Here is a 128,288-nt window from a genome sequence, read left to right on the forward strand (position 1 = left end):
CACAAAGGAAAGGCTTGTGTTGTGTTAACAGCCTGAAAATTGCATTCACTAAAGAGGGACTGTTTGCTTTTTGTTTGAGAGGCACAGTGAATTCTTTATATTTGTTTAACATTTGGATGGAACATTCCACTTAACACTTAAATGGAAGATGCATTTCCAATTAAGTAGCTTCTTGCTATAAATAGTGTTATACTAAATAAAAACTCATCAAAAGAGACCTCAAAGGACAGATTGGTCTCGTTGTATGTCCTCCTCTCTCCTTCGCTCCATGATTCCCTACATCTCTGGAGGTATCTTTGCTCATCAGCAGGGTGTTGGAGCACTGTTTCCTTGCTTGTCCTTCAGTGGTAGAGAATCTTAATGTTGCATCACCTGCATTTCCCCACGTTCTGTTGGTTCTGACAACTTCTGCTCTTCTGCTGACTTCTGTGGAAGCCAGCAGCTGTGCTGCCCAACTTGGAGCGAGGAACAGGTTTCCCCAATCCTCCTTTCTACTCTCCTCACCCTTCTGGAGCTCAGGGCTCTCCTCTGAGCTCTGGTGGGGATTTGGTAGATGCCAAACCACTGCTATCAGGGTGCTTTTTGTCTCTCTCCCTTCTACTTGCTTTGTCATTTCAGTTTGATCATCCACACTCCAGGGAGAGTCATTGGAACGTCAGAGAGGCATCTCATCCAGAGGGCATCTCATCCCTTGCCTTTGACAGCTCTCCTAGGGTGAGATAAGCACTGAGGCACATGATGCAAGGAAGATCTTCATTAAGAATGTTGTAAAACTGGGGGAAGGCTTGCCAGTCGTTACATGAAAGGTGATTGATAGCCAACATTTCCAACAGGAGATTTGTCACTTCGCTGAGGGTATTCAAGGATATTCCGAAACAGAGAGCAGATTATCCCATTTCTGCTTGGCCTAGGGTGCTTGTGCCTCCTGCAGAAGGATCAGTGTCTGGCTTGCATCCATGAGAAGATACAAGACTGGATGGCCTCAGGGCCTGAGCCAGTTTGGCAGTTCCTGTGTTCACAGAGGACATGAATAGGAGGAGACGTGACAGAGGCAGCCGAGATAACGAGAGCACAGATCAGACGAATGTGGCTGGTCACCTCTTCTGGCAGTACAGAAAAAAGGGGCATTTGGGAGAGCTGAAAGGCAGCAGGATGAAAGGGGAGAAAAGCAAACCTTTCCGAAACACAGTGAACCTGGGGAGCTCTGTTACTCAAGGCAGTGTAAAGCCAAAGACTTGGGGGGAAGCTAAAAAGGATCCAACATTTCTGGGGTCAGTGAGGACATCTGCAGACATCCTAATTATGTGGAAGGAGCAGGCTTTAGGAAGCGTTCACATTTCAGGCCATGAGCCAGCTTTTAACTGCTTGGGGTTGGAGGGCAGCTCTCTGTGTGTGCAAGCTATTCTGCACCCCCTCTCCTATCTCAATACAAGGCTGAGGAATGTGGATGTTTATTTGGTCTAATATGGAAGAGCTTCCTTGTGCTATCTTGGTCACGGATGGTCCTGAGCAGAAGTTCAAAGCGAGCTTCGTTGTGTCAGAAAGTCCCAGTGGGATTCAGTGGTAGAAGACCAGATGTTGTCCAGATCTACTTGAAGCTTGGTTCTGGAACTGAGTTACTTGTCTTTACTCCCTACCTTTCGCAGTCTCCAGCATTTTTCTTATGGATTGGTACATCTCTCCTGTGGGAGTTAGAACAGGTCTGTGAGCATTCCTTGGGGGAAGGTCTCATAAGAGGTCTCTAGCAAGAGAGCAGATGCTGAGGATTTGAAACTCAACTCTTGCCCAAACTGCAATGAAACCAAAATGTGTGTCGTGAGAACCAGGCAAAAGACAGAATATCAGAGCAGCCAGTGAAAAACTCAGTGATCAAGTCACATATCTTCCTAATGTCAGGCTCTGGTTTTCCATCACTGGTCACTCCAGCTCTGAGTGGAGTACAGACGTAAGCTGGCAATCCAATGTGCAAAGGCAGAACGCAGTATAGAGTCAAAGTCAGATTGCCATGACAGATGGGCACCAGTCCCCATCTTAGGAAATGTTTCAGTAAATCCCTTTTACCCAAACGTCCTCTGGATCCCTCAGCTCTTTTGGAATGGGATCCGTTCCCCCTTGCTATGCAACCAAATTCGTCTTAGACAGCTTAACCTTCATTTTAAACTGTCCAAATGCAGTTGACACCCTTTTTAGTCACCGGATGGAGAAAGACCCCCCAAATTGGGGGGTTCATTTATTTTCCCATGTCTGAGATGGGTGAAGTGAGTCAACCTGATGGGAGGTCTGGTTTTGAGCCAAAATCATCCTTTCCATTTAAAGCAGACAGAGGAATTGAGAAGTTTCTGCCTCCAAAGTTACGTGCAGCTCAACTTTTGGACTTGGTTTCAACTGCAGAGTTATTTTCAGAGTATTCAAGGGCTATAGAAATAGGTGGTACACAGAGTGAGTATTCCGTTCCTGGGTCAGACTCATGAATGATGCTAGTGTTCATCTACTGGAATGGACTGGGGACACAATGGGGAAAGGAGGTGAACTGAAATTCTATGGAGAAAATGAATGGCAAAAACAGTCTATGCAGCCCCTGATTAATTTCTTTAATGGTAAAGATTCATATTCTTCCATTTTGAAAGTGAAAGACAAAGGGGAAGAATGAAAGAAAGAAGATAAAAGTTATTCCTTCCTCTAAAAGGAAATTAAAAGAAGAAAGATCAAGCATCAGACTCTACAGGAACAGATGGAAATTAGATCCGGAGTCTGATTCTGATCCCTTTTGCCCTGATGCAAATAAATAACAATAATGGGTTAAAAAGAAGGGGAGAAGAACTCTCAGGCAGTGTTGTTACACAAGCAGGATCTGGCTCCATCTCTTTTGTATAGGAACGCGCTCGCCCTCTGTGTGCATCAGAATGAAGGCTGTTCCTAGATTCATGCTGAGCTTCAGTTAGGAACGTGCCACCCAAAGGGGAAAACACAATAAGAGGGTTCACTGCACAGGGCACGAGCAGCCAGAGAGTGATGGGGAGGACCCGAGATGTAGCACGCTGTGTTAAGCAGGTGCTGCCTCCATGCAGAGCTTGATGGAAGGGTTCGTGTCATGCTGAGCACTTGCTGTCCAGCCCACCAGAAAGAAACGTTGGTATCTTCCTGGTTTTGTAAGAGAATCTGCAGGAGAATTAATGTCAAAGAGGAAATAGAGAACCATTTAGGCATCATTTTCAGCTTTAAAGGGACAGGCGCCACAGTAAGCAAGTAGGCAGTATGCTGTACAAACTGCATTCAGATTTCCCACAGCAGATAACCTGCAGCAGAAGATGCTTTTTGTGAAAAACCTCTCTCTTCTGTAAAACAGAATCATAGAGTCATAGAATCACCAAGGCTGGAGAAGATCTCCAAGTTCATCCACTCCAACCATCCACCTACCACCAAGATTTCCCACTCCACCATGTCCCTCAGTGCAACATCTAATAGTAGCAGTATGAGCAATTCATTTTAAATATCATTTTTTGTGTGTGATTTGTCTGCAGCTGTTATTAGACAAGCTGTAAGGCCACATGCAATTGTATAGCACTAACAAACCAGATAGCCTGAGATGTCTTTCCACGCACTGCTTTTGTTCCTAAATATTGGAGGGCTTTAAGAACAGCGATGGCCAATTAAAGAGGAGCCTTTTGTTTGAGTCTCACTTGTCAATGGGCATTTTTCAGAGAACTTCATTACATTTCTGAGGTGACCTTTTCTTTCTCTGGGCCATCAGCAGGAAACAGAGGAAACAGCCAAAATTCAGCCTGCCCCCATGAACTTCCATCAGGCTCCAGGACCCTTCTTTTACAGGGGTCTTTTTCTCCTGTCTTCCTACATCTTGCCCTTTATTTAGACCCTTCCACATCTTTGGAGCCTTCTTTTGGATGCTCTTTAATAGTTTTACACCTTTATTCTGTTTTGGCACCCAAAACTGTCCATAGTACTCAAGGTGAGATGCAGTACTTAAGGTAAGCCTGTGATTATTTGAGAAGCCCTGAGTACCTGCATCAGTCCAACTTCCAGCTCTAAAATGTTATCTTCTGTATGCAAGCTTCTCCTATCTTCTAGCTCCATTGGGAGGTCTTGAATAGCCTAGAGTATCTCAAATGGTATATGAATCATATCTCAAATGTTTGCACTTAGCCCTCATTCTCCACTGAGTACAGTAAGAGGCATTCCTCAGCCACAGATGCCTCAAGGTGGTCTCTACCAAGGTGGTACCTCTACCAAGATCTTGGTATTTCATCTGTCAAATGAGGACACTGTAAGCTTTACCTCGCTGTGCTGAACATAAGGTAGATGTCTCACTGTAGGGACTTTGGGGCACATTACTAAAGGGATCTGGGGGACTAATTCTTGTGATGTGTCATTCAAGGCACATGGGCTTGACTCCTCAGTAGAGCTGACTGTAGCCTGTGAGTCACCCACTGCTGCCTAGTGGGTGATAACAGGAGTTCAAGGGCTGTTGTATAGCCTGGTACAGAGAGGTTTGAGATGACACCAGCCTATATCACCCTGGTCTGTTATAGGCAGGTGGCACAGACCTTACAGGTCTGTGAGGCTTCCAGTCCCATGATAGGTGATGTCCTGCTGGCTTAAGAGGGCCCACATAGGCTCAGCAAAGTACTCCCAAGACTAAGCATAGAGAGGGAGGAGTGGGAGTGGGTTTTTTGAAGTGACTTCAGTTTCAAACCAACCCCAGCCTGGATTTGATAGACAAACCTTGGAAGGGAGTTGAAACCCACTCATGCACCTCATGAAGGTGCGTCAGTCACCATGTGCAAATTAATTAATTAAAGTAAAAATAAGAAAATACTTCCCATGTGATCCAGCTTGCCAGAACTTTTTGTTAAGTGGAGACTTCTCCAGAAGTCTGTTCAGAAATAAGGCCTGGGAGAAGTGAAATAGAAAAGAAAAGGTCATCCCAGAGTTTGCATCCCAGAATATCCTATTGTATGAAGAGGTCACAGGCTGGAATTAACAGGGAAATATGGGAATGAGAAACTCATGGCCAAGATGGCAAAAATCAAAGCATGCTTTGTCATTTAGGCTTGGATAAAATAGCCAGGGAATGATTTCTGTGGCACCCCAGTGCTGGAGAAACCTTCATATTGCTCCATGGTTCTGTTTGATGTCTGCCTACTGATTGCATCCCAATGACACCCAGCTCAAAGCTGCATTCAGCACAGAGCTGTGAATTTTTTAAACAGTGGCAAGAGTCTGTCAAACTGTCTAGAGAAACTTCATTCCCCTCCTCGGATCAGAGCACAAATGAGGATGCAGCACGTATTTTGGTAAGGGTAGGACTCATCTTGCCTGTCCGCCAGTGTTTACAAGTCCACACACTCCCCTGTCAAGGATGGAGACAGACACTTTGGGAGCATGAGTCAACCCCCCCTGTCCCACACGTGGATCTTAGGACAGGGTGAATCATTTTCTGGGGGTGTCTGCCTCTTAAGGAGACGTTCAGATGACTGTCAGCAGGCCTGGTACCATGCAATGCGAGTGACTCAACACCCATACTCACAGCCAGCTCTATGCAATTTACAGGAAAGGCTGTGATTAGTGTAGGTTTATGCACAGAAAACGTTACAGTGGGAAAAGCTTTTATGTGTATGCTGGGTTTTTGTTTCTGATGCATTTTATTCCTCTCTCCCTACTAGAATAAATGATCTCAACTGAAACATTTTTAAGCCAGCGTGACACATCTGCCTCTTGTGGGCTGGCACTGCTTGAGTTTCATTGTTCAGGTACACCTAATGCTGTACATGTTTCTAGTATTGCAGCACTCACATAAGCCAACGCCTGACTTTTATTTCTATTAATCATGGAAAGTTTTTAAACTGAATGGCTAGAAGAGATTGCAGCAAGTGATACTTACACACAGCGTGGCAATCACCTAAAAATGCTGTGACATTTCCCAGGCTTCCAAAACTGTTTATCATGTCCATCAAAAATATAATGCACCTTAGAAAAATCATGCAGGCTGAAAATAAATCTGACGTACAACTATTTGGGGCTTAGGCTGTTCACTTTCAGAAGTTTCCATACTTTCCCAAGTCCTGTATACAGACCTTGTTGAGGTCACTCTGGAATGATGTCTGAAAAAGCACAGGTCTTTCTGCTGTCCCTATGGGAGACTTGCAGGCAGAGAGAGAAGGGAGACGTAAGGTGGATTTGAAGGTATAGATGATGCTTCCAGAGGAATTTTTGGCAGAGCCTCGGTCAAACAATTGCTACCCAGTTATTTGGCTTCTCGATCATGTATCTTAGTCCATCACCAGTTGCCTCACCTGCAGGGCTGTTGAAGTCTAGAGATCTGCAACAGAGGCAAAGGAGCGATATGCCAGTGGCCTTTATTTGTTTTCAGGAATCTGTCTCTTAATTTTTATGATGATGATTTGCTCAGTGATTTGTTCAATTTACCATTGTGATGATCAATGGTATTGTATTCTCAAAAGATTATCACAGTCCTGGAGTGTCATGGAGTGCTATCTTATCCACTGAAGCAAATGAATAAGCTTAAGTGCTGGCTGTAATGAGGAAGAAGACCGAGACTCTTTGGAATACTGTGGGATGCCTGCCCCATGCCAGAGTGCAGGGGGCACAAGCTGGTAGCTGAGGTTGACCCCAGTGCAGGCAATAACCTCACTGGTGGGAGTGGTCCAGTAGGGTCCAAGAGCACTAGGCAGAGCTGAATGGTTCACTAGATGTCCCAGATAGAGCAAGGAGATGAAAGAGATCCAAGGTTCTTCAAGTGGGCCTCACCAAGACAAAAAAGGAAACAGGGCTGGAGGCATGACTGTAGGGTTGGTCCCGTGTCTGTTCTGGAGTCGGTGATGGAGGCGTGCTACCTTCAGTGCAGGTCTTCAGTCTGTCCTGGAAATAGGATTTCCAGGACTCCAGGATTGCTGGAGCAGTCAGGTTCTGTGTTTTGGGACCATCTGATGGGTACTGATGGCATCTGTATAATCATCTGCATGTGACCACCAGTGATGAAAGCGATCACCTGCCTATTTCTCCCATTGGTGGATGCAAACAGAGGTTCCCGATGAAGGCAGGATCACTTACAAGTTAACGTGAATGCAGCCTGTAGGAAAGTATTTTAGATTAAAAAGGATGTGAAAAAATCATAGTTGTTCTGCTCTTCCAAGAATGTGCTCCAAGATGGATCTCTTTTTGCAGAAAGTAAACTTCATCCTTGGGCTGCAACCTTTAGATGGGATCTGAGTTTCAGATTCTCAGATGTGGATGTAATCATGATGAGGACTGAGGCTGTTTTTGGTAGGAAGGGCAGAGCTGGGGTGGGGTGGCAGAGCCCACTGCTTGTGAATACAGGCATCGGAAAACACATGAATGTAGCATCGATTGCAATTCCCACACTGATATTTCTGTATTTCTCTCCTCCAGACTGTAAGGACAACCTGGCGTGAGTTGAACCTTTGGGCTACCGAGCCTGCCCCAGATGCAATAATTTAGTGAGCAGATGATGTTTTCAACCAATCCTCCTGTCTAACTCAGTGGATCTGTGTGTCTTCCGGCAGGTGTGTCCTCTGTGGCCTCCCTGATGTCCCTGGCTTGGGTGCTAGCCTCCTATCACAAGCTTCTTCGGGACTCTAGGGACGACAAGAAGAGTATGAGCTACAGAGGGGCCCTCATCCATCTCTTCTGGCGCCTCTTCACCATCTCATCCCGAGTTATTTCTTTTGCTCTCTTTGCTTCCATCTTCCAGCTCTACTTTGGGATCTTTGTAGTGGTCCATTGGTGTGCCATGGCTTTCTGGATCATCCATGGTGGGACAGATTTCTGCATGTCTAAGTGGGAGGAGATCCTCTTCAACATGGTGGTAGGGATTGTGTACATTTTCTGCTGGTTTAATGTCAAGGAAGGGCGGACTCGATACAGAATGTTTGCGTATTACACGGTAGTCCTGACGGAGAACGCTGCCTTGACGCTCCTTTGGTATTTTTACAGAGATCCTGACACCACTGACTCATATGCCGTGCCAGCACTGTGTTGTGTCTTTCTTAGCTTTGCTGCTGGGATAGCTTTGATGCTGTTATATTATGGTGTGCTGCATCCCATGGGGCCAAGAGCTAAGATCTTTGCCAGCTCCTGTTGCGCCGAGCTGCTCTGGGGCATTCCTTTGCCCCCCGATGTTGAGCCCATGGCACCCCAAACCCCTGGGTACCGGGGGGCCCAGGCTACGCCCACCAGAGCGGTCACGGAGCAACAGGAGGAACTCACAGCTGACACTTGCTTGCCCGTTTTCCAGGTGAGAGCAATGGTACCATCTACTCCATCTGGGCGACCCTACCCCCCCGAGGGGCCTCTCATTAAGATTGACATCCCAAGAAAGAGATATCCTGCATGGGATGCTCATTTTGTAGACAGGAGGTTAAGAAGAACTATCAACATCCTCCAGTATGTCACCCCCACAGCTGTAGGTATTAGGTATAGAGATGGACCTCTCTTATATGAGTTGCTACAATATGAATCTTCACTTTAAAGCTCCTTAAAGCAAAAGTAAAAGAGGGGACCTTATTTTTGTTTACGGTAAACACAGATCATGAAACAAACACAAACCTTCAGATAAGCTTTCTTTCTGGTTGCTGTATGTATAAAAAAAAAAAAAGAAAAAGATATTCTCTATGTTTTGTAAGTAAAAACAAAAAGAAAAACTTTTCTTTTGTTTTTTACACACAAGAAACAGTATTTCAACTTCCACACCTAGGATTCACAGGTGGAGAAGGAGGCATCTCCACATCAGTTTTATACCGTACACCAAGTGTAGAACATTACTTATGGGATTGGTGCTGATTGAAAAATAAAAAAACAAACAAACAAACCTACAACTGCCTTATGCCCTTAGGTGCTGAGTTTCATTAAGTACTGTCACCTTTCTCATGCAAAACTCTTTGATGATTATATGCCAGGAAAATAATGATAATAATGATAAAAGAATACATGATTGAAATACAAACCTTAAAATTAATAAGGAAAAAAAAAAAAGAGGAAAAAAAAAAAAGAAAAAAATTAACAGAGACTGAGAGAAATGTCCGAAAATATCTCATTGCTCTCATTGGATTTAACTTAAGAAAACAAAACAAAACAAAACAAAGAAAGCAAGGCCAAGACACCCCGATGGAGATTGTTTTTTTTCCTAAAGGCTAAAAGACAACATCAGGTCTGCAGCTCCGGTTGGTGGCACATTTGTGACGCTGTTTGGCCAAGCCCGCTCACCTTGCCCGAGCCGTGTTGTAAATGTGGCCCTGCTGGGGAGCCATGTTCCTCCTGCAGGTGGCCCAATGCGCCGTGGTCAGTTTGCAGAGGGGGAACGTGGCAACGCACAGCTGATCTTGTCTTGAGCAGCTGCACGTGCTGATGCCCACTGGCTTCAGTGGAATCAATAACCACCACCTGAGCCCAGAATGAGGCTGGCCATGTTGATCTCTGGAAAATAAAACAAGAGATCTCCAATTGTGAAATTTTATACCAAAAAAACGCTCTACTAAAGTATACCTACGCATCTCTAATAATTTCAGTAATAATAAAACTCAGCATAGTAGCAAAAAGCGAGTCAATTTAAAGGCACAATACTTGATCAGTGACTGGCAAAATAATTTGACCTACTGTATCATTTTAAGGCTGTGAAAGGCATACGTGTATTATTTGTAATCTCGTGTTAAGACCTGTCACGTCTCATTCAGTGCGAGCCTTAAAGTGATTGTAAAGCATCCTTTGTTTCATTTGGGGCTTTTGGGGGTTTTGATTTTTTTTTTTCCTTCTGTTTTTTGGTTTTTTTTTTTGTGTGTGTGTGTGTGTTTTTGTTTTATTTTTAAGGAAAACAAAAATCTGAAAATCGGGATAAGCAAAGGAACGAGCAAACAACAACAACACAAACAAACAACGACAGGAAAACAAAACAAACAAAAAAGACAACAAACTTCTTCAAACGGTAATAACCTGTAAACTGACTCAACGTCTCTTGAGATGATTTTGGTGCTTTGTATTTTTGTTGATGTTGTTGTGATTTAGCTGAGATTTCTTCGACTCGGTACATGTGGGGAACTGCTGATAAAACTGTCTCGTGTCACCCTCGACTGTAAGTACGTGGCAAGAAACAACACCGCAGGAAGCGTAGAGGGAGCATCGTGGTGTAGCTTAGCCTTCCCACCGCAAGGAGATTCTGCCGCCTCCGATCACGGCCAAGGGTCGCGTGGTTGTCCTGACATTTCCCGCTAACCCGCCCGCTGTCAGACCATTCGCATCTCTCGCCTTCTGTTTCCGTGCTGGAATCTCTGTTTCGAGTTCAATCACAGGGTCGCGTCCACCCACCGCCCTTTTCCTTTTGGAGGGTGTTACTCTTTTAAAGGAGTATTCCCGTTTCAGGGCATCTTTTCAATCCCACCGCCCCTCTGCTTGGGAGGGGAGAAGCAACAACGACAAAAACGGTATTTTTACGTGAATACTGTAGTGTTTTCTCTGTGTGCGTTTGCAGTTTTTTATTCCAGAAATACTGTAACTGTCTAGGGTGCAAAACTCCCATGCTGGCCTCTTCTGTAGAGAAAATCAGCACGGGGGGATATTTTTTAATTACAATTATGATTATTATTATTTTCTTTTATTTGAAGAATCAGTTTTGTTTTCTTTTGTTTTAATTATGATAGCATTTGAAGAAACTAGTACAAATTTTATATAACAGTTTAAAGAAGCTGAACGCTTTCTTCGCCTGAATATACCTGACGAGAAACATTTTTTTCAATCAGTGATCCTTTGCAGTATTCTGAGAAGGAAGAAAAAAGAAAAAGAAAAAAAAGACACGTTTTTCTTTTTTTTTTTTTCAGTTGTGCCATTTTCTTTTGTAAAGAAACTTTTAACTCGTGTCCGCCCCTCTTAAGGAGGGCAGGACTCATTTGCGCCAAACTAGAGACACACGGCAAAGTTTGTACAAAGCCAAATTGTCACTGGTACTGTAACTCCCAGTCAAACTCCCATTTCAGGCAAACGTTTCTGGGCTCTGATTAGAACTGACGCGATGGCCACATTTTCATGCAGAGGGAGGTGTTTTGTCTTGTCATCCACTGCCCAAATTCCTGATCCCTTGTTTATCGTGCTCATACACATGTCTATCTACCCTTATGTACATCTGTGGAAAGCTTCCATTTGCTTTCTCCATTGCCCATATCCTATAGTCAGTCCCCTCTCGAGCATCCTACTAACGCATCACCCTGTTCCTTCCCTAATCCGTTTGTTGTCTCCATCAAAAGAGGTAATTTGTGAAGTGAACCTGCCGTCCTCTGAGCAATTTTGCACTGCTGTCATTAAAAGACACAAGTGCTAAACCCCTGACAATGACCTTGAGTTTCCCCTCCCGAGACTTCACTTCTTTTCCTGCAAGGACTCGCCCTTAATACCAGTGTAGATACACTCTAATCTGCTTCTCCAAGCCTCACACCCTGCTTAAAGACTCTCTTTAGTCCTTCCACAAAGAGCTCTCATCTACACATCCAACTTTTCATCGGCACAAGCATGAGAAAGGAATGGATGGGGAACAACCTCCACTCTTCCTCATGGACACATCCTCCAGGAGACAGCACCCTCGTTTCCAAAAGCACCAAGAGAAGGTTGCCCTCCAAGCATGTCAAACTTCAGGTCTGATTTGGAGAGGTGAACACATCTGACGGAACATCTGGACCCTGCCACCTCGCACCAAGACAGTGAGATGAGCCAGTGTGCCACGGTACGCTCACTGGGAGTCAAAGAGGAGACCCTTTGGTGCTGCCTGACCTCGGGAGCACCTGCAGCCTGCCTTCCCTCAGGAACGAGACCCTCACTCCAGACCACCACACCGACAGCCGTCCTCTCTGTCTCACTGCAAGAGCGGAGGGGCAAACCACTCCAGAAGTGACCTTACTTCTCAATACAGTGCTAACTTCTCACAACCAAACCAGCTTGACTTAAGGGCTTGACTCATTCCTGCTCCAAAGTCCTCCTTCTTCGGGTCTCGTCGTATGGATAACAACAAAAGCAGGTGCTTCCGCTGCGTGTTAAGACTGTTACATTATCCTTAGACACATAAACTGTCTGCCTCTGCTTTGAGTCCTTGCTTTGAGTGATATCCACTGGCATTTTGATTTAGCAAAAGATTTCCAGCGAGAGCCCATCCCCAACCTGAAGAACTATTTCTCTTTGAAAGACTTCATTGCAGCCTTAAAGTGCTCTCCCACCGCACCCAACGGACAGTTTGGGGTGGTGACCATCTCCTCTAGGGACTGTCTGTAATCATGTTGCCAAACAGCACCTTTTGCCAAGCATGGAGAGCAAAACTGCCCCCATCTTTTTGTTCATCGTAATCCCAAAACTGAGAATCTTGTCCTCACCTTTTTTCTTTTTTTTTTTTTTTTTCCCCCCCAGATCCCTTTGGTTTTTGGAGTGCACCCTGACAGGATGCTTTGGTTTCATTTGTTTTTTAACTCCCCGGTAGGTCAGTTATGCCATGTCCCAGCTTCTTGCCAGAAGATACTGCTTGAGGAGTTTTTTGAACTGGAGAAGTCTGAGCCTGTAATTATTCACACCACAAGTTGCATGGACAACTTCTCTGCCACGTCTGTGCTGCTGAATTCACCCTGGGACCATAGAAATGAGCCTTCCACACCATGCCAGGACAAAGCCAGGGCTTCACCATCCCCACTGTTGAATTGTTCAGCCCCTCTTTGGCATGGTTTTCATTCACTCCAGCAAGCCTAGACTTGGGCACAGCTTGCACAGGCATTGATACTGGCCAAAGACCATCCCCAGTTGGCAGTGTGGATGTGACTATGCTGTATTGAGATGAAATGGATCCTGGCAGTGCTTATTCTGCTAATAAAGTTGTATCTGTATGCTGCACAGCAGGACTTGGGATTTTGTGGAGTACATCAGCTCCGGCCTGGCGTACTTCTGTTGTCTGCCCAGTTCGACGGACAAAATATTTCTTGGTTGCTTCTTTTTGCTGAGCTTACTTTGCAAGCAGTATCACTTACATTGAGCTGATGTCAGTGCATCCACCTCCTCATCCATGTCAGATGTCTGGCATGCTCGGTGTGGCAGTGTCACACATCTGCAGGCAGTTGATTTGGAGACTTGAGTGATTCAGACCAGACCAAGTCAGCAATGGGCATACAGGAGTTACAAGATGAAGAGACCGTGCCCTCGTGATGCTGTGCCACATACACAAGGTGTTTCTTATCCAAACTGCATCTGATCTGGACTGCAGAAGAGGAGTCGGTGTTCTGTAATTGCCAAGTGGAAAGTGCAAGCGAGCCACAGATTTCAAGAGTAAATGTGTATTTTGCAGTGTGTTGGATGGGAGCTGATTGTCCACTTCATCCTGTCCATCTCTGCACCTGCCAAAAACTCAGTAGCCATTTGCCTGTATTTTCATTTAGAGCTGACTAGATTCAATGGGACAGAATGAATCTCAAGCTTTAGTCAGCGTTCTGCTAAAACCCATCTGGTGGTGCTGATAGGAAGGTGTTGCTGTTGACTTTCAGAGAGCAGCAGTCCCTTGCTCTTCAGATGTATTTTCCCATACACAAGATTCACTTCACAATGTATCCCTGCTCCTCATCCCTGCACAGAATTGCATGAACTGAGTCACCCACACCACCCCAACATCACCAAACCGCCTGAAGAAAATGTGGTCTGAGGTCCACCCAGCATGATTTCATTGAAGCTCAGAGGTGCTTTGAAAAGGAAAACTTATTACTGTGCTTTTGCAAAACCTTTTAGTGCCTGCTTGCTGGGCAGCTTGGGCATGAGACCATTTGGAAGCTGCCAGAGTCAGTAGAAAATTGTAGGGACAGGCTTTTCTAGGATCTTCTGTTACTGGGTTAGCTTTCCTCTGGATTCTGTTCAGCTCCAATGTGGTCGTGCAAAGTAAAACAAACAACAAAACCCACACAAAATAAGGTCTATGCCAATCCCCACAGAAGCCAAGGCTAGCTGGTAGGGACGATGTGAACTCAGTTGCTCACCCTTTGCTTGCTGCAGCTTGCGTGCTGTTATTTTGGCAGTTCTCTGCAGCCCTGGGCTTTGGGGACAGTCGATGCCCGGGGCTGTGATTGCTGTTTTCATTTTTCCTTGGAGCTCAGGTGTATTCTGGTGCAGAGAATCTCAGCCTGGTTTGAATGGGAAGATTGGAGGCTATCCCAAATAGACGTGGGCAAACCTTTCACTGTGTGCAGAGTGCATTTCCAGACCTTTGGGTACCGCTTATTTCTCCATGAGCGTGTTCAGAATCGCTTCATTGTGTTTGAACCTGGAAATAGCAGTGTGGTGGCTCTTTTCTGCTGTGGTGTGATGTGGGAAAAGGGAGGACCCTTCTTTCTGAGCTGGAGATTGCCTGTGTTCAACCCTTGTTCCTTACTTGAAGCTCAGGCTGTAGGATAATGAGAAAGATGAAGAAGTGTGGTGAAAGATAGCTGCATATGTCCCACTGGCTCTTCACTACCAAGGAGGGAGGCAGTCAGTGACAATTCAATCTGCAAAATCTGAACTTGCCAGTCTAGTTGCTGGAGGCCCTGCCCACGGCCGTGGGGTTGGAACTCGGTGATCTTCTTATGGTCCCCTCCAACCTAAGCTGTTCTGTGGTTCCATGAAAACAATCTGGACTTCAGTATAAATTTGGATGCACACACTACCCAATAGGAATGAGCGATGTTGATAAAATAATGCGGTCTGCTCTTTCCTGTTGTATATTTTAAAAGGAACAAACAAAAGTCCCCAAGCCACAACAACAAGAAAGCATTGCAAGCAGACAGAAATAATTCGAGTGCACGGACTTCCCTCTCTCCCTCTTTGGGACATGTGCAGCAAGGGAACTCTTGGGAAATCTGTTACGTGCGGAGTTACTCGTATTTGGATTTGTGAACAGCTGTGTTGGTCAGATGGTTTTTCCAGCAAGCATAGCAAGGGACCATGGTGCAAAGCTCATTGCAGGTTTCAGGGTGATGGGACTCCTGGGTTTCAGCCCCAGGACTGCCGCGACGTCGCTGTGTAACCTTGGGCAAGTGATTTAACCTTTCTGTGCCTACAGTTTACCCATCTGTATACATGGGTATAATAATATTTACCTACCTCACAGGGGTGTTGTGAGGCTTAAGCAAATGCATGCGGGAGGTGCTGGAATCGCGCCGTAACGTTGTCGTTCTCCTGGGTTTGTGCTGTTATCAGGAAGGAGCAGTGAAGGGGTTGGTTACACCACGTGGAAGGAGATCCTGCCGGTCCATGTGCGTGTCAAGAAATTGATCTTAAGTCTTTTCTCTCCCCAAAAGCAAGAAATGGAAAAAAATGGTTGTGTGCCAACTCAGTAGCCTTGCTTTCCCAGACAAAGATAACAGCGCTGTTTGCAATATTGCTTTCTGAACGCAGCAGGTGACCTTTCCCTTTTCCTTTCTGTTTCTGGAAACTTGAAACTAAAGATCACGAAAGTATTTCTGAACCGAACAGATTACTGATGAATACTTGAATTTCTTTAAAAGATGCTCTCATCAGCCACGGTTAATGTGCACTAATCTTTCAGTCATCAGCATCCATCTGAATACAGTGAAAAATTTGCTCACGCTGTTTTGGAATAGCCTGGACCTTGGTTGGGAGGCTGGTATTCTGTTTGAGTCTTGTAGGCATGGGAAACTGGAGTCTCAACTGAAAAACGTGAACAATCTGTTATTCTTTATGGTTTTGCCTTTGGGTTTCTTGGCTGCCCAGGGACAACACGATAACTGCAGTTCATTTGGTTGTACAGTAGCTTTTTTCAAACTGTTTCCTTCTGCAAAGGGTGAAGGCAGGTTGTGCAAAGGGAAACGAGGCAGTGCTGCTCACGTGCAGCTCCTCTCCAAGTACTTGCTTCCCTGCCAAAAACACATCCAGAGAGATCAGACCAGGTCTGCCTTCACACCCATACTCAACCAAAGCCCCCATCACCACCAGTGGGAGTTTTGGCTGCAGATGATGTGTCCTTCAAGGTGGATTCATCCCTGGTTTAACCCCTGAATGCTCACTGAAACAGTGATTCTCTCTAGACTAGGGGAGGGGTCTAGTTCATTGCTCCAACTATCTGATAATTCAGAAGGGGAAAAAGCATGTTATCGAAGCCTTTTCTGTTGTTTTACTATTTTTTAATTGTTTGAGTGTCCTGACCATCCTGTAATGTCTTTTTTTTTTTGGAAATGTAATGTGAGGCAAGACTGCCTGCTCCCTTCCAGCAGTGCTTTGTGAAGCCTGCTCACGCAGTCCTTACCCAAGCAGAGCTCCTGGGTTTCGCCATGGATCTCGCTTTCTTCCTGAGTTAGGACTGCAATCTGGGCAGCGTTTCAGCAAGCCGTCATCTTCACTAACCCGAGATTTGCCTTGCATGAAGCCAGAACAAAGCTGGGAAACCCTCTTCCACCTCCACCTTAGTCTGCCGCGTCCCTCGCGTCCCATCCCTGCCCCTGTGTGCCACTATAGAGAGGCCGGTCAGATCTTCTGGCTGCATGGCCTAGTCTCTTCCACATCACCAACCATGTAGCTGCAGATCTTCCCCTTTGGGTAGAGCACATTCAGAAGCTCTCTTCTTGCAGACGAGCCTCTCCCCATGAGCATCAGCTCTGGGGCTGCTCCTTCCCCCTTCGTCTCCTCCACCATTTATTTTCCCTGTTTGAAGCACTCAGCTCAGTGCTTCTGGTTTTTCTTTTTACTGCTTCTCTTCCAAAAAAAAAAAAAAAAAGAAAAAGAAAAAAAAAAGAAAAGAAAAAAAGATTGAAGCTGGAAAAAAACAACACAGCAATGTAACTCCTTCGGTGCTATGCTGACTGCTTTGTTCTACCCAACCAAGTGCTGGCCAATGTACAGATCATCCCTCTTTGTCCTAAGAAGCACCACACATCTGTGTGTTGAACAGGCATGAACTGAGAGGGATGAGAGAGGGCGAGTGCTGTTTGGAAAGCGATGGAAGTCTTATGCATATCTAGTAGAAAGAAAAAAAAAGGAAAAAAGGAAAAAAAAGATATAAATGCAGACTGCTTTCATAGCTAATTGTCAAACAACTTGTGGAACTAAGTAGGATATAGCCTATAAGGTATTGAGGGCATTATATATATATATACATATATAAGAAATGATGAAAAATTCACCTTTATCAATAAATCACCCTTTAATTTTCCTGAAAGTGCACTATTCAACAGTAGACACATCTGCCTGCGTTTGCAGACAGCTGTTTTGCTTTGAGCCACTCCGGCAGCAATGGCTGTTCCAACTGCAAAGGTCAACAAGCAGGTGTTAGGTCTGATATGAAGTGAATGGCTCAGAGTTTTGGGGATTAAAGGGACTAGTCAACGTGTATGCCTGCATCTATATACACAGTGGAGATATAGACGAGCATACATGCCATGTTACTGCAACAGTATATATGTTTTAATATATATATGAATACATTGTGAATTCCTAAGGGCTTTTCAAGATGAGGAAGGTAGTTTCTGGTGCGAGCTGCAAAGAATTTGGGGATTGAAGGTAGGGCTGTAATAAGTATTCCTAGTATGTTATTTTTTAAAGTCAAAACAGGGATAAACAATCATCAGAAGCTTAAGGTCCTTTTGGAGAAATGCTGTACCACCTGATTTTCCTCTCTTTAAGAAAGATGGAAGCCAAAATCAGACCGAAAATTGGGGCCACACGCAGTGTCAGTATAAATCAGTACAGCTCCACTGATGTCCTCACATTCGGCATCTCAAAAACAATCTGGTGCCAGGGGAATCTAAACTGGGCCCCACTGGGTGATACGAGACCTTCTGTTGTTGACTAAACTCAAACAAAATCTTGGACAAAACCAAGCAGAGCCAGGTGAATTTGCAAAGCCCTGACCCACACAAGGGCTTTCTCTGCCATCCATACCAGTGGGAACAGCCCTGCTCATAGGGACAGCACAGTGCATCCTTCTTTGTGGGGACTGGACCCCAAATCTGATTTCAGGCCCTTTGGATCTAAATGCCAACTGGTACCCAAAGGGAATGAGAATTGTTTTCTCTCTCATTCCCATCCATCAATCACAAGAACAAGGAGCTCATATTTTCCTGTTTTTGCCAACAAAACCTGCTGCTGGGGCCAGAGTCCCTTCCCTCAAACCCAGCTACCACCACCTGCATGCCTCCCCTTTCTTCCACCTTAAAAACAAATGCTATTCTTTCCCAAGTAGCAAAGGTCCAGGACAAATGCCAGATGATTACACCTGCAATCTGTTTGCTTTAGGATTTTATTTTAGTTTCAGAGGGCATATGAGTACACACAGAGACACATGCCTGCAGAAACTGCAGCAACCTGAAGTTGAAGCCACTTGACTTCGATGGGCTCTGAGCTGACACTGCTAAAAGAGAAACCACACACCAAGAGTTCCCCAGATTCCCCCCAAATTACTGCAGTTTCATGCTGTTCCCATATAATTTGTTTTTGTTTTCGTGTTTGTTTTTTCAACAAATACTGAAAACTGGTTAACAGACAGTAAATTTATGATGGATAAGTAGTAGGAGAAGTGTGCTGGTTCTCACTTACCCACAGACCTCTTAGCACTACTCCAGCAATTAAACAAGCCTTAAATTGGATGTAATTGCTGCCATTTGGAGGAGAGCTGTGATGTGTGTTTTCTTACCTAAAAAGGTATCACAGCCAAATCCCTCGGCCCTGTCTTCTCTCCATAGGGAGAGTGAGGAGAAAGAGATTTTACATCAAATGTCAAAGTTTGCCATTAGTTACAAAATGTGCCCTCTATCAGAAGAAAAACAGCAATGGTTTTGTCTGGTGGTTCCACTCTGCAAACTCTTTTACCATTCCAGCCTTTTGTTTCAGTGGGAATGGGAAGTAGTTTCAAAAGCGTTTAAATACTCAGGGAAGGACTATTTCAAATCTAGGTCTGGTGGCTTCCATTTGTGTCACTGGGCCAAGTTCAAACCATTCCAGTAACGTGATTTCCCATGGTGTGAAACCAGAGTGAGACAACAGTTGAGGTGGGGCCCCTGTGTGGTACCCCAGTGGTGACTCAATACGTGCAATGTATTCCCAGTGGTGATGCACTTGGAGACCTGGCATACCATGTCCATCGTGCAGAAGGATCTCCACCATGTCCCAACCCCAGGAGCTGTTTCTCTAACAATAAAAGTTTCACAGAAAGGCTAGATAAATGGTTTTGGTTTTGTTTTGGATTGCAAGGAAATATCATCTCTTTAGCATGTATTATTTTTGGGTGGACTGTCGCATACAGAAGGTAAAATCGCAGTTCCTGAAGATGTATGTTCTCTTTCCATCTCTGCTGTGGGCTGATAGGCAAACCAAGAAGATGTTAGGAATGTCTCTGCTAGCAAATGCAACCTTCCCTGCCCAAACTCCCTGGTACCACTGGCTTGTGCTCCCGAGAAGGTAATGAGGGAATGGTCAGGCTGTTGTCTGACACCCATCACCAACCCCATCTCCAGCCCTACATCTCTGCCATTCTTCCCCAAGGCATTGTAGCGTGACTTTAAGGATTCCTTCATGCCCTACAGAAGTGTTGGGAAGACAGGCTAGTGAAATACTTCCTGCAAAGCTCTTGATCACCTTCTGACTGAATGGAATTCTGTAAGTTGATGGCATCTTCTGAAATCAGCTTTCATCCTAGAAGCACTTTTGATTAGTGAATTTTGATAGCACTGGAAGGTTGGCACAGCCATAGAGAATAGCACAATTAAATACTAATATTTCAGAAGTGCCACTTTTCCCATAAACATTGAAATTTGACTAATCCTTGCTGGAACTCTTTGTTAACATTGAAAACCCAGAAAACATTCTTGCACTGGGTTCCTCAGATAAACCTCATTCAGTGAGCACGAATTCCCAAGTCACTCCAAAATGGTTCTTCTAATGCATCTGCAACGTGCTGAACTTTATCTGCTGAATACTGCCCATCCACCTTGCAGTACCTGCACTGGGACCCCAGCCAAGCTCAGTACCCCTTTGTGCTGAGCACTTTACCAAAACACAGAGGGACTTGCCCCAGAAGAGCTTTTAGTTTGACTGTAGTTGTTTTTGTGACCTTGGACAAGTCAATGGGAGCTATGAAGCTTACCTTGCAAGGATGCTGTGAGGAGTTTGTCAATGACAGCAAAGTGCTTTAACATCAGAAGTACCGTAGAACTGCAGCATTCATGGGCCAAGCAGGTGAAAGCAGTGTAGCATGTCTCCTGGTCCGTGTCTTCATGCAGCCTGATAGACACTGCTCTGATTTGGCTGTTTCAAGAAGGACTAGCAAAAGCCAGACGAGATGCCATGCTAAGCTTAGAGTCAACACTTTCCTTCATCCTTCAGAATGCTTCGTTCTGCCGTAGGAAAACAGCCATGGAAGTCAGTTGAGGAGCCAGGGATTTCCTGCAGTCATCTTTGTGCATGGAGTTAGAGAAAGCAGAGGTGGAAAGAGCACATGGGTCATCAGGTGCATTCCCAAGAATGCCTGTGCTGCTGGCATCCTGTATCTTATGCTCCCCCCCTGAATCCTGTCTGCATGGAAATATTCCATGGGAATAGGGCCTTGCTTACCCCAGACCCCCATGATCAGGCGCATTTAACAGAAATTATGGCCTAAGATTTCCTAGTAAGAAGTATATATTTTTGCAAACTAAGCTTGAAACTCAGTCATGCCCATGCCTTGAATCTTGCCTTATTAACCAAACTCAACGTATTCTGGACCCAGATCATCTGAAGTCATCCTTCCACTGCCACTCTGATCCTGTGAGGCTTGCTGTCTGTCATCATGTTAGGATCAAGGATCTACCGCTGAGATCAGGAAAGGTTGGCTCCTTCCTCGGTCACTTCTGCACGTGAGCCACCCTCTTGTCCTTATTGGGGTCTAGACAGACTGGGCTCCAAAGCAGACCCCACAAAAAGATCTGAAAGACCAAGGAAAATTACTTCAAGTCCTGCCATGGTGGCATCTTAGCACCATCCCTATCTTCTGCCATCAGGATGCATTTGGGAGGCATGAAGACCCCCAACAACCCCTGTTCTGAGCTGGCTAAAACAAGCAGACGAGGGCAGGTCCGATCCTCTTGCATTGCCACCGAGCTCCATGGCTGTCCCCTTGGTTTGATGTTGTGCCACTGAGAGCAGAGTCAGGCAGGCGTCATCGTGATGCAAACCTGGTGCTATTAACTTGGCATAGAGTGCCTGCGAGTGTCTTCTTTTCTTGCTCACCAAGTAATTAGTTTATGCACAAGGTTCATGTACCGTCTGCTGTGACTTCTCATTTCACGGGAGGGTTCTGAGGTATTCTATCTTATTCCTCAACTCCTCCTCCAATTTCTGCATTTTAGAGGGCAAGGTGTGCATGTGCGGGTGCTTGAGTGTCAAAAGTAACAGGGTGAGGGCCAACCAGCAAGTGCACTGCAGGAGAGGATTGGACTGAGTGAATGAGAAGTGCGGGGTAAAGCCTGAGAAAACCAGACACGCACATTTTGATCTCCGTCTCCATCTGACAGCACTTCTGCAAATCTGTTGAGACTATTGCTTATGTCCGGGACAGTTTTGTCTCCGGGCTCCTGGGGAGTGACAGATTGAGATATTCAGGGCAGGGTTGTGTGGAGGGATGAGATCAGACTCTCTGAGCACATCCAGCATGTCCCAGGAGGCAGCCCACGTCAGGCTGTGCCCTGATCATCTTTGATTAAGCTTTGAGCACTAAATCCTGCTTCCCTTACGCCGGCACAAGCATCTTGAACTTGGCAAGATGTGGTCTTTTTAATTTAGGAAGGCTGTTTTAGAAGTGTTCAAAGTGCAACAAAAGAGCTCGCAAAATCAACGTGCTCCTTAAAAAGACCAAATTCTGGTCCCCATTTCACTGTATGAAGCCTGTATGAATTTTTTAATGAAACAGCCTCTTTTTTTTTTTTTGCCATCAGCAAGACCAGATGTTGGCCTGGCCCCACCTGCCCTCATTAACTCCAAAAGCCCTTTATTTGTTGATGCCAGTGTCGTTAGGGCAGCAACGTTTCAATTCTCCAGACCTTGTGGTGCCTTTTCTTGTGGTGCTTACCCTTTGCAGGACTCCAGTCAAGGCAACCACTCACATCAAACAGCAATGCCAGTACTTCTCCTCCGGATTATGTGCCACTGCAGTAACAGTATAATGTATACATATATAAATATAGATAGATAGATAGAAATATTACTATAGTTATAATTATATATATATAATTGAGGTTCTGATGCCGCTGTGCGGGGAACGAACCGTTCCTCTGCAGGATTACACTGGGTGAAACCAACAGCTCAATATCTCATAAAGGCTTGCAGCCTTGGCAAGGAGCTTCTCTCCCATGCGTTCGTTCTCACGTCACTCATTTCCCCTCCACACAACAAGAACAATTTCCAGATCACTTCTGCAAATTCTGGGGCAGATGATGCCATGCGGTAACATCGTCCTCCTGCTGTGGACGGGTGGATGTTGCCTTGCCATGAAGGGAGCACGATGGGACCAATGGGATGGCGTCCCCAGGTGGTGGCTTTACCTTTTCCTCTGCACCAAGGGGATGCAACCCAACAGCTTGCAAGCGGTTTTCCCCACTAGCCAACCACCCTGCCCCCCAGCAAGCGTTCCTATCTCATCTTCCCAAGCATCTTTCCAATGCGCTCGCTTCATTTTTTTCCCATTGGGATGCTCGGTTTCCCATGTTGGGGAGGAGGGAAGCTGGCAAACGTGGTTTGCTTTGCTCATGCCAGTAGTTCTGCCTGACTTCAGGGGGCAGTTTTTTTTGTCAATGGACTGCTGGGTTTGGTCAGTCGTTATCATATTGCTGAACCTATGGGCCCATTTCAGATAGGACAGATGTTGAGTGAAGGTATTTTCTACTAAAGGGAACAACACCAATAATACTGTAAAAGGTGCTAGAATCAAACCTCATTTTATATATTTTGGTTCTTAGAGAAAAATAATATACACGGAATTCTTCCTGTGCAGCCTTACTGTAGATTGTTATAACCAACTCTCTAATCCAAAAACAAACAAACAAACAAAAAAAGTGAAAAGGTTAAAAAAGGAGAAAAATGAAGCGATCCTGTATGAAGTGTAACACATATGAGTTTCCTATATAAATGTAAATGATCAGACATATATTAAAATGCACTTGAGGCAAGTGGCAAGCATGGAAAGCTTTTGTAGCACCCTTTTTTTATGCACAACAGCTGTCTTCTTTCATTTGGCTGGTGCAAGAGGGAATGTGCCGAGGCACTTGTATTTCCTTTTAATTCTGTAGATGATTTTTTTGGGAGAAGGAAAGAGGAATGGGAAGGAGGCGGGTGGTTTAGCTAGCAGGCAAGCCTGGAATAGTCATCACTTTTTTTTTCCCTTTTTTCCTGGTTGGTTTATGACTGTGTTTGGACTCCATTTCTCAAACGCTTTTTAGAGCTTTGCTGCCTGCCCCAGGTGCTCAGTGTAACTCTTACCTCAAGAATGCTTACAAAAAAAGAAAAAGTCAATTGTTTCTTCTTTTCCCGTGTCTGGAAAATTCAAACAAAAAATATTGACATCAATGGCAACAGTACAAATGAAAACATGAACGACCAGCAGCGAACGAAGTAATGAGAAATAAAAAAGGAAGAAGTCAAAGCAGAGATTTGGTGATCAAACCGAGCCATTCTGGTGCTTTTCCCCTTGTTATGTTGCTAATGATCACAATTACACGAGATGGGCTAGGACAGGTTCGTGGTCTTAGGCTGTAGCAAAAAAAAAAAAAGAAAAAAAAAAGAAAAAAGGAAAAAAAAAGTATCTAAAAGAATATAAATTTGCATGGAAAAAAACTCTGATGGAGCATTTAAAGAATGGCTGTTTCGATGTCAGACGTTTAATGTTAGCATGTGTGTGTGCTGTATATACCTTTTCATGTGTGACATGTACAGTTGACTGAGGAAAAAAAAAACATATGGAACCGAACAAAAAATAATAATCAAATGCTATTTTATCAGACGATGCACTTTTTCACCTTGATGAGAAGCCACTGTTCACAACTATGCAATCTTCCAGTTTCTCTCTCTATCTCTTCTCTCCAACCTCAAATTTCCCAACTATTTTCCATAACCTAAACCGTTTTTTCTTTCGTACAAAGAAACACAAAAAGTTCCAAACTCTGGTTCAAGGTGAGAGTGCTACTGTGACTTTTCTCAAGCGATAAGAGCTAACAAACAGACAAACACAAGGGGTTTGGTTTGGTTTTGTTTTTAAGAAAAAAGGAGGTTCAGACATGACCCTTTTAATGTTTTCTAAATGAATTGATGTTTTCTACATGTGCCAGGCTTCTGTTGACTGTTTTTTTTGGGTTTGGTTTCATTTCTTGATTCATGATGTTCTTTCTCTTGGGTTTTAGGATTTATTTACTGATTTATTTCCTTCTGTATTTATTTTCTCTCTCTCTCTTTTTTTTTTTTTTTTTTTTTGCGTCTGGTTTTGTATTGTAGGTATTGGGGATGTGAAGATGAAGGTGAAATTTGGCTTAACTTCAAGTGTTTTAGTACATGTGTGTGCTATATGTATATAGTTTTCTACATAGAAAATTTTACACGCTTTTCGACGCACTTTACGACATGTATGTACAAAGTTGTCTATATAGAAAAAGTAGTGAGTTATCTGACCTTCCAAGAAGAGAGTTTTGATTAAGAGGAGTTCGGATATTTGAGTATCTCATGTGTGTGTGTATTATATACTATATTATATATTACAGAAATATATAATAGCGTATGTCCATGTTAGGGTGTGTGTAATAGATACGCGCATCCAAACACGTGATCATGCCTACCTATACCATAAAAGTAGAGGTTTTGCATTCCCCTGAGGTTTTCAAGCTACGATAAATAGCCTGGCTCTATTCAGTCAACTTCTTCCTTATCCTTTGATGAAAGGTAGAAAATTATCCTCCTTTGCTGTCCCCAGTACACTGTCCCCTTGTCATGGGAAAATGTGTGCATAGATATAGGGGGAGTTTGCCTTTACAGCCTTTCTTTTCCCACCTTGGTTTACCAGTGGGTGTAGAGGAAGAGAAAACAGGTCATCCAGCCAGTGACGAGCTCAGGAAACCATGACCACCAGATGGGGCTGCCATGTCCCCTGCCACCAATTCACCATGCCGCCTAGAGCAACATCTCTCCCACTTCTCTGTGCCTGTCAGATTGGGGTTGCTGATTCTTTCCAAGCCTTTAAGCACTTTGCACTCATGGTCCTTCTCTGCCAATACCACAGGGTTCCCCTCAACACCGGTGGGAGGTGATTTGGGCCAGTTTACAGTGAGATCTTCACCGTCTTACCCTTGTCCTCTAGCTCTCTTCTGTTCATGAAGCCCACCCCTGCCTTGCTGGTGCACGCTTTGACCTTCATCATCTTAGCACTAGGTTTTAAATGAGCACCTGTGTGTTTCTCCTTCTTTCCACTTAAGGTTTCCCTGCCCATGATGGCCATGTCCCATCGTGCTGAACTAATTCCAAGCCCACTTTTGCCCCTCATCTTACACATGGGCTTCCTCTTTCTTGGGCTAGGGCACATAAAGCCCCATTTCTGATTTCACTGCCCATTGGACCCCTGATTTAGTAAAGCTCTTCCATGTGACCAAGAGACAGCTAGGCTGGTATTATACTCGGCTCTAGATATATAAGGGCCCTTATTGGAAGCCAGCAAAAGTGGGAAGTACAAGGGAATGGGTTTGTGGCATCTCTTCCATTTGTCAGTGAGAATACAAGTGTCCACACCAGTCTGTAGCAGCATGGATGTCCTTTCAGGTCATCTTACATGTTGGAGTCCTAAACAAGAACATCCTGTCATCCTTTGTAGTTAAACCCACAGTTGTATGAAAACAACAGCCACGCAAAAGCTGGGGACAGTCTTCCTGTCTTGCACAAGGTCATGGCTAGCAGCCCTTCTCAGTTAAGCTGTAGAGCCAGGTGGGTTTGGAAACCTTTCGTGATTGCTTCTTGTAACTCAGTTCTCTAGAAAACAGCATTCATACTTAAAATAATTTATCATAGGACACCCAGCCTTAGATGTTACACATCGTCTACGTAACAGTGCAGTATGTAGTACAGCTGTACTGTCTCAAGTGTCTACTTCTCCACTTTTTCAGCCTCTTCTACCTAATGGCAAGTTTTAGGTTATGGCTAATGTTTGCACGGAGATATAGCTGTCCCTTGGACTTGCCAATAAGGTGCTGGGATCTGTGTGAGTCATTAATCCCTCTCACAAATCGAAGACAGTCTTGTTCCCCCTGAGTGACTTGAAGGCAGAACACTTAATTTCCTTCTCTGAAAATACAATGCTGAGAGGTGTCCATCTAAAAACAAGGCCAAGAGGAATCATTTTCTGCCCCAGTTAGTGGTTTGTACTAAAGGCTTAAGAAAAGGAGAAAAAAAAAAAAAAAAAGATAGCTTTCTAATTGCTAGATTCAACAAATGGACGAGCCTAGAGGTCAAGTTTGACTCAATCCATAACCGTGCAGACAAAGTCTTTCATGTTCACACATTCCAGTTTCTTAAGGCAGTAAGTTGAAAAGGCTTCTCCCTTCCACGGCTCATCCAGAAAATCTCTGCAAGAGAAATAAATACCTGGAAGATACGTGGTGATATATTCTTCCTTTCCAGGTTATTTGGAGCCTTCCAAACAATGCAATGAAGCCATTGGAGCTAAAATAAAAGCAGACCTGTCTTTCCATTCAAAATGGCTTTTTATGAAATGAGAAGGAAAAAAAAAAAGTGCTGGCAAAGAGCAGGAGAGGTTTGCCTTGTGGACAAGTATAATGCTACTTGCAGCTTTCATACCCTACGAGGGAGCATATCTCTTGTCCCCTTGAATGGAGATGCTTGTTCAAGGTTCTTTGCCTTCTGGCTCTGTGAGCATGGGGCGGATCTCCTCCAATTTAGCAAGAAAAGCTGGATATTCATTGAGTTATCATGATTCCTTCCATATTCAGGAGAGAGATCATCTCCAGATAGGGATTCCTCCCACTTGGTTTCCAATTTAGATCAGTTGTGTGCCCTTTAGCTGGTGAATTGAATCCCACCTGAAGTAGACAGGATTCTCCACACTTCCAAACCATTTCCAACCACGTCTTACCATCAGACTGCTGCTCTGTTTGCTCAGCCAACAAGCATTCAAAGTTATCTTCTTCTGCAGAGCTCCATGCTTCCTCAACATCCCATACCAAAGGGATGAATCCACACCAGGCAGTCAGACTGAAGAAAAGCAGGCTGCAGTTCAGAGTTGGACCCACTGAAGAACTGGGAGAAAGTGTCACTTTCTGTGACAGTCCACTGATCGCTGTAAGGGTTCACAAAAGACCTTGAAAATTAATACACAAGGAATAACCTTCCATCTGTTTTCCTACAGGATAAGGTCATTCTTTGTCTAGATGAAAAGCAAAAAGGAAAAACCACTTGGAGGAGACTGGTCCAGTGGCCTGAGAAGAGCCTTCACCAACTGTCCCATGCTCAACCACTCTTGTTGGGAATGTTTACCAGTATCCGATCCGCTTCCCACGGCTGGAATTAAACCAGCTGCTTCTCATCCTTGTATCCTTTCTGCTACAGAAGTGCCACCTACGCACCATCCTGGATTGATAGATTAAATATAGAAGCCAGTAAGCCTAACCCTATTCCAAATGCCTCCCCTGAGCTTTGTGATCAGAGTTAAGAGCCCCAGTCATCCAGGTGCCTTAGCAGGTCTCCTTGTAGGAGTGCTGACCATGCAGCCAGATCCCACCAGCTACCCACACTGGTCACCCCATAGCCTCGCCACTTCAGTAGTTCTGTCCTTCTTGCCACGTAGCTGCTATTGCCTGAACAGAATCCATCAAGGGGCTGCCCTTCTGCTGAAGCCTTCTTTTGTTGGCCACTGTCAACAAGTCTGAGCTAATATTCACAAGCATGTGTTGGTGAATGTAGCCTCAAGCATTCCCAGGGTGTGCTGCTTCCCCTCAGCCACCAAAAGAGAGGGGAAATGGCTTATCTTTCTTTCACTTAGTGCCAGTAGATTCCCTTAGTGCTCTCCCTCTTTGTGTTCATGCACTATAAGTACCCCTAGAACACAGGCTATTTCTCAGAGCCTCTTTATCAATGCTGAACATCATGAAAATTTTCCCTTGAAGATGACTAGTTTGTAGAAAATGCTTCTGATTTACTTCTGCCTTTCCCCTGGCTTTCCAATGGCACTGTTTCTAAGTGGACTGTAATACTGGTATCAATGTTAGTAGGACCCATTGATCAAGTAATCAAAGCTCACTGCTGTGTTGGATATACATATGTTAGCGACAATTGCGTTAAGCCAAATTTAGCAGCTGGATTCTTCAACATCCCTTTGTTTTGTATCTACCTCACTATGATTTCTTTGATTTCTTGTGATTTAGTGTTGTATACAATGTCAGAGGTGATATGTAGATAAAAATATATATATATATATAAAAATATATATTTTTTGCTTTGCAATAAAGCTCAAAGCTATAACACTGAATATTCATAAAATGTCATAATCTTTATTGTGATGTTCCCATTTTAGTTGTAAAATCCTGTCTGGATCCTATTTTCCTGTACACTAGGATCAATATTGTGTTCACGGGTGAATGATTATTATTTCTGTTACTTTTCCACTTAGGCGATATTTTTGAGATGTGAGATAGACACCAGAATTGTCAAAACATGAATTGGTTTGTGTGCTTTTTCCCCTATATAGCCTGCTTGTAACTGGAGTCAAACAATGACATTGAAAGAAAATGATTTGCAGTCCTGATCTTTCAATTTTGGCTAGTCTGATCATAGCACTGGATTTGGCAGGGAGTGGAAGTAAAAACAGAGGCACTATTAGGGTGATCATAGGAAGGAATGAAGTAAAGATATTCATCACAATTTGGCTGAAGAGAGGATTCATTCTTTGAAATAATTGTGGCGCATCTTTGATGATGGAGACCACAGTCATTGAGCTTAATTCCAGGCAGTGAAAAGTTAGCTGCTGCCTCATGGCAGTCCCTGGACCAGAGGCACACATCCAGATCTTTTCTAATGGAATGGAGAGAGTTAAAAAGTTCCCTAGGGCTCTTCGCACCTGAGACATTTGTCTAAGATATGTGGGATAGAAGATGGCAGGATCTCCCTTTCTCTGTGGATAGAGCAGAGAAGATGAGTTCACGTTAGATACCTCAGATCTCTGGGCTAAAATCAAGTTCAAGGACTCCCGTTGTAAGTGCACAAAGATCATCCTGGCTATTGAAAACCGTCTCAGTGTTTTGGTCATGTGCATTGTTCTGAACCAGATGATACCTTGTGCTCTGTCAGTGGAAGGGGGGAGGAAGGTGGGAGCTCCTGCCCTCTTGGCAAAGTAGGAAAATAGTACTTTACCTATTTATTGGTCCTATGCTCGTGTGGTGGATAACATCCTTAGACACAGGGACTATCCTGAAGTACCAAAAATGATCAACATCTGGCACAGAAATGCCGAGTCCTACAGAAGGGAGATGGGTGTCGGGGGGACCGCTGAGAAGGACACTGCTCCCATAGACTGGAATTAGGGGAAAAAATACATTGGGCCCAAATGCTGGCGCTCTTCACTTGAGTAGAGAATATTTCCACGGATCTCACGCATTGCCTTCACTGGGAGCAGAATGAAGTGAATCCTCTCCATTTCCCTTCCACCAGACTGTAAGGAAATGAACATTTTCCTTCACTGCTTTGTCAAAAAAAAAAAGAGAAAAAAAAAAAAGTAATGACCAGAAAGAATCAGATGCAAATGGAATATGACATGTGCTTTAAAAGTAAGGAGCAAAAACACTACTGAACCTAAATCTAGTTATTCCATAGGGGGAAAAGAAAAAAAAATAAAAAGAAAAGAAAAGAAAGATGCAAGAAATGAAACCCAAACATGAGCAAATCAAAAAGGAGGAAATGTTATTGGGTTTCACCTAAAGCACGTGACAGGACTGCAAAATGCATCATTTAGGGTGAGTTTCACAAGACCTCTTCTGTGTTGTCTTATCTCTAAAATTTGCACAATTGTTCAGTACTAACAGCAATTTTTTTTCCTCATTCTGATCTGGTGTCTGTACAAATCTGGCTTGGGTTTTTGGTTTGTTTTTCTTATTGTTGTTGCCTGTTCCCAGCTATTTCTATTTTTGCGGTGTAGTATTTTGTCTATATGGAATGAAATACAGATGTGTTCATGAAATTGTATAGCAGACGGAATTGCAGGTTGGAATTGATTTGGAAAAGAAAAACAAACTAACAATGTGAAGAGAAATATCTGTATGAAAAGTATGCTTCCAAAGTGTGTGTTTGAATTTGAGCATTTTGTCATTTTACTGAGCTTTTTGAAAGGCTTATTTTGAAATAATGAGACTTTATGACGGTTGGGGTGTTTTGAATACCAAAAAAAGCACAATTATCGTTAAAACATTATCATTTTTATTATGTTATTTCACCCTTTGCCTATCTGGACTCCTATAATCCCCAAATTTTGTCATGAAATATCTAATCCTTTGTACCTGCTCATTAGTCATTTTACATTAGGCAAAAGGGAGAGATGCAGCTGTTTCATTTCTGCTCTGAAACCACGTAGAATTCCTGGCCTGATTTGTTTTTTATTTGCTTTAAGAATAGGGTTGAATTTTTAGATTGTGGTTATTCTCTTTGATGCTTACCGTAAAGACAACAAGGTCTTCCTTAGCTGAGTGGCAAAGAATCTATGCGGTATACGCAAGAGACAGCCTTGATTTTTCAACAGCTGCAGTGAACTGCAAAGGACTGGGTCATGCAAAGCGTTTGTAGATCTGATTTGGTCACTCTGATAAATAGAACGGGGAGGGCAAGCTTATCTGTGGTGCACTCTTCAGCTGTAAGGGGAGGTGCTGAATTAATGCAGGTATGGCTGAGAAGTGGTGATTTGGTCCTCAGATGTTCAGAGTTGGTTGGATGAAGAAGTCATTCATTGCTTTGTCTGAATAGAGCCGACATTTGCTTCCCTTATTCTCACAGAGATTTCCACTGATGCTCATGGGATGGCTTTGTTTTTGGTCATAGAAGCATTTCCTTGTTAAGTCTACTTGTTGTGTTGTTAGTGTGGTTGTATCAACATGATTTGCTAACGTTGAATTTGAGCTTTTATGTTCATCTGTGGCATTGACTGTGCTTTACTGAGAAGCTCTGCCTCCCTTCCATCATATACAATAGCTCTCCTCTTTTCCAGGTTGTAAGATCTTTCGTTACTGTTTATTTTGGTGGCTGTATGGTGAGCAATGTCCAGCTTTGGTGAAGCTGACTCAACATTTATCCTGGGATAGAGGAGCAGCGTGCGTTGGTGGGAAGGGTGTGCTTTGAACAGGAGTCTCCTCTCTGTTGACTGTTGCATGACAGATGACTTATAATGTGTAGATGTAAGAGCATTGGGAATGTCTTCTGCAAAAAATTGAATCTGAGCGAAGGCTGAGTAGGTTCTGGGGATGGAGCCCTTACGCCACGTCTCACTGGATTTGGGTTTTCATCTGGAACCATCAGCATATTCCAGAAGGCAGGTGAGATTGGACAAATTGATACTTGCACGGGTCAGGTCTGGAATAGAGGTAACAGAGGGTAATCTCATGTTGTGCAGCAGACTCATGGCTGGCAGTAGTGTATCACCAGAGGATAGGGGAGGTTCGGCAGGTCACATTACTGCGTGGTGACCTTGCTCTTGTGGAGGCATCTCTGGGTGACCGGTTGTTTCTGTCTTCAACAGGAGGCGCATCTGTTGTCTTTTGAGGCTGCAAATGAAGCCAAGTGATTTCACTTTTATTCCTGGGCCACTGGGGGATTTCTGAGAGCGCCGGTAGTGTTTTTGCAGTGTGCTGTTCACTGTGGGATAGTTAGCATTGAACCCTCACCCTGAAACTGGCAGAAAAGGCAGCTACGAGGTCTAAGCAAAAAAGGCCTGACCTTGAGCGCTACCCAGCAATGGGCTCAATGGACTTAATTCTTTTAAAGCAGCTTTCATACCATGGGTTTGAGAAGTTAGATAGCACTGAGTCAACTGGTGCCCCTGAAAGAGGCTGTGTCTCACATAGAAGTGCACAGAAGGCTGTGTGTGTGTGAAAGCACCAGGAGCCTGGTATAAGTCCTCACCCACCGGAGGAAGAGGTTCAGACCTTCAGTGGGGTCTAAGAGCAAAGAGCCAGGAAGATTTGAGCCTTGTTTCCGTGCTTAGAACTGCAGAAGGTTTTTAGTTCCCAATATGGTGAAGAAATAAGAGCAGCTTCTTTGAAGAATAAGAGGTCCAGGCTGCTCTGAAGGTAGCCAGGAGTTAAACTGACCTGAGATCAGGGGCTGAGACCCTTTAGGCAACAGAGCGATGGCAGTGGCTTGGATTCCATTGTATTCTCTCTGTGATCTCCTGGGACTTGGAGGCACAGAGCCATTGGAGGCTCAGGTCAAGTCAGGATGGATGGCAGCAGGGGAGGGATGTCCCCATGCTATTTAGAAGCAGATTTGTGTCCTGGTGTGATGTCAAATGGTGAAACTGTGTTCTGAGTGGCTCTGGGTTTCTCAGTGGCTCTGCGGTTGGGCATTAGGCCATGGCCAGACTCATGAGCTGAAGGAAAGAGCAGTGTGCCATCAAAATATCCCACAAAAGATGCAGGAGCTTAAATACGCAGAAAAAAAATGCCCACTGAAATCCTTGTCGAGGTACACAAAGGAAGGCAGGGATGTGATTAGGGGATAGTGAAGCTTCACTTACTACTTGTCAGAATGGTGATTTTTTAGAAAAATCATCTTAGACTAATTCTGTTTGGGTCTGGAAACACAAAGTTATAGCATCCAGCCCACAGTGCTGCGCGACTGGCATAGCTTTAGTTGGGGACAGCCAGCTTTGTCCCAAGCTATCCTTTACCTGAGGAGTTAGCAGGGGGAGCTGGAAAGAACAGGCATTATGGTTCTGGGCAGCTGGTTTTGGAGATTAAGGGATTGGTAAAAGGATTGGGGCCTGGTACCATTTTGTTTTTGTAGATACAGTCAGCATAGCCTTTGCCAGATGCTGGTTAAATGGTGCAGCATAGTCAAGTGGAGGTAATAGAAAGACTAGAGCAGACTAGACCTACAGCCAAGTCTGTGCTTAATGAGAGAGACAAGGTTTGAGGGAGAGATCCTATCTTTTACTAGAAATATATATTTTTATTATTAAAACACCTCCACCTTTAAACCATGCCTCTTGTATTACCTTAAGCTGTGCCAGCTGCCATAACACGTCTAGGACATCTTTAGAAATGCTTTCCAATTGATTTTGTCTCAATACTGTCATTCCAGTGGTAACAAACTTCTGTGGCCCTTTAAGTCGTGCACCCTTTTCATATCCCAGAGTACATACCAAAGCAAGAGACTTCAACTTTGCAAGGTGCCAAAGGTTGCTTATTATGTCCAAAAATACCATCCCTGCTTTCTGTGAGCTGAGGGGATCAGTATGTTCCAGGAAGAGTCTGGAATTTTTTTGCTCCATGCCTTTCTTTTGTTGTCCTGCCAACAGAGCCTCAAAGGCAGCATATGGCCTTGCTATACTTGCTTTTTCTTAAAAGAATAAAAAAAATATATAAAAAAAATAAGACACCAGTGTACCACATGAGTTTTAATAGTGTAAAATGAGCCGTGTTAAAGTCTATTTCCCTCAGACAAAAATTCAGAATGCAGAATTCATCAGTTTTATGGCTGGCTGCATGTTCCTGCAATAATTCCTTATTTTCCAGGCTTGAGGAGACTTTCCCCAATTTCACTTTTCCCCATTTCCAGGCTTCAAATTCAAAATATGATTCAAAATATCATTCCCTCCTAAAATAATTCCCTCTGCTCTGACGCTTACTAGCAACTCAGCCCTGGGCTTGCTCAAAACTCAGTGCCAGAAGTGCTGAAAGAATTTGCATCGACTGACACCTTTCCCTCAATGTTGGATCATATAAGATAGAAGGAAGAGAGTTTGCCTGTGGCAGAATTTATGTAAGCAGTGGAGTTCTCATCTCTGTTAGCCTGTAGTATGTCTTGACTTAAAAACTTGCCCTTTTTGGATGGGGAGGTGGAACATCAGTATCTTGAAGATCCCCTTTTTAATGTTCTGAAGCAGTTGGAAGTTTCAGGACGGACTTTTTTAGGACCATTTTGCTGGGCTTGGTTTTCAGAGCAATGTCAAGAGTTACAGCTGTGCAGGCAGAGTGGGTAAATGTAGAAATGTGCTCAAACTAACGCTACAAGGTGGAATCCAGGGCAGAGAAACCTCAGATCTACAAAGGTCCTATGAACTTCATCTCTTCATGACACCTCCCTCTGCAGTTTCTAGAGAGACTTTCACAGATTGAGGACTAGTAGTGGATCAGAGACTCTTCTCCCCTTAATCCTCCCAGGGAAGAGGTGAAGTTGGAGTTGCTCTGCACTGTGAGCCCCGGGCAAGCTTTGTCACATCAGCTTGGGTTAGGAGTTCACAGATTCGGTGAAACAAATGGCTGCCCAGATCTTTGGACCACTTGTATTTGTTCGCTCCATCCCACCCTGCGTTCGTTGCACTGGGTGCTTTTGAATTACTGTTTTCTGTAAATTGAAAACTTTTTTTTTGCTGGAGGAAAAAAAGGTGCATCTGCCTCTTCTTATACCACGGCACAATCAGCTTTGGTATAAACCAAACTCATTTCGAATAGAGACTGCCAGTCAGTTCTAGGTAGTTCAAGGAGCAGACATCGTCCCTAGCACTACATTGGAGCAGTACAGTTCTTTGCTCAGGACAAGAATTGCCTGATTTGCATGAAGATAAAGTCAGCTGAAATTAATCCGGTCAGTTATGACATACCCTTCATCAGACTGTTGAGCTGAAATCACCAATGGACGTGTTGCTTAGAGCCCACTGTGGTTTCAGCCTTCCTGGTGGGAGATTCTTTATGACATATGATGAAGCTCTTTGTAGATTATTTCATAGACCCTCTCATGTCTTACTGAGTTCTCACCAAAATCCTTTTTTTTTTTCCTAGTACAGATGAGAAAAATAAAATAGTCTTTTCTCACAGCTCCTCAGCTGTGGAGAAGATGGTTGTCTTGGTATACTTGCATCAGAAAAGCAAGAAGACTGTGGCCAAGGCATGTCTTTTGTTCTTCTGCTCTGCTGTTCCTTCCATCTGGTAGCACTGCCTTTTTCATCCCGCTTCCTCTGAGATACACTTGATTCCCTTTAAAATATGACCGTGTCTTCGAAGAGACACTGCTTACTTCTCATTTGATGTCATCTGAAAAACAGGATTTAATGTCTGGTGATTTCTGTGTTGAATGGCTACTCCTGTAATGTATTTAGCTGCTTGAGGAGTGGCAGGAGAAGACACGTCAAATCTATGAACTTTGGCAGCCAAAAGTGCAGCCAGAAGTTCTCTTCCCAGCTGTGTTCTGGCTGTGTTATCATGGCAGGATCTCAGGCAAGTTTTGTAGGCACTGTGGAAGACACTGTGAGAATTCCTGGCCATTTTAGTTCTTTGATAATTTGTCTTAGCAGCAATAATGCAAACTGTTAGCACATAACTTATTGGCTGTTCTTCATTAAGGTACATTTGGTCTCGATCTCCACAACAGTTATTCAGCTCTCTGTACCTCGAACATGTGAGGCAAGATGTTGGTATTCAGTCGTTCTCCCACAGTAATTTAATTTTATTCCCCTTTCTCTTTAGCAAGGACTGAGATATCTCCCACAAAGCTTCAGTGGGAATCTATGGAGTTTACAGGTTTTCACTGAGTCTCCATTAGAAACAGCAGCTCCTCCGTGCAAGTGATTCTCGGTCCTTTAACTTTCCTTCTGTTCCATAATGGCCTATCTGCTTTGGGAGGAAAAAGATGCAAAAAACGGATCAGTTTGCACTCTTATTTGCACATTAGAGCTTTCAGACAGTCTAGTTTTCATCTTCTGCCCCAGTCCAGATGTCAGTCCAGTTTCAGTGGAGAAGTGTCATCTAGTGAATCTCAAGGAATCACTTTCAGTCCTGATCCTCTATCTGGACTTGATTATACTTGTGAATCTAAATAACTTTCCATAGGTGGTAGAACAGCTTTAAAGAACCAAGACCAACTTGTCTACGGGGCTGTGTAAGGTTCTTCAGCACTTCTTCCGGGTTTGTACTGCAACGCATAAAAACAATTCAAAGGTTTGGACTGTGATGTCTGCTACCTTACAATTCAAGAGGAAATCTTTCACCTCTTTTACATGAAACAGACATCCTTTCGCGATCATTTGTCCTCATCTTCAAAAGAGGTTTTAGTGGAATAACATCAAATATCCAGTGCTGAGACGTTCCCTGTGCTCCATAAAGCACAGATCTTGCAGATGTCTTTGTGGATGTCTTGCTGGAGCCAGGATGCTGTGAGCTGCTTCAGCAGGCAGTGTCCTTGCACAACCCGGTGGACGAGACATATTCATTTCACAGATCCATTGCCTAAGATGAAAATCAAAGGTTGCACACAGGTGACCAACCTTGGAAAACAGTCTACAGGTATTTTTAGGTGAGAGAAACTGATCTGAGAGCTGCCTTGGAAAAGAAACTGTGTGTTTTTTGGCATGAAATGAAGGAACAAAGAAGAGAGCTTTTACTTCAAGATGGACTGATAACCTCAAGGTGGGATAGGATGACACTGAACTGTGTCTGTACTTTGGAAAATCCAAAACGTAACAACTTTTTAAGAGCTGGTAAGATTCCCTTTATCTGACTAAGATAACTAAAAAGTTAACTCTACAAATTTAAGCTCAACTTTCTTTTCATTTTTTGGAGAATACTCCTAGCAGTCATACCTAACAAGAGATGTACTGGTCTCTGGAAATACACTTTTCTTTCCACTGACTACAAAAGGAGTCAAGGGTGATTCTTCCAATGTGATGTGGATATTAGAGGCCATTTTCACTAATCATGAAGAAAATTCTTCTCTGTAGGAATGGGGCAACGTTCCTGCTATCCATCTTCATCATTCATCAGAGAAGTTCACACATTAACATCCAAGGGGCAAAATCACCATACGAGGCAGAGGTCTTCAGCATAGCCTGGAATGACGAAGCCTTTCCTACTCAACTATCATCACAGTCTCGCGTCCCAAGGCTTTACGTCGTCCCATTTTAAGTGATTAGCCTGATCAGATTTTGGCCACTTCTTTTGGGAACCCATGCTTTTAAGTACCTGAGTACTTCCTGTTTGAAATTTATTTCTCCTTTAGAGTAATGATCACGGCTGAATAAATGCCTCTTGCAGTGAAGACTGAGCAGCACGCCCAGCACATGCCTTCGTACTTCGGCAGTTTTTCTAGTGATTGATCACGCATCGAGAGGAATGCCTCATTTAATTAAAGCCCCCGAGCGAAAGAGCGCTGTGATGGGGATGTGTCTCATCCTTGAACCTTCCTTCTTTATAGGCATTGTTCCTGACTAGGGATTTTGTCAAGTTTCTTATTTTTCTAAGAGCCGGATCGATACAAGCTCTCCCAGCGCTTGGTAGATTTCATCAACAGTGGCAAACTCTTTTCAAGAAGAAAGTAGCTTTCCAAAAAGAAGGTAACCAACATGTGCATGACCTCCTCAGAAGGGTTAGGAATAGTCTGAAGTGCCAGGAGAGAGAGAAAGGGACGGAAGACCTTTGAGAAATTATTTGTCTTTATCTCCAGCTGAGCTCATAATGTTCTTTAGCCTCCGGCTGGGACTTCATTTAGCTGAGGAGTGCAGATGTAATTTTCAAAATATGAGTGGTGTTTTTTTTTCCTTTTAATATAAAATGTACCCTCTGAGTAATTCTGCAGCCTTTCCCACCTGACAATACTGTAACTAACCTCACCATTAGGAGCAGGGAGAAAACTTGAAAGAAGGATTAATTCTACTCAACTTTCACTCCCTAAAAGTGCCTTGCCTAGCCTCTTTAGATCTTCTTCTTCTTCCATCAGCAGAAGCAGACAGGCACGCTTGAAAAGGAATTCAACCCACATATCTCACATCACTTCTTTGGGTTGAACTTTCTCATGTCTAACTTGACGTGAGATGGAATTCATCATATTTGTGAGCAAGGCCAATGTGAAATGGAAATCACAGAATCAAGCACTAAATCAATTCTTCAGATGCTGTTCAAGGGACAGGGATGTTTCTGCTCTAAGCTAGCATTTTAATTGGTTACAGAATCACTGGACACCTTTTCTTGGAGCTATGATTTCACCCACAGCCTTAGAACTTTCTGACCATCTTCTGATTTCTATGTTTTCTTATTTAGATAAATCTAGTTGGTTTTAAATTAAGATCAACATGCTTGATTAAAGTCTTTACTGTTTCTATTATGCTACTAGTACGTTTCTACTATTTTGAAGTTTATTTAGCTCAGAAATGCCGAAGCTGCTGAACATTGCTAAACACAGGCAGAATAAAAAATATTGAGTTGTAATAGAAAACAACTACAAAGATACGGCTAGAACATACTCCAGTTCCATTTCTTTTTCTTGTAAATCACTTGTTCTCCTTTCAGTGCCAACTAGAGATAATTCCAGCCCTAGGAGTGTGTGCACAAACCAACAGTGTGCAACACCAGACATCTTCGTTCAGCAAGCGGTGCAGAGACAATGGTTTAGAATGGGAGAAAAATCTTTCAGGAAGCTGTGTGTAACCTCTCGTGAATTTTGGTTTCAGTAGATGTCAGTTGAAGATTGAACCTGGTTCTCTTTGTCATAAGCAACGTAAGCAGCTGGATGCTGTAGTCCAGTGCAGCTGTCGAGATCCACATTGCAGTCCACAAGAAAAGGCTGGTCCTCCTGGGAAGTGATCCATCTGCTATCTGTCCTAGGATGGAAGGAGGGATCCGTGGCAACCCCATACACATTTAACTTCTGGCTGGCTAAATATCTGTGCAGTGAAAATAGTAAGACTTTATTATCTATGGTGTGGAATTTTTCAGCTGTGCTACCTGCTCACCCTTTAAATGAAGGGTGGAAGGAAGAGATAGGAAGAAGAATCGCATTTTAGAAGAGGCCGTTTCTGTCTGCTGATTATGAAACAGGCAGACTCCAACATCAGGTTGGTGATGGTAAATATCTGCCCAGCAGCGAGGTGGCAGGATGGCTGTCTCTAATCATCAGATATCTTGCATTATGTTGTTTCACTCTGCCCTACCATGTCTGGTGGGGCTTCGTGGCCTCTGCCAGTGGTCCATGCCAGGTGGTGCATCCACCAAATGCTTCCCCGAGGGCTTAGCCTTCAGTTTTTGTGTAAACAAAGTAGAGAACGCTGCTTAAATACTGAAGAGAAAGAAAACTTGTTAGCAGGGACTTATTTCCAGAGGAAGCCAAGAGAATTATCTATCCCTTTTAACAGTGATGAAGGAGCTGTAGGGTCTTCTGCCATATCCATTAAGTCATGTGTGTGTGTCTAGGGCATGTGTGCAGAAACGAATGTGCGTGGACAGGGAAGATTTACACAGACTGTGCACTACAGCGACGGCTCCTCTCCGAGTGCTGGAACATTTTGTTCTCTTTTCAGAGTGGCATCTGTGGGACCTCAGTTGCGTGCATCCAACCCATGAAGACAGGGCAGTCTGGTGTAACTCTGAGTTATCACCACTGAATTAACGTGTTGAGCTTGGTTTTGCCCCTGTGATGTCCTGAGTCCTTAGTGGTAGAAGGGGTGTGAGTGGAGCATCTTCCTTGAGCTAGTCCCTCATAGTGGAATATCGCCAGGGCTGCAGTCATTTGCATCTCACCTTAAAATTACTCGAAGGAAAAAGCCCCTTCCAAACATATCTGTGGCTTGGAATCATGGGGCCAGCACGGATGATCCTGCTGCAGGGAATCTGTACAAACAAAACACAGATCAATTCTAACGTCACCTTTAAGTGCACAACCTCAGATCCCAGCTGTGGGAGGTGGAACAGCGGTCTGCCTAGGCAGAGGCAGCAGGGTAAGAGCCCAAGCCCTGTGAGCCCCTGGAGCTCAGTGGGGTCGCAGAATGCCGTGACTCAAACACACAGTCATGTCCCTCATCCAATGGTTTTTATGTTTGAATCGTCGGGATTTCAACAAACGTTTCATGCTTTTATTAAGGCAAAAGTACGTGCTTGTGAAATTGTGAAATTGATGTGTTCTTTTGTATCTGTTTAAAAAAAAAAAATGTATTTAAAGCTAAAGAGCCGTTATTGTGCGGGGTTTTCTCTCAAACTGGTGCATACACTTTACATCAGGGACCTACTATACATAACAAAAATCAGTGATTCAGTTACTGTAAAACCAGATACACACCTTTTACTGTAATAATAACTTTTAAAACCTTGCACTGTAATGGTTGCTATTAAAAACAAACAATCAAAAAAAAAAAAAAAGCTAAAAAAAAAAAACAACAAAAAAAACTTGTCAGAATGATTTTGTATCTTTGATTATATCTGAAATTTTAGCATTTTTGTATACTTACCATGTCCACAACAGCATCCTCCACAGTTAGTTCCCGGGTTCTGTTTCCTTTCTGTCTCACAAAACACACGCATTGCTACAGGATGTGGACGGGCAGGGGACGGCCATGGGAGCCGCGTAGGTCACCCCGAGCTCTTGTCAGAAAGATGCACCCAAACAAGCCGAGTGGGAGGAAAAGCCAAGACCCCAAGCCCTTCTGATGATGTCAGATCCCCTCAGCAGTCCCAGCTGCTCCGAGTGTCCGACCAACAGAACCAGGGAGCCACGTCCGAGCCGCTCCTTTATGCCGGCGTTGCTCTGGCTGCCTTGGCTGTCCAGCTCCATCACACAGCAATGCGTTGCCAGTAGGTAGGAAATCCCAACCAACGAGATCACTTTGCAATCGCTGCGTTCGTTGATTGATTCGGTTTTGGTTTTAATTTTTTCAAATAAGATGTATTTGGAATCAGACAGCATGGTGTTGCAATCCTTTCTATGTTTAAATACTGATACATTCTGTGTGTAAAAGTCTTGTTTCCTAGCTAAGAGAACCTTACATGTGGAACTGAGTTTGAACCATTTTTCTTCCTTGTTGTACTGTGATTTGGGAATTATTTTGATATAATCCTTTAATTTGGTAGATTTCCCACACCTTCTCCCTCCTTCCTATCATCACTTCATATTTTTTACAAAAGAAAAAAGAAAACAAACAAACAAAGGAACAAATAATCTTTTTTTCTCTCTTTAGGCTGTGTAATGTTGTGTTGTCCAGATTCTGTATAAAAATATGTATATGATGTATCTGATATTTGGCAGCGAACGGCTGCAACTTTAACCAATATAATTAACAAAGAAATGCATAATGTTGGTGTTTTAAAAAGTAAAAAAAAAAAAAAAAAAACCTAGTTAAGATGTTTGTGTAAACTTGCATGGTTTAAAATGTACTTAGTGCATTGAGAAATGTTGTTAGGGTCCTAAGTGAAAGGCTGGTTTACTTTTTGATTCTAATGGTGATTGGTTTGTTGATCAGAATATCCCCTATACTGTATGTCTTAGTTTATTTAGCATATTTATTTATTTTTTTCTCAAAATCTAGCATAGTGTATCTATCTATATGTAATACTGTTCCTTAAAACCAGGTTGTGGAAACTGCGTTTCGTCAGGCAAAATGATGTTTTGCATCACGGTTGTGATTCAGTTGCATTCCATTTACTTTGCTCTGAAGTCCAGGTTTGACTTTCCATTGGGATCTTTCTTGCCAGTGGGGAGATGCTCACAGCCGGGCTGAGGACCCTGGGACAAGGCTGAGGCGAGGGGCCAGCTCCTGTCCTACACCAGGACATCAACATCAGGCCCGGTAGTCTTGAATTATGGTGGGGTACAAGGGCAGGATTTGGTCCCTCCATAGCAAGAGAAAGTTGGGTTTTTCCTCTCGGCAGCACATGTTTTATCAGGATCACAGCAGGCTCCCCAGGGTTTCTCCCAGCTCTCCATTGGATGATTATGGCTTTTAGCAGCATCGCTGAAACAACAGCAGTGAAGTGGGGACGATCAGCCCATGAGGAACATAATGAAGCTGTTCAGCAATAAGCTCCCTATTTCCAGAAGCACAAACCCACCGTGTTCCAGAGGAGCTCATTCGGAGCCCAGCCCTGCAGGTGTGGGAAGCATACAGGCAAAGGACGCGGTTCCCTTTCATCAGACTTCTCGTTGATTTGCTCCAGGCTTTGCTTCTGCCAAACTGCCAGAACGGGAACATTTCCAAGTGACACCACTGACACCATCAAAGCTGCAGTTGCCCATGAACAGCTCCTGGCACTGAACTCCCTGCACAGGTCGATGCGGAGACGTTTGTGTTTCCAATACCTGACAAACCTCCAGTGGCCTTCCCCCAAGGTAACGCAGAGCTTGATGTAGATACATAGAGCTACCAGTTTTCTTAGTGCTCTTCAACCCAGAGAATCTCAAAGGGCTTTTCCAGCAGGACACGATGCCTGTCCATGGCAGAGCACTGTTATCACAGCCCCCTCTGGGGTCACCTTGCTCCGTATCTGTCTGCTTGTGGCATCATCAGAATGCGACCGTCTGGTGCAAGAAGTGTGGGTTGCGCCTTGGGGGAACCTAGCAAGGTATAACATGTCCAAATCCCAGCCATGTGCACATCAAGAGCAGTCTGACTCATTGCTATTTCCCCTTCTGAGCAGTTCCTTTCATTTTGTCCATCCTCACAGGGCTGGGCAGTGAGATGTCCAGGTAACTTAAACAGCTGCAATTTGCTTTCACCAGCCTTTTCTTTCCTAAAAGCTTATAAAATAGTCCTTTTTCACAGGAGAATAGGGAATGAGAATCCACCTCTCTGCTCCAGAAATGGGACAACTCCAGCCTTCTCTTTCCTCCTTTATGCAAAGCTATGGGTCGAATTATTTTCTCTCGATCTTCTCTAATCCCCACCACCTCTTTTAAACCATGGTTGCACTCTGATTTTGTTGCTTGATGGTTTAACTGCTTTTCATCTGGAAATAAGCAACCATCCCGACTTCGGCACTGTCAGGAATCCTTGCCTGGCATGCAGTTACATGCCCTGTCCTGCAGCCGCAGCATACAGCATGATGGATGTGACCTCAACACTGATGACAGATCCTGAGATTTGTTGCAGGATCAGCTCCATCCATGTAAAGCTGCCTGTGGTGGGCATCTCCCCAGCTCTGCAAGCAGAAGTGGTCTGCTTCTCTTCTTACTTTGCTGCGAACCCAGGGTTTCTGCAGTAAAACCAGTGCCCAAACGCAGTTCTCCGGCAAGGAGGAAATCGTCTTGTGAATGTTTCATGTCATGGTGCTTAATGGATTTTTTTCTCATCAGGGATCCAATCAATCTGGAGTCCTATGTCTTTACATAGGAAAGTTCCTGCTGAAATCAAGTTTTGCTTTCTAAGGCTGCAAGCTCTCTTACTTCAGATCCCTCGAGGATGTATGTGGAGCATCCTCTGATAGAGGACATCAGTAGTCAGTTCCTTGAAAGGGCCTTTTCTAGTCATTAAGATTTTGCTTCTGTAAAGCTGACCTTCTCTGTCTTCAACATCACTGGAAAAAGGCTCTGTTCCCTGTAGGAAAGACTTTAGTTGTTGGAAGTCTGCTTATGTCTTTTGGAAGAATGCTCATACAGTGTCACCTCACCCCACATCTGTTTGCCTCTTCTTGACTCTACTTGCACTGGGGAAGGCTAGCTTTTTGAGCAGCCTTCCACAGACTGCCTCCAATGGTCAATTTCTCTTCCCTGTCTCAAAGCTAGCATGCAAATGTTTTAATTTGAGCAATTAACCATACAGCTGGTGTAGATTATCAGAGTGCTACTGAAATAACTGGAGCCATTTTGACACACACCAGCCAAAGGCATGGCACAGCTCTCCACCAGCTGTCAGAGAGATCTGCATCTCCTCATCGCCACCAAGCCTTGCTCTGCTCAACGGGAGCATGTTCTGGGGTCAGGCAAAAACTCTCTTCAAAAACACTGCAGTGTTTTACAACCTGAGTAACATGCTTTGCTCATCCTCTGGCCTCATCAGCAATCCATTGGATACACCTCTCTCTGTAGACAGACTTTCTCCTTCTCTGAGAAGGTCCATAAACAGCTTTAATTTCCATCCTTGAAACCAAGTGAAGTTAAAAAAAAAAAAGAAACAAAACAACAAAGCAAAACCCAAATCTTATGCCCCGAAATTATTCCGCAAAGCCCAGGTGAGGCTGAGACTTTGCAGGCCAGAGCTATGGTTTTATGCAGGACTTTACAAGACTGTTTTATATCCAACGCAATAAAGAACAACCGACTTATTGTAGCAAACCTTGTGCCAGGTGCTATCTCCCACAACCTTCTGCATCAGACAGTCTGCCCTGTATTCTCTCTGCCTGGGGACACTTTGCAGAATTTTGGAAGGGAAAATCCCCCTTTTGCCTCTTTACAAGCAAAGGCACATTACAAACAGGGAAAAGTGTATGGCTTTAAGTGTCTTTTTTCCTTTTTGTTTCTCTCTCTCTTTTTTCTTTTTTTTCTTTCTGCCCTTCCTTCCTTCCTCCATTCCTTCTCCCCACCTCTTTCCTCTTTCCTCTTTTTCTCTGCCCCTTTCCCTTTCTCTCTCTCTCTCCCATCTCTCTTTTTATTTTTTTCTCTTTTACTCTCCTTTCCTTCTTTCTTGTGAACTAAGGAGTAGCCTTAGATCTGCAAAGGCAAATCCAACTGGTCTCTCCATCAGTATTTCCACGCTGATTTGAGGGACGCCCCATTTGGAGCTCTTTCTGTTGTGCTTTTGTTCATGTTCTTTGACTTGGTTTCTGACATTTCTGACGTCTTCTGGGTAATCTCTTTCCTTGCTGTCGTGCTCAGTGTCTTCCTTTGACCTTTAATAAGCCAAACTTAAACTAGGAAAATGGGTGTTCATTCTTTCTGCTGTCTCACGAACTCACCACTCGTTCTTTCTCGCCTTCCAGCAGACAGTCATGTGTCTTCTTTTTCACAGAGGAAATGCTACTCAGAGCAAGAGACTGGCATTGAGGATCCCAGGATCCTCCTCTTAGCTTTTCCTTCTGCTTGCTCTCTACTTCTTCTATGTGTGCCTCAGTTTACCCACCCAGGTATAATAATATCTACCTCACAGGGGTGTTGTGAGGCTCTGTTCTCGAGATCCTTGTCTGGAAGGTGGAGGAGAAATTATCCCGTTCATTCAGTATCTCATTGGCATTCCATGATCAGATATTTTCCTAAACCATCAGCGTTGCCAGAAGTAAACCATGACACAAGTTTTATTCCTTGCTTTTATCCGTTGTCGAGGTTTGGACCTTTTGCAAAAGTTCCACAAAGGCACATGGAGGAGATCAGCATGATAGAAGTTCTGCTCTTGTTCTTCTTGTTCCTTCATTGTCTGAAAGTCACACGCATGGAAGGTTTATTGCCCTGCTGTCCTAACCTTCCAGCACTGTAATTAATCTCTTTGCTGCTACAAATGTTTTCTGGACTGTAGAATCTCACTGGAGACACTGAAAGTCATGCAAGTGCACATTTGGGCTGTATGTTAGATTGCCAGTACTTTTTGTGACACAGTTCAGGCTGTCCTACAGCTCCATGGCAATGCCCAGGTGGTTGATATTTGTAAGGGTGAGCATAGGAAACTTTGTAAATAATTTCTTTGCTCTGCTAGGAGTTTAGCACCTTGATGCACAGAGACAATTCTGCTTAACCATACATATTTCAGTCAAATAATTCAGGTTCTAGCATGAATGATTCATGACATTAATCCCAGCAACTGGCAGAGGAAGAGAGACAAATGTCACTTTCCTACCCTACCCCATAGTCAGCAGATGCTGTTCCATCCCCAGCTGTGTCTTAACAACAGTGAATGACAAACAGAATGAAAACCATTCTTCCCAAGTACAGGAATTTCTGATGCTTCCTTCAAGAAAGGAATCATTGAGACGACCTTTTGGACGCTGACAGAAGATTGGATTGAGCTACAAAAAGGTAAAAAACAAAACAAAACAAAACAAAAAAGATAAATGGGTGCATAATCCTCCCAGAGAAGGAAAAGGAGCTCACAGGAACCCTTCTTGTGTACCATGTGCAGCAGCAGGATGAGTTGCCTCCTTTCAACCACACAGGTACAGGGACCTTGTTGGAGCAAGTTGGAAGGGGTCTCCCTCACTAGAAAGCAGCACTCAGAGGATTTCTGCAGCCTTTGCCTTTGAAAACCATGCTGTAAACCCTATAATATGGACAAGGAAAGCTTTAGCTGAGATGAATCGTGTTTTTGGCACTGATGGAGCTGAATAGGAAAGAGTGGGTCCATCCCTTAAGAATTTTGATGAGTTTAACACGGAGACATAAAGGCTATCAGCAAACAGAAAACAAAAAAAGGTAAAACAGTGCATATGCCAATTAGAACAGTTTTTATCCTACTTTTTTTTTTTTTTTTTTTAATGGATTACCCTGCATTTTGAAGTGATAGGTGAAAAAGCTTGAATGAAGGTGTTGAAGACATCAAAGAGCTTCAAGTCATATCCTTCATTTCTCCATGGCTGTGGTATTTTTCAAGAAGAAACATCTTGAAACTTGCATTTTCCACAATGTTTTAACTGTGACATGCTGACGTCTTGAGGAGGATGAAAACAAGCTTTCAAAACAAATCACATCTCCCTGACCCTTTATCCTACATGGCACAAACTTTACAACCTTTTCCCTCTTGGAAGTGGGATTGACTTCAGTGTAGGAGCCCTGTTCCTGCAGCTCTGTATGGAGCATCACAAGTCATTCCACTTAGATGGGAATGACCAGGAACGCAACACAACTTGATCCCAGTGAGCATACAGTGCATCAAGGAAAGCTGTCCTGTCTTGGATCCCACCTGCCACTCCATTGAGCTGTTCTTCCTTTCTGAGGTGACAGAGTCTTCTACAGCCTTTCAAACCATCAAACAAAGAGGAGCCACTCTTCTGATTGTGCAGTTCAACTTGTTGGCAGCAGTACACCCACAGGAGCTGCTCCAAGCATTGAGTTTTATCTAGAGATTGGCAGGAAGTCTCTTGTTCATTTTGTTTTTCACGTATCTGCACTTTTTTTCCCTTTTTTTTTGCCCTTGTTGATGAAACTTGAATCGTTCCTGGAATACTGAGTTTTGGGAAAAGCTATCATCCGTGCTCCCACGTCCTGCCCCGCACAGCAGCCTGTCCATTGCCCCAGGATGATAAGCACACAGGAGAGGTTAGAGGGACCATAACAGCCCACGGCTATGGCAACAAAGAAGAAATAAGCACACTGTTGAATCTAAAGCACACGAACATGCCTGCTCCATGATCCTGATAAAATCCGCTGCCCGGGAGTAAATTCCCTGTGGCCTCTTCTCAGAGGTCCCAAAGCCCACATTCACATCCCTCCTCCCTTTCTGCTCTGCTGTTTCACATTGAGACATCATCCCCTACTCCCAGGCCAGGCTCTCACCACGGAGTTTCGCTCTGTGCAGCTCCTGCATTCACCGCAAATGACGACATCTCTGCAGAAGGCCCCCGAGTTTCAAGACGCGACTTTCCCACAAAAACCCCTAGGATACAAAGGGGAGCCTGAAACAATGATTTATGCCAGCAAACAGGTCCAGGAGTTCAGTGTTAGGTGCAGACCTTTGCTGGGGTAGCTGACGAGGTGGATTATGCCCACAAATGCCCTTTGGTAGAGCTGGCCAACACACCCAACATGCTTTGCTTCAGATCTGGACTCGTGCACTTGCCTCTTCCCCGTCCCATTTGTACACTTTGGTTTTCGAGCTGTTTTTTGCACTGTCAGGAATTTTTTAAACCGTGTTAATTGTAGTCAGCTGCATAATGTTTGTTAGGCCTCTCCACCAAGCTCTTTAAATGAAAGTCAGTGGCTGTCTTCCCTTGGACAATAATGAATGTATATATCGTAAGTGCAGACTATACAGAAAAGTGGCTAAGTCAAGGATCAGAGGGTTTTGTAAAGCCTGTTTATTTTTTTAAATAAGTTTGAGCATTTATATTTTACCACCATTTACGTGGTTTTGGGGAACCCAGATTGTGTCAAGATCTCATGCCAAAACAAGCCAAAAGTTGTTTGATTTCAACCTTTTCTTCCATGAACCATATTTTAAATGATACTTTAAATGTCATTTTAAATGTTTTATTGAAACATGTACTGATGAAAAAAAAAAAACAAAAAACAAAAAACAAAATGTCATCTTGACAGAAGATTTATACATGAATCAGAAAGTATTTATTTCAATTTTGTACCTCTCCATTTTAATACATTATAATGTATTGACTCAACTGAGATAATATAAACAGTTCATTTTAATAACGTTTGCATTGTGCTGTGTCTTTTTATTCTTTCCTTTCTACTCCACCCTGGAAAAGCTTCTAGATACAGAGCCTATTTAAACCAAAAGCAGATCTGTGACATCTTGGGTGCTGGGAATCCTTGCTCTTTTAAACCAGAGCAAGAATTTGTCGTCAGCAGAGTGCACAGGAAAAATTGAATGGGACAGGGTCAGATGTTGAGAGGAGACAGTCTGAGAGGATATCTGGTGGGTAAGGGGGTCCAGGTTTAAACCAAACTACAATGCAGGCGCAAATCTGATTATTTGCTGCTGACTGTAGGTTCTGTGATATCCCCATGTGGCCTCCAGACAGGGGATGGCCCAACCACACCATGTCCCCAGTATGCAAAGCCACTGGGGAAGCAGGTTGCATCCTCTGGCACTGGTATGTCTCCACGTTGACCGTTCCATGTGAACCTGTTGACTCAGGAGCTGAGGGGCTGGCCCCTCTCCTTGCTCACCCCCACTCACTCAATCCCTAAATGAGGACTGACTATCTCCAGTTCCTGATTTTCTTCACTCATCTCCTCTTCTCCTCACCTCCTGCTCCTCCTGCCTGGCCTGAAAGGCACACAGACCCACTGCACAGTGGTAGGACATCTCTGTATTGCTGCTAGTAGGATGTGCCTTCTCCTTTCCCACTTCACTCTGTGCCTTTTGTTGAGTCCCTCTCCCAACCCCTTTGTGAGCCCAAGCATTCATTTAGCGCACCTCAGGATATCTGATCCCTCGACTCAATGGTTTGTAAAGGAAGGGTATGAACCTGCAATTTCTCCACCCTGTATTTCAAAGCAGAATGACTGCTCTGTACAGACAGATTGTAGAAGGTTCCTCGTCAAACATTAAAATAAAAAATTAAAATAAATTTTAAAATAAATTAAATTAATTTATTAATTAAAATAAAATTAAAATTCCCGGATGAGAACAGCCGCGTACCGTGCTTGCAGCTCCTGCTCCAGCACCCCGTGCCAAATGCCCACACCATGCCTTTCTGATGCACCATGCCCTGGTGCTGGTCCTACCTAATGTCAATCTTACTGAAATGATTTCTTTGTAATGAGAGTCAAGGTGTCACTCAGGAGACTTGGCTCCAGCTCTGCAAACGTCCCTAACAGGAACAAGAAAATCACAGCCTCCCTGCTTTTCTAAGATGGAGATGGTCTTTCTTGTCCTTATTCTAATCTATTTTGACTATAAGATTTTGGGAATGGTGATCTTATTTCCCTGCACAGAATCTCACTCGCTGTGGCCTCACCTGTTGAGAACACTTCTAGCAGGAGGGAGATTGCTGGTTCTCTTCTTACCTCCTGCTATAGCCAAATTAACACTGCTGACCCTAGGACCAGAGAGACAATGGCCCACGTGCTACGACATGGGCCACAGTGTGAGTTGAGAGCCAACAAACAGCAATCAGAGGAGCTGAAATAAAACAGCCAGGACACCGCTGTGGGTGGGAAGGGAGAGGGAAAGGAAGGAGAAATAAATGTGTTTGCCTAACAGAGTGGAGGTACAATAAAGAAAGTGCTTTACCTGTCTGTCTTTCTTCCTAATACTCACCCCAGGACATCCTACTAACAAAATAGTCTCCCTGTTACCTTTCATCAATATGCCAAATTTTAACTTTCCTCGGTATTTTTCTCTGGCTTGCTACTGACCAACAACTTCTGGGGAGGAGAACTTCATCTCAGTCTCTCACACGACTATGTTTGTGCTGTGCCACATCTGCCTGCAGAACTTCTCCCAACACATATAGCACAAGGTAGGTAGCAGTTGTCCCTGCCTATACCAAGTTTTAATGGTTTCTAGAGACCTATCAGACTGAAATAGCCTCTTTCAGAGGAATTGAGGACATTGTTTTGGGCTGAAATCATGTCTGGAAACCAAGCTGATCTTGTTTGAAACCATGCAATCAGATGCCAGCATCTACATCTTCATAGCAAAGATTGCCAGGCCATCATAACAATGTTGAATTGAAGATCACCATGTTTATAAGGTACCCGGCACAACAATGGCGTAGAGATATTGCTGTGGGAAGATAAAGAGTCTAGGAAAAAAAACATGTAGGGAAAAACAAAAAAAAAGGAACAATTGAGATTCAGGCTGCAAAGTAGAATAAGGTGAGACTACAGAGGAAATTCTCTCGGTAGGATCTGTCAGCGCTGGGTAGGTGAGCTGGGTGGGAGCTGAGCATTCATAACCAAAGACAGAGAAGAGTTTAGATTTCACAGATTCATAGAATGGCTAATTTTGGACGGGACCCTGTGCCATGAGATGGTTGTCTCCCACCAGATCAAGCTGCCCAGAGCCCCATCCAACCTGGCCATGAGCATCTCCAGAGATGAGGCACCCACAGTCTCTCCAGCAGTTTGTCCAAAGGCCTCAGCATACTCTTGAGTAAAGAATTTCTTCCTATCATCTTACCTAAATCTACCCCATTTTAGCTTAAAGCCATTCCCTCTTGACCTGTCACTGTCAGATTTGTTAAGAAGTCAGTCCCCTCCTGCTTGTAAGCTCCCTTCAAGCACCAGAAGACCACAATGAAGTCTCCCCACAGCCTCCTCTTTTCCAAGCTAAACAAGCCCAGCTCCATGAACCTTTCTTCAGCCCTTCGCTCACCCTCATGGCCCTCCCTCAACCTTCCTGTACTGTGGCCCCAAACCTGAATGCAGTAGTCCAGATGGGGCCTCACAAGAGCAAAGCAGAGTGGAACAACCCCTCCCTGCCCTGCTGCCACCCCTCTGTTGATGCAGCCCAGGATGCTGTTGGCCTTCCGGGCTGCAAGCACACACTACAGGCTCATGCCCAGCTATTCACCCATCAGGACTCTCAAGTCCTTCTCCACAGGTCTACCCTCAAGGAGTTCTCCCAGTCTGTACACAGACCTGGGACTGCCCTGACCTAAAACTCAGGCCTGAGCGCTGAATTAAAGCGGAGGTTTTCTTTTCAAGCGCAGCACTTGCCCAAGTGCTTCCACGAATGCTAAGTAAGCAATGATACTTACAAGCACTGTTCATGCTGCCATTCGCATTAGTTGTGGATTTGAATTTGTCTGTGGTATATGCATGCCATGATACTCTTCCAGGCTAATCAACACTACGATGACCAAACAAATGAAAGTGCCAGCACAGCTCCTATTTTGCAAGGTGCATGTGGAAAATAAATAGTGGCATTCAAAAACTAGCTGGTTTGTTGTCTTTGGGCTCCACTAGAAGTACCGTGAAGCTGCATTTGGTAACAAGTGAAAAGGAGGTCTGCTTTAAATCAAATCAAAGGTGCCCCTAGCACAGCACATTACCTGAGACAGCGGCCAACAATTGAAGTGCAGGAAAAAGCATGAGACATAGAGTAACTCTAGAATGATCTTTTCTCTTTGCATATATCTCTGTTATAATTGTAACTTTAAAGGCTTCATGAAATGAAAGCAGCATTTATGTGTAATGGCATATGGTGGACCTGCCCTTCTACAATGTACCCTTCAGTGCCTGCATCCTTTCCACAGCACTGAGTACCACCACACAGCAGCTGTGATACGAGGAACTGGTGCCACACAGGAGGCTCCAGGGACAGCAGTGCAAACAGAAAAGCCAGTAGGTTGGCAGGGGTCTGGATTCAGACATCTCCAGTGAGCAGGCAAAGTAGGAAAGCTGAAAGTCCCCATGTAGGGAAGCAGGGAAGCACTTGGCATATCATCTGCCTTGCCCAGTCCGGAAGGTCAGCCTTGTGTAGACAGTCCTTCATCCCAGACCCAGACTTAGAATTCAGTCCCAGTTGTTCATAGAATCATTCAGGTTGGAAAAGACCTCTTTAAGATCCTCAAGTCCGACCCCAGTTCACCCCCACCATACCCACTGACCATGTCCCTCAGTGACACTTCTCCATGGTTCTTGAACACCTCTGGACACACACTCTAGGACAGTGGCTCCACCACCTCCCTGGGCAGCCAATGCCAATGCATTACTGGTCTTTATGAGAAGAAATTTTTCCTAATATCCAAACTGAACTTCCCCTGGCACAACTTAAAGCCATTACATCTCTTCCTATTGATGTCACCTGGAAGCAGAAGCTGACCACACTCACTACAACCTACTTTCAGGGAGTTGTAGAATAGGGTTTAAAAGTAGAGTTATCCCTGGAAGCACAGACACTGCTTTCACCTCAGCTAAGTGAATGTCTGTTTAGCTGGACTCATAATTGCTTCTTCAATAGATAAAGATGCAACTGGATATCATGTACCAGGACAAGCTCTGAGCACTTCAGAGGCTGCTATAGTCACTGCTCTGCCCACATTCTGTTTTCTTTCCTGCTTCTCTTAGCACTGGCTTCACGGGAGGATCCCATTCTTCCAGAGTTCAGAAAAGAGAAGGATAAAAAGATCCCACGGAGAACTGGCAGTAAATCACCCTGGTGTTCACCAGGCCAAAGCAGTTCCCCAGTGTCAGTGTCGGATCTGAGATCACAGGACAATGTAGAACACGTAAATGAGAGAAAGGAAAACCAACATGCAATTAAAGAGCTAATGATCCCATGTTGGTTATTTTTAGTGCTCTTTTATTTTCCAGTGGTTACTCAAACAACCCTGAAATGACAGTACTGGGTCAGTCTTGAAAGCACAGCCACGCTTTGGAAAGTGAGCAGCGTCCTTGTGGGTTTCCCTCTCTATTTCTGTTCAAAAGCCCTAAATCTAATTAGCTGTGTTTACAAAGCTGAACCCTGCTGAGACCGTGAGCAATGTCAGTTCTGAAACCTTCAGAAGTAACCTCAGTCCTGCCAGGAGAACATCAGAAGCAGTGATGGCTAATGAGTAAAACGGGCTGCAAACTAGATACATTAAATTGCTTTAAAAACTGTTGCAGATCTATTTGTTGGGTTTTTTTTGTTTGGTTGGTTGTTTTTTTGTTTGTTTGTTTGTTTGTTTGTTTTTTCCACTTCTGACCCCGTTTCCTGCTACCAGATTTAAACTTGATCTGAGCCATTGGTATGGCTTATGTTCTGAACCTAGCCCTTTTCTTCCTTCTTGACCAGAGGATTGACTCTGCTATACACAAAAGTATAATTTGCTTCTTTGAGAGAGTTTCATAGGTTGATTCATGCAGGAATAGACGTGGACAAGTGCATGAACTGGAGAAGCTCTGGGAAGCCTCTTCCCCCCATTCTGTGGCTGGGTCAGTCTGTGACGTGACTGACCATCAAGAAAGACAATCCCACCACCCCTTAGCGAGCTCTATTCCTCTTCTGTGCTTCATCTCCAGTTCCATATCTAAGTTATTTGAAGTGCAGTGGCAGATATGAGCACGGTGCTACTGCAATGTCTTTTCCAACCCTAGGACAAGGAGCGATTATCCCCTTTTGTCACAGATAATGCGGTCCAGAAAGAAGCGGGTCTTTTTGAATCATCATTTTACTGCAGTTTCTCATTTAATTAGTTAACTTTTAGCTCTATTCTCTCCTCCTTCTTTATTTCCCTCCCAGCCTCTCTGCCTGTTTGCTCTACTGCCTGTTAACTCATCTTTTCAGGATATTCCACCTCCTCAATGTGATCAGTTGGATTCTGATCCTGCCTTCCACGCTGCTTGCAGCCCTTCTGTGCATGGTACCCCAACAGATGGTCTGTCCCATGCCGCGTGGTTCACAAAGCACTGACTAGACACAGCGTGCTTCCGTGCTATGGGGATGCTGTCTGGAGCGTAGATCTGCATGTGGGATGGTGCTAAAAGTCTTTCTAAGACTTCTCCCTTTTCTCCCCCCCAGAATACTCAACCCGGGCTTCCTTGTGTTGCAGTGTTGAGAGATGAGGGTCATGCATCTGCGGCTCTTGAGTAGATGAAAAATCTTTCAACCTGAGTCACCAAGTCCAGGTACCTCCATAGAAGTAACTATGAGGTTTGTTTGTTGAGGATTGTATCAAGCAAGCTATGTAGGTAGGCTTCCACCACTTTGTTATCCTCCAGTGGCCAAATACTGAACTGCTTTGATAAGAACTGCAGTGTTTTCCCAGGGGCTGCAGTCAAGGTAACCCAGCCATGGTTCCTCGTCTCCATTACTGTCCTTCCCTCATTATAGTGTTTACTGATTCAAAGGTTGTTTCACAACGTTTCTCAAAATTTCCAATCGGAGTCTCCACTAGTTACAAATCTCTCAGTCAGACCTCTCTTCCTACCATCAAATCCGCACTGTTAAACTGCACTGAATATTTACTCAGGGTTGCACAGTTCTGCTCCACATCTTTATTTCCAGCTTCAGACCCATCTCCTGTCTGTCAACCGTTTATTTACTGGTTTCTGACCCTGCCTCTCTTTACGGCAATGAAGGTGGTGAAGGATCTTAAGGGGAGCAGTTGAGGGAGCTGGGATGGGTCAGTCTGAAGAAGAGGAGCTCCTACAGCTCCTGAAAGGAAGTTGTGGTGAGATGGGGGTGAATCTCAAGTAACAGTAATAGGATGAGAAGTACAGACCTCGAATTGTGAGGTTCAGGTTGGATATTAGGAACAATTTCTTTTCAGAAAGAGTGGTGATGCAATGGCACAGGCTGCCCAAGAAGGTGATGGAGTCACTGTCTCTGAAGGTGTTCAAGAATGGTGGAGATGTGTCTCTGAGAGACATGGTTAGTGGGCATGATTGGGGTGGGATGGCAGCAGGACTTGATGATCTTGCAGGTTTTTTTCAACCTTTCTGATTCTGTGGCCTATTTTTTGGCTGTTCCCAAGCCCTGAGCTGTAGCTTATGTCCTAGGGATCCTCTTAATTATACCTGGCCTTGCCCTTTGGTTCTGTTGGCTCCAGCTCTTTGGCTTCCTATCTTCCTCCTTTGGATTGGTCCATTTGAGACCCTCTGGTACCTAGCTTCAATCTACCATAATCACAGTTCATAGTTCTGTTTCCAACCCACAATCAGTATGGCCCAGCCAGGAATTCTGATCACCAAAACTCAAGTCATAACAAAAAAACCTCCAGCCTTTGCACATTGATATAAATTTAATCTCTCATTATCATTTGGCTCTTTAGCAATCCTTCATATTTTAAAATACCTCCACAAGAAACGCAGTCTGTTAGCTCCTTGATTTTTACATCATGCTCCTGCCTCAGTTTCCTCCTCTAAAAATTACTGCCTCTCTCATCTGCTGCCTACCTTCTTTCCTTCCTCGAATAACAAACTGCCTACAATGAGACTTCAGTCTTGCATCCCATAAAATCCAAGTTGACGAAATAACCACAGGGGCAATAATTAGAAAAACAATTAATTTATGGAACAGAAAGAAAAATATCTGGAGTTTTGCTGCCTCCTTTGTCCACACTACCTCCATCCTTCCCTGCCAGGCACACTGCTGCTCAACTCTTCGCTGGCAGCATTCCCAGCAGCATCACCCTTGCCTCGAGCCTTTTCCTGCTCTTCGCCTGCCCCAGTGGCTGTTCTTTGAACCCCTCGTCTCCTGGCTGCAGGCACTCGTTCTGACATCTTTTGCTCTATGGGTCAGACGCTGTTAATCTCCTGCTCCCCGCTGAGCACTTGATGGGTGGTTTCTCTGCTCCGCTAATGCAGATTTATACCAGAGCTCACCCCTAATCCGCGTGTTCTCTCCAATCACTGTCCTAAATCAAAGCTGTCTTTTTGTTTTAAGGTCTCCAGGCACTCCTTGTCCCCAGTGCTTTTATCACACCTCTCCCAGGACTCGCTCAATAAGCATTTCCAGCCTGGCCTCAGGCTATTATCACACAGCAGAGGCTGATTTGCCTCACAAATGACCTGTTGCACAGCCAAGATTCACATCTTATTTCTTTACTTGCTTTCCTCCACCTTTCTGTCACTTCTCTTTCTTTCTTTCTTTCTTTTTTTTTCTCCTCCTGGCAGCCTCTCCTCTCCCCTCTTACATCTCCTTTGTTGTTGGGGCATTTCAACGGAGAACAGAGAAAAATGGGGGGGTTGACTTATTTTGGTTCTTCATATCCATTTGAAAACACAACAGCGCATCGAGGTTTAGATGCCTCTTGCAGGTATCTAGTGTCAAGGGACCCAACCCCTATCTTCACATCAACTCCAAGAGGTTTACAATGTTTGTGGAGTCCACTTCCGTGTCCGCATGAACTCCTTGCTGGGGCTCATTATCTGGGCAAGTCCTCCATCGTTTCTTCCAGGATTCTCCTCTGGGTGGAATGGGATGGGACCTGAAAGATGAAATTTAGGCTCACATGTGTATGCAACCCTTCTCCTTTTATATGCTATTTTAATTTTCTCTGTGTTGTTGGCTCTGTTCATCCCAGCTGGATCTCTCCCTAAGTCCCAGGCACTTCAACCTGACAGTAGCATCAAAGGAATTCCCCAAAGCCCGTGGGGACTTTGGAGCTGATGCTAACAGCACAGTGCAGGCTGCAGCCGCTGTATGATCAGTAATGATGCACCAGAAGGAAAATACCCTACTCAAATGATCTTTGCAGTGCTGGCTGTTGGGAAACACCTCTTTTCAAGTAGGACCCTTGGGAGGAATCAGTGGAGAACTCTGAATGTAATGCCCGCCAGGAATCTTTATCACTTTTTCAGTGAAGAGCTACACTTCAACCGCTCCAAGCACACAGAAAATAGGACTTCGGGATATTTATATATTATAGAGGGCTATAACCATCCATATCAGCTGCTCTTTCTCTTAGAAGGTAGTATATATACATAAATACATATATTTTCCCATTTTGTGAAGCCAGCTTTTATTCATTGTGAATTGCAGTAATTGCTTTCAGATTAAACCTTCCTCTTTTGTACCTAATTTCAATGTCCTTTTACACGTTTGAATGTACTTAAATATTTTCAGGACCAGAACATCAAGCCTGTGATTTGTGATACCTGTGTACATCTGTACAGAACAATCTGGATCTTGACCTTGAGCCTACTGCAACTTAAACACAGGCAGCAACAATTATAGCAGATCTCATATATTTGTTTAGCTTTGATTCATAGCAAGCAGGGGAATAACAGTTTTGGAAGCAAACATACTCTGATGCAGTCAAATATTGTTTCAAAAACAAATGAGCAATAAAGCTCAACATTGAAGTCATCCTTTAACAGAAATTACTTCCAATCTTGCACTGTGAGCAATGCCTTTAGAGCACAATGAAGCTCACTCAAATGTGTGTAATGCTGCTATCTATTGGAGTGATCAAATATTACACCAATCCTCTCACTTAAGAGACTTAAACCTCTCCAGAATAAATTAAAAAAAAAAAGCAAGCAGAATTTGGCTGGTGTGAAATAGCTCATGCGATCTGATGACTAATTGAACACTAAACTCATGGATGACATCACTATTTAATTGGTTTAAAAGAGACATCAGAGGGATAATCCTTAGAAATGGCTATTGCTGTGGAGAGGAATATTTTTTTGGGAAACACAGGTAGGAGGACAATGGAGGTGAGGATACGTCACACATCTAAGATACAGATGATAAGCATAGAGAGATCCTGGGCAGTGATAAAGACAGAGGAAGATCCTGATGCATGACCTAGATGCATTTCTAGAGCACTAGAAAGCAGCCAGGGGGGCAGATGACTTCTGAGAAGCAGCAGAATCCCAACTCATGGTGACAAGCAATTAAGAAAAGAGCAAAGTTGATGGGATTCAACTTGTACTAACCAGAAAATCACCTGGATATCTAAATTCGCTCTGTGTTAGAAGATAGATGAGCATCTTCAGTACTTCAGGTTACAGGACTGCTTTGTACAGAATCACATAGAATCACTAAATGGGTAAAGCTGAAGACACCTCTGGTCTCCTCCTGCCCCAGCAGGGCCACTCAGAGCAGAGTGAGCAGACCTACTGCCTGGAGATTTGGGAGACCAAGGAGGAGCCCTCACACCTCCCTGGTCCCTGTGGGAGAGATCCAGCACCCATCCAACACAGCAGTGCTTCCACCGAGCAGGGGGAGCTGTTAGGCTCCAGCTTGTGCCCAGTGTCCCTGGGCCTGGCACTGGGCACCACTGAGCAGAGCCCACTCACTTTGCAACCTCCCTTCAGGTATTTATGGTCATGGATGACCACAGATCATCTATAAGGTTTTTATGAGGGACAGCATCAAAGGCCTTGCCAAGGAAGGCAATATCCACTGCTCCCTCCTCATCCATCAGGCTGGTCATTTCATTATGGAAGCTTATCAGGTTGGTTACGCATGCCTTCCCCTCCTCATTATGTTCCTCTTCCTGTGCTTGGGAATGGCTTCCAGGATGAGCTGTTCCATCAGCTTCCCAGGTGAGGCTGACCAGCCTGTAGTTCCCCACATCCTCCTTCTTGAAGACAGGAAGGAGTTTCCTCCAATCTTTGTGCATTTCTCCTATTTGCAGTGATCAACCAAAGATTACAGAGAGTGGCCTTGCAATCCCTATCTGCCCATTCCCTCAACACTTGTGGATGCATCTGATTATGGAATCACAGAATCACAGAATCACAGAACCACCCGGGTTGGAAGGGACCTCAAGGATCATGTAGTTCCAACCCCCCTGCCTAGCAGGGCCACCAAACATCCACATTCAGATCAGGTTGCCCAGGACCCCGTCCAACCTGGCCTTAAACACGTCCAAGGACGGGGCATCCACAACCTCCCTGGGCAGCCCGTTCCAGGGCCTAACCACTCTCCTAGTAAAGAACTTCCCCCTAACATCCAACCTAAATCTTCCCTCCTTCAACTTGGATCCATTTCCCCTAGTCCTGCTGTTGTCAGCCCTTTTGAAGAGTTTACTCCCCTCCTGGGTGTAGGTTCCCTTCAGGTATTGATAGGCTGCAATGAGGTCACCCCGCAGCCTTCTCTTCTCCAGGCTGAACAAGCCCAACTCCCTCAGCCTGTCCTCATAGGGGAGGTGCTCCAGCCCCCTGATCATCTTAGTCGCCCTCCTCTGGACCCTTTCCAAAATCTCTATGTCTTTCTTGTACTGAGGGCTCCACACCTGGACACAGGACTCCAGATGGGGCCTCACAAGAGCCGAGTAGAGAGGGACAATCACCTCCCTGTCCCTGCTGGCCACCCCTCTCCTGATGGAGCCCAGGATCCCATTTGCCTTTTGAGCTGCCAGAGCGCACTGCTGGCTCATATTCAGTCTCTCGTCCATCAGGACCCCCAGGTCCTTCTCTGCCGAGCTGCTCTCAAGGACCGCTCCTCCCAGCCTGTACAGGTGCCTGGGGTTCTTCCGGCCCAAATGCAAAACCTTGCACTTTGCCGTGTTGAACCTCATCAGGTTCACCCGAGCCCAGACATGGACATGACATGTCTGGACATGGACAGACTTATGAATGTCCAGTTTGCTTAAAGTAAGAAGTTCAGGGAAGTGAGGTTGTCCATGCTGTGGACAGATCTCTGGTGCACATAAATTTTCTTAGGACAGGAGAAAAAAAGGAAGGGGGGCTTTCCAGCATTGATTCGTTTACCAGGAATTTCCTACAAGAGGAAAATTATAAGTGAGAGGTGCTACAAACCTGTTTTGTTTTGTTTTTTTTTCAGGTGTGAATGAGGATTCTTCTTCCCAAGGCTGCACAGTAGAGGAGCCAAATCAAACGGATAGATTTGAGATAAAACCCAGTAAGCTCAAAATTAGCAGACAGACTCTTAGAAGCCTGGTCTATCAATTAAAGACAGTTATTCATTAACATGACACTAATAAGTACTCAAGCGCATAACACCCACCTGCAAACCAGAAGGACACAACAAAACATTAGGCCAACTTTTTTTAAGCATATATCATATGAGCATAAGAGACAAAGTGAGATAATTTAAGGCACTGAATGAGATGTAAACAGCAGGGGCATAACTTTAACACAGCAGGTGTAAGAGAAAGACCAAAGGCAAGGTTAATCCCCCACGCAGCAAAAAGGGAACTCAGAAGGTGATTCATCCACTCAGTCTTCACTGCATTGATTAGATGCAATCAAGTGGCTAACGCAATTAACAAGGGAGGCAAAAGATCTCTGTCTCAAGTAGTGAAGGACTGGGAAGCATTTATTTGTTTTTCCCATCCGTCAAGCCTGACAAACATGACCTGAAACTACTTAAAAAACTGATAGGAAAGCCTGGTGAGAGCACATGCTGTGAGAATTTCTGAAGGCTTAATGTGGGCCTAGAAAACTATCAAAGGATTAACTTGATACCCTTCTTCTAAAGGAGGAACTGGGGCAGATGCTTTAATAGGATGAGACGTAGGGGCTTTAAGTTGTGTCGGTGCGGTTCTGTTTCGATATCAGGAAGAATTTCTTCTCCTAAAGAGCGGTGCTGCAGTGGCACAGCTGCAGGTGGGGTCATCATCCCTGGAGGTGTTCCAGAACTGAGGGATGCAGTGGGCATGGCGGGGTGGGCTGGGGTTGGACCTGGGAATCTTTTCCAGAGTGAAAGGGCTTAGAGCACCTAAGGTGGCATTCAGGTGCAAAACGCAGCCAGGGGCAGAGGCCACTCCTGCTGAGAGCTCTGAAGAACTCAGCAGCCACGTGCGTGTCTTGTTTTAGGTGCTGCACTTCAATCAAGAAGCGCAGAAACACCAAGTCCCCTCCCGGGGCTGCGCGCAGGCGGCCATGGCTGCCGCCCCACCTGCTGTCCGAGTCAGTGCCTGCACGCGAAGAGGAAACGCGGAAAAGCAGCTCGGGAACGAATCAGAGATATACGTTTATATCTTCCACAGGATGTTAGAACGCTTTAAAAAAAATAAAAATAAAAATAAAAATAGAAAGGTGGCAAGTAGGGAGTTGGAGCGGACGGGATGGCGTCTCGTCACACGCGCCGCGCAGAGGAAAGCCCCCAAGATGGCGATGCTGGCAGAGCGTGAGTGCGGCAGCGCTGCGATGGTGGCGGGAGGGCGGCAGTCCTGTGGGGTGTTGGGCGGGAGGCGGGCAGGATTTGCTCAGCTTCGCTCAGCTTCTTGCTGCCAACATCGAGGCTAAGTTATAGGCTCGAAAGGGGGGTCCCTAGGGAGCAGCCCCGCCGCTCTCTGCTCCCTGCCCCCTTGTATCTCCCGTGGGGATTTATGGGCACGGTGGGACTCCCTGAGCCCCCCTAGCTGTGGGCTGAGCAGCCCCAAGAAGACTTCAATTGCTTTTACTGCCTTCTCTTCAAACAGACCACAGAGCTGTGGGTGCCCCATCCCTGGAGGTGCCCAAGGCCGTGGATGGGCACTGGGCAGCCTGAGCTGGAGGCACCCAGCCCACGGCAGGGGTTGGGAATGGATGGGCTTTAAGGTTTCTTCCAACCCAACCATTCTATCAATCTGTAATTCACTATCATTGGGAGTTTCCAGTAAGCTTTGTGGTGTCGGGACACCCTTAACGTGAAGCCAGAAGACTCAATGATCGGTAAAATCTGCTTCCCACTAGAAAGTGCAGGTGTGAATGGAGGGAAATAAAACTACACGTAGTTTTTGGTTTGTTTTAGTTGTAAACTTTGTTGGTAAGTTTTTTTCAAAATTTTATTTGGGTGTTTATGCAGGTTACTCAAGAGAGGCGGTGGTGCCCCATCCCTGCAGACAGCCAAGGTCAGGCTGGATGGGCTCTGGGCACTGATGGAGCTGTGGGTGTCCCTGCTCAGTGCAGAGTCGAACAGATGGCCTTTAAAAGGGTCCCTTCCAACTCAAATGATTCCAGTTTCAGTAGTAATTCTGTAGTCAGGATTACTTCTGTATGTAATGAATTCTAAAATCAGTTGCTGCAAAAAACAAATCTAGTTGCTGAGAGTCACCTTTGTGGAGTTGTTTTTCTTTGAATCATAGAACAGCCTGGGTTGCAAAGGCCCACAGTGCTCATCCAGTTCCAACCCCCTGCTGTGTGCAGGTCACCAACCAGCAGCCCAGGCTGCCCAGAGCCACATCCAGCCTGGCCTTGAATGCCTGCAGGGATGGGGCATCCACAGCCTCCTTGGGCAACCTGTTCCAGTGCATCACTACCGTCTGCCTTGCCTCGGATTAAAACCATTCTCCCTTGTCCTGTCTCCATCAACCCATGTAAACAGTTGTTCCCCTCCTGTGGTTTAGATCAGAGCTGCTAGGAAACTTTCAGAAATAGTTTTTAATGCTCTTGGCACAGAATTAGTTTTGGTGGAAGGGTTTATTAACTGGTAAGAGCTGGGTATCTGAGCAATGCATCCGAAGAAATGCCGCGTTTCTCCACTGGATGGTGCTGCTCACCCACTGTTGCAATACCATCTCAAGCATCACTCTGAGAGCAGCTCAGGACATCTGTGCTGAATTCTGAATTTTCTGGCTGGAAGCTATTAGACTGTTTCCTTCCATGCTCTTAAAAGTAATTGGTGAACAAACATTTCTCATGTAATCTGATGGTTGCTGTGTGTGGCATGAAGGTGGTTCTAGTTTTCTTAAATATATTTTGAAGATGTAGGAAAGTAAAGGAAGCTGCTTACATGTAGCTTAGCACATACGAAAATGAGCGTGTTGACCTGGCAGAATTGTGAGGATGCATCCCAGAACAGTAGCCATGGGATTAGAAATTCACAGATTGAAACTGTTGAGAAAAGGAGGATCTGGTGAACGTTTCAAACTTGAGAAATCTCAGTGTTAGGTGCTGCTGTGTTTTGTTGCCGGGGTCCTCCAGGGAGTAAAACATCTTAGGATTTCTCTGCAGAGGGATATTCAGGAGAATTAATAGACATTAGTATGTAAAGTGGATGAGATGAACTGCATAAAACAATTCAGTTTGAAATCTGAATTCTGAAATCTGAATCTGAAAACGGAGTCTCCTTCTCTGGAGATGTTCAAGACCTGCCTGGATGCCGACCTGTGCGACCTGCTGTAGGGAACCTGCTTTGGCAGGGGGTTGGACTCGATGATCTCTGCAGGTCCCTTCCAACCCCTTCAATTCTGTGATTCTGTGATTCATGCATTCAGTTGACATAGATTACCTCTGCTGTGCAGACAAGTCCTGAGATACACAGAGTGGCTTTGTAATGGTAAGGACTGCATTGAATTGAATGTTCTGGGTTTTGCAGAGTCACCACCTGGGAACCAAGTTATGGACAGCACAAGAGAAGATAAGCAGGCTGAAAATGTTACAACTAGATTTAAAACACAAAACAAAACAGTGTTATTCCCCATAAATGAGTGGAAACTGGAGTCCTTAATATACATCTTGGGCGAGGGAAGATGACAGAACATGTTAATTGTCCCCAATTTCTAACTCAGTATTTCAAACACAGCAACATATGAGCAAACTCTGCCTGAGGAAACCAGAATGTTTGGCCTCAGAGACACAGCAGGGAACCTGGATTTGCTTGGGTCTGTTTAAAATCACAGTCCCCAGTGGCTCCTCTCCAGACAGGGCACGTATTGGATGGTTCTGGTCATCGTTTTCCCTTAGAGAAATGAACTAATTGAGTGCTTTTGGATTCCTCTCACAGCACTAAGTCATTTAACACACCATAAAATCTTTTTATGAACCATTACAGCTTTTATGAAATTCTTTATCAGACTGTTATTTGTTGTGGGTCTGCCTTGCAGCACTTATTTTGAGCTTCAAAAGTATGTTAAAAAAACACCGCCATCTTACATTCTGCCAGTTTTAGTTCTGAACCAAGACCAAGCAGCCAACGAGTTGAAGATACCTGCAATATTTTCTCCCTCTGGCCTAAATCCCAAGCGCTGCACTTTAGGAAGAGATGATTTCCTGATTATGTTGGAAGTGCCCCTGTGGACTTGGCTTCTTGCTGACTCGCAGCGGCCTTGGGTTAATCGGTCATTTTTGATCCACCGTTTCCCATCGTGTTTAATGAAGTTTGTAATCTTCCTGTCTCCCATTCTTTGCCTTGTTTATTTCTGTTCTCTTCCTGCATGTGTTTAGGTGCACGCTTAGTGACTGGTTAACTGTGCTAACTTTTTTCTTCCTCGATTTCAAAGAAGCTATTCCTGATGATACAGACAAGCTCACGCACATGGGCCTGAGGGACTGTAGTTTCATTAATGGTATACATAGGAAAAAGGGGCCTTGATTCTAAGTTGCATCTCTTACCACCTGTGGGAGTTTCCGGTGACTCTTCAGTTTCTGAATAAGCCATTTTGTGGCAGATGAAACCCCTCTAATTTGTGTTCTGTGGTTCAGTTTCTCCAGTCACTTCAGTTTGATTTTTCAACTTCGCTTTTGTAGATGATACCCAATCTTAAAACTCCTAGAGAAGATGAGGGATGGGCAATGGACACTTGTCCAGTACTGGGAAAGCTTGCACTGAAGTCCCATTCTTTACCATGAGGACACTGAACAGGTTGCCCAGCAAGGCTGTGGATGCCCCCTTCCTGGAAGCATTCCAGGCCAGGCTGAATGAGGCTGTGAGCAACCTGGGCTAGAAGGAGGTGCCTCTGCCTATAGCAGGGGGTTGGAACTGGGTGATCTTTAGGGGTCCCTCGAACCCAAACTATTCTATGGTATGAATCTCTGATGTTTTATTTAGGCATTCTTTGTAATAAAAGCTTTCACTGGACTTTTTTTTTTTTAGTATCTCATTCAGTAAAACTAAACTCCAGAAATGTATGATTGGTGTGGCATAAGTTGTTTCTTTGGATTGAAGGCTTTTCTTGAGTTGACTAAATTCTTGGAACACTGTGGAGCCCATTTGATTTTTTTTTTTCCTTTCTGTCTTAGCCCGTAGAAGACAAAAGTGGTCTGTGGATCCACGAAACAGTGCTTGGAGTAAAGATGAATCTAAATTTGGACAGAAGATGCTGGAAAAGATGGGCTGGTCCAAAGGAAAGGTATGGTCAGGAGAGCTCTGTAGCTGAAGGGTTGTGTCTGTTGTTCCTGAATTAAACATTTTTTTAAGAAAGGAAACAAAAATAATAGGGGGTAGAGGGCTACTGGGGTGATGTTGGTCCCAGTGTTTAAAACAGCTGTGGTATTCTGGTGTACCAGGCTGGATGTGGCTCTGGGCAGCCTGGTCTGGTGGTTGGTGACCCTGTCCATGACAGGGGGGTTGAAACTTGAAGATCATTGTAGTCCTTTTCAACACAGGCCATTCTATGATTCTATGATTCTTATTTAGTTTATTCTCGCAAGCCTGCTAAGAACACAGAGAATTTGAGCAATGTTAGATTTCTATAATTTCTTACAAAGATATTTGCTAGCTTGTGCCTGTCTTACTTCTCTTATAGAATCAGCTTTTCTCATAGAACTACAGAATGGTTTAGGTTGGAAGTGATCTCCAAGGATCATCAAACTCCAACCCCCCTGCTGCAGGCCACAACCTCCATATCTAATAACAGATCAAGGTGCCCAGGGCCCCATCCAGCCTGGCCTTGAACACCTCCAGGGATGGACGGGGCATCCACAGCCTCTCTGGGCAGCTGTTCCAGCACCTCACCACTCTCATAGGAAAGAACTTTCCCCTGACATTCAACCTCAATCTTCCCTCCTTCAACTTAAAACCATTTCCCCTTGTCCTGCCATTATCTGCCCTTATAAAGAGTTCTCCCCTCTCTTTGACAAGATAATGTTAAATCAGGTAATTTTAGAGAAGGCTTTAAGTTGCTTTCATGCCCTCAGTTCTCTCCCTGGCTGTTTCTACTGGTGAAAGAAGGAACAAGTTCTGCTGTAGTCCTTCATGTGTTTTTAAAGGTTACTTCTGATCTTTGTACAAAATGCAATGTTACATGAGCTGTATTCCCTCCCAGATCCAGCATGTACCTGTGGTGTGAGGTGACTGGTTGCTGGTGCTAAGAATAATCTCCAGGTCAGCGCAGACAGCTGCAGACATTTCTGCTGCCACTTAAAAGCAGTTTAACTTCCACAAAGGTGCCTCAGCAAAGCTGAGATTTGGGCCTGTGAATCAAGCACGTTTAATGAAACAAACATGCAGAACCTCTCCCATGCTGTTTATTTAATTCTTCTTCTACATCTCCTCCGCTCCCTTTTAAAATGAACAAAATTAGGGCTGTTTTCCATACTGTGAATGTATTAAAAATTAAGAGTGAGGAAAAATAAGGCTACCCTCGAATTTCTCAGTGTAGCCTACTGCTGTTGCCTCAGCAGCATAGCTGACATAGTATAGATCTGGCTTCTGCCTGCCTGTCTGTAGGCATTAGAATGAATTGTTAACAAAGTGTGGGACTGAGCACTGTTACATCAGCTTGTATGCGTGGCTGTTTTGTGGGCAAGACTAAAATAGGTATACGAACCAGAGTAGAAAGAGTACTGATTATTATTCAGGCTGCCAGTTCCTCTCAACATAGTTAATGCCTTTACTGATATGAACACATTGTGTCAGGGTATGGAAGGAGGGCCTTGTGGTGTTCTCTGTCATTCCCCCCCACCTTTTTGACAATAAGTTTCCTGCATGAGCTACTAAATCTTCTTCTACAACACTTATAGTTGTACTAGAGGGATTTATGACCCTGTTCTGCTGCAAACTCAGACAAATGGAGCCATAGCTTGATCGAGGTAAGGGGTAAAAGCCGTCCGCGCTCTGAAATTAAGCTGATTATGTTAGTCCTGTTATTAGTTGTATTGGAATTGGGTCAGGGTGAGATGTGTAGCCAAGTGCTCTGCTTGTTTCCATACTTTTTTGTTAGCAGAAGCTTCAGGGTGAGTCTTCTACCCCTCTGACTAAAAAGGACTGCAGGATCTGTGACAGAAGCAGCCTTATTCAAACATTACTTGTTGCTTCACATACTGCATAGGTACATGCTTTATCCACAGGACTTCATTCCACCATTCCATCAGACCCATGCGTGTATATTTGTTATATCTTGATGAGAGAAAAGCAGATAGCAGGAATAACTGCCTCATCTTTTGTTTTTTTTTCCTGGTTGTACAATTAAGAAAGATAATACTGGGTCTGGAGACTGTTTCCCAGGTTGGAATGCTTGCATTTATTTAGGATAGACAAAACCAACATTTGTTTGCTCCAATATCTTCACCAAATTATGAGATGGAAAAAGTTCCTAATGACCTGCTAGCTCCAGTCTGATCCTTCCACTTCCTCTCACCCACTTTAATATAAATTAATTCTGCTTTTTAAGTTCTGTGAGGCAGCTGTCTTGTAGCTGTTACACAACTGCCTTCGCAATGGCGGAGGTGGTTTTGATGAGAGGCATGTTCTTTTTATGTAGTATCTTGTTTTAAAATTGTAAACACTTTGGACTTGCCTAGGAATGTCAGGTGGCTTCCTGATTAATCACCTACTGCTTAATGATGTTATTTTAGTGTTTATGGTATTTTGCTGGAGGCTTAAGTAGTAAATTAAAAATACTTAATATCTCATGTATGCTGATGCCCGTGAATGAATTCAGTTGCAGGCAAGCAAATAAACAGTAACTTGTGGTTTCTTGCTATATTTCATTGCAAAATGTCTTCAGTACAGCAGCTCTAGTTGCTTAGTCACTGCTGGAAAACCCTTATGTTTTTATTTTTCAATCCTCATTAGGGTCTTGGAGCTCAAGAGCAAGGAAATACAGAACATATCAAGGTCCAGGTGAAAAACAACATGCTGGGGTTAGGAGCATCCATCAAGTATGAGGTGAGTGCTAAACCCAGGTAAGGAGATGTGGCTTCTTTTTTAGGTAAGGCATGATTTTTGTAATGGGATGTTAGTGAAATCTGTTGTCACACCTAGTGGCAGCATGCACCTATGTGAACTTCTCTGCAGAGACTCTTGACCTAAAATTTATTTAGGCTCTGTTCAGTGGTTGGGGAATAAATATCTGTTTGGGAAAGTTACAGTGAATTATCAGAGCTGTTCAGAGAGTTTTTGCTCTAAATCACTGGAACAGGTTGCCCAAGGAGGCTGTGGATGCCCCATCCCTGCAGGCATTCAAGGCCAGGCTGGATGTGGCTCTGGGCAGCCTGGGCTGCTGGTTGGTGACCTGCACACAGCAGGGGGTTGGAACTGGATGAGCGTTGTGGTCTTTTCAACCCAGACCGTTCTACAGAATACTTGCTTCCTCCATATATCTTCCACCTAGCCTAGTGTTATGTTTTCTTTCCCTCTTCCTGATGCAGTCACCTTGCTGACTAGAGTTCAGGTACATGTGGGGAGAGCAGAATGTGCTTCTAAAAAGGTGCTTGTCTCAGAATCAACAAAATCAACAACTTAAGTAACTGCTGGAAAATCACACTAGTATTTCCTGCCTACTGTTGAAAACATCTCATGCAGTCTGGGACATGCGGAGCCAGCAGCACCTCAGCATTGTTTAAAAGCTTACAAACACAACCCTTATCAGTTCTGCACTTTTGAGTAACTATAGCAAGCTGTTGTTAGAATTTGCCACCTGTGGAGCTTCAGGGGGTCCCTCCCACCAAGAATCCAGTATATGTAATTAAGTTACTTCTTGGAAAGCATTGTTTTTTTTTAATGCCTGCTTTAGTGAAACTTCTGTTCCGTCTGAAAACTGTTGCTTTGTATTCATGTGGGTGATATTTACAGGACAACTGGATTGCTCATCAGGATGACTTCAACCAGCTCCTGGCTGAACTGAATGATTGCCATGGACAGGGCGAAACAGGTAGGTTCATGCTTTGCTCAGTCAGGTGCTGGAAGCTTAGCAGAGTTTCCATGATCTGTCTTATAAGGGTAGCTGAGGCCCAATCCTTTGAGCTACTAATAGTATCCACGCTGAGGCACACAGCTTCTCCTCCTCCTCTCCCCAAATCAATGGGAATTGAAGGACATTCTGCTATCTGTGGCCGTGCTCAACTTTGGATGTGTAGATCTCATTGGTTTAACCACAGTTAAAGACTTTTTGATGGGGAAAGAAAGCATAAAACTTGGGTATTTTACCCAAGGCTACAATATGGAGGAACCTTTTGCTGGGATGCACTACACCAGCCTTTGTTTCTTTGTAAAGTAACCAGAGCCAGAAGGTTCACAGCAGAATCATCCACCATTGCAATGTCTTCATTTGCTAATTAACTGTCAATCTGGCTTCCATGCTCTGGTGGTTTCTTAAATACCCACTTTTCCTGTCTTCAAAGAGCTGCTTCTCAGCTTTTAACTCAGAGTTATGCATTTCTGAGTGTCATATGATGTGATTTTTGTAGCCTTAATATAGAGCAAGCAAATGGGAAAAATACATAACTTTCCCCAAAGGGTTATTTAGCAAGTTGCTTTAATTTTGTAAAGCTTTGTACAGTTAGACCTTGGCTTCTAGAAATGAAGCAGTGCTAAGCCAGCAGGTGTGAGCTTACAGAAGGAATTCAGGCAGCTGTCTCATCTCTCCTTTGGACTGGCCTATCTCAAACTGATCATACATCTGAGCAACTCTGTGGAGTGTTGTTAACCAAGGGATTCTGTTTGGATGCAGCAGCCTGTCCACGTGCTGCAAGCTTAATAGCATTTGTGAACAGGAGTTCCACAAGAGGAAAGACAAGATGAAGAGCGGGAAGATCAGTTAAAAAGGCTTAAACTTGGTTTCTAATCCTTGAGAATGAAGGTGAAAATCCTGAACCTAATGCTCTAAAATTTTAATTGCTGTGTAAGTTATCCTTGTACGCTGGTCTAAGGCCACAGGGCTAGCTGCTGTAGTGGAAGTCCTCGAGAGATTAGAAGAGAGTATCAGAGGGAAATTCCAAAAGTTCCTGTCTTCCTTTGTATCTAAATCCTACCCAAGTTCCAACTTGAGACATGAGAAGATCATTTAGGTGTAACTGGTGGGAAACCTGCAAACTGATGAGCAGAGAGCTGAAATGACTTGCCCAGGGACACAGTGAGTCAGCAGAGAGGCAGGTTCATTGAGCAAGGCTGTCTTGTTCCTAATTCTGTGCTGTGTACCATGGGTCATCTGTACCAATGCAAAATGGTCCCCAAACCATGTTTCTCTCTGTTCTACTGCTGTTTTTCCTTGCTCTTCTTGGACACGAGATTTCAATCACTGAGCACAAACCTGGGTACAAGTTGAAAAGTCCTGGTCAGAGTCACATTTGGTGATTTGCAGACTGTAAACATTGCTCAGAAACTTGTTTTTTTGGCAATTGTTTAAGCTGGCAAAACTCATCCAGATAACTCTGCCCGCAGCTGTGCTTCAGGATCAAATGTTACATTGCTGGCCATCATCCAGTTTCAAATTGCATTAAAAGTCAGCTGAAAACCTTCATTGTTCTTAAATAACTGGTATAGTTGCCAGAGCTGGATTGCAATTAGACGCTGGGAGGGAAGGGCTCTTTGGTGGTTAGTATGCCAACATTCAAATACCCTTTATCTACATAGTTTCAGCTTTCTTCTTTTTCTAACTGAATGCCTGGTGAGGAAGGAGTTCTTAACCCAAGAAAAGAGCCAAGAATTACTGAGTGATGATGGCTGACTCCCTTTCCCATCAGTAGAGTAAGCGTGCAGGCCATGTCTGTTGTGCTCTGGAATATTCATCTGTATGAGATTTGCTCTAGAAATGCCACGACTTTATTACTGTGACTAAATTGCTTTGTAAAGCACAGAAGGACACGGGGATGTACCTACTCTGTTGTCAGTGCCAGCACGTTTTTAAGTTCAGTAGTGAAATTCCTTCTGGAAGGCACAAGGAGGTGCTGCTGCCCCTTCTGCTGTAAGGATGAAGTGCTGGAGGAAGCTTCTATGGAAATCCTTTGGTGCGTAATGTTCCTTTTAGTACAAGTGAATCAGAGAGCAGACTCAAAATGCCTCGTCTATGGTCAGGATATCTTGTCATACTCACTTTCCCCATAGAGCCTTTTATAGAGGCTTTTCAAGTTGACTGTGAATTCTGTTTGAAATTGAGTTTTCCAGTCTTTACTTCTCTCATTAATGTTTATGTGTAAATTCAAGAATAGATCTGAGGCTGCTTTCTGGTAGTAAACTCTCCCACTGCAAGCCGTGGATTTCATTTTTAGGTCAATGAATCTATCATCAGGTGGCATTACTAAGCAAACCATGAAGTGCTGAAATTCCAGTGTCAGAAAAGCTTGGGCTGCAGAGCTGTCAGGGGTGGGATGGTATGAAAACAATGACTCAACGTGACCCTCAGGGTATGGGTTGATTTATCTACCCATCCCAGTTGCCACTGGCAGGAAAAAAAAACCACCTTACCTTGAGTAGCCTTTTCTGTAGTGATGGAGCATGGAATCCTGCAGTGCCTATTTCCCTTCAGGACAGCACCGATAAAGTGGTTGTTACAGGATTGCAGGTTACCTCCTCCCGAGGTAGTTCTGTAAATTAATGTGCTCTGTGGATACAAAGAGTGTGTCTGTAGCAGCAGGATAACCTCTCAGGCACAGGAACTTTGCACTGTTAAATAGTTAGACTAATTCTTCACATGCTTTTGACCTGTGCAAGCCAACACTCTGTTTTAAACAGCTCCTAATGAATTTGGAACTGACCCCAGAGACCATTCCCAGTGGGTAGTTTAGATGCAGCCCCTCTTCTGAAAGCTAGCAGAATTAAATAATACACACATGGCAGCTTTTGCTGTCCTTAGGGATGAAAAAGGTCTGCTGCTGTTTGATATCCTTACATGGCAGTATCAAGGCACATTAAGTAGGGTTGAAAAGCCTGTTTGGTGCTATGTTTCTTTTTTGTGGGTCTGTGTCCATTTTTGTCCATTTAGATTCACTGTTTTATTTTTTCCAGTTTCTTAGTGCTTTCTCAGACTCTAGGACTGGAAATATTTTGTAATAGTCAACAGTTGACCCTGATCTACCAGTCTCTTCTTACCGTAGAAATGGTGTTAAATTAGTCTTTGCCTTTGATCTGCAATACCTTTGTCTGCCTATTCAAATTACACTAGATTGGAAACGGGAATGGAAGGGGATGTGGCAAAAAGTCAGGCACTAACATGTTTCTGAGAGAGGTTACTGTGCTTCCTTCAGTGATAAGTTGTTTTGAAAGAGAAAGTTAAATACAGTGTTGTTTGAATTTGGTTGTTAATGTTTTTCTAGTAGGGTTTGAACCTGCATTTTTTTCTCTTTAAGAATCCTCAGTGACTAATCAGAAGAAGACATTTAATCTTGAGGAAAAATCAAAATCCTCTAGGAAGCGTGTCCACTACATGAAGTTTGCAAAAGGTAAGAGGAAATTTTATGTCTTAATCTGTAGCCAAGATGTGTAAAACAGGTCCAACTGATCAGTTCCCTTCTGTAGTCCATATACAACAAGTAGAATGATGGTTTAGAAATACCCCTTTCAGCATCCTGGAGTATACTGTTCCTCTTTCTGTTGGACTTTTCTAGATGGCTGTAGGGTGATATTGCTGAATAAATCAATTCCTATCTGTAGGAGCCATCAGCTGACTAAGGAACAATGAATATTCTCAGCTGTGTTTATGGGAGGAGGGCTGGACCGAGAGGCAAAGGTGGTGGCCAAGTAACTGCGTTATCTGTGCTGCACTATCCTCTGCAATCTGCAGTAACCCTTGCTAAGAGATCACGTGGATAAGATCAGTGATCAGATTAAACTTGAACGCAGGAAGAGGAAAGCCCTCTTAGATCTATTATATGCTTTATTGGGTAAATTAGGACAGCTCTTGTATGAAAAGCTTGTGGGGTTTGGTAGCTTCTTTCTGTGTTAGAGCGATGACATGATTTCAGCCAAACTTGTCTTCTGCTCCTGGCCACTGTTCAATCACTTGCTGTATTTCTCTGTTGGTAGTGTTCCCCTTTCACACACCCGTGTGTATAGATGTGGTTCACTGTATGGCTAGGCTCAGTTTCCACTAATGGCTAATTTATTAAACTTAAAGCTCTGTATATGATGTTTTTTTGTTAACAAATGCCTCTGCTAAAACAGGTAATTGACTTCTGAATGGAGGCCAAATTCTGATATTGGAAATTTTTTTGTGTGTTGAAAGAATTCAGCCTGGAAGTCAAGTGTTCTAACATGACCATGCCACTTTATGACATTAAACAATTAAAGTAGTTCAGGTCTCCAAGTACAGAGACCATGGCCTGCTTGAGGTAGTTGCAAAGAGGATTTATTTTGATTTGGATTTAACCTTTTGCTAAATATAGAAGAAAAAAAGAAGTGTCTTCAGAGCCTGTAAAACACATAGCAAGGCTTTTATATTAACAATAGCCCTTATTTGTTTGGCTGCAGTGCTTAAATAAGGTAGGCCCTTGTTTGACTGTACCCTCAGTGGTCTAAAACAGGGAAATTCCTCCTTTTCAGGGAAAGAGGAGAAGTTATTTGAAAAAGGTTGATGTTGTTGTGGCCCTTGTTGTTAAAGTCCGATCCTGCTTCCTTTCAGACTAAACAAGACAAGCTTACACAAAAGCAGGAGAAGGGAGCAGCAGCCATCAAAAGTTCCTGGTGCTGTTCTGTAGCCTTGCTGCTAGAGGAGCACAGGCACTGCTCATAGCCCTAACTGCCACACTTGCATCTGGGAAATCTACATTAATATGAGATTAAGAAAGTAAAGATGGGCAATTTTTTTCAGTATAAGGGTGTAATCCCTGAATTCAGACAGAAATAGGAAATTCTCTTTAAGGTCTCAAGATATTCAGTTTCACCTTCTGCTTTCTTGCGTGCAGGAGAATACAACTCTCCTTTCCCATTAGAGTAGAACAGGCTGCTTCCCTCATTCTGCTATGCCAATTACAATGTCAGGTGGGAGAAAACAAGTTAATGTTACAGATGTTTTCCCACAGATTTTCACTAGCAGGCTGTGGTTGTCTCCTCACCAGCCTTTTCCCACCCACGTGTGCACATCCTGCAGTATGTGTGAGCCGTGGGCAGCTTTCATTTGGTGTCTGTAACATACTACTCTTGGTTTTTGCACCTCCAAAAGTAATTTCTCTCCATCTGTAGGTTACAGCTGGTTATCAAAATGTGCCTATCATCACCAGATGAGAAGACTGTGCTTTTTTTTTTCTCCCTTATCCCTTCTAGGTAAGGATCTCTCATTGCGCAGTGAGGATGACCTGTCCTGCATCTTTGGGAAGCGACAGAAGAGTGTGAAGACACAGGTAAACAAGAGGCTTCACCTTTCTTTTGTTTCTTTGCTTATTTTTTAACACAAGAATATGTAATTTTCTGTTCATGAGGTTACCACATGTTTATCAAAAGCAAGGGCTTCTGTGTAAGTAGAATCACTCTTGTTTCTTTGTGAAGGTTGCAGGTGGAGGGCTGTACTCTGAACCATTAGAGGCTATGAATGTATGTATAAATATTTGTAGGAATTGTGATGATGTCATGTCTTTGCAGTTAGTGCCAAGACTTCCCCAACTTTGTTGTGATGAGGTCAAGGTTTTTACTACTATTCTTTTTCTTCTATCTGTTAGCACTTTGCACTTGCAGAGATAGGCCTGCTGGATTAGTGTATGAAAAACAGGCTTACACTGGGATGCTACTGATGTGCCCAGAAGTGTTTTTTGGAAAAGATAACACCTGGAAAAGCACAGATGAGTATGCTGTGAGGATTGCACTGTTGATTCAGAGGTCTCTGAAGTCTCATGCAGCCAGAGGGAAAGATGGCACCTGGAAAATTAGAATGGCCATTTCTGAAATATCCCCTTGCTCATTCTGCAGTACTCTTGAAAATTGTTCTGTCACTTCACTGTAACTTCTGTTCACAGAACCAGAGTTACCTTATTATTGTCTTGATACGAGCATTTTGGCACTTCAAATTCATGAGAGCTGTTAGAGGCCTCAAATGCTGTAAGTACATATGCACCAACAGAACTCTCTCAATTGACACCACTGCTGGTTGGGTGAATACACCTTAGATCCATTGCAGTAAAATCACTATGAAATGAGGAAAAACAGGGTTTTAGTGCAAATCAGTGGAAGAAGACAGTTGCTATGGCTAAGGCAGTAGCCACTCATATATTTTTCCAAGTAGTTTATTTTGTTTCCTCTTTATGCTCCTCATCTTTTTGTTGTTGTTGAGTGCATGCATTTGTGGCAGCTTGTGAGGGGTGTGCAAGTTGGTGCCAATTCCTTGACCAATATAATGATGTTATAGCCAGCAGAAGGTGATGGCCACTGTTGTGCACATTTCCTTTTTAACCTTGCTGAAAGCTAAGCTTGCGTTTCATGGTTCTGGCAAGAAGTCACAGGTTGTTCCCTGTTCAGTGGCCAGATTTCCACATGCAAATGTAGGCAGGAGGTAATATGATTTGGGGCTGCATTGTTGTCTTCTGGCTACCGTCTGCTGCTAAGCAGCCACAGGGAGAGCACAATTGCTTTTTTTTTTTTTTTTTCCTCCCTTCATGGGTCAGAGATCTGTGGAGTTTTCACAGAACAAAAATGTGTTGCTCAGACCCTCCAGCTCTGAGCAATTCCATTTCATTGCACCCGTGAACTCTCTCTGCCCTTCCCATTATGTTCTAGAGCCTGGTCCTTAAGGTGGCAGAAATGGAGCTGCCTCTTGAGGATGTGCAGTGCTGTTCCCTGTGTATGTTTGCATTCTGTTCTTGAAATCCCTGTACTCTGGCTATTGCCTAAATGTGGCAGAGAAAGCACTACAGGAGCAGGAAAGTGCTGTCATTCTCTTGGAAGCAAGTTGTTCCTATCTGTTCCTGTACAGAGATAAGGTAGGGAGAGTTCTGGTGTCCATCAGAGCCCTGAGGTATGCCTTCAGGCTGTGGTAGGTTGTGGTTCCCTATAATTGCAGCCCCTGTGACAGCTGATAAATGCTGTACACTGCTGTCCCTGTTCAGAGAATATGAGGACAGCTTCCATACTTCATAGGTTCTAGAACTGTAAATCCAATTACATGTTCCATGCTGTATGTGCAACCGAGATGATGTATAAAAATTGTTCCTGTAGCATGACATTGTATTTTTAAATCCTCTTCTAAGGTATTTAGATTCTTTCCCCTCTTCTCCCCTTGTTTTTTCCCCCCCGCCCCCCCCCCCCCCCCCCAAGATTTGGTAAGAGAAGCATTCAGTCCAAATCAAATTTGGAATGGATTATCTGTCCTCAGCTCTCAACTCTTGACGTTCTGACCAAGATATAATAATTCTGTTGCCCAGATTTCTAGTTATTTCAAACTGAGATCAGGACTATCTTGGGTATGATTTCATGGAAGCATGCAAGAATTGCTTTTCATACAATCACAGACTGGAGGAGACCTCTGGAGCTCTCTAGTTCAGTTGTAGGGTCAACTGTAGCAAGTTCATTCAGACTTTGCTAGGTTAGATTTTGACCATTTCTCTCCCTTAAAGCCTCCAATTCAAATTTATAACAGAATTCCATAAATGGATCACTTATGGAGTGGGAGATAAGGAACAACTTGGAATAATGAAATTCTTGTGCTAAAAACAGGCTCAGCTGGATGAGCATTTGTTATTCACAGAATCACAGAATCGTAGGGGTTGGAAGGGACCTCCAGAGCTCATCGAGTCCAACCCCCCTGCCAAAGCAGGTTCCCTACAGCAGGTCGCACAGGTCGGCATCCAGGCAGGTCTTGAACATCTCCAGAGAAGGAGACTCCATGACCATTCCATAGGGATCAGGGACACTGAAGTGTACAGAGAGAATTAAGGTTGTATTCCATTGTCTGGTGGCATTATGGCCAAGTTTTTCATCTGTGAGTTGCAGATCTTCTCTCACTCCTTTGAGATGCTACACTTTCAGCCTTTGAGCGTTTTGGTATCCAGCAGTGGCTTGTAGTGCTGTAGATCCTGGCAGTGGTGTTGCAATGAGAAACTTCAGCACTGTGGTCCTGTGCTACACAGTTGGTTTGTGTTATACCAGGCTATTGTTAAAGATTAGGAGAAGGAGGGGGAAAAGAAAGTGATACCCAGTAAACTCCATCTGTGTCCACAGTCAAGTGGAAACCAATGGAAGGACTTAAGGCTAAGTGACATGGTGAGGACCCTACAGAATAACCCTGCCTTCTCTGAAGTCCTTCTCAAAAACATGCCCCCCTCTGAGCTGCTGGTGTCTCAGCAGATCAAGTATGTCTGAGAGATGTTGTCCCAGTTAGTCATATTCAGTCTTAGCTGTATGCTTATTAGCAGTCATTTTATGATCTTGACCTGTGTGTCTTTGGCAGGAGACATTTTGTGCTACTTTGGTTTGTGATGTCCTAATTGAAAAGCAGATTTCGGGCTCACTCTTAACTGTCTCAGTAGCCAGTGACTGATCTGGCGAATGGATCTTTACTCTTGTGTCACACTGACACCGCTGCAGCAAGTGAGGATGTTGAAATTTGGGTTATCTGTGTTATCAAACTGAAGGGGAATTGGCGAGAGGACACTAAAGATTGCAAAAGAGTGGAATCGCAAAGGATATGGAAGGAAATTCTATTTGCCCCAAAGGGTTGAAAGGAGTTTCTCTAGAAGTAATAAAACCAGGATCCCAGTGAAAGCTGTTTGGATGGCATCGGGATAGGCCTTACTCGTGTTAGGCACAACCTTTCATTCTCCTGAATGTTACACACAACAACACTTTATAAAGATTTAGATAAATCATGTGTCCAACTAAAACTTCCTTAATAAACTACACAGGGACTCCATTTTTTTTTTTTTTTAAATTAAAAAAAAAAATGGGGGGAAGAAGACAATGGCTGGGTTTCAGAGTGGAATTAAATTGGAAACGTCTGTAGTTTTTCCCAGGGTGAGCAAGTGATCGAAAATATTGAATTGTAATTATGATGCTCTCTGGGGACGTGCAGTGAGGACCTGTTTTGCAGGGTGAGATCTGCCAGCCTTATTTTTTTCTTTTGCCCCCACTTTCCCTCTGGTTTTCTCGCTTGCTTAGGTACACTGGGAGCCGGTGAGACAGAAAAACAAATTCCATTAGTTCCTATCTGGTTGAACTTCCTCGAACCCCCACTATTTTTTTTTTTTTTGCTTCTCAGAATTTCCTTCCTCCATCCAGCTGTGTTTCCTGATGAAGCCTTATCACTGGAGAAAATACTCCTGAGTGAGACTGAGGATTTGGGAATGAGTTACAGACAGTCCCAACTTGGTTGCTGAACAACATAATTCTGGCACTGGTTTCACTCTGGGGGCCGGGGGACTGGTTGTGATTTGCTGGCACATTCGTAAGAACTCCATTTGAGATGAGTACAAAACTGAATGTTTTGCATCCATCTCACTTCCATGTCTCAGGCCATTTGATGAGTAATCTGCTTCCTCCGAATTTCTGGAGCTTGAATGTAAACCTGCGTAAGTTCCCTCTAACAACCTGATCTGAGCAGCCCGAAAGTCTCGAGTTCGTGGTGATTTCTTCCGTGTTAGTCATTAGAAATGTAACTATCTGCCCTTGTTGCCTTCTTCTTTATTTTTTTTTTTTTAAATCAGGAAATTATCTTCTGACACATTTTGCAGAACTTCCTCAACCGACTTACGTTTCCCAGCACTTATCAGAAAACCTTGTTGGCTGATCTTCAGGGATGTAACTGAAAATCCATTAGAGCCAGGCCCTGTCACTGGCCCACTGGAGCTACGGGTAAATTGATGCAATTCCCTACAGCTGCACTTTCTGCAAAATACCAGTCATGATGCTGATCTTGGTGGGGTTTGACAGTGTCTTATAGGCATGTGACAACTTTAGTTTCTTGGATTTTCTTACCTGTGACAAAAGGCTCTGATTTTGTGCTTTCAGGGAACAAAACCCTGCAGGAGAGGAAAATTAGTTAAAAATTAACTCCACCTTTTTACTGTTCTGCTTTGGAGACTGCAGCTAGCGTGAGAGATTTGGAACCGAGAAGCAGAACAGAAAGAGGACATCAAAAACCTGGAGAGAGTCCAAAAGGTTTTAGTAAAATGGGTGACAGGGTTAGAGGGCAAGTCCTAGAAGGAGAGAGTGGAGGAACTGGATGCGTTCATCTGAGAAGAGAGGCAGAAAAAGGTGACCTCTCTGCCTATAAATATCTGAGGGTCAGGGGGAGGGAGGAACAGAGGACGGGAAGGGATAGTAATCAGGGTAGGCAAAAGCCAAGAATGGTGATGGGGGTGAGAACCTTCAATTAGAAAAAGGAAGACACAACCTTACTCTTGAGCAGGCTTCCTCACAGTGATGTCAGCAGGGCAGTGGAAAAGTCCCTTAAGGGAAATCCCAGCTCCTCAGTAAGCGATGCCAAGAAAAAAGATGAATTTAACACTTTTAGACCCATTGGAATGGGGAAAGATGTAAGTAAAACATCTCCCAACAAGTTATTCTTTGTGCGGCTCCAGTAATGAAGCTTGGTTTCCTGTAGTTGTGCCGTGCTTGGGTTCTGTGGCGTAAAGGAGATGAGCTCATGCTGAAATCCCTCTCCATGTGCACGCTGATCTATTGGCCTTCTCTGTCCAGCTGCCCATCTGCATGAGATACTTGAGTGCTTTAGTATCTTTGAAATAGCTGAGCTGTTGTTAGGTTGGATTAAAATGTTGCTTGAGAAACAAGAGCGTGTGATGTACACAAATAATCGGGGCAGAGAGACTGTGGAAGATTTGCTTCCTTAAGAAACTGCAGTAAAAATGTAATTGCTGTCGTTGGGTTCTGGAGGAAGATGGTAGGAAAATACTGAAATGGGCATTACTGGGCATCTTCTCCAGGCTCCCTTGGTAGTGCTGAGACACAGGTGCCCAAGCGTTCCAAAGATGGTACATATACGTGAAGCCAAACCATTCCTTGAGATGTTCACCTCTTTCTTTACTGGTCTAAGCAGAGAACTAATAATGAGGTGCATCCTATTTATCCCCGAATTTATATTGTCAGTGTATCCTGTGGTGAAGCTGTGTTCTTCTGAGTATGGCTACTGCTCCATGCTTAATCTATCCAGTTCTTGTGAAGGCTACGTTGTATTCTTTCTTGGATTGTGGAACAAAGCTAGCAGTAGAGTGGCAGAGTCTACGCAACCCAATGGTGCGTTCACAGACTTGGAATCCCCAGGAGCCTGCTTAATTAGGAGAAGGTTGCAAGCCCCTAGCTCAGAGCTACGTGTGAGCAAGCCTTGTTGGTCCTACAGAGTTTCATGACAGAAGGAATTGTAAGCGCCAGCTTGCAGTAGCTTAGTTTTCTTGAATTCAGTAGGTGCCTTTGCTGTATTCTGCAGCAAAAATGCTTGGGAGTATCATTAGATTTGTGTGTTCACCTGTTTCTGTTTTTTTATCATTGCTGTTTCTGACTATTTGAATGAAATGTAAAAATCCCTTGCTAATGGTAATTTTAATACTACTGTAATACTTCAGTTGCTTCTTTGGTCTTCCAGTTTTGCTCTACTGCATATTTATGCAGCATACTTATCAGCATCTCTAGCTGATTCTTAACAGCGAGAGATGAGGATTTCCTTTAAAAGACAAACAAAAAAATGCAGCAAAATAGAATCATACTGTCCTGAGTTGAAAGGGACCATAATGATCATCTAGTTTCAACCCTTCTGCTATGTGCAGGGTCGCCAACCACCAGATCAGGCTGCTCAGAGCCACATCCAGCCTGGAAATAAAACAGATTCTCAAAGTAGTAAGCACAGGTTTGTATCACTAACATGCACTGGTTGTGTTTCAAACATGGGCAAACTCACAAGAACAGTGTGACAATACAGCTAAGGGGCTAAATGCAGGTGGTGCAGATAGAGCAAGTCATCTGGCAACACATAGTAGCTTGAAATACTTCTTACTTGTACTAAGAGACATGGGTTTGTGGGGAAGTAGTGGTTGTAGGTGGGTGGTTAGACTGGATGCTCTTGGAGGCTTTTTCCAACCTCTTGTGATTCTGTGATTCTAAGTGGATTTAAAACATTATTCTAAGTTGGTAACTTGTAATACTGTGTAAGTCAGAATGAAGTTGAATTAGGCTCAAGGTGTTAACTGGGGCCATGTTGTTAATACTCCTCCATGCAGACAAGATTGCTCCAGGAGAACTGGTAAAAATGACTTTAGCCTGTGTGGTGTCCTCGTTGCCTATTCTATAAACACCTTGTTAATCAACTGAGGATAAATTAGTGCCGTTGAGATATCAGCAGAGAGAGGGAGAGGAAAGAGACATCTCCCAGTCTGGAAGAAATGGTGCTTTTTCTTCTTTTCTTCTCTTTTTATTGGAGGAGAGCCTTGCTTCTAGCATTAGTTCCTTGGGGGGGTTGTTAGGAACTGAAACAAAACTGGGGGAGGCTCTTTTGATTTATCTTCTCTCCTTCCCTTTTGGTCACTTCGATAGGCATAAACAGCCGAGTTGGCTTTAATGTGTTACCATTAGAGACCAGGCATTAGCTGGAATAAGCCATCATGCCTCACAGTGAAAAATATCCCTTGATTGGCTAATTAATCAGTCAAAGGGGAATGACATGGCCCTCGGCTTGAGGGACTCTGCTGCACAGGTAAACAGGTCATTGATAAATGGTTTACCCGCAAATTCATATATCAAGAAAACTTAGTCATTTTTTAACTACACTTTGTGTGAAAGCTGCACTGCATTTTTGGAGGTGTATTTTTGCTGCCCTTGCTTTTTGCATTGTGGGTGTTTTTAGATTGTAAATGTTTTTATGAAGCGAAGTCCAAACAGAGTGAAAATTGTAGTTCTTCTCTTTTGTGAATCACCTCTCTCCACCTCTTAAAAAAAAAAAATAATAATAATTAAGAAAATGAGATTCCTCAGACATTATATGGATGCAGCTCACATCCATAATTGGAGAAATAACTGGTGAAATGCATAGAGAAGCCTTTGTTGGTGGCAGATTTCATGTTGTCCGAACCAGTTTGGGTATGTCTGAAGCCATCTGGATGGAATATAACACCTTGTCCTGGAAAAATGGTCTTTCAGTGGATTTCTCCACTGTGAGTTGTGCGTTTGATGGTTTTGTTTTTGTTTTTTTAAAGGATGAAGGTGGGAGAGGGGAGAGGAAGAATCCAGCTCTACATGAAGTAGCATACAAATGAGATCTGGAATCCCTCTTCTACATGGGGTGCATGAATAGGGTTGTATAAGGAACCATAAAATGCTGTTAGAAAAGGCACAGCTGCTTAACTGGGTGCACAAAAGAAATCCTTGCCATGCTGTTGCGCTTTGCCTTGGGTTTCTTGGTTTGCTTGGATGTTTGGTTGGTTTTTTTGAACCAACTTTGAGCAAGTAGCACACTAGTGCCTAAGAATGTGAGCACAGGTACTGGGGAATGAAGTCAACTTTATTTCCATCGTGAGTAATCTCTTCCTTCCAAACAGCCCTTGTCGTGGGCCTGCGCTTTTATAGGATGACTTTGTTGTGTTTTTCTTTTTAAAAATATTTATCTGATCAAAGAGCTTTCTTTAAAAAATAACAATAAAATAAAAATTCCAGTGCCGTAGTTCAAAACAAGGAAAAGTACACTTTTTTGATCCTATCACAACAGGATTTGTGGATGGAAGCGTGAACTAAGCAGGTGGCTTCCTGTTGATTTGAAAGGCAGGTGGGCAAGTTCTTGACAGCGAGTTGATTTTGCAGGCTGCTGTCTGCCCTCCTTTCCTTGATGTCCTGGTATGAGAGTATGTTGTGTGCTCTTTCCTTCTGCTGCCATAGCACACAGCCAAGACAACGGGCCTTGGCACAAAGGAGCTTGTTCCTGAGTGATTGGGATTGGGATCCTATGGGAGTATAGCAACAGAGTAAATGATAGGAAAATAGCAGTGTGTATTCTCCATTGGAAAGCAGAAAAAAGAATTATCTTATCATCCACAGGCAGCATGCAGAAGGAATGGATTTTCACAACGTGGCCTTATTTTTTCTGACTTTTAATTATAAACAGGTGTCTGACCTCTCAGTGAGGGTTTCTTCTGATTTTTGGGTCACAAAACCCATCATGGAGCTGCTGGGTTGGTTCAGATGGCATAACTGGATCAGAAGTTGGAGCAAAATAGATTATTCAACCTGAGAATGTATGTGAAATCAAGGAAATGAGCTTTTCCACTTCTAATCCAGTATTTTGACTTCTCTAATGAGTTTTTTTTGCTTTCCAATCTGGAAAAATATTTTCTTCTTCAGGGCAGCTTTGTGAGTGGATAATTCCTCCTCTCTGACCTGTCTCAACTTTCTGATTAGTTTTAAAATGTTGTCAATTTGGACTTATTTTAGTTTTGTCAAAATAATAGGGCAAGGTGAAGAAATCCCTTATCTGTGGTTTCTTTTCCCTATATTCTGACTTTGCAAGCTGTCATCAGTGTTTTCCTTTGAATTGTTGTGCTGCTGCCATATTGAAGGACAGATATGACCAGCTGACTAGTATTGCTAATTAGGTTATCTACTAATGAATGCAATGAATGAAATTAAGAAAACAATGTGATGGAGAAGATGGTGCAGTGGGATAGTAAGTATCTTCCAACTTCTGTTTGCTTTATCATTAGCTTTAAAATGATGTCAATTACCAGCATCTTGCTGATGGCTTGTTGTGTTGTTCCAAAATGCTTTTTGGGAAGAAAGTAGCATTTGGTACTAAGGATGAGTGCTGCCCAGCTTTGAATACTAAGCCACGTTATTGCTAAGAGGAATCATAGAATGGCTTGGGTTGGAAGGAACCCTTAAGATCACCCAGTTCCAACCCCCTGCTACAGGTAGGGACACCTCCCTCTAGACCAGGTTGCTCACAGCCCCATCCAGCCTGGCCTGGAATGGTTGCAGGGAGGGGGCATACAGAGGAGAAGCAAGGAAGCAAGGGTCAAGCAGCTGAAATAAGCTACAGAATAAAGATTAAGACAAGCTCAAGCAAACCTGAGTTTTGCTCAGCTGGAAAATGATTGAGTACCGTACTGTACAGATTCTGATGTTTCTTGGCACATAACTTTGTCTGAACTCTTCCTTACACTGGATTAAGTGATGTGACATCTGTCTTTTGTGTGTGGTTTGTTCTTCCTCTCTGTGAGGGAAATGGGTTGTACATCCAAGCATTTCGATTTGGTGGACTCTTAAGTAATATGAACCCGGTGGGGAGTAGTGAAGACAAGATGAAGTGTGCTCTGGCTTTGGAGCAGAAAATGTTGCTGGTTATGGTAATTAGCTCCTGTGGAATTTTGTTGCACAGTTCGTGAGCGACCTGCAGAAAGTTCTGTACAGATGAGTGTAAACCTGCTGGTAGGAAATCCTTGTGTGTAGAATCACAGAATCACAGAATGGCCAGAGTTGGAAGGGACCTCAAGGATCATGAAACCCCAACCTCCTGCCACAGGCAGGGCCACCAACCTCCACATTTCATAGCAGCCCAGGCTGCCCAGGGCCCCATCCAGCCTGCATCAAGGCTCATGAAGTCCGTTTTGTGACCATCTGTCACTTAACTCAGCTGAAGGTAAGCGTAATACTTAGTTGGATGTCCCTTACACTGAGCTCTGAGCTCCTGAGTAATGGACGAGGCCAGTTATGATTAGACCCCACAGATGATAGAGAGTCCAGTGCATGGGAAGTACATCTGTCTCTGAGATGCTTATTTCTGAGGTGATTATTTCTGTTTTGCTCTCTTCTTAAGTCATCTCTTTTCTCATCATGATCTGATTTCCTTCGAATCCTGGAACGTGTTGACAGCAGAATCGAACTCAGGCTAACTGGATCCTGTGTCACCTGTGTGAGGGGAAGATCAAAACTCCTGTCTGCCCTAAAATCCTATTTTCCAGAGTGTTGAAGAATTTAAATGTCACTTAGTTCTTCAGTAGTTGAAAGAAAATTATTTATTCTCAGTAGTTTTTACAAAGAAATTTCTGTAAGCCAGGAAGAAGAAAAAGCTCCCCTTGCACATTGGCTTAGTCAGAGGCTAATGCTAATTAGGAAATGCTTTCCAGTTTGCAAAAATAAGATCATTTTCTTTGGGGAAAAAAAAAAAAAAAGTTTATGTTCATTTAAAATAGGCAACTTTCATATTTTACAGCAAATATTTTCAAGTAGAAATAGGAATTAGTAGGAATGTTGTTTTTATTTTCAGATTTCTTGGAGGTGCTGCATTTTTAGAATTATTGTTATTAATAAGACCAATATATTCCCTAATGGAGGAAAAACAGCTGATGTGAAAAAAGTCATCTAATTCTAGGAATGTGTTATTCCAGGTAATCCTTTGTGTATATGTATTTGTTTGATGTCTCACTAATCTGAATGGAATCAGGTTGGAAAAGACCTTCAAGATGAAAATCCAACCATCAGACTGACCTACCAAGTCCCATCACTAACCCATGTCTCCTGGTCCACACATCTCTTTACCTCCAAGGATGAGAACTCCACCACTTCTCTGCACAACCAAAGAAACCAACACCCTCCTCGCTGCAGCATTTCTTCTGGTGGTTGTAGGGAGCAATGAGGTTTCCCCTTAGCCTCCTTTTTCCAACTAAATAACTCCAGTGCTCTCAGTTGCTCCTCATACATCTTGTTTTCTGGTCCCTTCACCACCTTTGTTGCACACAAGCAACCCAGCTTCCTCCTTGCAGTAAGTAACCCAAAACTGAACACAGCATTCAAGCTGTGGTCTCACCAGTGCCGTGTGCAGTGTTTCATGTATTTCTTATATTTAATGTGTAGTATATCAGGAGCTGTTAAGTCTGTATGCCACTCGCTGCTTGTCGTGGTCAAATGAAAGCTATTTCCTCCAACAATCTTTGAATTGTCTGAGGGCTTCAAATCTTTGTGACTCAGCTTGTCCCAGAATTGGGTCCTTGATCAGTAAACAACACATTTGGTCCAGTGGGTTACAGAACTTTCTAAGTACTTTCCTTTTCTGTGTTATCAGTCTTTGCAGTAATGGCGTCGGTTCAAAATTCAGATTGTTCCATGAAGACCACCGTAATAGTTTGCTTATATAAACCTTGTGGTGCTGCTCAGCTTGTATCTGGGGCAGTGATATAATGAAACACGTGAATGTCAGGTTATGCAGTTCTCAAGTTTGCTTCTGTCTAAAAATGTTTCTCCTGAACTGAAGAATGAAGGTTCTGTGGGGAGCGATACAGCATTGGTCAAAGTGACCTAATTTCAGCCACTTACTATCTGTGACTGTGCTAATGCTGGGAGCTTAGGCATTCATTTACATTTTGTCTTAAAAGCAGGGAGAATGCTCGGCCAAACTTCAAGGTGATGAGAGAAAATTGTGTAATCCTATACGTCAGCAGGCAAGTGGAAAAGGAAGCTTTTTGTTGTGACTTGCACACTAACAAGTTGGAAGGCAGGTTGTCCCCATTTTAACTTATGCTTCGTTAAGCCTTCTATTAATCTCTGTTTCTAAACGCCTCTCTCCTAGACCCTTGGCATTTTCATGCCAAGATGGATTTAAGCATGTGATTTGTCTATAGAGGACATCACCCTGCAGTGGATCCCAGGAATGTGATTCAGGTGAGGCACAGTGAGCTTGCAGTCAGGGCTCTTTGCTTTGCTTCCACCCACATGCTGTGCAGCCTTGGGTCAAGTCACTTCTCTGCATCCTTGTTGCACAATCCCTGAATCTAGGGATGATTCATGTATGCCATGTAGGTGGTATTAGTCTAATTCATGTTAAGCATGCACTTCTTCATGAAGTGCATTGAAATATTTAGATGATAAGTAAGAATGTTGAAGTGCAGAGCATATCACACACGTTCACTTTCTGCTGGTGGCTATTTCTGGAGAACCAGTAGAGCCTTTTGAAGTGTAGTGTATGTGCTTGCCTGTTTACCTTTTGAACTTTACAGCCACAGTGCCTAGTGAAGCTGTGTTGTGGTTTTAGGACATCGTTACTTAATTAAACTTTGAGAGATTCCTGAAGCGTGACTGTCTCCAGCTTTTCTGAAATCCCTGCAAAAGCAAGGCTGCTTACATAAAACCAGGATGGGAGGGAGAAGTGCTCCAGAGCACCACATTATGTACACATCTGAGGGTGAGGGTATGTAACCCTGCAGGTCTGTGCATCTTGGAAAGCTGAGGTCAAGCAAGAAGTGAAGAGGTATCTACCTGCAGGAGTGTTTGTATAAATGGTTGCTTCTGGTAAAGTGAAGTAGCAGCCCTTGTTTTGACAGCTAGTACTTAATGTATCACTTGGGCTGCTGATTCTCTGACATCCATTCATTACAGCAGACCTCCTCTGACCAGTGCTTACCAACCAAAGCACCGCAGAGATTTTTCTCCTCCTTTTTAATAAGCCTAGTGTTTCTCAGTTACCAAATGGCAAAGGAATGCTGTGTGTAGCAACTGAGATGGATCGCATCCAAAGGCAGAAAATATGGCCTGTTCCTTTTTCCTCCATTGTCGTAGGGAAATGGGTGTCTCCAAGAGACGCCCATCAGTATAGCCCTTGCTCTTCAGCAACAAAAGTCTGGGTGTTCTGATTTTTAACACTTGCTACTAGAAAACAGAGGTTTGTCACTCCTGGCAACTGACTTTACAAAAACACTGATAACAATAAAGGGCTTTGTGCCCAGTCCTGGTTTGTGCTTGCTTTCTGGGAATCTTCCAGTCTAGTGGTGATGCTGTCCCCTCGCTTTTACCCGCAGAGCTGTCTTCTGGATGCAGAACTCACTGCATGGTTTATAGAGTCCCAAATGTCTTTTGTACCTCAAGAGTGTGGCACCTCCACTCATTTGGTAATATTTAAAACATACAACACAGAAGCCTTGCAGGTCTGTTGCAAATATTGTTCAAATCACAGTCTAGAATTACTGTTTGATTTTGAACCTTCATTCTTTCTTGTATTACAACTGAATGCTCTTCACCCAAGGACAGAAGGGCTTAGGTATATCTATGGGGCTGTAAGATCTTTCTGTTCCTAGACATGTTTCCTTCTGCAGAGTCAGCTGAAGGAGAATTGCATACGTGTACCTTACCCATTCTAGTACACAACATGGCACTTTGGCTTATAGCCTGTCAGCAGGGTGGCTTTGCATTGGAATGACTAATTTATAGGTAGATGCTCTATGCTGATTTTGCTGTATGGTGATGACAGTAACCTTCAGCAAAGTGGTGTGCAGACATCTGGATCTGCTGACATCTTCAGCTGCTGCAGCAAGATTCACCAGGATTCACCTGCCAGAGCTCTTGGACAAGCACTGAGCCAGGCCACTGTGGGACAGAGTCTGGAAAGATGCAGGTGATATTCCTGAAAGAAAGAGAGGGGGAAGGATGGCTGAAGGGATGGGAACTGACAGCATTCTGGGGGAAACTGCAGGGTTGAAAGCAAGGAAAATACATCTGGAGCTAATGTCAGGTAACAGAATATTAGAACTCTGCCATAACATCTCAGAAGTACTTTTTGTACTTAGATTTCCAGGAAGTTTTCCTTTTTATGGTTCAGAATTTTGAACTATAAGCTGCAAAACTGTTTTGTCCTAATCAGTATCCAGTTCCTCTGGAACCTGTATTGTCATTCTGGTAGGAGAATTCTGTCTTCCTGGGTCTGAAGTCCTTGAAAGAAAACACGAGGTTGCTCTCAAGGGAGAGCTGTGGTGTTTAATACCACTTCAGGGTCCTGACACACAATCATCTTCAGGTTGTCATTTGAGAGGTACCCACTTAGCTTTCTTGTTTTGTCCTTCAAGTTATCTTGTTGCTGTGGAGATTTGCAGATAATGATGGAGTCAAGACTGTGTTCTCCAGTTGTTTCAGAGTTAAGCTGGAGGCCTAAAGAGGAGGGAGATTAATCCTAGCTGAGAGGTTAAACTTAGTGATGCAACATCTAAGAATCAGGAGAAGAGCACAGCACCAGTGAAGGGCCATTTAACTCACTTAAGGTATGACCTGTGCATTTGAGGGTCACCTCTCTCCATTGAATATGATGATTTTGGCCTCCAGATTTAAAGCCTCCACTAAATATAAATATTTGGAATGGATTGTGCTTTGGGTACAGCTCTTGATTTATGTATTGCAAATACATAAAAGATAGGTGCTATTTTCATTTCTATATGGAGCCTTAGGTAATGAGTTTCATTTGTGTCGGGCTCTGTCTTACAGGTTTGGTACTGTGAAAATGAATCAGTACACAAAGTGTGCATAGGACTTCAAGGAGCCTTGGGAGGGACCGCAGGAGCACAAATTATTGTGTAAATGAATGTCATTTCTTAACATTATTATACATGGATGATTCTTCTCTCTCCCTCTTTGTGAATCACTTTCCTAAATCAACCTTTACAAGTAAAAATCCATTTCTGTAGGAGATCCAAGCAGGAAGCCTTGTTAAAGCAGTAGCTTTATATGCCCAGTAATTTATAGGCACCTTTTCCCACTGTGTGTGTGTCTCAGAATTGGTACCCAGTTGTTATTTAGGAGGGCATATTATTCACTTTTCTCCAGCTTTTGGGAAAGCAGGGCATGCTACTCATTTGAAAATCATACTGGCTCCTTTATCACTGCCAGTCTCCATCAGCAACGCTACATTCCCTGCTTGACACGAGGGAGGTTTGCCCTGAATAAATGTAGTAGATAAATGGTCTTTCTGTTCCTCTGAAGAATTTGGGCCACTTCTCAAAGTTGGTGCCAGAAGTACAGTAGCAGAGTGGCATGGTTAAAGTTAATTGCAGTCAGATTTTAGTTAAAAGTCTAACTAGCTTGTCAGCTTTGAATTTATATTTTCACAGTTCACTAGGGAGTGATAATAGGGAGGCTTTGATGTAGCTTGCTGTGTTTTGCTTTGTACTAAATGCTCCCAAGTTTAGTAAATAAACTTTTTTATTGAGCAGGGGGGCTATGAATGACCTCTCCGAGCTGTCCATAAGAAACACAGCATTCTCTCATCCAGGGGCAGCAGGGTGGCGTAGCTGCACGGCTGGAGAGTTGACCAAGGTTTGCATGGAGCACCAAGGCTGAGCTCTCTAAGAAACAGCTCATCAGAGACTTGTTAATTAGGTGTTACTAGAAACTTGCTGAAACAGTGAAGCTGTGAAGCATGGAGCACTGCCTGTTAACTCTTTAATATCCCTCTAATGTATTTGTTGATTTTGAGCAGTGAAGGAATGCAGTTCTAATTATAGAACCATAGGATGGTTTGGTTTGGAAGGGACCCTTAAGATCACCCAGTTCCAATTCCCTAATGAACCAAGGCTGTCCTTAGCAGCTACACAGTGGTCCAGAGCCCTTATCTCTGGACTGTGGCTTCAAAACAAATAAAACTTCATTTAAAGTAATTCTTTTGAAACATGGTGGTTCTTGTTTTAATTGGAATCAAAATATCTTCCCCCTGTTATGTTTGGAAATTGCTGGTGACGTAGGTTTATGATGTTCAGAGCTGTGTATTCTATCCCTACTTTATAACCAGCAAGAAAGTATGCAGGCTCCTCAGTCATCTTTCAAAGTGCATAAGCACAAAGCCATGCTGTTCCATGTACTGTTTAAAAGCAGCAATAACATTTGTTGTATTTTATTACAGTACTATTGGTTAACCTGTTGAAGAGAGTGTTATGTTTCGTACCTCCCAGGCACCTGTTCTCTGGTTGGAAGGCAAATCCAACTCAGGATATTGAGCAACCTCCTGTAGTGGGAGGTGTCCCTGCCTGTAGCAGGGGGGTGGAACTGGATGATCTTAAGGATCCCTTCCAGCCCAAACCATTCTATGTTTCTATGGCATGTTACGGTTCTATGATCAATTTCCAAATGTTGAAGAACTTCCCCTAGCTCTTATTAAAACAATTTCTTAACCCTTTTAAAACATCTTAATAGAGCTTTAACTTTTATTTCTCTTTAAGTAAAGAGGAATAATTTATTCATTAACTTCTGTTTTTTTTCTGGTGATGTGCATGCCAACTACTGAGCTGTTTAAAAAGGTGTCAATGATTCCCTTGCAATCGTAACCAGTTGCATTTTCCTGGACGAATAGATTTCAGCCCCAGGATCTTACTGCAGTAAGACCTTGTTTCTCTCACAAACTCCCTTCCAGCAACCATGAGTTTCTCAGACACTGTAGAAATTAGCTGTCATGAAAAATTGTTAGTGGAAGTCATCCCTAAGGTATGTAGGTTGCTCCAAAAGTAATGCCTCCTACTTATTTCCATGGAAACTACAACAGGTACAAAAAGAACAACAACACTGTTTGACAGAGTAAATTCTCAGTTACAGAACATTGTTTTTCACCATCATTAGCTTTACATTTTTGCCAGCAATGAACAAGAGCCTACACACCATGCTCATAAAAATCTGCACCAGCAGAAGTGACCCACTGTTTCACAGCTGCTGTAACGGCATCGTTGCTAGGAACACATTGTCCATGCAGTCCGTCTTTCATTGGCCTGAACTGATAGAAGTCAGAATGTACCAAATCCAGACTATATGGTGGGTATAATCCAAACAAGAAGGGAGCCTATGATCAGGAGGGAAGTCAACTCTTTGAAAGGGTAAGTAACAGCAGGACAAGGAAGGGAAAATGGTTTTAAGTTGAAGGAGGGGAGATTGAGGTTGGATGTCAGGGGGAAGTTCTTTCCTATGAGAGCGGTGAGGTGCTGGAACAGCTGCCCAGAGAGGCTGTGATGCCCCGTCCATCCCTGGAGGTGTTCAAGGCCAGGTTGGATGGGGCCCTGGGCAGCCTGGGCTGCTATGAAATGTGGAGGTTGGTGGCCCTGCGTGTGGCAGGGGGTTGGGGCTTCATGATCCTTGAGGTCTCTTCCAACCCAGGCCATTCTGTGATTTTGTGATAGAGTGTTACAGGTTTTTGAACTGGTATGGGGCCTGGCATTACTGTATTGCAGGAGAAAGGCTGTCTTCTTTGGCATGATTCTGCCTGACATTGGAATTTCCAGCCTTTCTTGGTCTGTGTAATGATGTAGCAGTCAGAGTTGATGGTTTGTCCCTATTCCAGGAAATCACCCCTTTCTGATCCCAAAACACAGTGCAGATCACTTTACCTGCTGAGGTCTTCATCTTGAACATCTTCTTCAAATGGAAATCCACATCACCACTTTGTGGACTGCCATTTTGACTCTGGCTTTTATTACTGACCCTGTGTCTTGTCAACAGTAAGAGTTCAGCGAGCGTTGATGAACATCACTGAGTCCATTTTTTTTCACGTAGAGGAATTCATTGACAAACCTTTGCTTCATACACATTTCCATGCCGTGTCATTTTGTCAGACTGCCCCTCTGCTGCCATCTGTCACTCAGCAACAACACGAAAGGGGATACTGGTGGAAAGGTTCAACCTCTACTGCCATCCCACCAACATCCGCCTCTTGTGTCCTAGGCCAACATCAGAGAATAGGAGGCATTACTTTCAGAGCAGTCCTTGTATTTTAGGCAGATCCTAAGGAAAGCTATGGAGTATCAAACTAATGACCTGGAGCTCTCTGGTCAGGTTTGATATTAGGAAAAACATCTCTAAAGTAGTGGTAATACATTGGCATGGCTACCAGGGAGTTGGTGGGGTCACCGTCCCTGGAGGTGTTCCAGAACTGTGGGGATCTGGCACTGAGGATCAGTGGGTATGGTGGGGGTGGCTTGGGCTTGGGGGTCTTTCCCCCTAGATCTGTGATCAGTAGACTTCCAGTTTCCTGGGCTGCTCTTTCCTCTGCACGTGTGTTTGTGAAGCGAGCTTTGTGGATATAAACTGCTCCCTGCGTACCTAAGCTTACACAAGTGCAGATCACCACAGCCAGGATCAGCTAGCAGGAATGTGGTCTAGTCTTGCTCTGGCTAACCCAGTCAAAATAGGAATGTGTACTGCCAAGACTGTTGGAGCTTTCAGTTGCTCTGAGGAGTTCGACAAGGAACTCCAGGCAGCAAACAGAGTGGGACGTGGCTTTCTGTTCTGCAAGCTCTGCAGAATTGATTTCAGCACCTGTCTGCGTGGTTCAGTGGTAATGTCAATGTCCAGAGGCAGAGCTGGCTGTATTTGAAAGAAACGTTGGGTTTCATCCATTCTGAACTGGAAATGGTAAAATTTAAAAATGTCATTGTTTTCAGAAGAGTCTTGAAAGGGCATTCTACGAAAAGAATCCATTCATAAAGCAAACAATCTGAAATACTTGCTTACACAAACAATTGTAAGCTGTAACACACATATGGTGACTTCTTAAATCCTAGTGCGGTCTACATTGTTTATATTGATGTTTAGCAGAACACACAGCTTTTGTGTTTTAAATAGGTTGCCAGCCAAATATCATACTTGCATGAAGTTGAGATGTAAGGGACGTGGTTTAGTGGGGAAACATTGGTGGTAGGTGGGCGGTTGGACTGGATGATCTTGGAGGTCTTTTCCAACCTTGGTGATTCTGTGGTTCCGTGCTGTTGCAGATGGAGTTGGGCTGGCTGCACGTTGGCTGTGCCCATACCGTGTGTGGTTGGAGTGGATTGATATGTGCTAGAGACCTTCACATAATGGCTTCTGCAGTTCTGAGTTCAGTGCTGTTCTCAGTCTAGAATATATTATACTGAACCTAGTCTTAGTTCAAGCACTGAAAAAGGAGTAAATGCTGAATCTGAGAATGATCATGAAACTTGACTCCCTTCAATTCTGCAATAAGATTATTTAAACAATTGTAATTGTTATTTACATAATTATACACTGTTCAATTCTCTGGAAATAGCACTCAGTGAACAACTATTCAGTACTTTGTTTTCATTGAGGGTGTGACCTAGGTCTTTGTTTACTACATTCAATTCAAGCACTACTCAGAAGAGCTAATTATGAATATTCTTGCTGGATTTCTAAATTGTTTGCTGCAGTGTATCTAAATTCTTTCCTTTTTGGCATTTCCTCTGCAGTCTGGGGAAGAAATGAAGTACTTGTAGAAGACAGTTTGTTATATCCTGAAGATGCAGGATGATCTATAATCTAATAGAGTCCAAGCAAAGAGAATTTCCTTCTTGCTTGTCCCAGTCCCCATGATGTTGCTGTGAAAAGAAGAGGATACAATCCTAACCTTCTGTTGAGCAGTTAAGCTCAAAAAGCATATTTGTTAGTAGTAAGCTCGAGAAGCCAGGCTACTTCCTTGGTCAGTGGTCTCCAGTTGTCCATGTTGTTGAACTGGAAGCATGGGCTTTAAATTGCCTTGGCCTGTTTTAGGAAATCAGCCTGTGTCAAAATTTGGGCATGCTGTTTTGTATAATGCAGTGCAGATGTCTGCTGATTCTAGGTTTGCAATTTGAGACGCCTGGAACCTCAGCTGTTTTGTTTCCCTGTTGCTTCACATCAGAGTTGCACGTGTTCACACTACTACTGATGTTGAGAAAAACACTGAGTGTTATTCAGATTTAAGATTTTTGACAGGTGCTTATTAAAAAAAAAAAACAAAAACCAAAATCCACCAGAAGCAATAGAATGCTAAAATCATCTGAGGTGGAAGGGGCCTTCATAGATGATCTGGTCCCACTCCTGCACTGAACAGGGACACCCACAGCTCCATCAGTGTTCAGAGCACATCAAGCCTGGCCTTGGCTGTCTGCAGGGATGGGGCAGCCCGTGCCAGTGCCTCACCACCCTTAGTGTAAAAATTAGTTCCTTATATCCAGTCTAAATCTCCCCTCTTCTTGTTTGGATCTATTTTCCCTTGTCCTGTCACAGCAGACCCTGCTGAAGAGTCTTATCTCCTTCCTTCTTGTAGTGCCCTGTTAGATACCTGAAAGGCTCCTCTCAGGTCTCTCTGGACCTCATCCAGGCAGTGAAGGGCTTGGCTTGATCCCTGTGTGCTCTGTGGCCAAGGCCAAGCTAGGATTGAAAATCTGAAGTCAGTATTCAGGTAGTTTAACCAGAAAACTCATGTGGCTTTGTGCGTTTTGTACCGGATGCAATGGGGTCCTGCAGTGCTCTGTCTCCTTCAGTGCAACCCTCTGATTCATCCCTGAACAAGTCTGCCCTGCTCACTGCATGAAGGGAGGTCCTGTTCAAAACAACACGAAGTTATGTGGTTAAAATTGTATCAGTCTGCAAAAGCACCGGGGTGCTGAAAGAGTTAGGTGCCTAAATATCCTGGTTCACACACCTGCATCCCAAAGGTTTCAGTGTTTTTACTCCTGGTCTTGGCAGGTATAACTGAAGTATTGCGCAAGGAGGCTGTGGATGCCCCATCCCTGCAGGCATTCAAGGCCAGGCTGGATGTGGCTCAGGGCAGCCTGGTCTGCTGGTTGGCAACCCTGCACACAGCAGGGGGTTGGAACTGGATGAGCACTGTGGTCCTTTGCAACCCTAGGCCATTCTATGATTGTGTAATTCTAAGTGTTTTTGATTAGCCCAGCTAATTGTTCAATGGGTATACTTACAATTATTTTTTTTTCATCTTTCCATGTAGTCTCTGAGTAAAGAAACATGCATTTTTGCAGGTGATGCTATTCATTGCTGCTCAATAGAAGTGGTGTTGTGCTAGAGAGGGAAACACGCTGGTCAAATCACCTTTTCCTTAGAGAGCTATTCCACATCTACCAGGTCTGTCTGCAAAAAAAACAGGCAAATTTGACTGCTTTTTTCTATTCAACTTCATTTTTGATGCAGTGACACTTCTGCCTTTTTTGGGTTGCAGTTTCTTGTCTAAGTGCAGGCAGCTCACTCGCAATGGGAGATGATATAAATACCTGGGTAGGAACTCATCCTCTGAAGTTACTCCATTAATCCATGCCATCAGGGATGTGTCTTATCTGTGTCACACGGTGAACGGCGCAGGTGAGAAAATGGAGCATGAAAGCTTTCCATTCAAAGCGTGTTTTCTGTAAAAACACTGATTGATATTTTTAGACACCTTTGGCTATCTAACTCTGTGATGTCCCTGTGTACAACATGCACGTGCCTGGTGCTCGCCAGCTGCCATGTCAGTGCCTGGATGTGCCTAGAAGTGATTACAAACACACAGTCTGCTTCTTGCTAGCATGGTTTATTAATTAGATCTAATTTGCCGCACTCATTGGGAATTCCCTGTGAACACTTCAAAGCACTCACTGCAGATTTTTCCTTGCTAGCATGTGATTCCTGGTGTGTTCGTTACTGTCATGTGGCTGGAAGACTTCTTGCATCTGCAAAGTGCCTCATTTGTGATGAATAAAGCAGCGCAGACACGGGAGCCTTTAGACACTGATAGCTGGCTAAGAACTGTGTTAATTGCCATGTTATACTGGGGAGAGCAGTGCTTCTCGAGCATAGAATCAAAGGACCTTCACCCCCCTGAGAGAAACATCCTGCAGACTTCTGAGAGAGGTGCTGAAGTAGTTTATATTGGAGTAAGCAAAACCACGTTCTCTTACAAAACCCTCACTTTACTGTTTCAGTTAGCTTTTTAATTAGGCACTGACTGCTGTGGGGAATAGGTTCTTGCCTACGTCTGCCTGCATGTAAGGACTCGTCCCCATCAGCTGAGTGGGAACAGGTAGTAATGGGGTTTTGCAATCATCCCGTGGCCCCTTCTGGCATCTTGTAAGCCAGCATGCTCACGTCTTGGTTACAAAAGGAGGTGGAAGTCAAGCTGTTCCTTCTGTTTTATGAAAGGAGCATTTAGAAGATGTAAAAAAGAATATTACACAAGAGGCAAGGCTGGTTGGGAAGGCAACAGCTTGCTTGGAACATTTGAGTTACAGAGAGAATGCAGGTCTGCATTTGTGCAGGGGTGATTGTCTCTTGGTAACTCCACTTTACGTGCTAGCACCAAACATTTGTGACAAAAGCTTTGCTCCTGTTTCTTACCTTCCCTGGAAGCCAGATGTTACAATAGTTTCTGGCTTTTGCATTTAATACGAAACGCTTCGCATTTGTCATGCAGCAACAGCATAGAGTTTAGACCTCTCTGAAGCATCTTAAAATCACGCAGAATAACACTGCCCAGGGTTGGAAGGGACCTCAAGGATCATGAATCTCCAACCCCCTGCCACACACAGGGCCACCAACCTCACATTTCATAGCAGCCCAGGCTGCCCAGGGCCCCATCCAACCTGGCCTTGAACACCTCCAGGGATGGATGGGGCATCCACAGCCTCTCTGGGCAGCTGTTCCAGCACCTCACCACTCATAACAAGGAACTTAAAAAGTCTCCATGCATGTGCATGCAAAAAAAATCCTTAGGTTTTGTTACTGTGGAGGGTTTTAAGAGTAATAGAGAGAAGTGTGTTTAGTTTAAAATCTTTGTTCCAGGGTGCACCAACATCAGTATTATGTCAATGATTTTGTATTACAAAATGCTACTGCATCACCTTGAGTTTCTGCGACATACCGTGTATTCCATCTTCAGTATTTCTCTATGGTATTTCTCACTGTTTTGGGATGGATGAGGGATAGAAAAGGGAAGCTCTGTGTTTCTTGGAGAGCCATTCAAGTTAATCCTGGAGAGCTAGAAGCTGCTCGAGTCTTCTTCCCTTCAGAGCGCTTCAGATGCGTGTTATCACACATTAACTTATCTTGATTAATTCTGCAAAAGATATGGAGCAGTTCCCTCGAGTTCTTGTGAAAATGAGAGGGACGCACTATCTCACCATCATCCTCTCTTGGCGTCAGAGTGTCTGTCTACTGGCATTACTTTGAGCCAAGGGAAATTGCTTGACATCACTTAAGTTTCTGACTATCTAGACAAGGGGAGTTTGGCACTGCGAGGGTGTGCTCTGAAGCCAGGTTTATCCATCGGATGGTATAGATCATGTTGACACACATGCCTCACTGCTTGTACTAAATCCTCAAGGCAGACTTCCCCAGGTGAAGTAGCAGCCATTTCAAGGCAGTGCTGACCGAGTTCAGCATTTTCTCTTTCCCTCTTCTTGAAATTTGTGATTGTGATAAAGGGAAGAGACCTGAATGGTTCTCAGAGATGCACAGACTCATACAGCTTCAAACCAATTTGGGTGCACTGGTATCCTATGCATGCAGTGGGTAACAATTTAGGTAAACGTTATGTCTTGTAAGGTAGAGGTTATTAAAATGTGTGGCTTTTGGCTCTTTTTATCTGATGGGTGCTTGTTAATAGCCTAGTTTCTGCTAGGGAAACTTTCCTCTGAGTTGAGCTTGTCAAAAGATCTTTTTCAGATGCTTTAGACTTCCACTTTGATCAAAAAACAAGTTGCCAATCAGCTTATTGAAGTCTGCAAAGGGCCTTATACTGCCTTTCCAAAGGAGGAAGAAAGTATTTTCCCAAGTTCATTCAGAGTTGTGTTTCTTCTGACGCCAGCTCAAAGCTGGTGTCGCAGGCTGGATGTGGCTCTGGGCAGCCTGATCTGGTGATTGGTGACCCTGCACATAGTAGGGGGTTTAAAACTAGATGATCATTGTGGTCCTTTTCAACCCAGGCTGTTCTATGGTTCTGTGAAGCCCGACTTTGCAGACATGCTGCCCTAGAATGACTGTCGCCTGGCTGCTTTTTACTTCTTTCTGCTTTTCATTTTTGCTGTTTGCTGACAGGGCTATCGTAGCAGTGTCAAGAAGGCCTCCCTTAACCAAAACAGCAGCAGTGAACAATATCCAGTCTCTGATCAGTGTTTTCCTCCAGAGACTTAGAGAGGTTTATTTTGCCATTCTTGAGAGGTGGTTGCTTTTACAGTCAGCCCTGCCTTTGATATTTCAGCAAAGTAAAGCTTCTAAATTTGGCCTGGCTGTGTTTTCTTTTTGAGGATTTGCTGGACAAGTGTTTCAGCTCTTCCTTTCCTGTTCTGTCTGATATCTAGGGATAAACACACCCGGACACATGCACTCACATACAGCTTTATCCAGAGCACTGTGCATAATGCTGTCATCTATTTTCGTAAAATAATTGTCTCGTTCCAGATTGGTTTTGAAGAAATATTTGACTTTTTTGCTGCCATTAGCCATAGTTCTTGTCTCACTCAGCAATCATTTCCAATTCTGAACTTGCGTGTCTATGGCTAAGAGTCTGCACGTGAAATGCCTTGTTCTATGTCTCACTAAGTTTTTAACATCTGATTATAGGGACGTGTTTCTCCTCTTAGCATCCCCTTGCTCTTTTCTTGCCGTAAACTAAAACAGTGAAGTTACCTAGAACTAAAAAAATCTATCCAGGTTTTGCTTTCTGGCAAACATTTCAACAAAACAATTAATTTGATTTTATGTACAGGTTTTTCTGTACTTTTATGTTGTAACAGAAGATTAGGGCCCTTGGTGGTGTGGTCTAGTGAGTAGCAACCCTGTTCATGGCAGGGCCTTGGAACTGCATGGTAGAATCATAGAATGACCAAGCCTGGAAAAGACCTCCAAGATCATCCAGTCCAACTCTTCACCTCCCACCAATATTTCCCACTAAACCCTTTCCCTTAGTACAACATCTAAACTTTCCTTGAACACCTCCAGGGATGGTCACCCCATTGTCAGCCCATTGCAGTGCATTTCCACTCTTTCAGAGAAGAAATTTGTCTTAATACCCAGCTGAACCTCTCCTGACACAACTTGAGGCCATTCCCTCTAAGCTCTTTAAGTCCCTTCCAAGCCAAGTCATGCTATGATTCTGTAGTTGGAGCAAGTAAGTTTTTTTTCATTGTAGTAGAATTTAAAGAGAAATTACAGAAACCAAAGGGTGACTCGGAGAAATATACCAATATCTTCTTTGAAAACTTTTCCTATCACTATTAAATCATCTAAAAAATCTGGACTGTTCTTTTAAACTTTGCCAAAAATACCTGATTGTAGAAGAAATCAGTAGCAGAATACAGTCTAGAAGTTGGGCATCTTGAACTTCCCAAGAGCTTTCCTGCAGCGTGACTTTGTGTCACCCACACAGAGCAGTGAAACTATGGCAATAAATGTCAAAAACACACCGTCCATAAGTGTTCATGGAGCTGTGATCATGGTGGTGCTGCCCACCCACCAGGGTGTAGATTGAAGAGAAATGAACAGGAGGATTTGAGAAGCACAAGTGTATCTTCAACATTATTAGGAAAAACAACCCAAAAGCAAACAAGGGAACACCTTGAAGTTTGTAAAATCCCTTTTGTTGGACCGACGCACTGCTGTGCTCTCGAGTCCATCTCACTTTTGGATGGCAGTGTTTTACCAAGGCGTAGCACCACTTTTATGCTGGGTGGAGATTGAGGCACCCATACATGAAATCATCTGTGGGCAGGCGATGGAAAGATAGGAGATAAGCTGAGATCCTTGGAGTCTGTTTAGTCTGTGCTCTGCGCACTTAAGAAACCAGGCTGCAGTGACAGAAGCAACATAAAGAGAAGGAAAGAGCAGTAGAGAATGAAAAGCAAAGGAAAATGTTAATAAACAACATAATTTCCATACGCAAAGCACGTCCTTTTGCCTTCTAAGTAGTTTTGTTTGCAAGGGGAGTATTTCTGTCTTTAATTTAGTAAGGGCTGCTATTTAACCGCTGAGATGTTTTAAAATGTGAGGCATCCTGGGTGTGTCTAAGGAAGAGATCATTTTATACGAACAGCAGAGAAAATTTTAAGTAGAATTAGAGCTCCCAAAAATCCTATCATGATTATTTTTTCCCCCAAACTTCAACCTTTTGTATTACAAACAGTTATGAGAAATACTTGAGCTTTTTTTTTTTTTTTTTTTTGGTTTTTTTTTTTTTTTTTCCTTAAGCAAGTTTAATTTTTACTGCCAGTCTTGGTGGTGTCTGTTCTGGAGAGTAGCAGGAAAAGCTGATAAGGGCATAGGACAGAAATCTTTGTGCTTATCTCGCTGCAGCACATGGAGCTGAGAGTGCATCCTTTTCCTGTCCTAGGACAAGAGACGTAAACTGACCATCTCCTGACAGCAGTGACTTCAAACAGAGCCTCTAACGTTTAGAGTGTATGAATCTTCTCTTAACTTCAGAGGCCAGCTAGGTGAAAGTGGGTCACTGGCTGTTTAGAAAGCTACTTTTGTGCCAACAAAGGGAAAAAATTCTGATAGCTGCTAGGTCAATAGACAGCTCTGTAGACATTGTACTGTTTTGTTTTGTTTCCAAAGAGCGTAAATTCAGCGTTGACTCTTGGTTGTTTGTTTAGACTTTTGCAGAAGGTGAATTAAGTAAAAATGCATTTAATTCATTTTTCTAGCAGTATTATTATGCTATCAAATCTGGAACTGAGGTCATATAAAAATTGTCCTCAAAGAAAGGGTTACTTGGACAGTGAGTGTCTTTATACATCAGAAGTTTTCTTTTATGTATTGTCTTTATTTGACCTAGAAATGAAGGGTCTGAGTAAAAAGGGATGGGAACTGGAGCAAAGAGAACCTTCCACCAGGACTGCCTGAGATTTGTGAGACCAGGCCTCGGGATCACAGCCAGAGTCTGTGCTGCAGCCCTGGGTTAGTCACTGATTCAGGGAAAAGTATTCATGCAGTTGCGAATTGGTTCGACCAGCTTACTTTTGTTATACTTAGTAGCGAGGTTTCAATCTGTTACTGTTCTTCATTAAGTTGCACAGAAGAAATCCCAGCTTGCAGCTCTTCTGCTCGGCACATTTAGCCAAAGCCCAGGACTGGAAGTCCAGGAACAAAACCAGCAGTCCCACGTCAAATATTGATGCTGTACAATTTGGGGCAAAGCGCTTCGCTGCTTTCTGGGCCTCTGTGCCCCCATTGGTAGAACAGTCCGAGTACTCCATGGTGGTGCCAAATTCAACATAGAAGATCTCAGTGAAAGTCTTTAGAACTGCCTGTTAACCCAGCATTTACACAGTGGCTGTGCTCTGAAGTCTACTTAGGTGTTATGCTATGATGTCTTCAGTTACCCAAGGATTTTGGGACTCGTGCAACTTGCCCAGCTTTGACAGCAGTGGAATATGCTGCCACATCAGCTGCAGGGTGCTGCCTTGTTATTTAAACACTTCTTCATTGCTACAACATCAGCATGCTCTGCTAAGAGCAAGTCTCCTCATCTGTTTCATACGTTAGCTTTCAGACCTCACCAAGGCTGAAGAAATAGGTATGATCTCATCCTTTCCCTTTGTTTCAGGATGCAGAACGGTTCCTCCGGATTGATTGATTTTTGATTTCTTTTTTTTTTAACAGCCACTCCTGGTAAATGCAAGAGCTGTATGAATTATAAGCATTAAATCTCAAAGCTTTTCAGCTTCAGTCTGGAATTTGAGTGAGTTTTGCTACATTCCTTCATCTCAGCTCTTAGTCACATAACTTTGATACAGACCAGCATGATTGGAAAACCAGCAAACTTTTATCTCTACCCTCCTTCCAATCAACTATGCTTCTATCCCAGCAAGCCCCAAATAGCTTCCTAAATGCAGATCAGATAGTACAAAGTGGATGTAGACCCCTTCAGAGACAGGATGAATGGGGTCCCAAGAGTAGTATGATTAACCTCATTACAATCTCAACTTTCTAGTTCCCTTCTAGTCCCCATGAATCAGATGCAAATTGTACCCTGCAGAGTTGGCTAATCTGTCATCTCTAGCACACTGACAATACCTATCCAGGCCTTATTCTCCTCTAGTATTTAAAGAATCATCTCACAACTGTTCATGTACCTATCTTCCTTGCACTGATACCAACTCTCCAGGAATCATATTATTTTAAAGACAAAAGCAAACTGCTGGTGAAAATTGCAGAATCTTTTCCTGAAGCATTGCAAATCTGAGACCAGATTGAATTTGCTGAGAGTAAGGCTTTTCTTCTGTCTTCAAACTAGTGATGGACCAAAGGTGCAAATCGTGATAGTTTTGATTCGGTATCTCCACACCCAGTGCTCAGGCTGCAGGGAGCATCCCACACCTTCTGCACAGCTCACCCTTCCCCTAGACTTTGCAAAATGAGATCAGCTTCCTCTCTGTGAATCAGTCTTACCTTCTGCATTAGCAGAACCTCACTGTGTCTGGTTAGGTGATGTGCAGGGAACTGGGGCAGAAAATACAGAGGCAGAAATTTGGGCCATGGTTCTAACCACTCTTCCTTCTTGCACTCCTGAGAAAGTTTCCCTCATTCGCAACACAGAACCATTAAGGTTGGGAAAGACCACTCAGATCATCCTGTCCAACCATCAACGCATCTCCACCGTGTCCATTAAACCAGTCAAGAACCATTGGGTAAAGAAACTTCCCATTGGTTTTCTAGCCTAAATGAAAGTCAAGGAGCTGTTGGTTCAACAAAACTGTCCTTTTCTCAGGAGCCTGACCTGCAGCTGCAGTTTATCACCCTTCCTCCACATCACTTGGCCACAGTTACCCAGTTCTGATGCACAGCGTGGGGAGGCTGTCACTCATCTCCAAGTGCCCAGGTTGAAACAGTGTGGTAGGAGCTGTTGTTACGTGAGGCACATCAGCTTTTCCGTGCCCCGGGACATTTGGGAAGCTATCCCCACCATCTTCTACTCGCTTGCCAGAGATTTCATGACTGTTGGTAAATTCCTTAGTTACCTGAGAAGCTGTTGCTATAGAAAATGTCCTTTTCTGCGTGTTTGTACTGGCTTGTCTGAATGAGTGTCAATACCAGCATCTGACTGGGCAAAAAAAAGCCTGTCAGTATCTGCCTTCTGATGTTAACCTTGGCAGCAGCTTCTTGTAACTGTTGCGGGGAAGTAGCTGTGGTGGCCAAATTCTTTCAAAATTCAGATATTACCTGCTTGGATGTTTAACTCTTTCATGAGATCTCTGAATCTCACCCTGTTCTGTTTCCAATTTGTTGGAATCAACATCTTCTAAGGAGAAGATACAAGTTCAGAGAAGCCTAGAATGGCCTGGGTTGAAAAGGACCACAACGCTCATCAGTTCCAACCCCCTGCTGTGTGCAGGTCACCAGCCAGCAGCCCAGGCTGCCCAGAGCCACATCCAGCCTGGCCTTGAATGCCTGCAGGGATGGGGCATCCACAGCCTTCTTGGGCAACCTGTGCCAGTGCCTCACCATCCTCTGGGTGAAAAACTTCCTCCTCAGATCCAACATAAACCTTCCCTGTCTCAGTTTAAAACCATTCCCCCTTCAAGTTGATCTGGAACTGCTATTCATTTGAAGGATGTAGCTATTAATCCTTCTCTTCTGTGTTTCTCTGCATTAGGTTTCCTTCTATAGGAGGTAAGTGTGAAGGGACCCATCAAATCCCTTTTTCTGTAGGTGGGATCAGCTCTGTATCATTCTGGAGAGATGTGTATAAGAAAGCAATGATGTATAAGAAAGCCTGTCTTACGAGAACTCCACAAACTGCACAATTTATGTGCTCAACCAAACATGGGAAGACTTTTCCAACTCTTAAACTGCATCTTTGTTGCTACTATTTAAGATCATTATTATACCAAGGGGAGCAAAACGCAGAGGTAACGTTGCTCTTTTCTTCCAACCTTTGACATTAAGGCTTCTCTGGGAATCATAAACCCTAAGTCGTACATTCTTACTTGTAGTCTTGGTTAGTGTTTAATAGCTTCTGGCATACCAAACAGAGAGATGTGGCTGGCATATTTGCAGCTTTTTTCAATCATGAGCCTAAATTGCTAGCTTTCTTAGGGCAACTTCGATGTGGCCAGCCCTTAGTGTGAACCAGAGGAAAGCTCAGACTCTGAATCCATGGCATGGCATCTTAACCATTGCCATGACCCAAAACCAGCAGTATTTTGCTGTGTCTGGCCTTTCCTCTGAATATATTTTAGGCAGCTAAAGCAGTATTAAATGGCTTTTCCAGTTTAGAAAGTGTGTGTGTGTGCAGGGTGGGGGATGATGCTGTATTGAGTAGAGGCGGCTAGAAAGGAAGCTTGCTGTGGCTTTGAGTTATAAATTTCTGTTGAGTTATTGGGTATGCCTGTGCTGATATAACTCGTTCCTCCTTTTCCCTCCTGGGTCCTGGTGACAAGTCACCCACATCAATAAATTCTATCCAAAGCTCTGCTTTGACTTGAACAAGCTATTTGTTTCCAGTACATCCTCTTTGTGCATTTTTGGAGAGGAACCCTTTCCATTCCTACAGTACAGACAAGACCAAGTAAGACTAGGCTCCCTCCACCACTTATAATACCATTCCAGTGGTCTTTCATCTCCCATACATGCCCATAACTATCAGAGAATAGACAGCCTTGCTTTCACATTGCTGAAGTAGGGATACGATGGGGCTGGATGTGCAGTGTTTAACAGTGTGTTGAGTGGGCTTTGCTGCAGAGGGCTCTGCTCCTGAAGTTGTTCTTTAAAGCTAGCTTGAATACACAGACACAAGAAGTGTAACAAGAATTCCCAGAGCAGCATCCTATGGTGAACTCCTCCTGAACCTCAGCAAGCATATAAATCAAGGTTTGTATTTTTTAACTGCTATAGATGAGCAGAACACATGGGCGAGGCTATTAAAGAGAAGAGAATATGGTCTCTCTCCAGAGAGTTGAATCTGTCCTACTGACTCCAGGCATAACAGGATATACAAATGGTTCTCTTTCACTGCTCTGTTTTAATGTTGATTTGTTTGTAGTCTGCCCAAGATATTAATTGGGATTTTATAAGTATAAAGACAAAGATGTCTGCCCTGAAGAACTCACTAACGAAAAACACGACTGTACAGTGTTAATGGACAGTCAAATTTTCTGCCTAATGAACCAATCGCTTTGATAAAATCTCTACCTCCTAGTGAATTCTCAGCTTTGATTTTCCCCTCGACTCCCATCTTCTTTTACACCTCACTTTGTTTTCTTTTTCCCTCTGTTTTAAGTTTTGGGGGCAGTTTGCACTCTAATCAACATTTGACGGTGCAGCTCCTGGAAGGGAAGTGAATCACCGCTTTCATTAGGAGCAAACACAGTTGGTCTGGTGTTGCAACTGTATGGATATTAAAGCTGAAAAATTGGAAGACCCTGGCCTGACACAGGATTGTAAGAGGAACAGTGGTGCGTCGTTGGCTTTTAATCCCTTCAACATACTGCGGTCGATAACAGGTTGCAACATGGATGATAGTGCCTACATCTGCAATGTAGTTGAACAATTGCTCCTTTTTAGGGATGTGTTGGCTTCTTAGTACCTGCCAATTTGTGTGGATTTTTTTTTTTCATTCCAGAGGTGTTGACTGCTGCTAAAATGGCCACGTTGATGGTTGCCATCTGTGTTTTACCCTCACCACTTTGATCTGTGTATTACTGCCTCCTTTCCAGAGGTGATTTGCTCTGCAGCAGAGGTGGTAGAACAGACTTTTCATCTTCTCCTGCACAAAATGAGCCAGTTTGTTTAAATTGTTATCAGTGATGCTTTATGCTGCTGTTACTGTTTTCTTGTTTCTCCTTGAGCCTCACTTCCATGTCAAATCCAAACCTACCTGTTAGCACAAACCACATTCTCATGAAGATGGGGTATGCCTGAGAAACCAGCTGAAGGATGGTGTGCACGTGCACTAAGGGTAAGCAGTGCTGGCACATTTTAGTTCATTGCTGTAGGCTTTCAGTGCACAGAACTATCAGTGGCATTAGCAGGCTGGATGGACTGCTGAAATATGTACTGACTTCTAATTTTTATGTTAGCTCATGTTAGGTTATCTTTCACCCTTTTGCTACCATGTCAACTACCTGCATTGCTACCTCATTTTTAGCCTGATTTCCAGGAAAATTAAACATATATGATTATTCAGTTCATCTGTTCCCTCCTCCCACAGATTCAGCCATGTTACAGAAGGGAGACAGCAGCCTTACAAATGCTACATTCCTACTCCTTGTGAAAATAAATGGTCACATAAAGAGGAAAGACAGATTGTTTTCCCAGCTGGGCTCGACTGTATTATTAGACATCAGAGAATCCACGCAGAGGGAAGCCGTTACGAATGTCGTAACCACAGGAACAGCTTCAATCAGGACTTGCACTTCAGTAGATATGGGGTCATCCAGCCACAAGTTGCAAAGCCACAGAAAGCCTCGTTGCTTTGCTCAGAGCTCCTACCAGAATACTCTTTAAAGTGAAACACATAGCTCGGATCTTGGGGTAGCTGTGACCTCTGTCTGTGCTTGGAATGACTTCTTTAAAAACTCTTGGCTCCTCCCGCAGCTTTTCTTAGGGCATTAAGTGTGGGGTAATGAAGGGAAGGAATAAAACTGAGCTGGCATTGCTGAGTCACTGCTGAGCTTTGAGGCTGGCTGACTTGGTGGAGCTCTGGATAGGGGGACCACCCAGCTTCTGCAGGTAGCAGAAGGGATTACAGAGGGCTCTCGTAATGAGAGGAGAGCTAGTGGTAGGATGATTGACTGAAAGGAAGTAAATCCCAAGCAGAAAGTAGCTTTTAAGGGTGGATTGTTACAGAGTCTAACTAGGGAAATTAAATCTCTGAAAGCTTCAGCACTTGCTAAATGCTAGGCTGCTCAGGTCTGTTGGGCAGGAATCTTTTTTCCTCCTTTTTCTACATTTTTTCAGTTCTCGGCATAAGGAAGTGAGAATTTTAGGGCTGTCTGGTTTCCATCTGCTTCAGCATGCTCAGGACATCCAGGTGAAGTACTTCAAGTCTTCCAACCAGAATTTGAGATCCTGACCAACATCACATCACTCTTAACAGCTCTGTGGGATGTGGCTGAGGGGCTGGAGACAGCACTTTTTGCCTTTGCATCTCCTCTTATTAGTAGACAGCAGAACATCAGGAACAAATGAGACACTGGGAACAATTGGATCTTTCCTTTAATCTGGCATTTCCTCCCAAATCTTCTCTTCATTTTGCTGCTTGTTCCTGGAGCGGTTTTGTATTAAGCTGTGCTAAGCATCCCATTCCCACTCCTTTTTCAAAGCTCCTATGCCAGGAGACGTTCCAGCTTGGAGCACACACACTCCCTGCGGGACTGCCTGCCTGTTAATTATTTGTATTGTTTTGTACCCACTCATGGCTTTACCCTGCAAGTCCCTTGAGGCACAGGTTTTGTGTTTTGTGTGGTTCACTGGGCAACCACAGAGCACTCTGCTTCCCTTCGGGCATTACATGAAGCATTAATAAGAAAATCCTAGGAAATCTATTTGGAATTACAGGAGCAGGGATTTTCTCATTGTCATTTTTAACATTACTGCTAAATCTTTATGCAGCACTATGAAGTTAATCCTTAGCGTAATGAAAGATGTGTGTATATAGTTTTGACCTGAGTGAGTTTTATAAGTAATCACCAAAATAGATGGAAGGTAAGGAGGAAGAGCAAAGAAGGGTGTGAAATAAAGGCTGTAGCTTGCAAGGTGCAGAAGTGGGAGGCAAGCAGGAAAAGCAAAGCAGAAGAGCAAAGGTCAGCCATGGAAAGCGAGCCAAAGGAAGTGAAGCCTGATGAGGAATTTGAAGATGGAGAGTGAGGCTCTTCACTCCCAGAGGAGGAAGGTGATGTAAGCCCAAGAGCAGTCTGGATAGGTACAGATGTGAAATAAAAATAAACTAAATGCTTGCACCTCAAATAGTTGGGAGATAGAGCTGTAGGGCCCATGAGCTCTTGCTGCAGTGAAGCTGAGATAAAGTCATCCATGAGAGTACAAGCCATCTCTACATCATATGGTTGTGTGTCCGTATCGAAGCACAGGACTTGGCTTCTTAGATGGCTAGGATTTTCTTTGGCATTGAAGGAGGCCTTGGTAGTGTGGACACTGTATGTGCTGATCTAAGCTATTCTCTCCTTTAATTGCTTGCCTACATAGGTTAAAATAGATGAGTTGTTCTGTAGGTCGATGGGGTCTAAAGTCTTCACATTTCACAAACTCACCATGAAAATCCCCCGTCTTTGGTACAGGTCACAGCAGACATGCTCTGTCTTGCTCCAGCTACGAGGCTGCATGCTGGCGCTTGTAGTTTCCATGGATTACCCATGAAGTAGCATCAACTGCTTCTTGGCAAGCTTTCCACCTGCTTTGTGGCTGAAATAATCTGGCTGTTTACTGTCATGTTCCCCAGAGGGACCATCTTGATGTAGTATTTCAAGACAAGGTCAGCTATTGCTGGAACTAAAAGCAGCATTTCAGAGTATGGTCACCGTTACTGATGTAGTCTAAAAGGAGATGTGAGGAGATTTATTCATCCTCTTTCCTGAAGGCTGTTCTTCCTCTGTACATCTCAAGAGCTGCCTTTATTCTTCCCAATAACAAAGCCAAACTGACTCTTCCTTTTCTTTTTCCTTTTGTTCATCTTTTTTATTTTTTTTATTTTATTTTTTTTTTTTTTTGCTTCCTTCTTTCAGGTTTATAAGAAACCCACATCTATTGGTTTTGGCAACTAATAGCCGGACTTCTTTTTCAGTACAAGGGGACAGAGATTGCACTGAAGAGATAAGCAATGCTCTTTACAACTTCTAGCAAGTGTGCAATACCCATCCTGTGATACCTCAGGTGCAGTCCTGGTATACCTCAGGACTGGGATTATTTATATTTATTTATGTTTCTTGCTGAAACATAAAGCTTCCCTTGTTAGGACAGCAATGATCAGTGCCAGTCCCTTCTAGCTGCTGTGGGAAGGAACACCCAGGAGCAAAGGTTGTGTCCTTGTCTCCTCAAGCTGTTTTTCCACAGTAAGTGATGTCACATCTGAAGTTTGTGTTGCATCTTGCTCATGGTTACAGTCATCCTGTCTTTCCTTCCTTTGATACTCTTGTTGCCAAAGTTAATTTAGATCCAAATTATAAGCTTTTCACCTCGAATTCTGAAGCTTATTAACTGTAGGCTGCTGTGTAAATACTTACTACTGGTAACATTAATGAATGTGGAAAAAATAGCAAAGCCTGTAAATCCAAATAAAGTCAGAACATCTTATGTCTTCTTTAAAGCACACTCTTCACCTTTGCTTTTATGCTGCTTTGGGGTATAATACGTGCCTCCAGGACCTTGGAAGCTAGTGTTGCAAGTGAGTACAGAACAATACAAGTCTCTGCAGAAATGTTGCTCTGATAACTTTGCTTTTTTGGCCTACATTTCTCAGTAGTTATTATTTGTTAATTATGTTATATAGTGCTCACATGTGGGCTAATTGCTTCCCCAGGGAACTTCCAATGAAATGATGGACAGAACAGGGGCAGGATGTTACACATACCAGAAAGTAAAAGGGTAAGGTAGGACACACAGGCAATATGGATAGTTAAGCCCTTAGGTCTGTGTTTAAAACACAGTACCACTGTGAAGCTTGCTGTGGGAGAGTTGGGTCTGTGGGGGGAAAGCATGGGTGCTAATTTGAATTGATCTGAGGAGCTGACTGGTAGGAATTTTTGTGTAAGAAAGAGCCAAAACTGAAGGCAGCAATGAAGAAAAATGCAAAAATGTATGGGAGAAGACTACAAGGAGGTTGAATAGAGCTTATTTGCAGAAGATCATAGAATCGTAGAATGGCTTGGGCTGGAAGGGATCCCAAGGATCATCAAGTTCCAACCCCCTGCTGCAGGCATGGCCACTAACCTCCAACTTAGACCAGGTTGCCCAGGGCCCCATCCAACCTGGGCTTGGAAAGAGGAGGTGGAATGCAGAGCTGTACCCTGACAATTCATAGAATCCTAGAATCACAAGGTTGGAAATGACCTATAAGATCATCTAGTCCATTCTTGACAACAAGAACAGGATCTGTATGAACTGTAGGGCTGCATGAGTGATGTTCCTTGGAAAAATAAAACCCTTTCCTCAAAGACACTGTTTTCTACAGTCCTTAATAGATGGGAGAGAAGAAAAAAATGCATGCACGTCTGTGGGATTGTATTTCTGATTTCAGCTCTCTTATTCGTGATATTTCTATTCTTCTTCTGCATCTGTCTTTTAGCCTGCCTGCTTTCAGGCAGGAGGGCTTTGCTGGTATTTATGGTCTGTGCTGCTCTGAATCGTAATGTTCTGATTCATTTTCCTGTGCTGCAAATACTTCTTCACACCTGCTTAAAGGAAAGGAACCAAGTCCCGATGAAGGCACGCTTAACAAACAAGTGACTAAAAAGTGACACAAGGAGGTATTCTCAGCAGCTCCTCTGCCACTGCTTGTGCAGAAAAACAGGAAATATCTGTAATATCTGTACCCTTGCACGAAGGTCTGACTTGATGTTGATACGTGGATCAGCTCTCCAGCATATTGCCCCCCTCAGAGCAAAGGAGCGGAAGAGTTTCAAGTGCGTATGTTCCTTTTGAGAAGCATTTTCTAAGGGGAAGGGGAAAGGATTGAAGGTATGGCCATTTGAACTATCTGCTTTGAAGGCTCGTGGAAAAACTCTGCTTACACACAAGCAGTCCTTTCTGGGTTTGTTATTAGAAAGAGAATAGAAGTTTTGCTTAGGTATCATCTTCAGATTTCAGAATATGTTTAGCAGAAGCCAAGCTGGATGCTAACTGTGCTTACTCTTACTACTTTTATTCTCTGGGTATTTCCAATGATTTTAATGGTATCTTTTCTCTCAGCATCTTAGTCTGCATTTTACGTTCTCCTTGCTTGTACCTTTGTTTATATTCACAGTGTGGCTAGCCAAGCCCACTTGTTAGTTCCATCTGTTCCACTCAGACTCTGTATCTGTGGGGTATAGGAAGGAATCCTTCATTAGGTAATTGAAAAGGGTTTGGTCTTCTGAAACCTGATTAGAAAGGATTAAAAGCAGCTGCCCGTGCCACTTATTACAAAAGGCTAATGAAGAGTGCCTAGGGAATGACATGATAGTAGTAAAACAACCGTGTGAAGAAGTCTTTGATTACTTCTAAGAGTTCCTTACAGTGCTGCTATCTTCTGGATGCCACTTACAATAGCTGCCCTGGCCACTGGCATTGACATTACAGTGTGGCTGTGGGATAAAAAGACCAGACTGCACTGATTTCATTGCAGTCCTGCCCACTCCTTCAAAATCCTCTATCTGAGAGTGTATATGGGCATGTTGCAGAACAGACAAAAATTGCAATGTATCTCCTCACTGCTAAGTGTCATAGCTGCATAACACAGGGAAATGGGAAAGCAACATCCTTGCGCATCTGGGTTGCCTCTTTCAAGGATCTCAGAGCACTTTATAAACACTTAATGAAACTTGTAGCTCTGCTGCAAGTTCCACATAGGTGCTAAGGCATGTTTGGAGACATTCAAGGCCAAGCTGTGGCTCTAGGCAGCCTGGTTTGGTGGTTGGCACCCCTGCACATAGCAGGGGGTTGAAACTAAATGATCATTGTGGTCCCTTTTAACCCAGGCCATTCTATGATTCTGTGATTCTGTACTTGGCCTTTTTTTGGTAGCCTGGGCCGTAGCACATAACTTGTCTGTGGTTTTGCACCAGCTCTGTTTATAGCTGGGAAGAGAACTTGGGAAACGTGACCTTCCCAGTGCTGTGCTTGTTCTGCTGGACCGAGCTTCCTCTGTTGTTCAAGGTGAGAACAGAACAGTTAGAATTGATTGAGATGCTTCTGGGAAGATGAAGTCACTGTGTTTGGATCTCTGTACCGTGCCAGCAGAGAGATCCTAAGGGAAATCTCTTCCTTTACTTTTGTTTATATTCAGTCTAACACACAGATGTAATTTGCAAGGAAATGCAAAGGAAGAGAGGTTTTGCTGGCCTCAGCAGTGTAGCTAGAGTGAAATGAGATGTCACAAGGATATCTAAGTGTCTCTCTTTCAAGAAACAAAAAGGATTTTTCTGCTCTGCAGTGTGCTGACTTCTTTTTAACTCTTTCCCCGCCTGCCTTCCACCCTTCTTGTGTGTCACCTCCAAGCCCATCGCAGGCTGTGTTCTGCCCATGGACTTCACACACTGTGGTTCTTTGCTGAGACGTAAATGAAAGCTTTTTTTCCTGAAAAGTGTGAGAACAGTAGGAGGAAGTGGGTGCTCTCTGCACAACACGGTGTCAGGGCTCTCGAGCTGACGTTGGATGTCCAGGTGTTGTAACTGCCAGCATTGTGACTGCTAGTGCTGTACGACTGACCAGGATCTGATAATGACAGCTGGAATGAATCCCCATGGCTATCATTGTAATCAAGTCCCTGGCCAAAATTTAATCCCTTGCACTTTTGCAACCCTGTTGCTTCCTGTTACGCTGTTGTTCTCAGGCTGAAGGCAAAACCTGGCTGAGTGTTACAGCTTCTTGGATGGCTCCTGTTTCAGTGATGGAAACAGGCTGGAATCCAGTATGTTGCACAGGCAGTAGAAGTGCATTGTTGATATGACAAGCAAGTGGCATTTTGGATGCCAAGAGATGGCGTTCAGTGAGTGAAATAGCAGCTTTCTGTTTCAGTGATAGTAATGCTTTTCATTATAGTAATAGTGAATTATACAAAGAAATGCAAACGCTGAAATTGGCCAGTTGCTGAGGTAGAGGGTGAACCTGCAGCAAAACATGTAATAGAACAACAAAAATAGAATTACAAGAAGGTCTGGGAGAATTTGGATGCCATCAGGACGGAAACACATCACCACTGAGTTTAATATTGAAATAAAAAATGGAGTCAGCAGATGCAGCACAAGTGTACTTGAACACCAAGCACCTCTGGATTTATGTAGATTGCAATGATTGCTGCTATGTGATGATAAAAGCAGGTACCTGGGAGCATTGAGGAGCCTCTGCCCTTGGAGGTTCTCAGAGCTCAGATGGAAGCAGCCACAGCTGCCTTGTTCTGTGTTGGCCGTTGGCTTGAGGTCACTTCCAACCAGTGATTCTAAGAACAACCCCAAAATTGTTCTGAGCACGTGCTACAAAATTCCTTACCCTTAGTAGCAGTGAGAGCAGTCTGCCTGCTCATTCCTTGTGGATGCAGGCAGTTGTAGCAAGCATGGATCCTAACGCCTCAGAAAAAACAGGTTTTCTTAAAAGGGTTTTTCCTTGTCTCTTTTCCATTAGTTGCTTCCTAACCTCACTCCTTGTCTTTACTGATTAACAGGCAGAATTGATGGTTCGTGTGGAGTACAGTAGTTAATATCCAACTGAAAGATCTCCACTGGTTTCCCTGTCCTCTAGCACGGAATTTGTTTTAATGGAGCTGAAGAGGAGAGTTTTTCTGAACAGAAGTTCACTGAAGAAGTGCTGTCATGCTGTGTGGCCCAGACAGCTGTTAGACTTGTAGGACTTATATTTTGTTTCCCATAAGGTAGATACCTTGCTTTATTGGCACTCAGTATAAGAAGTATGATGGCAAGAAATCAAATTGCATCTCCTTTGTTGTTGTATTTTTAATTATTATTTTTCTCATGGTATTAGAGGGCTATAAAATGCTTCTAGAGCCCAGATAGCCTATATTCCATTCTGTAGAACCATAGAATACCCCCATTTGGAAGGGACCCACAAGGATCATTGAGTCCAACCCCCAGCTCCACACAACGCCACCCAAAATCCAAACCCTGTGGCTGAGAGTGATGTCTAAATGCTGCATCAAGTCCAGCAGCTTGGGGCCAAACTAGGATTAACTCCACCTAATGCTTTCCTGCTAGTTTTATGAGTTGCTTTTGGTGGTTGAGGCTCCTGGTGATTGAGGTTTCATGTATGTACTGACAGCTTCATCCTGCTAGCAAAAATCTGTGGTTTATATCTTGTCACTTGTCTTCTCCATCGTAAGCACAGGGGAAATTCTCCCCTTTTCTTGGCAGCGGCTCTTCCTGTATTAGAAACCTGGTATCATTGGCTCTTCCTAAGATGCTGTCTGTAGTATACCAGTCTTAATCATGTGAACTGAAAAAGTGAGAGCCTCCTGGGTACCCATTCTTACGCCAGAATCGACTTCAGAACTGATGGTTCATGGCCTTATTTATGCATGCATTTATTTTAATCCTGCTTAAACTCATCATGCTGCAAGTCTTTGTTCGCTCTCTTGCCTGTTTGATCCCAATCCAAATGTTTGTGCTTATACTTAATTTTAAGTTGTCAGCTCCTTAAAGCAAGACTGTCATCCTTCATGTCTGCAGAACTGCAGAGTGATTCTCTTTTAATAATCTGCCGTGCTTCCCTGCATTACAGTTAGACTGGGTTGGAAAGTTACAGCTAGACTGGGTTGGAAAGATACAGGGATGCCCTGGGTTGTTGTTGCCTGTCAAGTTCTGCACGCTGCATGGGGGTCCTACCAGCACTGAGGAGCTGGAAGAACAGGAATAGAGCTGGATTAAATTAATCGTGTTGGTATGGTTTCTCAACAAGAAAGTAATTAATCACTGTGATTCACTCAGGCTGTGGAATGGGGGTGGCAATGTAAAGCCATGGATCATCATGTGATCGCCTTGCGTCTCAGGCTGGAGCTTTAGCTTCTACTTCCTTCATCTAGCCCATTTTCTGTAATTTAAGTGAGAATCTACTGAAATTACAGTTTAGCTGTATTCTGCCTTTATTCTTGGCTCTTCTGCACTTTTCCTTTTTGTGTCATTTTTGTCAATTTGGGCTAACAAAATGACTTGTGAAGTAGTGCACCCTCATTTGCAAACAAGGAAGCAAAGGCATGTGAAATCTCTTGACTCCAGTAATTGTAGTTCGTATCTGGCAGATCTTAGACTGTATAGTAGATTATTTTTTTTTCAATTCACCTATTTTAAGCTTTAAGTGCTAAGAAATGCCTGCAGTATGAAGAGGAGGAACGTTTTGTTGAATCAGTCCACACTGCAGCCTGCTCCTGGTGTGTGTGTACTGGCACCCTGCTCTGCTCCAGTTTGCTTTTTATGTTGTTGGATTTTGGGGTGTTAATTCTTCAGCCCAAGATCTCAAAACTCCAAATATGTTTGGCTTTGAAGCTCATCTGATTTCACGAGGTATCTGCAGACCATTCTATTGCTGCCAAACTTTCTTCTTGTGATGTGAATCCTTTTCAGCATATAATTTGCCATCATGCCATATTTTTTCCTTCCCTAAATAGCTATGGCTGAAAGATGCTCTGAGAGTACAGTGCCTGGGACATGCAGTCCTGATCCTGCACGAATCAAGAGAGCCAGGATTTCACTCCACAAGTTTGGTGTGCTAGCTTAATGATTAAATCAGCACTGTGTGTATAAAGTGAAGAAAGCAGGCAGAAAAAAACCAACCCTGCTAGTACTTACAGTGCTTTATTTTCCATACGTTCAACCAATTGCATAAACAGATGATGTTTACTGGGGACTTCTGGCTATAATTGACCCTCATCTTTTCCTGTGCACTTCCCAGCCTCTCCTCGAATTTTCCTATTGTTTCCTCTTAATCACTCCACACTTAACACTGTTTTAAGCAGTGCTTTGCTGCTGCTTGAGACCATCCTACCAACTCCCTGCAGATTGCTGTTCCCAGCTCCTCAGCCTGATTTTGCTGGCAGTTGAAGGACACAAAGATAGCTCTTCCAAAGCCTGCAAGCCTCCCAGCAGCTACAGCAGAATTGCTCTTTTCCTTTTACGTGTCCTTCAGTCTTTGGAGCGGGAATCTTCCCTCTCTTCTCTCGTACAGTTCCTTGTAGGAGGTTGCAGAAATGCAGTATTCATTTAAGTGCATCTTATTTGTGGAATTGCATAAGCTGCAACTCTTCTATCGAGAGGTGGGAGAAGAGCCATGTTTAGAGTTCCAGCAGTGCTCCCATGGCTACTTGGGCAGGAAGGGGAGCACTGCTGGCATGTAACAGCCCTTGTGGATGATTTATGGCTTTACACAAGCTTTTCCTAAACAGAGAGGTTTTCTAGAGTTGGCACCTCCTCGCTTGTCTCCATGCCCTGTTAGTTCTGTGTTCGGTGACCCGTGGTTATTAAAATTCTTATCAATAAAGGAGTTTCTGAGCAAGGTTCTGATTTTCTGTGATCATGCCTACCTACTGAACTGAGCTTAACCAAAGCAATGCTGTTCTTTTTTTTTCTTTTTTTTAAATGTGCCTAATGTATCTTATAAAAAGAAATGTGTGGAGTTCAAGTAATATTTGCCTTCAATTACAGTAATTAAGTTGTCAGGACTCAAAGTCACCAAGGGAATGAGAAAATCCTTTCCTGGTTGGCCAGGGAATAATTGGTGTTCTGGTGGCCAGTGCATTTCACATCTTGGGGTGGGGAGAGAAACGTTCTGGCTGGCAGAAGAAAACCTGGGAGACTTTGTCATTTTGCAGTGCAAGATGTCAAAATCCTTCTGTGTGTAGAAGGGAAAGGAAAAGAAAGTGACCTGGTTCACTTTGCTTTAGCAGGGCATCTATTTTTTGATCTGCGTTGGGGCTGGGATGTGTATCGTTAAATAAGACAGTGACTACAAGTGTAGCCTGGTCCACTGATTCTGTGGATTGTGTCTTGTCAAGCTTCTGCTGCAGCTCCCCTTTTGAATGCACGCTGTATTTATGTGTGTAGTTACCTTATGTGTGTAGCTACGTGTGCTTTTTTCCTTGATGTGAAACAGCTCTTTGTGGACTTCTTCATAAACTTACCTGATGGCACTCCTGCAAGAAAAGTAAATCGTTTTCATAAGTGTCCACACAAACATTACTGGAATCTCAAGTGTGGCGTTGCTTTCGTTCCACTGGAATAGCTCTCTTGAAAGCCAACGTATGAGGAAATCACTGCTCGTAATGCATCACTAATGACACAGAGTTGTGCATTCCTGCTCGTGTGAGTAAAGGTTATGGATGTATAAAGAGTCAGACCTGCAAAAACCTTACTTAGAAACCCTCACCAAACGCGTGTCAGCTTGCAGGTGAAGCTCTGAAGAGAAGCAGATGGCAGATCTGCACCATCATGCGATAGCTATAAAGCGCTGTGATAAGTGCTTTCATTTCTCCCTGTTAGCTGCTGGCCTTCTCCCCGTGCACTGGTGTATGCACTGTGAAATACACCTGCTCTGATTTGCTTGCATTTTATATCAGTCCGTGTACAGGATGCGTGGGTAGAATGGGTGCTCCCATCTGTATGTGCATTTATGAATGGAAAAAACAGTGTAGTATCTCAGTCAATGCAAAATGTGGGGTTTTCTAAAGGTGATCTGTGGCTTTTGCAGAGAAGAAGGCCATGCCACAAAGGGTCAGTTCTGAGTGCTTGGGTATCGATGAGGCTCTGGGAAGACCTCATTGTGGCCTTCCAGTATTTGAAGGGAGCGTATAAACAGGAGAGGGAACGGCTGTTTGTGAAGATGGATGGTGATAGGACAAGGGGGAATGGTTTTAAACTGAGACATGGGAGGTTTAGGTTGGATATGAGGAGGAAGTTTTTCCCCCAGAGGGTGGTGAGGCACTGGAACAGGTTGCCCAAGGAGGCTGTGGATGCCCCATCCCTGCAGGCATTCAAGGCCAGGCTGGATGTGGCTCTGGGCAGCCTGGGCTGCTGGTTGGTGACCTGCACACAGCAGGGGGTTGGAACTGGATGAGCATTGTGGGCCTTTGCAACCCAGGCCATTCTGTGATTCTATGATTCATTCTATGGTTCTGTGATCCATGTCAACAGGTCTGCATTTCATCTGCTTTTTTAGCGTGTTTGTTTTGCAAGTCAGAGATAATTAACAAGTTATGTATTTCATCTTTTCATCTTGTTGTGTTTGTTGCTTTTTCAGAGTCAGTTCTCCTCGTGCCACACATAACATCCAGCTCAATGGCTGTAGTTTGCTTTTTGTTTTATGTTTATTTGCAAGGCACGAGGTTCTTTTTATAGCCGCTCACCTGCAGCTAGAGTTCAGTAGCTATTTATTTTGTGTATGCAGAAGCCTTGTAAGATCTAACCTGCGATGTTGTTTTTGCCATCTGATAACATATGATCAAATGGAGCATGTTTAAATAACAACGTCTAGGACACAGTGACAGTAAACCAGCTACGAAACAAACATTTCTAAAGATCAGATAAGATGGAAGAGGTGCATCAGTGCTGGATTACTCTGTACATCATAAGTTGTTGCACTTCGCTCTAGGAGGTATTCTGGGGCATGGGATTTCCTTTATGCCACGGGCTAACTGGTCATACTGCATTATTTTTTATGTTATTCTGTATCTTGGAGAGACATGAGACAAAGTGAGTGTAACACACGGTGTGTGACAGTGTTATATGTAACCTGCATGAGTTGCTTAGGAGTAGGTAAACAGTAAGAAAACAAAAACAACAGAAAATCATATCCCCTTCCCTACCTGATGGGCAGAGAATCATAAAGTAGTTGGAAGGGACCCATAAGGATCATCGAGTCCAACTTGTGGCTGAACAGCCTCACTTCTGCCAAAGGCTGCCATTAATTTTCAAAGCAGCATATGGTTTTAAGTGCTTCCCATTTTTCAACTTTGTTTAAGGCCACTTTGTTTCTCTTTCTCACTCCTGCTCCTCCTTGTTCCCCTGCAGGACGAGGCTACTGATGCTGAGTCTCAGGAAGAGAAGCACAGAGGCTCCTGGCTCTCTGAGTCTACAGACAGTGCCAATACTGTGAAGAGTGTTCTCACTGTCCAGGAATATTTTGCCAAGCGCATGGCAAAACTGAAAGGATCCCAGAATGAAGCAGAAACAAAGTTGGATGGTTTGGATGGTTGCTGCCCCACAGCAGAAGCCGCCTTGGAGCTTTCAGAAGGACTGAAAACTAAAGCCAAGAAGAAAAAGAAGAAGCAGAAGAGAGATGAGGCAGAGAGTACAGAGCACTGTGAGAAGCCACAAGGGAAAAAGTGTAAGATAAGTAGCTTGAATGGGAAGGAACTGGATGCTCCTTTAAATGAATGTCACTCGAGGAAAAAGAAAAGGAAACATAAAGAGCAACATGATGGGGAAAGCATTAGTTGTGATGAAAATATGGGTGATGGAGAAATTTGTATGGGAGTATCTGATGGGGAAGATCTCAGCGTTGAGGACTCTGAGGCAATGCAAAAGAAACGCCATAAGAAGAAGCACAAAAAGCAAAAAGAGGAGGAAGAGGAGTGCACTGAAGGGATGTGGAGAAAGAAAAAGAAGCGCTGCAAGTAGGTTTAACTGTTTGTGAGTCAAACTGAGACTGTGAGGTGACTGGAACTTTATCATGCTGGATGAGGAGCCTACGTAAGCACCAGCCAGACATCAAGTTGTAATTAAGTCCTGAGTACACCTGAGCTCTTCATCCTACCAAAACCACAGATTGTGTTTAAATGTAGCTCTTACAAGGGGGCTGAGAACACTGTGACAGGCCAACATGAGCTTCAGTGCCATTTTAAATGTATCCATGTATGGGGCCAAGACTCGCATGGCTACAAATCATAGATCACAGAATGGCTTGGATTGGAAGGAACCTCGAAGATCATGAAGCTCCAACCCCCTGCCACATGCAGGGCCACCAACCTCCCCATTTAGTACCAGCCCAGGCTGCCCAGGGTCCCATCCAACCTGGCCTCCATCATCTCCAGGGGCATCCACAGCCTCTCTGGGCAGCTGTTCCAGCACCTCACCACTCTCTTGGCTACAAAGCAAGACTTGATAAAAAAGACAAACCTAAGGTTCACCTTTGAGGTGATGCAGCAGCTATGTTTTTACACAGGCAGAATCTGTACCTCCTTCAGCCCAGATTCACGCTGGTGTGACTCCATTTCAGGCAACAGTAAGCAAAGTCAGGGCTGGTTTTAACCACTGCACTTAGGACAGTGGTAAATGGCCACCTGCTGCTTCACATTGACTGACATCCTACTACTGCCTTTTCACTTCTGAAAGCTCAGCTCCTGGGAACAGAAGCGGTTTTGCAAAACTGGATGTATTTTTTTCACTGATATTTGCAAAGTTATGTGTAATTTTTTCATTGATCTCCGTTTACATACAAAATGAATGTTGTTTCTTCCCAAAATACTTGAGTCCAATTAAAGAATTATGCTTAAGTGTCAGTACTAAAGAATGAAATAAAATAACTCCCTTCATTCCCTATCCAGTAGTTAACTATTGTCAAGTAATATTAACTTTGAATCAGAGCTGCAGGAGCTGTGCCTTTATGATCCATATCTAAATCTTTGGTTCCCTGGCAACATTCATGGTACTCCCAATGATGCACCTACCATTCAAAGATGTGTTGGCTGAGCAAAGTTTTGTATGAAGGTAGGAGATCAAATAGATTTTATCTGCAGTAGTATTGCATTTACGCGTTGAAACCTTGCAGTTTACATTTGTAACCAAATGAGAGCCTGTTCCTCATTGTAAACCTGGAAAGCAGTAATGAGGAGCTGAATGTGGTTTGAAAAACATTGAGAAGACACAGATGTAATACAAAAGAATTTCCTTCAGCTGCTTTTATTGTCCATCGGGGGAAATGCAGCCCACAACACGTGGCCCACATGGCTTTGGTTGTTTTAGTTGCAGCTGAACTGGACTTCTCACTCTGTAAGCTGTGTTGGTTTGCAAGTGCACCTATCTTGCCCCGAGGACACTCTCATTCATTGCAGCAAGATGTGCAGTACTGTCAGGAAGAGCAAGCTGCTTTTCCCTGTGCTCCCTGCCAGGGTGCTGGTTTTTAACCCTTATGGCATTTGCTTTTCAGCACTATGCAGATACTAGCCAGCACGATGCCGCTGTGCTGGGCTTGTTCCCTGCCTTCCTTCAACGACAGCTCCCATGAACACCATCAGATTGCTGCACTTGGGACGTGAAAAAAAGTTATCTTCTCAATGGGAGAAGCACCAAAATAATGTTTCACATTGTATTGAAGCATCTCTGTGTTAAAGCAGATCTTCTAGTTCCTTTCTCACTATGAGTTGGAGTTTTTTTTTTGTCAGTAGGAGCCCCGCCATGTTTCCCATAATGCTGTTTTTAACTCCTAAGGAGCTGAACCTTGTGGTCTCTTTGGAATTTTAAGTTTAAAAGTTGCTAGTAAATGAATAGGGTTTCCTTCTCCCAGTACTGCTGGGTTTGTTTGCTTGTTCTATTAATCTTCCACGAGTTTCTTCGTGCTAATTCCTATGGAAAGCATTTGGCCAGATTCCAGTGTTACTTACAGAAAGAACAAAAAAAGGAATAAATCTTTAAATTTATGGTGCTACTGCTGTTAAGCACAGTCTGCCTATGATTTCAGTCTGCCTCAGATTGAAATACGGGCTACAAACGGAAGATTCTCTGTTTGTACAACAAATGGGAATTTCACTTTTTCCTGGGAAATGGGGGACTTTATTTTAATATGCCTTGGGCAGAACATGGGTGGCGGGGGAAAAAAAGTCTTTCCCGACACACTCAAATCTGAGAGAAGTGACTCACATTGCTGCACTTCTCTTTGTATGTTAGTGATCAACCAACTCTGCATCACGCAACCGAAAGCTCTTCATGCCAGATCGTAGAACCACAGAATGGCCTGGGTTGCAAAGGCCCACAGTGCTCATCCAGTTCCAACCCCCTGCTATGTGCAGGGTCACCAACCAGCAGCCCAGGCTGCCCAGAGCCACATCCAGCAGTGGTGCCTTCCCACATCCAGATGGTGCCTTGTGAAGTGGATGACCAACGCCGCCACTTGTTTCAAAGTAATAAATAATTGTTTTTGTTTATAGAGGGCTGCGAGTTCAGCTTTAACCAAACGGTTTGGCAAGAAAGTCGTTTTAGAAAGTGTAAGAATTACATCATTACTTGGGTGGTGAAATTAGCAGCGTGATGAGCACAAATAAATGATTTGGGTTTATTCCCACAAAAGCTGGACTTGTAAATAGCAGTGTCTTCTGTTATATGTCATACCCACTCATTGCAGCACGAATTTAACGCACCTCCAAGTGAAGTTACCCAGAAGCCAAGCAAAATGAGTGCCACAGTATGCTTTTGCTTCCAGATTGTGAGTGATGCACACACAGCATTGATGCTGCTTCGTTTTCAGTCTTTAACTAAATAGTTTTCTGTGTTGGTGATCCCAGGTCAGCAGAGACATAGAAGAAAATGACACTTTGTCATGAGTTCCTTATGGGTGTGGAGTTGTTCCTCAATTTGAGCTGTGAAATGAGTTATTGGTGCAAAGCCTGCTCCGTGGCAAGCTACATGAATTGCAGTTGCAATTCTGTGAACGGCGATACGCTAACTTTTGTGTTTGTAATCGCCTGGAAAGTAGAAACCACTCCAAGTACTTTGTTACCAAACCAAACCAAAGTCTGCTCGAGCTGCAGCTGGACACAGGGTTTGGTTGGATGGTGTCTGCTTCAGTGAGGCACCAGTACAGGTTGCACAGAGAGGCGGTGGTGCCCCATCCCTGCAGACAGCCAAGGTCAGGCTGGATGGGCTCTGAGCACTGATGGAGCTGTGGGTGTCCCTGCTCAGTGCAGGCAGTGGGACGGATGGCCTTTAAAGGTCCCTTCCAACTCAAACCATTCTATGATTCTGCTGCTCTATGGCTCTGGAGATGCAGGATTGGTATGAGCACCACTCCTCCAATTTCCATCCAAGAACTGATTGTTGGCTGTATTAAGCACAAGTTTCAAAACAAAAATTAGGATTCAGAACTTCATACCCCTATGTCTATGTGAATTTCAGCTGAGATGCAGCTGCTTTGTGAAATGTAGGAAATGCACTCAGGGACCCATTCCGTTCAGCATCTTGTTAAATTAATGCAGTTTTCCTTTAAGGAAGAGACAGTGCTCATTCCAGTGCTCATTTCTTTCAAATAAGCAGCTCTTGGCAAAATTAGCTGAATGCACCAATGTAATTAACCAATTTCTCTTGTTTAAACACACAAGACTGAAATTCTTCAAGCACATACCTTCAAAAAGCACCATTTACGTCACGAAACCTCCAGACCTGCCAGCACCGAGGGGAGGAAGGAAGCTGCAAGAAGAGAGGAAAACCACACAAAGTCACTGGAAACACTGCATAGCATCGTGCCAGCCTTAGAAAAAGACCTGACAGCAACGTGTCCTCCAACAGCGTGAGGATTGCTCGCATCTGTCTAGCTCCTGGGCACTGGGGTTTGCTATGGGGCTGTGAATCTCAGCCACAGCGTTTGCAGAGTGGTTGGATGGCAGTAAGGGCCAGCTTGTCCATGGCTGGCAATGTGGTCGTGGCAATTCAACTCAAAAGGCTGCTGCTGATGTCTCTTGACCAGGCTTCCACTTAGCAGAGGGAGAGATCCTTCACTTCACCATCACACCTTATTGGTGCCGTCGCTTCATGGCAGTGCGTGCATTTGTTGAGGGTGTTGGTGGGATGGCAGTAGGCACTCAACCTTCCCACCAGTGTCCCGTGATGCGTTGTTGCCATGTGACAGATGGCAGCAGAAGGGCAGTCTGACATGGAAGTGCACTTTGTATTGGTTGTAATTTCCATGGGAATAAATAGGAGGCGTTACTTTCAGAGCAAGCCCATGTATATACAGATCAAGACAATTCCTCTGCACTCAGTGCAGCCCAGGCGAGCCAGAAGGCCGGGCAGCCATCAATAAGGGTGTTGTCCTTCTGCTTATACCTGGGATAAGCAAACTTGCCTTTCCGTAAGCAAACTTTTGGTGGTGTGGGGCTGGTAAATATGATGAAAAGAAAAAGGAAAAGAAAAAAAAAAAGAAAAGGGTTGTGGTTGAAGCAGTGGGAAAATTGTCCCGATGCCAAAGTGAAACTCCATTTCTCAGCAAGTCAGGACTTAAATTCGGCTTCTGAGTCACTCGGAGTTTTATGTTGGATTTTTCCCCCCCTCCCCCGTTTTGATCAGTTTTAAAAGGTAGGGCAGTTCTGCTGCCCGCTTCAAACCAACCCAAATGTGCTTTAGGACGTTCCAGCTGCATTTCAGAAACGGTGCTGTTGGAAATACCGATCACTGTGTGCTGAAACGTTCACATTTTACATCTTTCTCTGCAAAGGGGACTCTGTGGCATCTCCCAGCACCCGCACAGTGCCTGGATGGGAAGGAGGCAGGGGGCAAAGTAGCCTCTGCACAACCCCCCGTGGGGAGGAGGGCTCCGTCTGTAATTAAGGAAGATGCGAATATGGAGCTAATTCAGGATTTGTGCTTCCTCACACGTTTTCCTTCTCTCCAAGGTGGGGGGTGGGCAGGTTGCTTCATGAAAAGGGAATCTCCTGTTGGGGTTAAAACACCAAAAGGGGAGATTGAAGGGAGCGGTTATGGCCTCGGCCGTGGGGATTCTCTGTGCCACCCCATGGGAGCTGCTGCCACCGTTCCCCAGGACGTGGGGAGAACAAAGCTTCCTTTCCCCGCTTTGTCTGCTGGCTCTGATTTAGCTTGGCAATTTCCCCGCTATCAAATCCCTGCGAGAGCTCCTGCCTCTTCCCGTGCCCCAGATACAGGTGAGCGTCGCGCTGCAATCCGGGAGGTAAGCAGAAAAATAAAGTCCAGGGGAGCTTTCCCCGACTGCTGCTAATGACCCCGTGCTGTCGCAGGGAAGAGGTGGCATTTTCACATGGCCTGGCTGCCTTTATGTAACGCGGCGCTGCCTACGGGACAGGTTTAACCTGCATTTTCAGTAGGGCGCAGAATGAAACCCATCTTACTAATGCAATCAGAATGCCAGGTGCGAAAGAAGAAGGGGGGGAAAAAATAATAAAAGTGCTTCTTATTGGTCCGAGAGCCTCCATGGATTTTTTCCTTTCCTCTCATCCTGGAATTGCAATGCAGGACGGCCTCAGCCAACTTGTGCCAATGGATTCCGATGGGATCCATCCATTCCTTTCCTTTTCCCTGGGCAGGATTTATTGTAGCACTGCTGTGAAAAAAAATCTCCTGGTCCCCAGGGCCTCGAGTGTAGAGCTGGTGGTGCTATCATAATGACTGTATCCAGGCCTCGTGCATCCCAAGAGCTTAAAATAATGCTGAGCAGCGTAACGTGTTCAAAAGAAAAACAGCCTGAGTTTCAGTGTGTTTTAACTCCTACCAAGGGGAAGCCTAAAAAAGATGATGTGGAGGGTTTTCTCCCTCAGTTTTCCAAGAGGATGGAGAGTTTGGTTTTTGGGTCTTTGTTTGTTGGGTTTTTGCTCTTTGAGTCTTTGCTCATTGGGTTTTTATTCTTCGGGTCTTTGCTCACTGGGTTTTTGCTCTTAGGGTCTTCAGTCTTTGGGTTTTTATTCTTTGGGTCTTTGCTCACTGGGTTTTTTGCTTTTTGGATCTTTGCTCATTGGGTTTTTGCTCATTGGGTCTTTGCTCTTCGGGTTTTTATTCTTTGGGTCTTTGCTCTGGGTTTTTGCCCATTGGGTTTTTACTCTTCGGGTCTTCCCTCATTGAGTCTTTGCTCATTGGGTCTTTGCTCTTCAGGTCTTTGCAACAAGTCCCAGCCCTGTGTAGCCAAGCACTGGAAGATGTGGTCCCTATGGAAAACTGTATGGAAAAAAAGGGGAGGAGAGAGACGTGGACCAGTGCAGCATTTTGTGGTGGAGTCATCGTCTCTGGGGGTGTTAAGCAACATGGAGATGTGGCAGTGAGGGATGCGGTTAGTGGGCATGGTGGGTATGGGTTGATGGTTGGACCTGAAGGTCTTGGAGGTCTTTTCCAACCTCAGTGATTCTAGGATTCTATCATTCCCCACTGCAAAACACACAGGAGTGGGTTGAGGGCTTGGCAGCCCCCATCCCTGCTCAGTCCCAGCACTTTGAGCCTTGACATGGGGCCAGCATGACTCCAAAACCCAGATGGAAGGCGATTGCTCTGTGTGTGTCAAGGGTTTGTCAACCTATCCCAAGCTCAGGAAATCTCCTGCGCCTTTCAGATGGAAGAGAAGTTTGCCTTCCTGTTGTATTCCCAGATAACACAGCTCTGATTGAGCCTGCGTGTAAATAGCTTAACAGATTTAATCAGTTCCTTTGGAAAATGTTTCCGTGAGGATTTTGGATGGTCCTGGGGAGCAGCACTGCAGCAGTGCCACAAACCAGGAAACCCAGACGGATCACAAACCTCGCTTCCCATCCCCTGCAACCTGCCCAGAGTCAATAGGAACACCCAGGCACGCGGATCTACCTGCACAAACACCCTGCCCTTGGATTTTTCCCCTTCTCTATGCATCGGGGGCAGCTCGAGGAAATGCCTTCCCCTCCGGCCCCAAAGCTTTCTGGCAGCTCGGGGAGGAAATCCACCATCAGTCAAAGCCAAGCCCATGTCAGGGGGTCAGAATCATAAAGGAATCAAGCAGCTGAAATATATTCCTCAGGGCTGAATTGGGCGAGGGGTCTGTTTTGGTGCCATCATCTTCGTGCCGGTTCTATGTCCCAACTGGAACAGAGCTCCCCAGAGTTGATTTTCCTGCACCAAAACGGGATTTAGGATTTGTTCATGGGGTGTACGGCGATGTGATGGTGGTGCTTCCATCCCATCTGGGCTCTGCACCATGACACACATCAGTGAGAAGACCATGAAGTGTCATGTTGGCCCTCCACCTCCTGATGTCCCAGAGGTGAGCAGTGAGGACTTAACGGGGACGCTGCAGCCCCTCTGCTGTCCTCAGCTCTGCGTGACCCCGCAAAACTCCCCGACCGGGTCCCAGCTCCCTTCCTATGGGAGGAAGCTAGGAATTTGTGGTAATGGGGTGAGAACATGCAGCACAGACGCCACAGCACAGATGTATGGTTTGGGCAGGAGGGCTCAGCTTGCAGCTCACCAAAACATTAGGAGGGGTTTGAAGGAGCCAGCGGTGGGGAGGGGGAGGGGGACACTTCTGGGGCCATTTTCGTTTTCCTTTTCCAACCCCCTTTCACCCCTTCCGTCTTCCCCGTGATATATTCCATGCCCCCATCCCTTCTCCCCATTTTCCCACCGCTTTGAAGGTGTAGGTGGGAGCCCAGCTCCCCTCCAGCTCCCGCCGTGCAAAGCAAAGTACAAGGAAAAAAAAAAAAAAAAGAAAAGAAAAAGAACTAAAATTCTATTATAAAGGGGGGGGGGCGCCGGAGGCGGGGGGGCGCGCCCGGGGGGGGCCAGCGAGGTGCTGTGTGCCCCCCTTCCCCCCTTCCCCCCTCCCCAACCTCCCCCGGGGGTGCCGGGGCAGAGGGTGGGGAGAAGTTTTCTCCTGCCCGGGTGAGGAGTTTGCAAACAAGGAGGAGCAGCCCCGTCCCTTCGGTGTCATTGGAGGAGGTTTTTTCCAAGGAGCTCATAAATACGGGGAGGTCGGGTGGGGAGGCTGGGACTGCGCGGGGACCCCGAGGGCAGCGCAACGCAGCGCAGCGCGGCGGGCGGAGGAGCTGCGGGGGGCGGGGGGGGCCGGGCCATGGCCGCGTTAATGAGCACCTACCCATGGCCGGAGAGGTTGGAGGGGGGGGAAGCCGAGGGGCTGCAAGCGGGGCCGCCCCCAAGGTGTCCACCGGGAGAGAAGGGAGGCGAGAGTCGCATCCGCCGCCCCATGAACGCTTTCATGGTGTGGGCGAAAGACGAGAGGAAAAGGTTGGCCGTGCAGAACCCCGACCTGCACAACGCGGAGCTCAGCAAGATGCTCGGTGAGGAGCCGGGGCGGTGCGATGGTCGGGAGTTGAAGGGGTGGGGGGGGGGGGGGGGGGGGGGAAAGGGAGAGCTCGGGTGGTACCTGTGTGGGCATCCCGGTGTGTTGAGGGGAGGAGGAAAAGCCCACCCAGATCCCGTACCCCAGGGTGGGCATCTACACATCCATCCCGTGGGACGCAGAGCCTCGGGACAGTGCCTTTGGGGTGGGTGACCTCCCTTAGGCCATCTCACAAATGGGGTCCTGCACCCCGAGTACAGGAACCCCTGTGTGCTCCTCGCTGCCCCTGGAGCTACAAACCCCACTGCGTGCATGCAGAGGGGCCCCCAAATTTTCCTACCTGTCTTTGCTTTCCCAC

At 44.1% G+C, this 128,288-nt stretch overlaps 3 protein-coding genes across 3 annotated transcripts in view; all 3 read left to right on the forward strand.

Moving 5' to 3' along the window:
- Positions 1–8,527, forward strand: part of XKR6 (XK related 6) — a 142,784-nt gene extending 134,257 nt beyond the window's left edge. The window contains exon 3 of the mRNA XM_042883465.1: positions 7,563–8,527. Within this exon, the coding sequence (XP_042739399.1) occupies positions 7,563–8,527 (965 nt within the window). The remainder of the gene's footprint in view (positions 1–7,562) is intronic.
- A 52,489-nt stretch (positions 8,528–61,016) lies between these two features.
- PINX1 (PIN2 (TERF1) interacting telomerase inhibitor 1) lies at positions 61,017–119,896 on the forward strand. Its single transcript, XM_042883577.1, has 7 exons — positions 61,017–61,099; positions 64,915–65,024; positions 67,691–67,783; positions 68,690–68,768; positions 72,181–72,273; positions 74,093–74,169; positions 118,945–119,896. Exons 1-7 carry the CDS (start codon positions 61,081–61,083, stop codon positions 119,551–119,553), a joined length of 1,080 nt encoding a protein of 359 aa, XP_042739511.1. The 5' UTR covers positions 61,017–61,080; the 3' UTR covers positions 119,554–119,896.
- A 7,795-nt stretch (positions 119,897–127,691) lies between these two features.
- The window catches only part of SOX7 (SRY-box transcription factor 7), a 3,752-nt gene continuing 3,155 nt past the window's right edge, over positions 127,692–128,288 (forward strand). The window contains exon 1 of the mRNA XM_042883557.1: positions 127,692–127,928. Within this exon, the coding sequence (XP_042739491.1) occupies positions 127,703–127,928 (226 nt within the window). The 5' untranslated portion in view covers positions 127,692–127,702. The remainder of the gene's footprint in view (positions 127,929–128,288) is intronic.

The sequence above is a fragment of the Lagopus leucura genome, unplaced genomic scaffold (assembly GCF_019238085.1).
Source record: "Lagopus leucura isolate 7727_CA_CO unplaced genomic scaffold, USGS_WTPT01 Super-Scaffold_100038, whole genome shotgun sequence".
Taxonomy (NCBI): Eukaryota; Metazoa; Chordata; class Aves; order Galliformes; family Phasianidae; genus Lagopus; species Lagopus leucura.

What these genes read in the sequence shown, in the direction of transcription:
- PINX1 (XM_042883577.1), top strand. An exon ending in CCATGGACAGGGCGAAACAG is followed by an intron (nt 68,769 to 72,180) that starts GTAGGTTCATGC and finishes TTTCTCTTTAAG; the next exon opens with AATCCTCAGTGACTAATCAG. An exon ending in AGAAGAGTGTGAAGACACAG is followed by an intron (nt 74,170 to 118,944) that starts GTAAACAAGAGG and finishes GTTCCCCTGCAG; the next exon opens with GACGAGGCTACTGATGCTGA.